Source organism: Columba livia, chromosome W, assembly GCF_036013475.1.
Source record: "Columba livia isolate bColLiv1 breed racing homer chromosome W, bColLiv1.pat.W.v2, whole genome shotgun sequence".
In the NCBI taxonomy this organism is placed as follows: domain Eukaryota; kingdom Metazoa; phylum Chordata; class Aves; order Columbiformes; family Columbidae; genus Columba; species Columba livia.
This window is the reverse complement of record NC_088641.1, coordinates 20,655,141-20,773,203: the sequence shown is the minus strand read 5'-3', so window position 1 is coordinate 20,773,203 and position 118,063 is coordinate 20,655,141. Positions and strand designations below refer to the sequence as shown.

At 42.4% G+C, this 118,063-nt stretch overlaps 1 protein-coding gene and 1 pseudogene across 1 annotated transcript; both read right to left on the bottom strand.

Moving 5' to 3' along the window:
* Window positions 1-448: 448 nt before the first annotated feature.
* Window positions 449-80,486, bottom strand: LOC135577012 (phosphatidylinositol 3-kinase regulatory subunit alpha-like; annotated as a pseudogene).
* On the bottom strand, window positions 70,991-97,137 carry LOC135577185 (uncharacterized). The gene is made up of 2 exons (XM_065045029.1): window positions 96,876-97,137; window positions 70,991-75,515 (listed from the first exon to the last, which is right to left on the bottom strand). Exon 2 carries the CDS (start codon window positions 75,363-75,365, stop codon window positions 72,468-72,470), a length of 2,898 nt encoding a protein of 965 aa, XP_064901101.1. The 5' UTR covers window positions 75,366-75,515; window positions 96,876-97,137; the 3' UTR covers window positions 70,991-72,467.
* Between the last annotated feature and the right edge of the window lie 20,926 nt (window positions 97,138-118,063).

The window sequence follows — 118,063 nt, the reverse complement described above, 5'->3', positions numbered from 1 at the left end:
TAAAGTTCAGAACAGAGCAATTTACAGAGATACTCAAGAAACACATAAAGAGAGAAAAGGAACAAATATATGTGTGCAATAATAGGTTGCATCTGGCATCCCGTCTATCTTCTCAGGGAATGAGATGAGTCCTTCAGCCAGGCACTGTCAGTGGATTGCTTCAGTCACACAAGTATTTAGATGTTATCTTCCATTCTGGCTAGTTCATTAGCTGCCTTGAAGTGGCACTTGCCTTAAAAAAGTCAGGGCAGCATCTTCAGCCACTACCTACCCAAGGGAATAAGAACAATGAGAAACATTAATGTTAAAAAACAAAAACAACCAAAAACCCTTGGCATACATATCTGTAACAGGACTATTGCATTAATAAATGACAGCAAGAGATCTGCAGCTATTAGTTTTGTGAAGGTGTGTCCTGCATATTATACTTGTAACATATAACGTAGGGTTACAAGGCATGACGAGCCAATCTGTGATAAGGGAGGAAAACAGGGGCATCTTCTCCTTCCAATAATACATACGCTGTTGCTCCAGCTCCTTCAGCTAGTATTACTCCGGGTTTGACAACCTGGTGTGGGGTAATTACCCACACAGACTGGAAAGCCGTGGCCTGTGCTTTCTCAGATTGAACTTCAACACGATGTTGGGTCGGCGACACCAATAACACCATTCCAATGCTGTCTCCTCTAGACAAAGCATAAGTAGTCATTGAAGATATCTGAAATACAAGAACTCGAGAGTCCGATATTAGCAAAGGATGCAACATAAGAGGAGAAGTCGGAGTACACAACCATATAGCATTCTCAGGAGTTATTATGTGGACTTTCACATTCAGATTAATAGGTTGCGGTCCCACTTTGCAATCCATTGGGGTGAATAATTCCATTTCCCCTGTAGTTAGTATTTTGGGAGAAATACCATCTGGAAGGATTTCAATCCACACCAGGTTTTGCACTGGGGGTGTTGTGATGTGATCATAGGGTGTTTGATTATGGATAATCCCACTGTTAAGCAAAAAAACTGTTTTAGTCAGATATGGGCTCCAATGTTGCAAAGTTTTAGTACTGGTTAGTTTTTTCATTTGTTCCTTCAACATCCCATTCATCCTTTCAATTAAGCCATTGGCCTGGGGATGATATGCAATGTGAAACAACCAGTCTATCCCTAACCCTCAAGCCCAGTCTTGTACATTACATCCACTAAAGTGTGTCCCTTGGTCACTCTGTATTTGATGGGGAGGTCCATAGTGATGGATGAGTTGTTCTAGTGCCTCAATCATATTATGCTGATTAGCATGTTTAGTGGACTTGGCAAATAATAGCCCTGACACTGTATCCACAGCAGTGAATACATATTGCCACCCCCTAGATGGGGGTAACGGGCCCACATAATCAACTTGCCAGGCATTCAAAGCCCACTGACCACGCTTTATCTGTCCCCACGGACTACATAGTGCTCTCAGGTGTAACCGTGTACAAGTAGCGCAATTATGTGCACATGACATATAAGCATGTAGAGGCAAAGGGATTTGGTTATGAGCAATGTCCCATGCACGTGCAGTAGAAGCTGAGCGATGACCACAAGCAATATGTGCATTTAAAGCCTGAGCATGTATGTCGGCAGAGGTCATCTCATCTACCTCTCTGTTTTTCTGTGACTCAAGTGAGTCATCTTTTTGATGACGTCTCACTTTCAAAGGAGATGCCTGTACATGCTGCCAAATTTGTTGCCATATATCTGCCCCCCATATAGGATATCTCTGTACATGCTAATCGTCCTGGGCCCAGCGGGGCAACCACATTGTGAGACTTTTATATACCACCCAACTATCAGTATATAAATAATATGCCTTCACTTCCAGGATATCAAGGGATGCTGCAATCAGTTCATCCCACTGACCAGAGGCCTGCACACCCGTTTGCCATAATATTACGCCTGGTAAAGGAGCATATGCAACCGCCGTCCATTGCCTTTGTCCAGTTGCAGTGTATGTTGCACTGCCATCAGTAAACCAGGCATCCTTCTTGTGCTCTTCTGTTAACTCATCGTAAGGGGGAGCCTCCTCCACAGGAGAGGTAGGGATGTCTCCTAGAGGAAGAGTTTCCCCAAGTGCAGGTACATGATTGAATGATATTGTACCAAGAAGGGTGGCATGTAGGGTAGTCACATGTGAGTTTCCTGGTAAAAATCGTTGCTGCAGATAGTGTTTCCACTTCAAGTACGTAGCTGCCTGAGCTACTCCTGCATGGGCCCTAACAGCCAGCCATGAATAGGTATGGGAGTGTGTACAGTTACACTATCTTGACCCATGATACGTTCAGTTTCCTGCAGTGCCTAAACAACAGCCAGAATCTGTTTTTCCATTGGGGTATAATGAGTAGCAGACCTTTGCAGTGCTTTAGACCAAAACCCTATGGGTTCCTTTTGATTTTTTGGTCCAGTCGTCTGCCACAATCCCCAATAGACTACATCATCCAAAACTGTTTCTTCTAGTTCAAAAGGATATCCTTGCCTGTGAGTATATAATCGTGCATATTCAATCAAGGCACTTTGTTGGAATGAATGAAGGACTCAGCATTCCGATTCAATGTGAATCACGCAAAGCCATTTAAAACCAGTATATTAAACATCAATCCATTATACCATTTTCCTAGATCCAAATCAGTTCATATTCTAGCAACTTTTAAATACAACCTCTTTCAAATTCACATCTATCATTGCATTTAGTTTTAGTTCCCATACCTCCAACAAACACATAAATTCAATGCGAATCAAAACTTAACAACTTAATTCTTTTCTAGTCTCAAAATTATTAGATAACAATATAAGCAATTACTCTAATTTGTAAGGATTCATCCTAAGGGGGAGCAAGGTGGTATTTTAGCAGTGGAACCGGTTCCCATTTTGTAATTATCTCCCCAAACAAAATTCTTTTGGTACCAAATATATATATATGCTAATTAGAATACTGAGCTCAGATATGAAAACCAAATACCAAGTTCAAATATGCAGATGGATCACAGTTACACATATTCAAGACAATATCTCAACTTCTGCATTGCACCTTTGAACCTCTTACTGCTCAGCCAGGCAGAGGTACCACTGGGTCTCCCTGACAAAACAGGTCAGTGCGTGCTAGAGCCCAGTTGGCACCCACCCCCCCGCCACCACAGTAAACTGGACTGGGCAAGGCTTTTATTAGTGTCTCATCTGGTGCGCTACAACTGTTATCCCAAAACCAGGATTCTTTACATGGTGTGCATACAAAAGAGCCAAATCAAGCACATTGAGATGAGACACAGCCTATCACAGAGTTGCGCAAGTCTGGATATTGGAATAAATCTAGCACGCTAGAAAGAAAAATAACAGCTACTACACACAAAAATTTTACCGTCACATTCATGCAGTAAAGAACTAAATTACTCATGGTCTTCTGTATTATCGTAAAACACACATTTTGAGTCAATGGATTCTCATGATCTAACAGTCTGTGAACTTATTGTACCATATAACAAAGACCTACCAAAACTGCAACATACTTAAACAGATACCCACAAAGAAAACAGGTTGATAAGGAAAGCATCTTGCAGACTTCAGCAAGTTTACTGTGACCTCTGTGTTATCAGTTAACTCTCTCTCAGCTTGTTGAAGTTCAAACCACCCCGCCTATAAAACTGTCTTAAATGATCTAATGATCAAGGCTGCTTGCAGCGTGAGTGGGAAAAATGGGGAGAAGGTTTTACAGCGCACTTAGAAACAACTAGTAAAACAATTAACTCACATTCCTGAGAAGCTGCTTGATTTTCAGACAGGCAATACACATGACCACATAACATGTACTGTAAAGCTTGCAGATAACACATTGATAGCAAACATTAGAATTCTCTACTGCTAATTTCAACACCAGTGCTTCCTTAGCTTCTAAGTTTTCAACCTGCTTATTGATAGCCTCTTGAAGGTGGTCAATAAATTGCTTGTAATTCTCACTGGGACCCTGATTAATAGTTGTAAATAATTTGGCTGCTTTGTTGGTTTCAGGCATCTCTATCATACCTTGATATGTGAGGTCTGCTGACTGCCACAGGATTTCAGAAACTTATCGCACCTGTAATTGTGATGTGCCAGTTAGTGTCTCTTCCAAGAGCTGGGGGATACCCGCCCCTTTCAACGAATCCCCATCGTTCTGTCCTAAATGATCCATAGCTGTTACATTGCATAGGTCAAATTTTGCTTGACTCTTTCATGGTTTTTATTTGATCTCGGGACAACACGTACACATACTCTTTTTCCTGTTAACTTTTGAAGAAAATGCTGCAAACCCCCATCCTCATGCGAGTCATCAGACAACACGGACTTGAACAGTGCTGGAGAATCATTAGTAACAGGGGGGTTCGGAACAGTGCACATTCTCGCCAATATTTTCCAGCATCATAATTATTTGTATAACCTGAGTCCCCAGGCACACCCCCTTTCCCATCGTGATCAGCATTGCCGACTGCTGGATTCACTCACTATTAGCTGATCTAATCCTTCACATAGTTCTTTTGCCCAGTTCTTATCCGGCGACTCCTTCTGCTCTCTCGTGGAAGTTGGAGGGTTAAAAGGTGGTAAAGGCAGATACAAACTGGTAAAAGGACTGATAGTGCACTTGTTTATGACTTTAGCATTCTCAGCTTTCACAGGTTCTTTAGGCAAGTTGTCTGACTCCAATCCTTTGGACTTGCTATTCTCATCAGGGTTGGGTAACAGTGTAGGAGGCCACCTGCTCGGCATTTTTCCTCCCCCTGCCCCGGACTGCTGAACCATCGGGGGTGCCGAAGGCAGAGCAGGGGATGGAGTACGGAGGGTATCAAAGACACAAACCAGGTAAGCTTCACAGTGACTTTCAGGTTTCTTATCAGGCTGCAAAGCTGCAAAAACTCGGTCAGCAGCAGATCGTTCAGTCTTGAGATCTTTTAAGGTGGTAATTATAAGCTTCCATTTAGTTACTAACGATTTAGCTTCTTTATCTCCATTGCTGACCTTATCCCATAATTTCTGCCCTATATCGTCCCAAAGTTCACGTTTAAAAGCCTTCTCGGTTTCTGCTGGATAGCCTTTAGTTCTACACCAAACTAACAGTCTACGTGTGTTACTTTCTTCATATTTAAGATCTCTCACAGAGAGAATATCAGGAGGAGCATCATTCTTCCCTCCTCCTGCCCCAGACGCTCACCTTTTCCGGTGATTTCTTCGACAAATTTGTCTGCGGAACGTCCGTATGCCTCCGCCCAGTTCTCAGTCCAGCTGTTCCGCCTCCTGCTGGGCCACTCCAGGCTTTTCCCCGATCGTAGTGATACGCTGTTCAGAGTATCACGTCAGGGTCACCATTTGTTGGAGTGATAAAGGACTCAGCATTCCGATTCAATGTGAATCATGCAAAGCCATTTATTACAGAAACAAGCCTCCTTATATATGCAACTATTCTCTGATCACGCGCCCACACTCCAAGCATGCATTCACTAATTTGATAACATCTATGTTCACGAGCTGTCCACTCGCTGGAGTCTCACTGCTGATAGGTCCGTTGACTTACGTCATGTTGAGGCCTTGTTATTGTAGAAATGCCTCTCTCCCACGGCAGGTCCTGTTTTCAGCTTTCTAAGTTGGCCTTGAAATTCCTTTGGGCCTGGCTGGTTCAACAGCAAATCTCCATCTAACAGAAACCCATCCACAGCACATTTACAGGCATCAAAAGCTTCTTGTTGTTCTTTGGTCCACTGCCAGATAGCTTTCTTTCTAGTCAGTTTCTGCAGAGGCCTCATTAAAATTGCCAAATGCAGGATAAAAGTCCTCCAATACTCCAGAAGTCCTAAAAAGGTCTGTAACTGCTTTACCGTGGTTGGTACAGGAAATTGCTGAACTGTCTGCTGCATTTTATTTGGTATTTCCTTAATCTACCCATGCCAGATGACCCCCAAGAACTGTACAGTGGTACTAGGGTCTTGTATTTATTTTGGATTGATTGTCCAGCCTCGGTTCTGCAAATGTGACTGCAATGACTGAGCAGCTGCTTCATTTTCTTTTTGTGACTCTGCCATAAGCAAGAGATCATCAATATAATGGTATACAGTAAGAGTACCTGACCATGATGCTACATCATCTGCTACCATTTGATGGCATATAGAGAGGCTGTGCTTGTATCCTTGGGACAGTACCTGAAAGGTATATTGCTTTTGCTGCCAGGTAAAAGCAAACTGGTCTTGACTCTCTGGGGCAATGGCAATTGAAAAGAAAGCATTAGCAAGATCCAGTACCATTTTTCATGGAAATAAGTTCTTGCCAATTTTTTCTATGAGTGTAACCATATCTGGCACCGTAACTGCAAGGGGGGGGGGGGGACTTTATTCAGTTCTCTGTAGTCTACAGTCATTCTCCAAGTGCCATCTGTTTTTTGAACAGGCCAGATAGGATTATTGAAAGCCGTCATGGTTTCTTTAATGATCCCCACTTGCTGGAGTGCCTGAATAGTCTTGGTAATTTCTTCCTCCCCACCTGGGATGTGATATTGTTTTATAGTCACCGCCTTGGCAGGTGCAGGCAGCACAACAGGATCCCATTTTGGGAATCCACGCAAGACAGTTACAGACCAGATAGCAAATCCAGTGCGCGGAGAGTCCAAAGAAAAACGACCATTTAAGGTTTCGACCGTCCGCCCTGCTAGGACATCAGTACCCAGGATATATTCTTTAATTGGGGCAATCAATACTGTTGCAGTAAATGGCTTGGCATTTGCGATTGTGAGGGTAACAGTAGCTTGGAGAGCAGGGGTCGGATGTCCCCCCAAACCACAGATCTGTAATGTAGCGTCTTTGTTCTTAATATCACTATGTAACACTGTGACCTCAGTCCCCGTATCCGTCAGAGCTAACACATTCAAAATCCCCCCAGACCACCACTCTATTGTTAAAGGAACATAAGGGTGTCAGTCCCCCTCACGATAGGAAGCTACAGTGGCGGCAACCTCGGGGGACCCGCCAAACCTTCAGTCCCGCTGTTTAGGCAACTGCCAAGCAGCGCCTTGCTTTGAAGTGGCAGGCGGGGTGGAGGGAGGGTGCGGGGGGGCCGAAGGGGCTGGAGACAGCTGGCTTTTTGCTGTAGATATTAACTTTCGCCAGCGGCGAAACAGTTCTGCTGTTGACAGCCCACTCAGTTCCGATCGTGGGACTCCAGCCTGTAAAAGATGATGCCACATCTGTTTCCTCATCACCTGTGCTGTAGACCCTTTTGATTTTGCTGACTTTCCCTTGTTCACCATTCGGACAGAGGGTCCTGAGAGCATAGTCTCAAGATCTTTCATGGCAGTCACCAGAGCACCTACATTACCCACGGCAGCTTGTGTTGTTGATATAAGGCAGGGTTTCACCGAGACAGGTGCTCCCTTCAACAACTCCATTCTGATACTTCTTGTGATTGGTATATCATCTGGACTAGTCCCCATCAACAATGCATGAGCCATTCCCATTCGCTGTAGCAAAGTGGTACCATCTGATATTGTAGACCAGCTTCCGAGGGAAGACATTAACTCCCTAGGGTCTGTATGTGTTGCTAAAACTGCTGCACACAACCACTGATATACTGTAGGTTCAGTAATGTCTTCCCCATTTGCATTTCTAATATTCTGCAGCTGGACAAATTCTCTTCGTATCAAATCATTCTTAAATATAGGACATAACAGATCCTTTTCAGCCGCTAACAAGTGGATTGATGCAGCTCCATTATCCCAGGCTCGCAAAAGCCACTTGTCACAGAGGTTAGTTTAAGGGACAACAGGGTCCAAAACAACTTTTATTAAACCAGTGAGAAACAGGGTTTTAGCACTCCAAAAGTGACTCGAATACAGGTTCGGATGTCAGCTGAGGAAAATTATTAAGGGGCAGCAACTAATACAACAGGCGATCCACAGTGTGCATACACGTGGCTTCACCAAAAACAATACCGGAGCCATCCCTGAGTCCAGGAAGAGTACACACTTGCCTGAATACGGTGTGGGATTATTTTAAAGGGATACATGTACTCGTATTGAGTATGGAAAGTGTACACTCACGATTCTGCGAGGGTAAATTTATAATACACTCGCAATCCTGCGAGGAGAAATACACGTGCAAATGTGCATGGAATATTACACATGCTTATGTGGAAGCACGGGAAGAAAATACACTCGCGATTCTGTGAGGGTTAATTTATACACGTGCTCGTATTGAGCATGGAAAGTACGCGTGCAAATGTGCACAGAAAGTATAAATACATGTGCAAATGTGCATGGAAAGTAGATACACTCGCAATCCTGTGAGGGTTAATTTTACTTACACACCTGGCGGCAAGGCGAGCGGAGTCTCCATCCCGGGGAGGGGGGGCAGTTGCTCCTGGTGGCAGTGGCTAAGCTTGTAATTCCAAGAGATCGCGCGCAAGGCCGCACATCTCGATGAGAATCCCGTTGAGAATCCCATTTTCTATAGCCTGATCAGATCTGACTGTAGGCATTCCAGAAGCTTCTCTGCACTCCCACCCTGGCTTTGGGGTGCCCCTGAAACCTCCAAACATCCCCCATCCTCGGCAAACATCCTCGGCACTCCTTTCTCCTAACGGCCCTGGCCAGGGTGCTCTGGGGCCAAACAAAAGAATATGTTAGCCTCAAACAGCAGAGAGAGGAGATGTGTCTACTCCTTCCATGATGAAGGAGGGAGGGGGAGAGAGGGGGGTTTTCATCCTGCCACAGATGATATCATATGCCGCCCAATCAAATGGACTGCCATGGAGAAAGGTATTAGGTATCTGAAAGAAATGACTGTGCGAGAAATGACTGTGGGGGTTTGCATTCTGCCACACCACTCCAGTATAACTTTCCCATTCTTTTGCTGCTAAAGCTCCAAAAATTCTCTTAACTCTTTCGGAGTATAAGTACACATAAGCTGTACCCCCTCACTGCTCTCCCATCATCTGTATGAGGGGTCGTGCCTGCACCACATCCCTTCCATTTGAATCTGAATCCAACTCAAATTCAACTTCCGATTCCAAGGATTCGCTGCAAATATTTCCATCCCATTCATTGGGATCCCAGGAATGTTTCATGGTGAGAGCACGAACCTCAGAAATCGAAACTCTATGTGACCCATGTTTATCTCACCGTTTATTAGCAATACGTGCTACCAAATAGTCCACCTTGTTCTGCAACCCAGAGCAGCGCTCTGATTGAGATGCAATTACTTCATGCGCTATCACCTTTGCTTCTAGCAAAGTCTCAGTTGCCTCCTTTAAAGTCACAATTTCCTTCTCTAAATCCGCGACTTTACAACAACAACTTCACGGTTAAGAGATCTAAGACCAGCAATAAATAGCCATCCTAATCTTCCCGCTAACTTGCGAGAAGCTTTACAAGCCGGTCTCCATGGAAACTTTAGTATGGCCACTTCAGTTCCCTCGGGAGTAACCACCCCCCTTTCCTCAATCTCTGGCCATATCTCCAGCGGAGCCAATTCATATAGGAGAGCAGCCACGGGGGTCCAGGGCTCCGTACTGGGCCATCCCGGAATATGGGAAGTCAACCGTCACGCCTCCCCTGTCCCCTGTGGTTTTTTTTTATAAAAGCCACGGCATGGCTGTTTCTAGCGACCACCGACTACGCCAAACGTGTGCACAAGCACAAGAAGAGCCAGAGGCCACGAATGCAATTGCAAAGAGCAAGTTTTATTTTAGTTACCTCTCTACTGGGGGATCTCCGTAGCCGCACCTAAGCTCCCAGGCAGAGGCAGCGTAAGCAGGGATGCAGGCGCTGTTAAGTTTAGCCCTGCTGGAAGATCATTAGCCCGGCTACACTCACCTATATTTAAAGGCTTAGAGCAGATGCAGCCTCTTGCTGTGCTCTGTTCTTTCTCAAAACAAAGCAGGAATCTCAGACATGATGAGGTACTGTAGGGTTTCTCTCAGGCCTATGTTATCTCACACAGAGGTTCTACTTGTCAAGCACACAAGGTCAGTAAAACAATTAGTGTGATGTATGTGCTTTCTTTATACCCCAGCTGAGGGTCACTTGAGCGTGTTTACCTTTCTCCTCCTAGCCCAATCTTCCGCAATTCCCATACAATGAGGCAGTGTGCCCTGGCAGCCAAGAGGGCCAACCGTGTCCTGGGGTGCATCAAGCACAGTACTGACAGCCACTCGAAGGAGGTGATTGTCCCACTCTGCTCTGCATAGGTGTGACCTCACCTGGAGTACTGTGTGCAGACCTGAGCACCACAGTATAAAAATTATATTAAGCTGCTAGAGAGTGTCCAAAAGAGGGCTATGAAGTTGGTGAAGGATTTAGAGGGCAAGCCATATGAGGAGCGGCTAAAGTCAGTTGGTTTGTTCAGCCTGGAGAAGAGGAGACTAAGGGGAGACCTCATCATGGTCTACAGCTTCCTCACAAGGGGAGGAGGAAGGGTAGGAGCTAAACTCTTTAGTGACCAATGACAGAACTCAAGGGAATGGCAGGAAGATGTGCCAGGGGAGGTTTAGATTGGATATTAGGAAGGGTAGTGGTAGTGGAGCACTGGAACACTACCCAGAGGGTAGTGGAGCACTGGAACAGGCTCCCCAGGGAGGTAGTCACGGCCTCAAGCCTGACAGTATTCAAGAAGAGACTGGACAACATGGTGTGAACTGTGGGGTTGTCCTGTGCAGGGACAAGAGTCGGGCTCAATGATCCTTGTGGGTTCCTGTGAGGGCGAAAAATCAGGGACTCCACACAATCCAATATGAATTCAAGCGAAGCCGTTTGTTACAGAAACAAGTCTCCTTATATATGCAGTTATTTCTTGATCACGCATCAGCATTAGCTGATTGGATATTGTCCAGGTTCACGAGCTGTCCGCGCGCCCGAGTCTCACTGCTAATAGGTCTGTTGATTTACATCTTGTTGAGCCCGTCTTATTGTAGAACTGCCTCACTCCCACAGCAGGTCCTGTTTTCAGCTTTCGAGCTGGCCTTGAAATTCCTTTGGCTAGTTCAGAATTAAATCTCCATCTAAAAGAAACCCATCCACACATTTCAACCTCAAGAAAATCCCTCGAATCTCCCACAATTCCCCCTTTTTCTTTTTGAACCAGCCAGGCCTTGTTTACAACGCACTGAATCATCTTTGAAATACACTGCAGCATACAACATCTGATTAGTAACAGTGATTACAGTTACATATCATGCAGCTAAGCCTTAGGTAATAAGATCAAACAACTGCCCACCTATTCCCAAGCTTTTAAGCCATTTGTCAAAGCTTAATTCTACTATGACAATCTTATTAATGTGTTGATTTAGTTTGTCTAAAGTACTATGAATAAATCCAGAATTATTAAACAAGTTAATACATCTTTCTCTTAAATTCATCACAACCATGTCCTTACAATAACAACAAAAATCTATAGCAACACGATTTTGAAGTGTAACATGCCTAATTAAATTTGTATCTACTAAAAGCCCAAACAATGCTAAAAAAAATAGCGTTAGTCTGTTTTACTAACCAGTGTCGTAATTTATTAAGCGCAGTCAAAGCCTGTGCTGCTGCAACTCCAGGTGCAAAAAATTCTGCAAAATTGTATATTATCCTTAGAGTTTTTGTTATAGGCATGGATTTTTTTCTTCTTCCTCTCTCCTTTTTTTTTTTTTTTTCCAAGTATTGACCAGGTATATAAGGGAACACCAACCAAACATGTTGAATAAAAATAATAATAATAATAATTGCTTAGTGTCCTGGTTTTGTTAAAAACAAGTTTCTCTTTCAGTGAATTTTGCCTGTCAGCTAAAGCCTTCATATTAACTGCATTTTCCTGGAGAACCAGACACATGTTTTGGTAAACCTAGCAATGGAATGCAAACTTATTGATAAGCACAGATGGACATCTCGCGAGAGGGGCGACGAGAAGCAAGTGACCAAGAAACTGACCAACTGTGTATAACATTCCATTCACGTGAATACTTCATATAAAAGTGGGAGATCTCGAGGATCTCGTCCTTTTTGCCTTTTCCCTTCTGCTTATGGCTGACATTAGGAGAGGACCTTGCTAGTCGTCCCTGCGAACTGAGGCCTAGTGAGAGACTGAATCCAGCTCTTGTCAGGGACTGGCTCAAGGAGCGTGGTCATGAGTCCACCGAGCAACTGTACGAGCAGAGCCCATTTTAGTTGACATAAGTAGGCCTTAGTTAGCTTGTCTATTAGGCCATGGGAAAGGGGGGAACAGAAAAGTACTAACTAAGGCAGGGTCAGGATATCCTTGAAGAGATAAGAGTCAAAAGAATGCGGGATGCGCATAGCTAGCTAAACCCAAGTAGGTTGAGTAAGTAAATGTAACCTTTTAGTGCTTAGCTGCAGAGAAAAATCCCATCAGAGTTCCAGACCCGAGCGGACAGAGGAAGAAATGCAGCCGACTCAATATGAGTGATAAAGCATACTTCAACTTTATTGCCCGAGATAGCGTGCATTTATACCAAATACCATAATTATGCATACTTGTCTCTATCTAATAGGCTAAGCACATTTACTTACTCCACCTACTTGGGTTTAGCTAGCTATGCGCATCCCACATTCTTCTGACTCTTATCTCTTCAAAAATATCCTAACCCTGCCTTAGTTAGTACTTTTCCGTTCCCCCCTTTCCCACGGCCTAATAGACAAGCTAACTAAGGCCTACTTATGTCAACTAAAATGGGCTCTGCTCGTACAGTTGCTTGGTGGACTCATGTCTGTGCTCCTTGAGCCAATCCCCGACATCTCCCCCCTTTTCTTTTTTTTAATGAGCAGAGCCTGCCCAAGTGTCTGCTCTAAAATCTTCTTAATACATGATATACCACAACTCAAGCATATTAATGCAACTACTACTATGATTAAGAGAGCTAGAGCACTCTGCAAAAGCCCTTTTACCCATCCTCCTAGTCCAAACCAGTTCATGAGGCCCTCTAAGCCAAAGAGGCCCACATCCTCTCTGATCTTCTGTGAATGGTCCGTAAGTTGTTTAATCTCCTCGTGGATGGATCTCGACTTATTCTGTAAATCCATACAGCACATTCCGTCAAATTCCTCACATCCATGGCCATGGGCTAATAACAAAAGTCTCCTGTTACTGTATTCTGCAGTGTAGCATGTCTTACAGAATCTACATCTAACAAAAGTCCACTTAAAGCCTTAGAAGTTCTGTTTATTTGCTTAACTAGCCAGCATCCTAACTTTTCTAAAGTATTTAAAGCTTTAGTTGTGCCAACACTAGATACAAGAGATCCTAAAACCCTTAACCCTGATCCTCAATAATCTACATTATCATCACATTTTGACTCATATACACGCAAAAAGTGTTTTTCTCGTCTTGCTCTTTTATGATCTATTATCATAGATACATTGGGCGTTAAGAGAGTTAATAGTCCCAAAATACACAGTCCTCCAACAGCATTAGAAGAAATTCCCGGTCAGGCTCTATCTTCACAGATCAAGAATACACCATACAGGAGGTTTTAGGGTCGCTGTCAATGACATCCCTTGCATTCTTCTGTGAAGCATTACACCGTCGAGTTTCATTTCTGTAGTCACCAAGGGTAGCATTAACATTTTGTAGTTTTGTCCATTCATGTTCTTGTATACTGTTCTGACACTTTTCACAAACCGGCTGAATACAAGCATCCATGGGCATAGATGCCAGCAATTCCAGTTCCTGTGGTTCGATGTCTGCTTCCAGGTGGCAATTAATCCAAAGTGCCATGTTAGTATTATTACAGTTCGTTGCAATGCCTCTGCATCAACCACTATTTGAAACAGTCGTGTGATGCTGCTGTAGTCATCAAGGAAGACACCAACCAAGCATATGTGGAACGTTTTTTCCAGAGACATCGTAGTTAGGCATATAGATGGTCAGTCATGTTGGCTAAAGTAATCCACATGTTAGTCTTTGTCTGTGCAGGCATCCAAAACACAGCAGCTGCAACAATCATTGTCAGGAAGATAACACAGGTTTCACGTTTCGTGCTGGCAACCATTGCAGCTCTTGATCTGTAAAAACATAAGCATAACCTCTCCCCCAGGTTATCAATTGGTGTGGCCTTTTCCATTGAACGTTAACTAGTGATTTGACCATAACTAATGCAGGTTCTTTCTGATATAGCATGGTTTTGGGTCATAGTTACAAAGTGTTTCATAGACAAATCTGTAAGTCCAATCAAATGCAGTCATCCTGTAAAGTTGTCATAAATTCATCCCTCAAAGTTTCTAACTCCATTTTGGCTGTCATATTTATTGGATATTGTTTTCCCTTACCGGATCGAAGTCCTGTTTCAGATTTCTCAGTGTAGTATTTGCTTTATCAAAAACATTGGCTGTTAATACTAGTGGAAATACAGCATTCAAAAGTTCCTTGAAGATTTCTCACTTGCACAAGCAGATCTGCACCATCCAAGCACCTTCTTATAGGATATGCAACTAAACAGAATTCTCAGAAAACGTTATTTGAGCTTACAATTTACTTAACAAATCCTGACCCAAGAGAGGTATAGGACTTTTAGGCAAATACAAGAATTCATGTATTAAAACTTTGTTCCAAATCTGGCATTCCGTTTGTCTCAAAAAATGGCCTTTCTTTCGTTGTCTCCCATGCCCTCAAAAACTAGCATGGTGAATTTACTAAGAAGTCTCGTACAATTAATTACCATAGGATAAGTCTATCAACAAATTTTTGGTTTAATTGTCCAGTTTCATTAGAACTACGGGTCTGCTCAGGATGCCTTTAAACTTCACCCTCGGACTGCTCCATTCAGTATTACATCGCTGCAGTGGGGGGAGAGAGAACCCCCCTTTCACTTCTTTAAAAGCGGGCAGCCAGGTTTTTCCAGTTGTTTTTTCTTTCTGTGCAGTGCAGATATAACCAAGGTCACGCAGCTGGCATACTGGCTGGTCCGAAGTAGGAGGCTCTGGGAAACTTCTCAGTTACAATGAGCTGCACACAGGCCTGGGATATTTTGCTCTTTTGTTTTCCTATTTCATTCCAGCCATAATACACTTTATATGCAATTTCAAGTAGCTCAGCAATAGTTACATTCCTTAGCTCCATTTGCCTTTTACAATTTAGAGATGTCAAAAACAGTATAAACCAGTATAATAAACATAAATCCATTATTCTATTGTCCTAGATCCAAATCAGTTCACATTCCAGCAACCTTTAAATACAACTTCATAACTTCATACAATACCTCAAGTTCACATCTATCATAGTGTTTTAACAATTTAAATGCTTTTCTAACAATATAAGCGATTACTTTAATGTGTAAGGATGCATCCTAAGGGGGAGCAAGGTGGAATTTTAACAGTGGAACCAGTTCCCATTTTGTAATTATCTCCCCAAACAAGATTCTTTTGGTACCGAATATGAATATACAAACTAAAATACTGAGCTCAGATACGAAAACCATATACCAAGTTCAAATAAGCAGATGGATCACACTTACACCAATTTAAGACAATATCTCAATTTTTTGCATTGCACCTTGAACCGCTTACTGCTCAGCCAGGTGGAGATACCTCTGGGTCTCCCTGACAAAATAGGTCAGTGCGCGCTGGAGGCCCATTTGGCATCCCCCCCCCCGCAGCAAGCTGGACTGGGCAAGGCCTTTTAATTTTTTTTTTTTTTTTTTTTTTTTTTTTTTTTTTTTTTTTTTATAGTGTCTCATCTGGTGTGCTACAACTGTTATTCTAAAACCATGATTCTTCACTTGATGTGCATACAAAAAGGCCAAATTTAGTGCACCGAGATGAGAGACAGCCTGTCACAGAGTTGCGCAAGTCTGGATATTGGAATAAAGCTAGTACGCTAGAAAAAAAAAAAAAAAAATATAACAGCTACTACACATAAAATCTTAACATCACGTTCATGCAGTAAGGAACTAAATTACTCATGATCTTTTGTACTATCACAAAACGCACCTTTTGAGTCAACCGATTCTCATGAATCTCTGTGAACCTACTGTACCATATAACAAAGACCTACCAAAATTGCAACATGCTTAAACAGATACCCACAAAGAAAACAGGCTAATAAGGAAAACATTGTGCAGACTTCAGCAAGTTTACTGTGACCTGCGTGTTATCAGTTAACTCTCTCTCAGCTGTCTGAAATGATTTAATGATCTCTTGTAGGGATTTATTTTGTCTTACTCTTCTCACCCTAAAAACAACATTAATTGCAATGAGGTGTTATACTTCAAGATTCTATTCCCCGGACACTTTTCCCAATCATTTAACTTATACAGCAGCCACCATTAATTACAATATTTTACAAGATCTTCTTTCCTCATATTTCCAAGTGCTTCCCTATGTTTTGAAACACCTCCCAATACCGATTTTTTATGAACACGACTGAAAACAGTAATTTCTGACCCCACGGAAAAGCACAGTGCTGCTTGCAGCGTGAGTGGGAAAAGTGGAGAGAAAGTTTTACGGTGCACTTATACAACAAAGAAACAATTCTAACAACAACCAGTAAAACAATTAACTCACATTCCTGACAAGCTGCTTGACTTTCAGAGAGGCAATAAACAGCAGCACATAATATGCACTGTAAAACTCGCAAATAACATGTTGATAGCAAACTTTGGCATTCTCTACTGCCAATTCCAAAACCAGTGCTTCCTTAACTTCTAAGTTTTATACCCTGAGTCCCCAGGAGCACCCCCTTTCCCGTCACGATTATCATGACCACATTGCCGACTGTCAGATTCACTTGCTGTTAACTGATCTAATCTGTCACACAGTTCTGTTGTCCAGTTTTATTTTCAGTGACTTCTTCTGTTCTCTTGTGGAAGTTAGAGGGTTAAAAGGCAGTAAAAGCAGATTGGTAAAACTGGTAAAAGGACTGATAGCACACTTGTTTACGACTTTAGCATTCTCAGCTTTCACAGGTTCTTTGAGTAAGTTGTCTGACACCAATCCTCTGGACTTTCTGTTCTCACCCAAAGTTCAAGTTTTGAGTCACTAATGCTCGTAACAGTCTTTTCAGGTTTTAATTGCTTCACTGTAGTATTTATCAGTTTCCAGATGGTTACAAGGCCGAGAATATATCTTTCGCGGTGACTAATTGCCTTCCACAACACAGTTCCCATCTTTTTCCAAGTCTCTATTTGAAAAACTCCTGACAGGTCAGCAGGATACCTATTGCCTCTGCACCAAGTTAATAGTCTTTTAAGGTTCTTCGCTGATAACGCAGATATGCCCGTTTCCATCGGCGGAGCGTAAGGCTCCATTTTGCCGAGTTTCTGTGAAGCTACCGCGGCTAAATTCTTTTCCACTTTATGACGCTTAATATTATTAATTACTTCCCTCCACGGTTTCATCAGTTTCTTAGCTGTTTTATCCTCGTCTATGACCATATCCCACAACACATCCCCTAATTTCCTCCACTCTCCTTCATCAAACAATAAATCAGGATCCTGAAAACACCCCTTAGTTTTCCCCGTTGCTACTAGACCAGCTAGCTGTTTAACGCAACTATAATTAACCCCTCGCTTTTCTAAAAAGCTTTGTAATAAATCTAGGGCTACTTCTAAATCCATTTCTCTGTTATTCATCATTTTAATCCGTTTCTCCGTTATTCATCATTTTAATCTGTTTCTTCGTTATTCATCATCTTAATCTATTTCTCTGTTATTCATCACCTTAATCTATTTCTCCGTTACTCATCATTTTAATCTATTTCTCCATTATTCATCACTATAGTACGGTACCTCTTGCTAAATTAAGAGACCTCTTGCAGCCCTTGTTTCCTGTAGCCCAGCACTGGCGAACTTCAGTCGGTTCAGGCTTCGGAGTCGACACACCACAGCACAGTGTTCGGTCGCTCTTGCCCGCCGGTCGCTGCTCTCCCGGCGCCTTTTGCTTCTATCCGCCGCTTCAGGTCCCCTGTTCGGGCGCCAATTGCAGAGAAAAATCCCATCAGAGTTCCAGACCCGAGCGGACAGAGGAAGAAATGCAGCCGACTCAATATGAGTGATAAAGCATACTTCAACTTTATTGCCCGAGATAGCGTGCATTTATACCAAATACCATAATTATGCATACTTGTCTCTATCTAATAGGCTAAGCACATTTACTTACTCCACCTACTTGGGTTTAGCTAGCTATGCGCATCCCACATTCTTCTGACTCTTATCTCTTCAAAAATATCCTGACCCTGCCTTAGTTAGTACTTTTCCGTTCCCCCCTTTCCCACGGCCTAATAGACAAGCTAACTAAGGCCTACTTATGTCAACTAAAATGGGCTCTGCTCGTACAGTTGCTTGGTGGACTCATGTCTGTGCTCCTTGAGCCAATCCCCGACACTTAGCCTATTAGATAGAGACAAGTATGCATAATTATGGTATTTGGTATAAATGCACGCTATCTCGGGCAATAAAGTTGAATCATGCTTTATCACTCACACTGAGTCGGCCTGCATGTTTTCCTCAGCCGCGTACTCGCAAGTGGCGCCCGAACAGGGACTCTCGAAGGAGCGGCTGAAGCAGAGGGGCACCGGGAAGCAGCGACCGGGGGGTCAAGAGCGACCGAACACTGCATGCGTCGGTGTGTCATCTCCGAGGACCTGAACTGAATTTAGGAGTTCGCCGTCTGCGTGGGCTACAAGGCAAGGGCTGCAGGTGGTGACAGGTTTACAAGGTACCAAGGATTATAGGGTAAGGCACATTTCTTTTGCCTAAGGGCAGGTATCAGGATATGGATAAAGGAACTATGGATTTAGAAGTAGCCCAATATTTATTACAGCGCTTTTTAGAAAAGCGGGGGGGGTTGAGTGTGTCAAGCATCTAGCTGGTCTAGTTGCAGTAGGTCGAGTGAAAGGGTGTTTTTCGAATACTGATTCGCTCTTTGATGTGTCGGAATGGAGAAAATTAGGAGACACACTATGGGATATGGTTATAGATGATGATAAATCAGCGAAGAACCTCAAAAGACTATTAACTTGGTGCAGAGGCAATGCGTATCCTGCTGACCTGTCAGGAGTTTTTCAAATAGAGACTTGGAAAAAGTCACCGTGAAAAATATATTCTCGGCCTTGTAACCATCTGGAAACTGATAAATACTACAGTGAAGCAATTAAAACCTGAAAAGACTGTTACGAGCATTAGTGACTCAAAACTTAAACTTGAACTTTGGGACAGTATAGAGCAGAAATTATGGGATAAAGTCAGCAATGGAGATACAGAAGCTAAATCATTAGTAACTACATGGAAGCTTGAACGGTCCAAGTCCAGATCTAATCTGTCACACAGTTCTGTTGTCCAGTTCTATTTTCAGTGACTTCTTCTGTTCTCTCGTGGAAGTTGGAGGGTTAAAAGGCAGGAAAAGCAGATTGGTAAAATTGGTAAAAGGACTGATAGTACACTTGTTTACGACTTTAGCATTCTGAGCTTTCACAGGTTCTTTGAGTAAGTTGTCTGACACCAATCCTCTGGACTTGCTTTTCTCACCAGGGTTAGATGATGGTACAGGAGGCTACCCGTTCGGCATTGTTCCTCCCCCCGCCCCGGACTGCTGAACCATCAGGGGTGCTGAAAGCACAGCACGGGATGGAATAGGGAGGGTATCGCAGACACAAACCGGGTGAACTTCACAGCAACTTTCAGGATACTTATCAGGCTGCAACGCTGCAAAAATTCCGGCAGCAGCAGACCGTTCAAGCTTCCATGTAGGGTGAAGTTTAAAGGCATCCTGAGCAGACCCGTAGTTCTAATGAAACTGGACAATTAAACCAAAAATTTGTTGATAGACTTATCCTATGGTAATTAATTGTACGAGACTTCTTAGTAAATTCACCATGCTAGTTTTTGAGGGCATGGGAGACAACGAAAGAAAGGCCATTTTTTGAGACAAACGGAATGCCAGATTTGGAACAAAGTTTTAATACATGAATTCTTGTATTTGCCTAAAAGTCCTATACCTCTCTTGGGTCAGGATTTGTTAAGTAAATTGTAAGCTCAAATAACGTTTTCTGAGAATTCTGTTTAGTTGCATGTCCTACAAGAAGCTGCTTGGATGGTGCAGATCTGCTTGTGCAAGTGAGAAATCTTCAAGGAACTTTTGAATGCTGTATTTCCACTACTATTAACAGCCAATGTTTTTGATAAAGCAAATACTACACTGATAAATCTGAAACAGGACTTCGATCCGGTAAGGGAAAACAATATCCAGTAAATATGACAGCCAAAATGGAGTTAGAAACTTTGAGGGATGAATTTATGACAACTTTACAAGCTGACTGCATTCGATTGGACTTGCAGATTTGTCTATAAAACAACCTGTGGCTATTGTGGGACAGTATGATGAGAATGTTAACAGACTGTTATATACCAGTTGTCACTCTAATCAAGAAAATGCAGGGAATGAATTTAAGTCTTAATAGGCCATGATCCTTTTGTCATATATGTACCATTTTTGAAATTTAGTTCTGATTTTTTTCTTTTTATTTTATTTGTAATCCATGTCTTTGTAAATTGCACTAGCTGGTTTTCTTAACAGCACAGCTTTTGGTATGCATAAATGTAAAATGTAAATTGCTGCAGAACCTGCAAGTCTTTAACATCAGGTCATAGGCCATACTTGTATTTGGTCTGATCCTACATACTTGCACAGTTTTTGTTGATGGTTTTGGGAAGTCTCATAAAGCTGTAGTGGTTTAGCGTGTAGATAGCGATTAGCATCATTCTGTGAAAATTATTGCAAGTTCAACCCAATTAGCAGAACTTGGCACAGCTTTACATTACTTAGAGCTTTTTAAGGAGGAACCTCTAAATTTGATTTGTGATTCTGAGTACATAGTTAAGGTCCAACGCACGTATCTGATTCTGAACTGTGTTTTTGTTTTGGTTTGGTTTGTTTTTTGTGTGTTTGGTTTTTTTTTTGTTTTCTTTTGTTTTGTTTTGTTTTAAACAAAAAGGGGGGAGAAGTAGGGAAAACATCACAAAACCAATTGTCAAAAGGATTGTATGTGATGAATCACTTATATCTAAGTGGTGCAGCCTAAATTTGCCCTGTGATGAAACACTTTGTAAGTATGACCCAAAACCATGCTGAATCAGAAAGAACCTACATTAGTTATGGTCAAATCACTAGTTAACGTTCAATGGAAAAGGCCACACCAATTGATAACCTGGGGGAGAGGTTATGCTTGTGTTTTTACAGATCAAGGGCCGCAATGGTTGCTAGCACGAAACGTGAAACCTGTGTTATCTTCCTGACAATGATTGTTGCAGCTGCTGTGTTTTGGATGCCTGCACAGACAAAGACTAACATGTGGATTACTTTAGCCAACATGACTGACCATCTATATGCCTAACTACGATGTCTCTGGAAAAAACGTTCCACCCATGCTTGGTTGGTGTCTTCCTTGATGACTACAGCAGCATCACATGACTGTTTTAAATAGTGGTCGATGCAGAGGCATTGCAACGAACTGTAATAATACTAACATGGCACTTTGGATTAATTGCCTCCTGGAAGCAGACATCGAACCACAGGAACTGGAATTGCTGGCATCTATGCCCATGGATGCTTGTATCCAGCCACTTTGTGAAAAGTGTCAGAACAGTATACAAGAACATGAATGGATAAAACTGCAAAATGTTAATGCTACCCTTGGTGACTACAGAAATGAAACTCGACGGTGTAATGCTTCACAGAAGAATCCAAGGGATGTCATTGATAATGTGGGACAGCGACCCTAAAACCTCCTGCATGGTGTATTCTTGATCTGTGAAGATAGAGCCTGACCGGGAATTCCTTCTAATGCTGTTGGAGGACTGTGTATTTTGGGACTATTAACTCTCTTAACGCCCAATGTATCTATGATAATAGATCACAGAAGAGCAAGACGAGAAAAACGCTTTTTGCATGTATATGAGCCAAAATGTGATGATAATGTAGATTTTTGAGGATCAGGGTTAAGGGTTTTAGGATCTCTTGTATCTAGTGTTGGCACAACTAAAGCTTTAAATACTTTAGAAAAGTCAGGATGCTGGCTAGTTAAGCAAACAAACAGAACTTCTAAGGCTTTAAGTGGACTTTTGTTAGATGTAAATTCTGTAAGGCATGCTACACTGCAGAATACAGTCACAGGAGACTTTTGTTATTAGCCCATGGCCATGGATGTGAGGAATTTGACAGAATGTGCTGTATGGATTTACAGAATAAGTCGAGATCCATCCACAAGGAGATTAAACAACTTACGGACCATTCACAGAAGATCAGAGAGGATGTGGGCTTCTTTGGCTTAGAGGGCCTCATGAACTGGTTTGGACTAGGAGGATGGGTAAAAGGGCTTTTGCAGAGTGCTCTGGCTCTGGTGGAGTAAGTAAATGTAACCTTTTAGTGCTTAGCCTATTAGATAGAGACAAGTATGCATAATTATGGTATTTGGTGTAAATGCACGCTATCTCGGGCAATAAAGTTGAATCATGCTTTATCACTCACATTGAGTCGGCCTGCATGTTTTTCTCAGCCGCGTACTCGCAAGCTCCGATTGGCTGCAGAGTCTAATCCAGGACTTTGGTTGCCGGCTCTGCAGTTGCTGAGACTTTCAAGATTGGTTTTGTATATTTTGTATTATTTTCTCTATTCCTATTAGTAGTGTTAGTAAAACATCTTTAATTTTTTCCAACTCTCTTCACTCTGTCCTTCTTTTCCTCCCAATCGCCTCTCCTTAGTCTAAAGGGGGAAGAGGGAGGGGGAAGTGGGGAGGGGGAGAGGGGGTTAACAATACATCTGCCAGGGTTTTATTGTCACCCCGCAATCTTAACCCTCGACACTTAGAGATGCAGTAGCTAAACAGATTGAGTGTTGACCTGTCATGTTGGATAAAACTATTGAAATATTAGTATTTGGCTGAGAAGGAAGCCAAAAAGCATTGCTTATGTTTAACACTATTAAACTAATGCCTACTACACATTGCAAACTCCAAAACCTTATTGAATTCTGTATGAATAATCAAAGTAGTTATATTATTCCAACGGGTTAGAACTGGTTAGTCTTTATTTTTCTCCTCTATATTATTGTCTAACTATATGTTAGGTATCTAATCAATTTCACCACTAGATGACACTGCTTCTGCTTCTCGTGTCTCGTTGCTATTTCCAATTTCTGTACTTTGAGCAGTGTTTCCTAGCCAGGGTTTGATCCACTTTGCCAGAATCCAGCGTGATCCTGATCCTGTAACGACACAGGCATATCCCTTTCCCCATGTTACCAAGTTCCATGGACCTTCCCATTGTCCATTTTTTACCAAAACTTTTGCTTGTCCCTTTTTGACTTATTCTAAATGTCACGGAGAATCCTCGCGGGTTAATTTAAGGGACAACAGAGTCCAAAACAACCTTTATTAGACCGGCGAGGAACAGGGTTTCAGTACTCCAAAGTGACTTAAATAAAGGTTAGGATATCAGCTGAGGAAAATTATTTGAGGGGCAGCAACTGATACAACAAACCGGCGGTCCACAGCGTGCATACACGTGGCTTCACTCAAAAAAATGACGGAGCTGGCCCTGAGTCCCGGAGAAGTACACACTTGCCTAACACAGTACGGGATTATTTTTAAAGAGATACACGCACTCGTAGTGAGTACGGGAAGTGTACACTCGCGATTCCGCGAGGGTAAATTTATAATACACCCGCAAACCTGCGAGAGTTAATTTACTTACACGTGCAAGTGTGCACGGAATCCTACACGTGCTTATGTGGAAGCACGGGAGGAAAATACACCCGCGATTCGGCGAGGGTAAATTTATACGCGCTCAAATGGAGCGCAGAAAGTTATACGTGCATATGTGCACGGAAAGTATAAGTATACTCGCAAACTGCGAGAAGTTTTACTTACATCCGTGGCGGCAAGGCAAGCGGAGTCTCCATCCAGGGGAGGGGGGTCTCTCCTGGCGGCAGTGGCTAAGCTCGTACTCCGAGAGACCCCCACACAAAAATGGGGCAAAGTCTCAATGAGAGTCCCGTTTTTGTTATCTGATCAGACCTGACTGTAGGCATTGTAGAAGCTTCTCTGCACCCCCCACACTGAGTGTGGGTGCCCCTGAAGCCTTCAAACATCCTCCACACTGGGCACGGCTCAGTGTGCCTGGCACTCCCTTCTCCTAATGGCCCAGGAACCAGGGTGCTCTGGGGCCAAACAAAAGAAGCTGTTAGCCTCAAGTAGCAGAGAAAGGGGGAGATGTGCCATACTGAAGGAGGGAGGGGGGTTTGCATTCTGCCACACTAAACCTCCTGTTAAACCTGCACTGTGAGTCACCATGGGAGGAACCTTCTCTCCTTTGGGTAACCTAAGATAGTTCATAACGTATATTGCTTTTTGTAATCGCTCTTGAGGTGCTAGACCAGTCTCCCCTTTTTTTTGTTTTTGTAAAAACATTTTTAAGGTGTGATGTTGTCCTGGTTTTGCTAAAAACAAGTTTCTCTTTTAGTGAATTTGCCTGTCAGCTAAAGCCTTCATATTAACTGCATTTTCCTGGAGCACCAGACACATGTTTTGGTAAACCTAGCAATGGAATGCAAACTTATTGATAAGCACAGATGGACATCTCGCGAGAGGGGTGACGAGAAACAAGTGAGCAAGAAACTGACCAACTGTGTATAACATTCCATTCACGTGAATACTTCATATAAAAAGTGGGAGATCACGAGGATCTCGTTGGCTTTTCCCTTTTCCCTTCTGCTTATGGCCGACATTAGGAGAGGACCTTGTTAGTCGTCCCTGCGAACTGAGGCCTAGTGAGAGACTGAATCCAGCTCCGACTGGCTGCAGAGTCTAATACAGGACTTCAGGTGCCGGCTCTGCAGTTGCTGAGACTTTCAAGATTGGTTTTGAATATTTTGCATTATTTTCTCTATTCTTATTAGTTGCATTAGTAAAACATCTTTAATTTTTTCCAACTCTCTTCACTCTGTGCTTCTTTTCCTCCCAATTGCCTCTTTTTAGTGAAAAGGGGGAAGAGGGAGGGGGAAGTGTGGGAGGGGGAGAGGGGGTTAACAATACATCTGCCAAGGTTTTATTGTCACCCTGCAATCTTAACCCTCGACAGATGTGTAAGTTCCACCATAGCTTGCCCTGTTGGTTGATGCGGTGTCCCTGTTGTATGGATAACACCCCATAAGGATAAAAATTGATTGGTAGCCCGAGCAATATAGCCAGGACCATTATCTGTTTTGATTTCTTTTGGGATACCAAGAGCCGCAAAAGCTGCCCTCAAATGTTTTTGAACGTATTTGCTAGACTCTCCTGCCTGAGCAGTATCCCAGACAACACGAGAAAAAGCATCAACCGAAACATGAACATACTTGAGATGTCCAAATTCTGCAAAACGTTTGACATCCATTTGCCATACTTCTAAAGGCCCAAGACCTCGTGGGTTAACACCTCCTGAAAGCCCACCAGAGCAATTTTGACAATCAGCACAGGACAAAACAATGTTACGTGCATCAATCTCAGAGATATGAAATTGTTTCTGTAAAACACTAGCTGATTGATGGAAAAAATCATGTGAGCGACGAGTTTGAGCAAATCTTTCTATAGAAGGACCTGTCCAAGCAGGTGCAACTAACTTATCTGCATGCTGATTACCTTCAGCTAAGCTACTAGTACTTCCTGTATGAATTCTGATATGAGTGATAAAATAGCAATATGTTCATTGATTCAGTAAATCCCATAAAATTTTAAATAGTCTATACTGTAATTAAGTGTCAACATTCTTCAAAGCTGCTCTTTCTAACCGTAATACAACCCCCACAGCATACAGTGAATCACATACTATGTTTACAGGTTGTTTGTCCCATATCTTAAAGACTTGAATTACTGCTTGTAGTTCTAAGAGTTGAACTGAGCCCTCTAGATCAGTTAGTACGAGATCCTTCCATTCTCCCTTTTCTTGCCATGTGCTTGCAGCTTTATGTGAACGACCTCCTGCATCTGTAAAAACAATGATACCCTTTACTGGAGTTAAAGATGAAAAATGCATCTGTTCTATCTGAAATGTTGGTAACCACCCCATAAGCTTATGTGGAGGGTTATGCACTCTAATTGGTCCTGAATAATCTAATATTGCAGACTGTAGAGCTATAGAATTCTGTAGTGCCCATTGCAAATATTCAGCTGACAAAGGCATCGCTACATAATCTGTTTCTTTTCCTCTTATTTCTACTATGCGGGACCGACCTTTTATTGTTAATTGTGCAAATATTTCTATTCTGGTAACTACTGATCATTTGGGGTGAATTGAGAGAAACAGCCACTCCAAAATTTTAAGTGGGTCAGATTCTTTTGTCCACTGCATTATCAAAGCAAAAGGATGTGCAGAGTTATTAATAATAATTAATCCAATTTCTTGTTCTGGATCCCATCTGTATGTATAACGATTGGAAATTTTTTGCATAATGTTCACTAATGCTTGCTGTACTTCAGCATTTGTTGAGCGTGGGGCATCAGCTCTACCTCCTCCCTGCAATAATTTAGCAATTGGCAGTAAATCATCATTTGTAATACCACAACAGGTATGAATCCAATTCAAATCACCCATCATTTTTTGAACATCATTTAAGGTCTGAATGTCAGTCTTGATAGTCAATTTTTGTGGATGAACTGTAGCCTTAGTAATTTCCCAGCCTAAGTATTTCCAAGGCTGTGTCTGTTGAATTTTTTCTGGTGCAATTTTTAAAACTCTGGTCCCCAACTCTTTTTCTAGTTCTGCAACTATCAATTCTTTTTGTAACGATTTTCCAGCAATCAAAATATCATCCATATGATATATGATCAATTCTCTGTGTTTGTCACGGAGAGGTGCCAATGTCCAAGCGACATATAACTGACACATAGTAAGTGAATTTTTCATGACCTGGGGTAAAAGAACCCAATGATATCTTTTCATAGGTTCTTGATTACTGACTGATGGTGCTAAGAAGGCAAATTTTTCGTAATCATCCTCATGTAATGGAATTGTAAAGAAACAATCCTTCAGGTCTATTACTAACACATCAAAGTTCTGTGGAATCATGTTAGGGGATGGTAAGCCAGGCTGTAGCATTCCCATATTTTCCATTACTTCATTAACTTTTCTGAGGTCATGCAAAAGATTCCACTTTAGACTTTTTTTTTGAATTGTAAAAATCGGAGTGTTCCACAGACTCGTGGAAGGTTGAATGTGTCCTAACTGTAAGTGTTACGAAACTAAGTCATTAATTCGGGTGATCTTTTCACTTGATAGTGGCCACTGATCAACCCACACTGGAGTCTCTGCTTTCCATTTTAACTTTAGGATTGGTCACCCTTCACTGGCTGCTGTCAAAAATTTTTTGTCCCAGTTGTAATTATGCTCCTGACTAAGAACATCCCTTCCTAATAGACAAAGAGGAAGTGCCATGACATAGGGTCACACACTGCAGTGACTGCCATCCTCTAACAACACCTGAATAGGCCTTGCACTCCTTTTTGTGGCTTGCACACCAGCCACACATGTGACTGGTAAGCTCAGAGTTTCTAACTGCCAGTTAGAAGGCCATTGTTTTAGGCTGACAATAGTAATATCTGCACCAGTATCTATAAGCATTGACAGACAAATTTTTCCTCCATCAGGATGTGACAATGTCACCTGTTGTGTAGGTTTTTTCTTTTGAATTTCTAATGCCAAATAAAGTTCAGGAGGTCCGATAGAACCAAAACCTCCATTACCACGTTCCATGTGTTGAACCTTTGGAACTGCTGAATAGAAAGGAATTAACTTTCCAATTTTTGACCCTTTCGGAATATGAACTGGAGGAAAAAGTGTCCATACCATAATAGAAATCACACCAGTAAAAACAGCAGCTATTATTCCCAGTAACACAAAAACTCCTTTTTCTGGATGTGGAAGATTTCCCCAGCAGCAGCCCACTCAACCCCTGACCCAAAGGTCCGTGCATTTCCATAGGTATGCAGCAAACCTTTGAATCCACCAGGGTTGCCTCTACTGCTGTTGAGACATCCACTCCTGCACTCCCTAAGGTGGCGGCAGCGATGCTGTCCAAACAGCCTGCCTGCGAGGGTTGCTGTTTTGTGTCATCACACTGCCCCTCCCCACGCTCAGTGATCCGTTTCCCAAAGGCCTACGATCCTTAGTAAACCTTGATCTGCAATCCACAGACCTATGTCCAAAATTTTGACAACGAGTACAGACACCTGTGTTAGCACTACTTGATTTTCTTGTCAGTTGTCTCGGCTTTGCTTTACACTGCACCCTTATGTGACCTGATCTTCCACAATTATAACACAAAGGTCCTGACTGCTGTTTACCTTCTTGAATCAATGGCTTTATAGCTGCTGCAAAAGCACTAGCCATATAACTAACTTGCTCTTCTGGTGTACCCACCCTTGAACATGCCTCCAGCATCTCAACTGAAGTCACATTCTTTGGCATCGCTTGTAAAATACGCTTACAAGCAGGATTAGCATTGTCCATGGCTAAAGTCATGAGTCACGAACTGGATCAGTTAACTGTATCCTTTCCAACACATCACGCAAACGCTCTAGGAATGCCATGTAAGACTCATTTTGACCTTGTTTAACAGTAGTATATGGTGGTACAATTTTTCCATCCTCAGGCAGTGTTTTCAATGCTTTCCTAGCTAAGTGCATTGGCTGATGCAATATCGGCATAAGCAATCTAGCTTGTTTTTGTACATCAGCAAACTCTCCCTGACCTAAGAGCATATCAACTGTCGCTGTTCTTAAAGGATCTCCATTTTCCCTGTCTAGATTTTGCATTGCTGCTCGCTGTATCAAATCATACCAACGTGTTCACCAGAGTAGCTGCTGAATTGGTGCTAGTATCATTTGCATCAACGTACGCGAATCTGAAGGAGTCATAAGATTAGTAGTAAAAATATTGTCAATAAATGCCTGAGTATAAGGTGACTGTAACCCATGTTCTTTTACTGATTTCCTCACCTCCTTAATTATTTCTCAGGGAAAAGCAGCCCAGTGATTAGGTTTCTGTTTACTGTCATTCCCTGTACCCCCCCAACATTACTGGATACAAAGATGGTAAAACTTCCTCCTCAAGCAATGCATTTTTTATAACACCCTGCCACCTCATGGTAGGATTGCCAGCCGCAGCACCACCTATAGCGCCTCCCATAGTACCTCCTGCAGAACCTCCAGCAGCACCTCCCGAATGTTTATTAGAGATGTTCTGTTCCAGTCTCTGTATTATCATGTCTTCTCTGTTTATTTCATCTTCTAAATAAGCTTGTTGAATCTGTTGTTGTTTCTCCAAACCTTCCAGTTTCCAAATAAGCTCTTGGGCCCATTTAGGCTTATCCGGAAACCCAGGATAAGTCGGAGGTTCAGGAGTAGGCGGTGTAGACAGCGGCAAAAGAGGATAAAATAGTTTCTTCTTCCTCGAGTCGGTCGGTTCGTTTTGATCAATTTCCATGTCCTCAGTGCACTGGCTCTGGCTTTTCGGTGATTCTTCTTCCAGGAGAGGTGCAGACGGTTCCACTATCAGCACTTCTTCTGGGAGTGAATACTTTGTTGGATCAGGAGCAAAAACTTGCAACTTAATTGGCATTTGAGCTGGAAATGCCTGTGTTGAGTCACTAATGCTCACAACAGTCTTTTAATCTTTTGTTGGACTTAATGCCGTGAACACACCTTGTGTAACAGTTTTTTGCAGCTTTTAATTGCTTCAGAGTAGTAGTTATCAGTTGCCAGGCAGTTACAAGGCCAAGAATATCTGTTTCTCTGCAACTAAGTGCCTCCCACAACAGAGTTCCCACTTTTTCCCAAATCTCTATTTGAAAAGCTCCTGACAGATCGGCAGAAAACCCCAAGTCTCTGCACCGAATTAACAGTCTCCTGAGATTACTCTCCTCATACTTCACTCCTCTCTTAGAGAGGATATGCGAGAGGAGCCGCAGAATTGCCGCTTCTTCTTTAGATATATTCTGCCCCATCTCCTCTCGCCCCCAGCTGCTCACCTCTTTGGGTGTCCCTTGCAACGATATCGGATCCTTTATCCCTCCTCTGTCGCTTCTGTAGCGATCAATCAGGAGCCACGCAGCCCACAGACTGCGTCCCGGTCCCGGTCCAGCTGAGCTGTTCCAGCTGGGGCTCGCTCCCCGCAGCGGTCATCCCCCTGCTGTAAATACTCCTTATGGATCACCTCGGAATCACCGCTTGCGAGGACGAAAAGTCATGGACTCCATGCAATTCAATATGAATTCAAGTGAAGCCATTTATTACAGAAACAAGCCTCCTTATATATGCAGTTATTTTCTGATCACGCGTCCACGCTCCAAGCATGCATTAGCTGATTGGATATTGTCTATGTTCACGAGCTGTCCATGTTCCCGAGTCTCACTGCTAATAGGTCTGTTGATTTACGTCTTGTTGAGGCCATGTTATTGTGGAACTACCTCACTCCCACAGCAGGTCCTGTTTTCAGCTTTCGAACTGGCCTTGAAATTCCTTTGGCTAGTTCAGAAATAAATCTCCATCTAAAAGAAACCCATCCACACAACAACCTCAAGAAAATCCCTCAAATCTCCCATAGGTCCCTTCCAACTCAGGACATTCTGTGATTCTATGGCAAGGCAGATTTAATTCCTATTGCTGGTGTGAGGCTCTCGCTGCCCCAATCTGCCTTTTTTTTCCAGGTTTCTTCTCCCACCAAGCAAGGGTGATGGCTGTCACTGGGGAGGTCAAGGCACTTGCAACAGTGGAGACCCAGCATGGGGTCACCTTTATGCCCTCCACTGGACATCTGAAGTTTATGTGAAGCTGTAGAGACTTGGAGCTATGTAGGGCTAGTTTCTCTCACTTAGCCCCATCCTGCCCAATCCTTTTGAAAATGAACAGTGTCCTGAGTCCAGCTGAGTTTGTGAAGTTTGATTCAGCTCGTACAGCTGCATATCCAGATCCTTCTGTAGGACCTTCCTACTCTCCAGCAGATCAACACTCCCACCTAACTTGGTGTCATCTGCAAACTTACTGTGGGTTCACTCAGTCCCCTCATCCAGATCATTGATAAAGAGATTAAACACAACTGGCCCCAATACTGAGCTCTGGGGAACTTGTCTAAAATTTGCTTGTATAATCCACTGGATCTGTTTGTATATGCTTGGCATCACTTGCTGTGTTAGAGCATTTCCCAGAGGTTAATGTCTGAGATTAGTTTCTCCACTAGAGTTTGTGGATGCTGAAGGCAGGTTTTTTAGGTAGCTGATGAGCATGGAAGATTATTCTTGGCAAAGGAACTGTACCGAACACTGCAGATCCATGTTTCAAAGCATGTTATGGTTTCTCCAGCAGTCTGTCACAAGGGGAGGGCTTTTAGTTTGTGAGATTACCTTTTAGTTTCCAAGCCCTCTTCCTATGCTGCTTTTAGGTAGAGGTAGACATGTCTGTTTGGCACAGGCGAGGAGAGACAGAGGCAATGGCAAAGCCCTCCATGATTTCCTGCTTTCCTCCTAGTTGACTAGTACATGCTTGAGGGGCACCTGACCTGCCTTGATCTGCAAATGGATATGAGGCACCAGGGTACTGTGGGATGCAGTGAGGTGTGTTCTGCTCTCATGGTCTTACTGTCTCCACTGAGTGCAGGTTCCAGTGCTGTCTGTGTGGGGAGACGCATAGGTCTTCTGCAATGGGTTGGTGCCATTTGAGAGCTCCTCTAAAACAGGATGTTCTTGGCTGACCAGGCTTGATTGCTTTGTGCCTCTTACTGTAATATGGTCTTTCATTCTTCGTTTCATGTTTATTACACTTTTTACAATATAGTCTTTCCCTTGAGAGAAATATCAGAAAATGTAAACCCTTGATATTTTGAAACAAGTTATTTTTGGTACTTTGGAGTTGAATCTATACAGATGTTTGAGTATAATTTAGAATATATTCTTGCCAATCTAAATCTACTCAATTGTTCCAAAGCCAGAATAGCATAGCTGCTCGTTAATATACTTAAGCAATTTTCTTATGGAGAGGAAGATTTAGGAGAGCCTTTTGTTCCAGTGTAAGCCAGTTCTGAGAATAAAGATGTAGTGGTCCTTGCAAGCTGGCCTGGTCAATAGAGAAGGTGTCAAGGAACTGATATTCAAAATAGCAAGTACTTCACATCAAATGTCTGAAAATAAAGGACCTCTGTTCACTCAGGGGTCCTCAAGGGCACAGAGGGATGAATGTTTGAATTCTCTTTGCTCTGCTGTATTTATAATTTATTACTGTTGGTTAAAAGATTAGTGTGCATTCCCCACCGCTTTCATGTTTTTTTCTAACTTCTTTTTGGGTTCAAACTTACTGCTGACAACTCCAAACCCCTTATCTTAGTTTGTGTAAGCTGCAGCCTCATATGTAAAATGAGAAATTTTCACAATCTCATTATTATTAAGACACATTTTGGGAGTTATAGTAAATCACTGGTTTAACAGTGTTTACTACTGTCGAGGGTTTAGATTGTGGGGTGACAACAAAAACCCTGGCAGATGTATTGTTATCCTCCTCTTCCCCCCCACTTCCCCCTTTTGACCCTTCCTCTCCCCCCTTCCCACTAAGGACAGGTGATCGGGAGGAAAAGAAGGACAGAGAGAAGAGAGTTGGAAAAATTAAAAATGTTTTACTAATGCAACTAATAAGAATAGAGAAAATAATACAAAATATACAAAACCAATCTTGAAAGTCTCAGCAACTGCAGAGCCGGCACCCAAAGTCCTGGATTAGACTCTGCAGCCAACCGGAGCTGGATTCAGTCTCTCACTAGGCCTCAGTTCGCAGGGACGACTAACAAGGTCCTCTCCTAATGTCGGCCATAAGGAAAAAAGGGACAAGATCCTCGTGATCTCCCACTTTTATATGAAGTATTCACGTGAATGGAATGTTATACACAGTTGGTCAGTTTCTTGGTCACCAGTTTCTCGTTGCCCCTCTCGCGAGATGTCCATCCATGCTTATCAATAGCTTTGCATTCCATTGCTATGTTTACCAAAACATGTATCTGGTTCTCCAGGAAAATTCAGCTAATATGAAGGCTTTAGCCGACAGGCAAATTCACTAAAAGAGAAACTTGTTTTTTAACAAAACCAGGACATTCCACCCCTTATAATATGCCATTCACTGAGTACTTAAACCTTATCAATACAATCTAATTAATGACTACTACTATATATATATACACATATATACACAAGAGTAATTAATCAGTGGACCATCCTTTGAAAAGTTCGTTAAGTTCATTTTGTCACAACAGTCTCCCAGGGCAGGAAAAATGGTACAAGTGCATCTCATGACCACTGTTTGTGGGTTAAAGACATCAACTTCGAAGAAGTTGTCAGGCGCCACTCGAAGAAACTAGCTCTAGTTTCATAACCATTGTCTTGATCTGAAAGACACTTATTAAACACTGTTAGTATGGCAATTCACATCATGCAGTTCAGTATTGCATATTTTCACCTAAACTCAAATAGCCTTGAGGTACACACCAACTTTTCCATCCTTAAGCATCACCCAACAGGTGCTGCCAGGTCCCTGGGCAAAAACAATCCCACAAATGGGCATGCCTTTGCCTGAGGCAGGAGTAACCCAAACTGCCTTTCCTAACACATTTTTCACGTGTACTACAGGGACTTTGGCCTTTTCAAGCAATTGCTGGGGGAAATCCCATGGGCAAGGCTGCTTGAAGGAAAAGGGGCCCAAGATAGCTGGATTGCATTCAGAGATTGTTTCTTCCACGCTCAGAATCAGAACATCCCCACACATAGAAAGTCAAGGAAGGAAGCCAGGAGGCCTGTGTGGTTGAATAGGGATCTGTTGGGTATGCTCAAGCAGAAGAGGAGAGTTTACAGGTCATGGAAGCAGGGGCTGGCCACTTGGGAGGAATATAAGGCTGCTCTTAGAGGATGTAGGAAGGCAGCTAGGACAGCCAAGGCCTCCTTAGAATTACAGCTGACGAGAGGGGTCAGGGACAGCAAAAATAACTTTTTCAAATATATAGCAGATAAAACTAATACCAGAGGCAATGTAGGCCCACATATGAATGGGGTGGGTGCCCTGGTGGCAGAAGATACAGAGAAGGCTGAATTACTGAATGCCTTCTTTGTCTCTGTCTACTCTGCCGGAGGCTGTCCTGGGGAGCCCTGTACTCCTGAGACCGCGGATGAAGCCAGGTCAATGGAGGAGTTTGCTTTAGTCGATGAGGACTGGGTTAGGGAGCAATTAAATAGTCTGGACATCCATAAATCCATGGGTCCAGATGGGATGCATCCGCGGGTGCTAAGGGAGCTGGCTGAAGTCATTGCTGGACCGCTCTCCATCATCTTTGCCAAGTCTTGGGAAACGGGAGAGGTGCCCGAGGATTGGAGGAAAGCAAATGTCACTCCAGTCTTCAAAAACAGCAAGAAGGAAGACCCGGGTAATTATATACCAGTCAGCCTCATCTCTGTCCCTGGGAAAGTAATGGAACAGCTTATCCTTGGTGCCATCTCAAGGCATATCAAGGATAAGAGGGTTATTAGGGGCAGTCAGCATGGCTTTACAAAGGGTAAGTCATGCTTGACCAACCTCATAGCCTTTTATGAGAATGTAACAAGGTGGATGGATGATGGCAGAGCGGTGGATGTGGTCTACCTTGACTTGAGTAAAGCCTTTAACACAGTCTCCCACAGCATTCTCACAGCTAAGTTGAGGAGGTGTGGTCTAGACAATAGAGTAGTGAGGTGGGTTGCAAACTGGCTTAAGGAGAGAAGCCAGAGAGTGGTAGTCAATGGTGTGGAGTCTAGATGGAGGCCAGTATCTAGTGGAGTGCCTCAGGGGTCAGTACTGGGGCCAATATTATTCAATATATTCATTAACGATTTGGATGAGGGAATTGAGTGTACTATCAGCAAGTTTGCTGATGACACTAAGCTGGAAGGAGTGGCTGACATGCCAGAAGGCTGTGTTGCCATCCAGCGGGACCTGGACAGGCTGGAGAGTTGGGCGGGGAATAATCTGATGAAATTTAACAAGGGAAAGTGTAGAGTCCTGCATCTGAGCAGGAACAACCCCAGGTTCCAGTATAGGTTGGAAAATTACATATTAGAGAGCAGTGTAGGGGAAAGGGACCTGGGGGTCCTGGTGGACAACAGGATGACCACGAGCCAGCACTGTGCCCTTGTGGCCAGGAAGGCCAATGACATCCTGGGGTGTATTAGAAGGGAGGTGGTTAGAAGATCGAGAGAGGTCCTCCTTCCCCTCTACTCCACCCTGGTGAGACCACATCTGGAATATTGTGTCCAGTTCTGGGCCCCTCAGTTCCAGAAGGACAGGGAACTGCTGGAGAGGGTCCAGCGTAGGGCAACGAAGATGATTAAGGGAGTGGAGCACCTCCCTTATGAAGAAAGCCTGAGGGAGCTGGGTCTCTTTAGTTTGGAGGAGACTGAGGGGTGACCTTATTAATGTTTATTAATATATAAAGGGTGAGTGCCATGAGGATGGATCCAGGCTCTTCTCAGTGGCAAACAATGATAAGACAAGGGGTAATGGGATCAAGCTGGAACACAAGAGGTTCTGCTTAAATTTGAGAAAAAACTTCTCAGTGAGGGTAACAGAGCACTGGAACAGGCTGCCCAGGGAGGCTGTGGAGTCTCCTTCTTTGGAGACATTCAAAACCCACCTGGACATGTTCCTGTGTGACCTCACCCAGGCATTCCTGCTCCAGCAGGGGGATTGGACTAGATGATCTTTTGAGGTCCCTTCCAATCCCAAACATATTCTGATACTGTGACTTTATCTCCTTCCACAGTGCAAAGAGTTTCTGATTGGGAAGGCCCTGCTCGATTGGTTGATCCCCTAGTGTTGACCAGCCAAGTGGATTTTGCTAAATGTGAATCTCAGTTTTTAAAGCTTCCACCACCAAGTGCCTTTAGTGTAGTTTTTAACAAACCGTTGTACCTTTCAATTTTCCCAGAGGCTGGTGAATGATATGGAATATGATATACCCACTCAACACCATGTTATTTGGCCCAATTGTCTATAAGACTGTTTTTGAAATGAGTACCATTGTCTGATTCAGTTCTTTCTGGCGTACCATGTTGCCAAAGGACTTGCTTCTCAAGGCCCAAGATAGTATTCTGGGCTGTATCCTGAGGTATGGCATATGTTTACAACCATCCAGTGGCTTCCACCATTGTAAGTACATAACGCTTACGTTGATGGGTTTGTCGAAGTGTAATATAATCAATCTGCCAAGCTACTCCATACTTATACTTTAACCATCGCCCCCCATACCATACAGGCTTTAACCGTTTCGCTTGTTTGATTTCTGCGCAAGTTTCACATTCATGAATAACCAGTGAAATTGTGTCCATAGTTAAGTCCACCTCTCGATCACGAGCCCATTTATATGTTGCATCTGTACATAAATGCCCTGAAGCATCATGGGCCCACCGAGCTAGGAAAAGTTCACCTTTATGTTGCCAGTCCAAGTCCACCTCAGCTACTTTAATCTTAGCAGCTTGATCCACTTGTTGGTTGTTTAGATGTTCCTTGGTGGCTCGACTTTTAGGCACATGAGCATCTACATGCCGAACTTTCACAGGCAGGCTCTCTAGCCGAGCAGCAATGTCTTGCCACAATATGGAAGCCCAAATGGTTTTACCTCTGCGCTGCCAGATGCTTTTCGTCCATTGCCATAGCCACCCCCACAAGGCATTTGCTACCATCCATGAGTCAGTATAGAGATAAAGTATTGGCCACTTCTCTCGTTCAGCAATGTCCAAAGCCAGCTGGATGGCTTTCACTTCTGCATATAGCCTAGATTCACCTTGTCCTTCAGTGGCTTCTGTAACTTGTCGTGTGGGACTCCACACAGCAGCTTTCCACCTTCGATGTTTTCCTACAAGACGACAGGATCCATCTGTGAACAGTGCGTATTGCTTATCAGTCTCTGAAAGAGTATTATACGGTGGTGCTTCTTCAGCATGTGTTACTTCCTCCTCATCTGGAGACATCCCAAAGTCTTTACTTTCTGGCCAGTCTGTAATCACTTCTAAGATCCCTGGGCGACTGGGATTTCCAATTCAAGCTCGTTGCGTGATCAATGCAATCCATTTACTCCACATAACTTCGGTTGTATGATGTGGAGAGGGAACCGTCCAGCTCAGCACCGGCAGTCGAGGTGCTAGGAGGAGCTGTGCTTCAGTACCCATCACTTCTGAATTAGCTCACACTCCTTCATATGCTGCTAGTGTCTCTTTTTCAGTTGGAGTATAGTTGGCCTCAGATCCTTTGCATCCTCGACTCCAAAAACCTAAGGGTCGACCTCGGGTTTCTCCTGGTGCTTTCTGCCAGAGGCTCCAGGTAAGTCCATTATCTCTGGCTGCGGTGTAGAGCACATTTTTAACATCTAGTCCAGTCCGAACTGGTCCAAGAGCCACCGCATGAGTTATCTCACGCTTACTTTGTTCAAAGGCTTGTCGTTGTTCAGGGCCCCACTCAAATTGGTTATTTTTACGAATCACTCGATAGAGAGGGTTCACAATCTGGCTGTAGTCAGGAATATGCATTCTCCAAAAACCTACAAAGCCCAAGAAAGTCTGTGTCTCCTTTTTATTAGTAGGTGGAGACATTGCTGCAATTTTGTTGATCACATCCATTGGGATCTGACGGCGGCCATCTTGCCATTTTATTCCTAAAAACTGGATCTCTCGTGCAGGTCCCTTGACCTTGCTTCGTTTTATGGCAAAACCAGCATCCAAAAGAATCTGAACTATTCTCTCACCTTTCTCGAAGACTTCTTTCGCTGTGTCGTCCCATACGATGATGTCATGAATATATTGCAAGTGTTCTGGATTTTTACCTTGCTCCAGCATGGTCTGGATCAGTCCATGGCAGATGGTAGGACTGTGTTTCCACCCCTGGGGCAAGCAATTCCACGTGTACTGGATGCCCCTCCAGGTGAAAGCAAACTGTGGCCTGCACTCTGCTGCTACAGGAATAGAGAAAAATGCATTAGCAATGTCATTTGTAGCATACCACTTATCTGCCTTTGACTCCAGTTCAAATTGCAGTTCTAGCATGTCAGGCACAGCAGCACTCAGTGGTGGTGTAACTTCGTTCAGGCCACGATAGTCTACAGTTAGTCTCCACTCGTCACTAGACTTACGCACTGGCCAGATTGGGCTGTTAAAAGGTGAGCGAGTCTTACTGATCACACCCTGGCTTTCCAGTTGATGGATCAGCTTCTGGATAGGAATCAAAGAGTCTTGATTGGTGCGGTATTGCCGGCAATGAACCATCGTAGTAGCAATTGGCACCTGCTGATCGTCAGCCATCAGCAGTCCTACAACAGAAGGGTCATCTGAGAGACCAGGCAAATCAGACAGCTGTTCAATATTCTCAGTGTCCACAGCTGCTATACCAAATGCCCACCTATACCCTTTTGGGTCCTTAAAATACCCTCTCCTGAGGTAGTCTATGCCAAGGATGCATGGAGCATCTGGACCAGTCACAATGGGATGCTTTTGCCAGTTTTTTCCAGTTAGGCTCATTTCAGCCTCTACAACAGTCAGTTCCTGGGATCCCCCAGTCACTCCAACTATATTGATGGATTGCATTCCTTTATAATTAGAAGGAATTATTGTGCACTGAGCACCAGTGTCCACTAAAGCTTTGTACTCCTGGGGGTGTGTTGTACCAGGCCGTCGAATTTATACAGTCCAATAAACTCTGTTATCCCTTTTCCTCCACCTGGTTGGAGGCAGGGCAGCTCTAATTTCTGTTTTGCACAGTCTCTGGGTGTGAATTAGAGGTTCCTTCAAGAGCATCAGAATCTCTTCTGCTCCTTTTGTAAACTGGAGCAGCCACCTTCCTAGGAGTTTTTCCTTTTATCTCACGTACTCGTTCTTGAAGTTCTGAGGTAGGTCTTCCATGCCACTTATTCATGTTTTCTCCCTGCTCATGTAGGAAGAACCACAGTGAACCTCTTTTTGTGGGCTGCCTCTGTCCTCTCTCTCGAAATTGGAAACGCCTTTTCCTAATAGCTGAAACATAGGTTCGTACAGGTCGTAAATGGCATGTGTCTTCTCTGAGCTCCTTGATTTCTTGCAACAGCTTTTCAAACCGGTCATCAGATTTTTCACACAGATTCTCTACAGCAGAGACACAAGCCCATAGAGAACCAGCAAGGCTGTCCTCAAAGCCCCGGAGCTGCTCAGTCACTTCAGTAATATTTTGTACACCTCCAGCTGACCAGACCATTCCTGACAATGACTTAGCATATGCAGGTGGTGCACTTTGTACAAATCTGCACCACAGAAGTCGTGTACAATTGATTCTATCTGCGTCTGTCCCCTCTTGGCTGTTTGGTCCAAAATAGATGATCTCTCGCACAGCTAATTCTCTCAGGAACTGAATACCTCTCTCCATAGTATTCCATTTCCCTAACTTGGATATACAATCTTCCTTGCAGGGAAATCTTACTTTCATAGCTGCCAGGACTTGGGTCCAGAGAGTAGTGGTGTTAGACTCTCTTGAAATTGCCCTATCAATGGTGGAATCTTTTGACAGAGATCCCAGCTGCCTGGCTTCACCACCTTTTAATTCAATTGTTTCTGCCCCATTGTCCCAGCATTGGAGCAGCCAGGTGTGGGAAACTGCAGCGGGTCTGTGGAATCCTTGACAGAAATTATGGGAGTAGAGATCAGCCTTGAAGATATTAAGATTTACCCTTGAGAAGGATGGGAGTAAAGGAGTATCTGGAGATATGGAGTTGTACCCGTGAGAGAGAAGGGTATAGAAGAATAACATGGATGACAGAAAAATTAGCCAATGAGATGTTAGTGCTGTAACTTGTAACCAATAGTGAAAAGACACATGAACTGGTAGAATTGTATAAAAATGCACTTGTAGCAATAAATGGCACCTGTCACTTTCATCCTGAAAGAATTTGGTCCATGTCGTTTGTCCGTCTCAACCACGAGAGCCAGGTTAAAATATTCTCGCCTTCTCGACGACTAAAGTCTTTTCGCAGATCTCCCAGCTCACCTGGAGAAAAGGACCGAGTGGTGGTCACTTCATCTCCTCCCTGCGCTGATGATGCCCCTTGGGTTGATGTTGGCCCTGTGCCATCGCCTGCTGCACGAGTAGTCTTTCTAGTGACTTTCTTACAACCGGCAACTGATGCTGATATGGGTTCACCATCATTTGATTCATTTCCAGAGTCTAAATGACTGTCACAGTGATTGCTGTGCTTATAGCAGCAACAGTGACCAGTGTGTGAAGAAGGGGGGGCTGCCTTGTTAGCCTTTGAGGCTGGAGAAGTAATGTTATCTGCAGCGACCTTGGCAGAGGTACTCTGCGGAGGAGCTGTAGCTTCAGCCTGAGAAGCCGCGGTTGGGGGGACAGTGGATGCAGCGGCAGCTTTCGCTGTTTTGCTTTTTCTCGAGTGGCTAGGAATGCTTTTTGCTAAAGCTTCCGAAGACGCACTGCAAATCTCAGGACTAAAAAGAGATACAAACCTCCTATTGAACCTCATTTCTCTTAACAGTAACACAAACTGACACACATTCAGAAAACCAGATAACACCATCAGACTTCTATCAAAGCTCCAAGGATATTCAAACCTCTCTAAAACATTTGCAGACTGTCCTACTGAAAATATTAAAGTATTGTTAGTCATCCTTTCTAAAGATTTGCTCGACCAATTAGCAAACACAGAGCCGTATTGCTCTTTAATCTCTCCTGGAGGCTTTTCAAGGTAAAGCAGAAACAAGTAGAAATTCATTAGCAGCTGCAGAATAATGAAATAAACCAATGCCAAACCACACAGGATAATCATCACCATAGTCCAGTTTCTTGTTGTTATATAATGAATACTTCGATTTAAAAAGAAAGCCCAACACAGATATGGGATCACCGAACACAATGTAGAAAATAACTGATACAAATTATGCCATAGCAGCTTAAAATCAATGTAATTCACTTTGTCTTAATACCGCTAAATAATGTCCGAAGCAAACAGACGCGCGAGTATCACAACTCTGTGAGTTGGCACCGTGCCAAGAAAACTGAAAGGTACGTCCGAGCGGTAGAAAAGCCAAAAATCTCCAAATTTTCCCCTTTCTCTGGCCCCACGTTGGGCGCCAATAATCTGTTGAGGGTTTAGATTGCGGAGTGATAATAAAACCCTGGCAGATGTATTGTTAACCTCCTCTCCCCTCCCCACTTCCCCCTTTTGCCCCTCTCTCTCCCCCCTTCCCACTAAGGACAGGTGATCGGGAGGAAAAGAAGGACAGAGAGAAGAGAATTGGAAAAATTAAAGATGTTTTACTAATGCAACTAATAAGAATAGAGAAAATAATACAAAATATACAAAACCAATCTTGAAAGTCTCAGCAACTGCAGAGCCGTCACCCCAAGTCCTGGATTGGACTCTGCAGCCAACCAGAGCTGGATTCAGTCTCTCACTAGGCCTCAGTTCGCAGGGATGACTAGCAAGGTCCTCTCCTAATGTCGGCCATAAGGAAAAAAGGGACAAGATCCTCGTGATCTCCCAATTTAAAAGAAGTATTCACGTGAATGGAATGTTATACACAGTTGGTCAGTTTCTTGGTCACCAGTTTCTCGTTGCCCCTCTCGCGAGATGTCCATCCATGCTTATCAATAGCTTTGCATTCCATTGCTATGTTTACCAAAACATGTATCTGGTTCTTCAGGAAAATGCAGCTAATATGAATGCTTTAGCTGACAGGCAAATTCATTAAAAGAGAAACTTGTTTTTAACAAAACCAGGACAACTACAGAGCAACCAACATGAAGTCTCACTTCTTTTGAGCTGCCTTCTGGCTTTTGGGAGAATTCTGATTGTTTACTAGAAGAACATTTGGTGCTCGTCTGTTTTATGTAATAATAATTATTGCTTTGGACTGTGCTAGTCTTGTAGTGATAGTTAAGTCTCTTATATCTGCGATATTAAAACTTGCACTGAAAAGGATAGTGGGCTGGAGGTGCCTTCCCCAGTGATTTAAGATACAGGACTTTGAGTTGCATGTACAGTTTAGTAAAAAAGGAGAAGATGGCCACAAACTGTTATGCTTTTTCTCCAGATGTTTCCTCTAAGACAGGGTGTCAAACTCATTTTCACTGGGGCCACATCAGCCTCGCGGTTGCCTTCAAAGGGCCAAATGTAATTTAGGACTGTATAAATGTAGGAGTAGTTCTATTTATACAGTCTTAAAATTACATTTGGCCCTTTGAAGGCAACCGCGAGGCTGATGTGGCCCCTGGTGAAAATTGGGTTGCGTGGGTTTTTTTTTTTGCTTTTTGTTGTTGTTGTTGTTGAGTTTTTTGTTTGTTTTTTGTTTGGTTGCTTGTTTCTTTTTCTTTTTGTTATCTGTTTGATCTAAATAGCCAGACAATCAAATACTGTGGTAAATTGACCGTTACTTTAGATGGAACATGCTCATGCTTGTTAATGTGAGCTTCTCTCTTCTAAACAGAGTATTAAAATGTTTTCTTTAATATAGCTTTGGATGCAAACTAAAAATAAGATTATTTTAAAGTATGGATGTTCATGCAAATATTATACATGTATACATAGGTGTTTGTTTTTTCTTTTTTGCTTAAAAGACTTGTTCATACAAGAAGCAGCAGGCTCCTATTGTACTTTCTCATAAATTGGTGGCAAAAGCCATTTTGACTTCAGAAGGAACACGATCAGACCTATAGTCACGGTTTAGCAGCATTGGGACAAATCTCACATTTCTTACTCTCATTTCTCTCAGGCAAAACTCTCATTGCCTTTAGGGTTTGGAGCACAAATGCTAAAATTATGCTAACTCTGTTCTGAAGATATTCCAGTATACCAAATTGCATGTAATATGGAGTGCATGAAATACTACACAATAAGCGCTGATGTAAAGAACAATGGTATCTGACTTTCTTTTAATTGATTTTGAAAACACAGAAGGGAAACACCATTGTGATCATCTCATCTGAGCCCTTGCACTAAAGCAGGACATGGAATTTGACTTGGTAATTCCTATATCTAGCTCATAATTTCTAGATGATTTAAAGCATGTTTTAATCAGTCCAGACTTCTCTCTTTAGTACATACTTAATGTAGATGATTTAACTTTTTATCCATAGTAAGAAATTCAAATTTAGTAGTAGAAATGTCTTAATTTGAGGGAGGACACATTTAATTGTATTTGGTAATTACAGTATAGAGATTTTTTTTACCAAGTTATTTTCTTCCATTGTATTCATTCATCTTCACTAATGCATATGAAAAATTTGCTCCATGCTGCTACATACTTTGTCAAGGCTGTTTTTTTTTCTTGGGGCTGCCTGTTTGGGTAACTTTCTTACGTGAGAAAATGATATGGTGACAGTTTAAACTGTATATTCTGTTATTGTAACAAAAATAAATACAGAGTTTTATTACCTTGCATTTACATATATACAATGAATTACATAATATAGTATCAGAATATTAAGATTGTAAAACTATGCATTTAAAACTTGTATTTATACATGTAGTTATACCTTCTTTTAGTGTATGCAGTATGATATGGTTTTTAATTACATAGTTGCATGTCCTATTTTTCCTGCTTATCCTTGCTTTTTTCATTGTTGAGGTCTTCAGTGAATGAGAATTGCTTCTTTCTGGTTGTTTAGTTTTTGGTCTTAAGCCACCTTTTCTACACAGTATTCAGGCTCCACTCTGGAAGCAGATTTCTTCATTGCCTCTTGTGCTCATCCAGTGATGCTGATAACAGCTTCATAGAGCTTCACAAATATTAAGTAATATTCAGGATACTGTTGTGATCAAAAGCAGTATCATGATTCCTGTGAGGAATGAGGTAGCCACAAAACACAATTAAAAACACCCAACCTACCGTTTTAAGATAGTTTAAGGTTTTAAGGTTAATCTCTTCATAATAGGGGGGTCATGTGGAAAAACATTTCAAAAATCTGAATATGGGGACAGAACTTTTAACTTAAAGAACTCTTAACTTTGACACTTAAATGTTCATTGAGATGATAACTAAAACCGGGAACCAGAACTGTGTTAGGTTCAAGAGTGTAAGGTTTTATTTGTCACAAAGAGTGAGTACCATTTGCTTACAGCATGGCTGGCTTCATTTACTGAGTACCAGGTGTCCAAGATGATTCTTTGTGGAACAAATCTTCCTGGCATACCTCTGCCTGCATCATCCAGCTTTGCCAGCTGGAATCCAAACATAAGCATCGAAAGCAAAAGAATTATTAAAATGTGAATGCACAGATTGAACAGATCTATTGACATAATTTAGTGTTGTCTCACTTGTTTCCTGATTCTGAGAATTTGAAGTTTCAAGATTTTGGTGCTTTGTTGTACATCTCAAATTAAATTAAAAACCAAAAAAAGGCAGATTGCTTTGAAGCTTTACATAGCACTGTCAGACTGTGGCACAAATGGACTGTTGTGGTTTAGCCCAGATGGCAACTAGAACCACGTGTCACTTGCTCACCACTCTCCCCACCCTTAACGACATGGGGAGGAGAATCCAAAAACAAAAGGCAAAACTTGTGGGTTGGGACAAAAACAATTAACAAAACAGCAAAAGGGAGAAGATAAACAATAACAATAATAATGAAGAAAGAATATACAAAACTAGGGATACACAATGCAATCGCTCACCATCTGGCACCACCAATGCACAGTAGTGATCCCCCTGGCAGCAATGATGAATATTGGTCTGCAGCTTGTGCTTGAACATGCTTGTATTGAATATCACTTCGGCTAGCTTGGGTTAGCTGTCCTGGCTGTGTCCCCTCCCAGCCTACTGTGAAAATTAACCTAACGCTTCACCCCTTATTCCACACCATTTAGGTCATGCTCAGGTCTTACCAATGCATTCCAATGAATTGCTACCACTTTTCCTATCTGTCTTTATATACATACATGCACACAAATATTATTCTCTTAGTACATGGCATAATCTCATCCCTCTAAAATGTTCATTGAGTCCATTTAGTCCATGACTTTGGGTTCCATCTGTCATAACAGTCAAGAAAGATGGTGTGTGATATTAGAGTGTTGCATGCTGCATTCAGAACTTGTAGCTGGTGTATCTGGTATAGTTCACACCCATGTTCTGCAGATTAAAGATGTTGACCTCAAGGAGGTTGCTGAATGCGAGTTGTTGAAGTTAGCTCTGGTTCCATGACTGCTGCACTTTATTCAGTTTTCCTGAAGTTCATTCTTCATTAATCTGAAAGGTACTTAATGAACACTTTTACTATGGCATATAGTATTATGTAGCAATTGAGAGTAGCAATTAACATCACACAGCTCAAATCATGGAGTATTCTCACCCAGAATAATTTCTGATTCCTCCAGTCTTCTGCATTACCCACAAAGTGCATCCAGGTCCTTGAGCAAAAGCAATCCCAAGGATGGGTTTTTGCCTTTGCCTGAGGCAGGAGTAACCTAGACTGTCTTCCCTAACACATTCTTCATGCACACTACAGGGACTTTATTCCCCTTCTACAGTATGAGGAAGTTTTGATTGGGCAGGGACACTTGACTGGTAGATCCCCTAGTGTTAACTAACCAGGTGGCCTTTGCTAAATGTGAACCCAAATTTCTGCAGGTTCCATCACCCATTGCCCTTAGTGTAGTTTTTAACAGACCATTGTACCTTTCAATTTTCCTGAAGGCTGGTGCATGATAGGGGATGTGATATACCCGCTCAATGCCATGCTCTTTGGCCCAAGTGTCTATGAGGTTGTTTTGGAAATGAGTCTGTTGTCAGACTCAATTCTTTCTGAACTGCCATGTTGCCATAGGACTTGCTTTTCAAGGCTGAGGATAATGTTCCAGAAGTGTTCCTCCACATTCAGGAGGCATAGCAATAAGAACATGCTAGCTTGAATATCCCCAGGGTGTTCAAAGTTCTCAAAAACTGTTGTACCTAGACTGAAGGGAAAAGGGGAGGTGAAAGAGTGGGGGAAAGTATCCCCCCCATCTTCCCCATAGATTGGGCATGATTACTAAATGTTGCGTTAAGAGGATTAATTTAGCATAAGTTAAGCCCCCTTGCAGTGCAGCTGGGGTGAACCTCTGAGTGATGCCCAATTACATCAAATAACCTCAAGTCAGCACTATAAGTCAGATTGTACTCAACAGCCGGTCCAGCATACGCGCTGGCACAGATTCACAAATAGTATAATATATACTAGAAGTCTGAGCACATTAACGTTGAATTCGCACAACTAAATTAACTAATAGTGCGGGGCAGTCACAATCATTGAATTTGCACAGATTCACGAATAATATAATATATATGTAAGTCTGAGCGCATTCAATGAGAAATTCTCATGACTAGATCCACAAATGAGATTTATTAAAGCAACAGGTGCAAGTTCTTTTAGATGCCATTGATAAATACACTGTCTGCAAAAACACACTTTAGTTGCAAAAATATGCTTTAGTTGTAAAACTAATGTTAGTTGCAAGAAATAAGTATGGGTACCATATATATATAAATTCCAAGATGACTATATAGCGCTATTAATGTGATTACAAATACAAGCTTGAAGTCGAAGGGTCCTGGGGAAAACTTGGTATAACTAAGTGCGCAACTCTTACATAGAAGTGTCCCTTTAGTGGAAGAAGATAGGCACAGCCCATTGACTGGTCCCAGAAGTCTTATTATACTGTTCCCTTCTCAGCAATGATGTCTTCCCCCACCCTTCCTCTATTGTTTGGGTATTTTATACCATTTTCTATGTTTAGGTGGAGCTCTAGTCATACATACCTTTGTTACTGATTGGTGTAAAAATTCTCACTTCGATTTTTAAGGTAAAAGCTTCACTGCACTTGCTTGAAAGTGTGCTGGAGGTGTATACCCTTTGAGATGGAGGTATGTTTTGGTATTATAATGAGCCAAGTTCATCCGTCGGGCAAATTTCTGGGGTTTTTTCTAGCATTTCGGATGGAAGTGAATATTTATCCTTTTTAATTGACAGCAGCTATACCTTATCTTTTAAATTGGCAGCAGCTACACCATCTGGTTCCTGTACCTGCCTGGCCATAATATCTTCATATCACTCCACTCTCCCTATCTTCTTAACTGGTATTACACTGAGCTCCCCCAGATGCTACCATCCAAGAATACAGGACAGGTGTGGGGGGCGAAACCATATAGAGCAGATTTCCTTCCTGCCACACAGCTGCCTCATATGCTGAAGATGTGGATATAGCTTTATTCTTGGTAAGTGTATCCTTGATAATTAGTTTCAATAATTTTCCCCCTCAGTAATTATTCCACACTAATCAGATGGCATCCGAGGTACAGGAATGACAACAGTGCTGCATACAAATACCAGCTTAGCATTGTGGACAGTGTTGTTATGTCATAAGTTATATTACTTAGATATTACACAGGACAGCAATACGATAACACTAATCCTTCTCCCTGAGGTGAAAAACAGCACGGCAGGGAATGCATAGGGCATTTAAGAATTTACATAACACAGCCATGTGGGCAAACAAAACAACATTGTGACCAGCAACTGCTTAACTAATACAATAAATGCATACAACTGATTTTGTTTTAACATGCTCAGGTCAGATCTGTCATTATCCCAACCCTTCTTGCCTCATGTTGAGCACCAAAAAGGACTATTGTGGTTTAGCTGCATCTGGCAACTAGAACCACATGCCACTCGCTCACCCATTCCCCTGCCCCTGGTGGGATAGAGAGGAGAATCGGTAAACTAAAGGCAAAACCTGTGGGTTGAGCTAAAACCAGTTTAACAAGACAGCAAAAGAGAGAAGATAAACAATAAAAATAATAACAATGAAAGAATATACAAAGTGAGAGATACACAGTGCAATTGCTCACCACACAGCAACACTCCCTGGCAGTGATCATCAACACTGGTCCTCAGCTCGTGCTCTAACACTCTCACACTGAACAACCCTATCACAAAACAACAGAGACCTGGACAGTAGCTTGCACTCAAACACAATGTCAGGCTGCCCATCCTGGAGAGAGAAGAAGAAGAAGAAGAAGAAGAAGAAGAAGAAGAAGAAAAAAAAAAAAAAGCCACTCCCCCAGCAGAGAGTTCCTCCTCCTGGCCAGCCTCCCAGTCTTATACTGAGCATGACCTTATATGGTATTGAATATCCCTTTGGCTAGTTTAGGTCAGCTGTCCTGACCCTGTACTCTCCCATCCTCCCATGAAAATTAACCCTATCCCAGCCAACCCAACACATTGACACTCTAATAGGCTCTGAATCTTTGTTCTTAGTCTTTATTAGCTTCATGGGAGGCTACAGTATTGACTCCCAGTATATGTTAAATTTCTGCATGTAATTTGGTGATATGTAACTTGTAGCCATTTTGGAAAAAAACAAAAGAAAACAAAACAAAACAACAAACAGCCCAGTCTTTAAACATAGTAGTTTAGAACTAAACTGTCCTGCAAGGTTTTGGGAATGGCAGCCAAACAAGTTGAGTATGTGTGTCTAAAGGAGTCCACACCTGTGGCCTCAAACTTTCTTGCTCAAGTCAGGTCCTTTTGCAACCTCAGGCACACATATTAGAATATTCACTTAGTCCTTTGCATTATTTATTCCTAACTGAATTCCATTAGAATAACCAGCCACCTTGCTTTTTCTTCTAAGACTTCTTACTTTAAGAGCAATGTTTGAAATGTGGGAAGCAGACTGGAATAAAGCCTACTGATACAGTGAAACACAAGAAAAAGAGAAGCAGGAGGGCTGACTCCCCTAAGAAATCAAGAAATATGCTGAGTTAAAAAAAAGGCATTTCCCTTAAAACAAGACCTAGATTTAGACGATTGCTCTCTAAAAGAGGCTATTAGTGGCACATTTTCCATGAAACATTAGAACCCTTTTGGAGATGGCAATCTCCTGCTTAGCAATTCTGAGTCCTGCTAGAATTAGGTACCTGGTGGTAGCTTATCAGTACTTAGGTGAGTTACACCAGCTGTCTGCTGCATCTACCATTTTTGAAGAGCTTTATCTTGTAAAATCCTCAGTAAAGTTCTCTGAAGATGGCATGGCTGAGCTAATTAGGATACAAGTTTTTCCAACTGCATGCACAAATTTGGAAGGGTAAAACTAAAAGGAGAGATAGGTAAAATCATAGAATCAATGAATAGTTTGGGTTGGAAAGGACATTCAAAGGTCATCTAGTCCAAACACCCTGCAATGAAAAAGGACATCTTCAACTAGATCAGGATGCACAGAGCCCCATCCAGCCTGGCCTTGAACGTTTCCAGGGATGGGGCATCTACCAACTCTCTGGGCAACCTGTTCCAGTATTTTACCACCCTCATTGTAAAAAATTTCTTCCTCGTGTCTAGCCTGAATCTTCCCTCCTTCAGTTTAAAACCATTACCCCTTGTCCTATCACAACAGGACCTGCTAAAAAGTCTGTCCCCATCTTTCTTATAAGCCCCTTTTAAGTACTTGTCCTGGTTTGACTGAAAATGGGTTGATTTTCTTCATGCAGTTAGAAACCTTTCTTTTTCATAGCTAGCATTCTCATTATTTTGACTTAGTTTGAGAAAAAGCAGATAACACGCCAGCACAGAGATAATGTTTTTAATTGCTCTGGTCTGAGAGCCAAGGACATTCTGAGTGCTCTGCCCACAGCTGTGAGGAAGGGAGGCAGAGCTTGACTGATATCCAGACATGCTTCAGATTTAAGAGTGGGGCTTTCCACTTTCTGGTCCCTTCTCCCTTCCTTCGCTATCTCTTGCTCATGCTAATGAGCTGAGGGAATTAGGTCAGGACATTTAGCTTGGCCTTTTGCCATCCTGCAGAGGCCTCTGGGCTCTGCCTTTTTCCTCTCTTTTTCTCTCTCTGGGGTTGGTGTTCAGACCAGGTGTGGCTTGCTGGGACTGGCTGCTCAGTCGTAGACGGAGTTCAGTTGGAATTGCCTTAAGTATCTTTTATTTCTGTTATATATATTTACTAGTGGTGTATTAGTATTTTGTTACTTTATTAAACCGTGTTTATCTCAATTCGAGTTTCTCCCTTCCCTTTTGATTCTCTCCCCTGTTGGGGGGGGGGGTGTGTTGGGACATGGCTAATAGAGAAGGGGCATGGCTCTATTGATCCATTGTATCAGGAGAATTTTGTTCTAAGTTAGCATGAGTAGGCCTCAGTTAGCATGAGTCTGGTGTAGCATAGTGGAAAAGTACTGAGCGGTTGCTCTCTGGTTCAGCTGAGCGTTTAGATAAACAAGCTGGGGAATTATCTCTAGCAGGGTGAGAAGGTTGCATTCCAGAGAAACCACAAGAAGGTCGAGCTCATTATGTATACTATCCAATCAACAGAAGACGAGTAGGCATAATTATTGTATACTATCCAATTAATAGATGACGAGTAGGCATAATTACTGTAAGTCTTATATAAACCAGCTTAGTGCATCAATAAAGTTGAAGTATGCTTTATCACTCATATTGGGTCGACCGCATTTCTTCCTCCGTCCGCTCGGGTCTGGAACTCTGCTGGGACATTTCTCTGCAGGGGTGGAGGAGGGGGTGAGCAAGCAACTATTGTGGTTGTACTGCTAGCTCCGGTTAAAACATGACAGCCTTTTTGTGGTGCCCAACATGGGGCTTGAAAATGTTAAAATTTGATACTAAAATGTAGGAGATTTGAGGGATTTTCTTGAGGTTGGTATGTGGATGGGTTTCTGTTATATGGAGATTTATTATTGAACTAGCCAGGCCCAAAGGAATTTCAAGGCCATCTCAGAAAGCTGAAAATAGTATCTGCTGTAGGAGTAAAACAGTTCAGCAATTACAAGACAGCAACAGGACGTAAATCAACTGACCTATTAGCAGTGAGACTCGGGCGCATGGACAGCCTGTGAACATAGACAATATCCAATCAGCTAATGCATGTTTGGAGCGTGGACGCATGATCAGGAAATAACTGCATATATAAGGAGGTTTGTTTCTGTAATAAATGGTTTCGCTTGAATTCTTATTGGATTGTGTGGAGTCCAAGATTTTTCGCCCTCGCAAGTGGTGACTCCAACGTGATCCGCAAGGAGAATTTATGGTGAGGGGATGACTGCGGCTAGGAACGAGCCCTAGCTGGAGACAGCGCAGCTGGACCCTGACCAGGACATGGTCTGCGGGCTGAGTATCTCCCGATTGATCACTACGGAAGCAATGGAGGAGAAACAGAGGATCCGATATCGTTGCAAGGGACACCCAAAGAGGTGAGCAGCTGGGGGCGAGAGGAGATGGGGCAGAATATATCTAAAGAAGCAGCGGCAATTCTGCATCTTCTCTCGCATATCCTCTCTAAGAGAGGAGTGAAGTATGAGGAGAGTAACCTCAAAAGACTATTAATTTGGTGCAGAGACTTTGGGTTTTCTGCCGATCCGTCAGGAGCTTTTCAAATAGAGACTTGGGAAAAAGTAGGAACTCTGTTGTGGGAGGTGATCAGTCGCGGAGAAAAAGATATTCTTGGCCTTGTAACTGCCTGGCAACTGATAATTACTACACTGAAGCAATTAAAAGCTGCAAAAAACTGTTACACAAGGTGTGTTCGCGGCATTAAGTCCAACAAAAGATGAAAAGACTGTTATGAGCGTTAGTGACTCAAAACAGGCATTTCCAGCTCAAATGCCAATTAAGTTGCAAGTTTTTGCTCCTGATCCAACAAAGTATTCACTCCCAGAAGAAGTGCTGATAGTGGAACTGTCTGCACCTCTCCTGGAAGAAGAATCACCGAAAAACCAGAGCCAGTGCACTGAGGATATGGAAATTGATCAAAATGCACCGACTGACTCAAGGAAGAAGAAACTATTTTATCCTCCTTTGCCACCGTCTACACCGCCTACTCCTGAACCTCCGACTTATCCTGGGTTTCCGGATAAGCCTAAATGGGCCCAAGAGCTTATTTGGAAACTGGAAAGTTTGGAGAAACAACAACAGATTCATCAAGCTTATTTAGAAGATGAAATGAACAGAGAAGACATGATAATACAGAGACTGGAACAGAACATTTCTGATAAGCATTCGGGGAGTGCTGCGGGAGGTGTTGCGGCTGGCAATCCTACCATGAGGTGGCAGGGTGTTATAAAAAATGCATTGCTTGAGGAGGAAGTTTTACCATCTTTGTATCCAGTAATGTTGGGGGGGTACAGGGAATGACGGTAAACAGAAACCTAATCACTGGGCTGCTTTTCCCTGAGAAATAATTAAGGAGGTGAGGAAATCAGTAAAAGAACATGGGTTACAGTCACCTTATACTCAGGCATTTATTGACAATATTTTTACTACTAATCTTATGACTCCTTCAGATTCGCGTACGTTGATGCAAATGATACTAGCACCAATTCAGCAGCTACTCTGGTGAACACGTTGGTATGATTTGATACAGCAAGCAGCAATACAAAATCTAGACAGGGAAAATGGAGATCCTTTAAGAACAGCGACAGTTGATATGCTCTTAGGTCAGGGAGAGTTTGCTGATGTACAAAAACAAGCTAGATTGCTTATGCCGATATTGCATCAGCCAATGCACTTAGCTAGGAAAGCATTGAAAACACTGCCTGAGGATGGAAAAATTGTACCACCATATACTACTATTAAACAAGGTCAAAATGAGTCTTACATGGCATTCCTAGAGCGTTTGCGTGATGTGTTGGAAAGGATACAGTTAACTGATCCAGTTCGTGAATCACTGCTCATGACTTTAGCCATGGACAATGCAAATCCTGCTTGTAAGCGTATTTTACAAGCGATGCCAAAGAACGTGACTTCAGTTGAGATGCTGGAGGCATGTTCAAGGGTGGGTACACCAGAAGAGCAAGTTAGTTATATGGCTAGTGCTTTTGCAGCAGCTATAAAGCCATTGATTCAAGAAGGTAAACAGCAATCAGGACCTTTGTGTTATAATTGTGGAAGATCAGGTCACATAAGGGTGCAGTGTAAAGCAAAGCCGAGACAACTGACAAGAAAATCAAGTAGTGCTAACACAGGTGTCTGTACTCGTTGTCAAAATTTTGGACATAGGTCTGTGGATTGCAGATCAAGGTTTACTAAGGATCGTAGGCCTTTGGGAAACGGATCACTGAGCGTGGGGAGGGGCAGCGTGATGACACAAAACGGCAACCCTCGCAGGCAGGCTGTTTGGACAGCATCGCTGCCGCCACCTTAGGGAGTGCAGGAGTGGATATCTCAACAGCAGTAGAGGCAACCCTGGTGGATTCACAGGTTTGCTGCATACCTATGGAAATGCACGGACCTTTGGGTCAGGGGTTGAGTGGGCTGCTGCTGGGGAAATCTTCCACATCCAGAAAAAGGAGTTTTTGTGTTACTGGGAATAATAGCTGCTGTTTTTACTGGTGTGATTTCTATTATGGTATGGACACTTTTTCCTCCAGTTCATATTCCGAAAGGGTCAAAAACTGGAAAGTTAATTCCTTTCTATTCAGCAGTTCCAAAGGTTCAACACATGAAACGTGGTGATGGAGGTTTTGGTTCTATCGGACCTCCTGAACTTTATTTGGCATTAGAAATTCAAAAAAAAAACCCTACACAACAGGTGACATTGTCACATCCTGATGGAGGAAAAATTTGTCTGTCAGTGCTTATAGATACTGGTGCAGATGTTACTATCATCAGCCTAGAACAATGGTCGGTCCCGCATAGTAGAAATAAGCGGAAAAGAACCAGATTATGTAGTCATGCCTTTGTCAGCTGAATATTTGCAATGGGCACTACAGAATTCTACGGCTCTACAGTCTGCAATATTAAATTATTCAGGACCAATTAGAGTGCATTACCCTCCACATAAGCTTATGGGGTGGTTATCAACATTTCAGATAGAATGGATGCCTCTTTTATCTTTGACTCCAATAAGAGGTATCACTGTTTTTACAGATGCAGGAGGTCATTCACAGAAAGCTGCAATCACATGGCAAGAAAAGGGAGAATGGAAGGATCTCGTGCTAACTGATCTAGAGGGCTCAGTTCAACTCTTAGAACTACAAGCAGTAATTCAAGTCTTTAAGATATGGGACAAACAACCTGTAAACATAGTATGCGATTCACTGTATGTTGTGGGGGTTGTATTACGGTTAGAAAGAGCAGTTTTGAAGAATGTTGACACTTTATTGAAGTATAGACTATTTAAAATTTTATGGGATTTACTGAATCAGCAAACACATCATTATTTTATCACTCATATCAGAATTCATACAGGAATTGTTAATAGCTTAACTGAAGGTAATCAGTGTGCAGATAAGTTAGTTGCACCTGCTTGGACAGGTCCTTCTATAGAAAGGTTTGCTCAAGCTTGTCGCTCACATGATTTTTTCCATCAATCAGCTAGTGTTTTACAGAAACAATTTCATATCTCTGAGATTGATGCACGTAACATTGTTTTGTCCTGTGCTGATTGTCAAAATTGCTCTGGTGGGCTTTCAGGAGGTGTTAACCCACGAGGTCTTGGGCCTTTAGAAGTATGGCAAATGGATGTCACACATTTTGCAGAATTTGGACATCTCAAGTATGTTCATGTTTCGGTTGATGCTTTTTCTCGTGTTGTCTGGGATACTGCTCAGGCAGGAGAGTCTAGCAAATACGTTCAAAAACACTTGAGGGCAGCTTTTGCGGCTCTTGGTATCCCAAAAGAAATCAAAACAGATAATGGTCCTGGCTATATTGCTTGGGCTACCGATCAATTTTTATCCTTATGGGGCGTTACCCATACAACAGGGACACCGCATCAACCAACAGGGCAAGCTATTGTGGAATGTACACATCACATCTTAAAACAGCTGTTCCAAAAACAAAAAGAAAGGGGAGACTGGTCTAGCACCTCGAGCGATTACAAAAAGCAAAGTTATGAACTACCTTATGTTACCCAAGGGAGAAAAGGTTCCTCCCATGGTAACTCACGGTGCAGGTTTAACAGGAGGTTTAGTGTTGGAGTGATAAAGGTCTTCTGTATTATCACAAAACGCACATTTTGAGTCAACGGATTCTCATGATTTAACAGTCTGTAAACTCATCGTACCATATAACAAAGACCTATCAAAACTGTAACATACTTAAACAGATACCCACAAAGAAAACAGGTTAATAAGGAAAGCATCTTGCAGACTTCAGCAAGTTTTCTGACCTGTGTGTTATCAGTTAACTCTCTCAGCTTATTTAAGTTCAAACCGCCCCGCCTGTAAAACTGTCTGAAATGATCTAATGATCTCTTGTAGAGTTTTATTTTTGTCCTGCTCTTCTCACCTTAAAAACAACATTAATTTCAACAAGGTGTTATACTTCAAGATTCTATTCTCCGGACACTTTTCCCAATCATTTAACTTATACAGCAGCCAACACCAATTTCAATATTTGACAAGATCATATTTCCTCCCCTTTCCAAGTCCTTTCCTATGTTCTAAAACACCTTAGGAACATGACTGAAAACAGTCATTTCTGACCCCATCTCGTAAGTAAAAACCTTGAGAAGAGGGAGGGGGGGAAGCACAGGGCTGCTTGTAGCATGAGTGGGAAAAATGGGGAGAAGGTTTTACAGCGCACTTAAAAACAACTAGTAAAACAATTAACTCTCATTCCTGACAAGCTACTTGATTTTCAGAGAGGCAATACACAGGAGCACGTAATATGTACTGTAAAACTAGCAGATAACACGTTGATAACAAACATTAGTGTTCTCTACTGCTAATTTGAACACTACTGCTTCCTGCAGGTTTTCAACCTGCTTATTGATGGCCTCTTGAAGATGGTCAATAAATTGCATGTAATTCTCATTGGGACACTGATAATAGTTGTGAATAATTTGGCTGCTTTGTTCGTTTCAGGCACCTCTATCATAGCTTAATATGCAAGGTCTGCTGACTGCCTCAGGATTTCAGAAACTAATTGCGCCTGTAATTGTGATGTGTCAATTAGTGTCTCTTCCAAGAGTTGGGGGATACCCGCCCCTTTCAACGAATCCCCATCGTTCTGTCCTAAATGATCTATAGCTGTTACACTGCATAGGTCAAATTTTGCTTGAGTCTTTCACGGTTTTTATCTGATCTTGAGGCAACACGTACACATACTCCTTTTCCTTTTAACTTTTTTTAAGAAAATGCTGCAAACCTCCATCCTCATCTGAGTCATCAGATAATGTGGACTTGAACGGTGCTGGAGAATCATTAGTAACAGGGGGGTTCGGAACAGTGCACATTCTCGCCAATATTTTCTAGCATCATAATTATTCGTATAACCTGAGTCCCCAGGCACACCCCCTTTCCCGTCACGATCAGCATGATTCCATTGCCGACTGCTGGATTCACTCGCTATTAGCTGATCCAATCCTTCACACAGTTCTTTTGCCCAGTTCTTATCCGGCGACTCCTTCTGCTCTCTCGTGGAAGTCGGACGGTTAAAAGGTGGTAAAGGCAGATACAAATTGGTAAAAGGACTGATAGTACACTTGTTTACAACTTTAGCCTTCTCAGCTTTCACAGGTTCTTTGGGCAAGTTGTCTGATTCCAGTCCTTTGGACTTGCTATTCTCATCAGGGTTGGGTAATAGTGCAGGAGGACACTCGCTTGGCATTTTTCCTCCCCCCGCCCCGGACTGCTGAACCATCGGGGGTGCCGAAGGCACAGCAGGGGATGGAATAGGGAGGGTATCAAAGACACGAACCGGGTTAGCTTCACAGCGATGTTCAGGATTCTTATCAGGCTGCAACGCTACAAAAATTCCAGCAGCAGCAGACCATTCAGCCTTAAGATCTTTTAAGGTGGTAATTATAAGCTTCCATGTAGTTGCTAATGATTTAGCTTCTTTATCTACACTGTTGACCTTATTCCATAATTTCTGCCCTATATTATCCCAAAGTTCAAGTTTAAAAGCCTTCTCGGTTTCTGCTGGGTAGCCGTTTGTTCTACACCAAACTAACAGTCTACGTGTGTTACTTTCTTCATATTTAAGATCTCTCACAGAGAGAATATCAGGAGGAGCATCACTCTTCCCTCCTCCTGCCCCAGCCGCTCACCTTTTCCGGTGATTTCTTCGACAAATTTGTCTGCGGAACGTCCGTATGCCTCCGCCCAGTTCTCAGTCCAGCTGTTCCGCCTCCTGCTGGGCCACTCCAGGCTTTTCCCCGATCGTAGTGATACGCTGTTCAGAGTATCACGTCAGGGTCACCATTTGTTGGAGTGATAAAGGACTCAGCATTCCGATTCAATGTGAATCATGCAAAGCCATTTATTACAGAAACAAGCCTCCTTATATATGCAACTATTCTCTGATCACGCGCCCACACTCCAAGCATGCATTCACTAATTTGATAACATCTATGTTCACGAGCTGTCCACTCGCTGGAGTCTCACTGCTGTTAGGTCCGTTGACTTACGTCATGTTGAGGCCTTGTTATTGTAGAAATGCCTCTCTCCCACGGCAGGTCCTGTTTTCAGCTTTCTAAGTTGGCCTTGAAATTCCTTTGGGCCTGGCTGGTTCAACAGCAAATCTCCATCTAACAGAAACCCATCCACAGCACATTTACAGGCATCAAAAGCTTCTTGTTGTTCTTTGGTCCACTGCCAGATAGCTTTCTTTCTAGTTAGTTTCTGCAGAGGCCTCATTAAAATTGCCAAATGCGGGATAAAAGTCCTCCAGTACCCCAGAAGTCCCAAAAAGGTCTGTAACTGCTTTACCGTGGTTGGTACAGGAAATTGCTGAACTGTCTGCTGCACTTTATTTGGTATTTCCTTAATTTGTCCATGCCAGATGACCCCCAAGAACTGTACAGTGGTACTAGGGTCTTGTATTTTCTTTGGATTGATTGTCCAGCCTCGGTTCTGCAACTGTGACTGCAATGACTCAGCAGCCGCTTCATTTTCTTGTTGTGACTCTGCTATAAGCAAGAGATCATCATGAGCTGTCCACTCGCTGGGGTCTCACTGCTGATAGGTCCGTTGACTTACGTCATGTTGAGGCCTTGTTATTGTAGAAATGCCTCTCTCCCACGGCAGGTCCTGTTTTCAGCTTTCTGAAGTGGCCTTGAAATTCCTTTGGGCCTGGCTAGTTCGTTAACAAATCTCCATCTAACAGAAACCCATCCACAGTTTAGAACAAGTCAAAAAGGGAAAAGCGAAAGTTTGGGTAAAAAATGGAGTTACAGGACAATGGGAAGGTCCATGGAACTTGGTAACATGGGGAAGAGGACATGCCTGTGTTGTTACAGGATCAGGATCACGCTGGGTTCTGGCAAAGTGGATCAAACCCTGGCTGGAAAACACTGCTCAAAGTACAGAAGTTAGAAACAGGAACGAGACGTGGGAAGCAGAAGCAGCATCATCTAGTGGTGAAACTGATTAGATACCTAACATGTAGTTAAACAATAATATAGAGGGAGGAAAATAAAGACTAACCAGTTCTAACCTGTTGCAATAATATAACTGCTTTGATCATTCATACAGAGTTCAATAATGTTATGGATTTTGCAATGTGTAGTAGGCATTACTCTAATAGTGTTAAACATAAGCAATGCTTTTTGGCTTCCTTCTCAACCAAAGACTAATATTTGGATAGCTTTAGCCAACATGACAGGTCAAGACTCAATCTGTTTAGCTACTGAATCTCCAAGCAAATTTTTTTTTTTTTTTTTTTTTTAATTCAACATGTTTGGTTGGTGTTCCATTAGATACCTGGCCAATACCTGAAAACAAAAAACAATTGCTTGCTGGTTAAAATATGACAGATATTTGGGACAGCTGGGTTATAGACCTACCACAAGGAGGTCTGGAACCCCAAGAAATTGAGTTACTAGGATCAGTAAAAATGGATTTCTGTCTATATTTCAATTATTTAGGAAAAAACATCTCTTTCGTGCAAGTGGTAAACACTCTGTCATCTGTATATCGTAATCAGAGTTTTTGGTGTAATTATACCAGTCAAAATGTATCTAGAGCTACCAACATTCCTTTGAAATTATCTCCAGGAATTTTTCTAATTTGTGGAGATAGAGCTTGGCAAGGAATTTCTTCCTACATAAAAAGAGGACTATGTTCTTTAGGGATATTGACCTTATTGACTTCAAATACATCAATCATTTTAATGCATTAAAAAAAAAAAAAAAAAAAAAAAGGAAGAAGAAAAACATCCATGCCTATAACAAAGACTGTAAGGATAATATACAATTTTGGGGAAAGAGTGAAACTATAGTGTCTTCTATTTTTGCACCTGGAGTTGCAGCAGCACAGGCTTTGACTACGCTTAACAAATTAGGATGCTGGTTAGTAAAATAGATTAACGCTATTTCTTTAGCACTGGTGGGCTTTTAGTAGATACAAATTCAATTAGGCATGCTACACTTCAAAATTGTGTTGCCATAGATTTTTGTTGTTAGCGTAAGGACATGGTTGTGAAGAATTTAAGAGAAAGATGTTGTATTAACTTGTTTAATCATTCTGGATCTATTCATAGTACTTTAGACAAACTAAAACAGCACCTTAATAAGATTGTCATAGTAGAATTAAGCTTTCACAAATGGCTTAAAAGCTTGGGAATAGGTGGGTAGTTGTTTGATTGTATTATGTAAGGCTTAGCTACATTATATGTAACTGTAATCATTGTTGTTAAGCATATGTTCTATGCTGCAGTGTATTTCAAAGATGGTTCAGCACGTTGTAAACAAGGCCTGGCTGGTTCAAAAACAAAAAGGGGGAATTGTGGGAGATTTGAGGGATTTTCTTGAGGTTGGTATGTGGATGGGTTTCTATTAGATGGAGATTTATTGGTGAACTAGCCAGGCCCAAAGGAATTTCAAGGCCATCTCAGAAAGCTGAAAATAGTACCTGCTGTAGAAGCAAAACAGTTCAGCGATTATAAGACAACAACACGACGTAAATCAACTGACCTATTAGCAGTGAGATTCGGGCGCATGGACAGCTCGTGAACATAGACAATATCCAATCAGCTAATGCATGCTTGGAGCGTGGACGCGTGATCAGGAAATAACTGCATATATAAGGAGGCTTGTTTCTGTAATAAATGGCTTTGCTTGAATTCAAATTGGATTGTGTGGAGTCCATGATTTTTCGCCCTCGCACTAAAAAGGGGTAAAATTTGGAGATTTTGGTGTTCTTACTGCTATGATGCAGATTCAATTTTCTTGGTACGGTGCCAACTCATAGGGTTGAGATACAGAATCACACACAGAATGTTAGGGATTGGAAGGGACCTCAAAAGATCATCTAGTCCAATCCCCCTGCCGGAGCAGGAACACTTAGATGACGTTACACAGGAAGGCGTCCAGGCAGAGAAGAGCCTGGCTCCATCCTTGTGATGGTGTTATCCTTATATGTTCAAAAAGGAAAGAGAGTGGTTGAGAGGGAAGGAAGACGAAGGTATAGGGGAGAGAGAAAGAGAGTAATATATATATATGGAAGGACAGACAAAGAAATGGGGGTATAGAAAAAAGGAGAGAAGAAAAGAGCAGAGAGAAAGGAAGAAAGGAGTGAGGGATCCAGTCTCTTAAGGTCCCACAGTGTGGATGACAGGACTTGTACGACGATGTGTGGCCTCGGTGTTCCACGGCAAGGATGCTGGAGTCAGGAGCGCAGCATTCTCCGATGTCTGGTTGAGAGTGAGGGTCCTCAGGGTGCTGGTATTCTCTTGGTGAGGGCGGTAGGCTGATATTCCCTTCGGTGAGACTGGTATTCCCTAAACCGTGCTGTTTTAGGTGAGCTTTTTATAGCTCCCAGAGTAGAGGAAAGTCTGGGGGGGGGGGGGGGAAAGCGGTGATTGCGAAAGAGGGACAAGTCTGGACAAGTCCAGGGCCACGTTGAGGGTCTCCACCTTGCCCCTTTTGTGTCATGCAGAAATCAGGGGGAAGTGGTGATTGCAAAAGATGAACAAGTTTCGACAAGCCCCGGGCCATGTTAAAGGGGGTCTCAACTTTTCCCCTTTGTTTGCCGAGCTGGGCATATCATGAGATGGGGCTATGTGCCCTCCAGCACGTCCTCCATCTCCGGTCCCTCAGCCGGCCTGATCTGTGGCTTGTTAGCTCGTCATTGATATGTAGATCACAGTTCCCCCTGCTCTGAATGTGTCTTCTCCTGGCTGAACTAGTTTCGCCACAATGTTTTCAGCCATGATTCTTATTAATACTCAACATGAGACTTATGTTGTGTCTCCTCAAGGCTAGGCAACAGGCACAGCAGATACAGCCGCTAGATGCAACCAAGGCAGCTCCAGCTCCTACACAGAACAAGGCAGCTAAGGCTATGGCTACAGTACCTGCTACTCCCCCGACAGCCTCAGCAACTGACAAAGCAGCTCCAGCTCCTACACAGAGCGAAGCAGTAAAGGCTGCTACCTCCCCGACTGCAGACACTGTTGCTTCTCCAGCCTCAAAGACTGACAAGGCAGCTACTGTACCCCCCCACACTGTGCACTGTTGCTGCTGCAACCACAACAGCCACTGTAATTATACCAATGCTGGTGGCAGTCATTTAGACTCTGGAAATAAATCAAGAGATGTTGAATGCATGTCAGTATCAGTTGCCGCTTGTAAGAGAGTCACAAGAAGGACTGCTCATGCTGCAGATTATGGCCAAGGGGCATCATCAACACAAGAGGCATCCTCATCAACACAAGGAAGAGAGGAAGTGACCACTCGATCCTTTTCTACAAGTGAGCTGAGAGATATGCGAAAAGACTTCAGACGTCATGAAGGCGAGAATGGTGTAACCTGGCTGCTCTGATGCTGGGATAACAGAGCTGATGGTCTGGAACTAGAAGGTGGGGAAGCCAAGCAACTGGGATCTTTGTCAAGGGATGCCACCCTTGATAGGGCAATTTCAAGAGAGAATGACCCCTCCACCCTCTGGAATTGACTCCTGACAGCCATGAAGGGGAGGTTATTTGTAATCCAGGGAAATGGAATACTATGGGGAGAGGTATCCAGTGCCTGAGAGAATTAGCTGTGTAGGAGATCATCTATTTTGAGGCAGTCAGAAGGGCACAGATCCAGATAGATCATGTACAAAGGATTCTATGTGGAGCGGGTTTGCACAAAGCGCACCACCAGCATATGCTGTGTAATTGGCATCAATGACCTGGACAGCTGCAGCTCAACAAAACATTGCTGAAGTGATTAAGCAGCTTTGAGACTTTGAGGACAGCCTTGCTACCTCTCTACAGGCTTGTGTCTCGACTGTGGAGAAACTGTGAAAAATCTGATGACCGGTTTGAAAAGCTGTTGCTAGAAATCACAACACCCATTCATGACCTATACGAAACTATGTTTCAGCTGTTAGGAGAAGGCGTTCCAAATCTCAAGAGAAAGGACAGAAGAAGTACAGAAAGAGAGGCACACTGTGGGTTTTCCTATGTGACCAAGGAGAAAACATGAGTAGGTGGCATGGAAGACCTACCTCGGAACTTCAGGAACGAGTACATGAATTAAAAGGAAAAACTTGTAAGAAAATGGCTGCTCCAGTTTCCAGAAGGGGTAGAAAATATTCTGATTCTCTTGAAGAAACCTCTACTTCATACCCAGAGACTGTGCATAATACAAATTAGAGGGGCCCTGCCTCCAGCCAGGCAGAGGAAAGGGACAACAGAGTTTACTGGACTGTGCAGATACGATGGCCTGGTACAACACACCCCCAGGAGTACAAGGCTTTGGTAGATACTGGTGCTCAGTGCACAATAATCCCCTCAAACTATCAAGGAAAACGATCCATCAATATTTCTGAAGGGACTGGGGGATCCCAGGAACTGACTGTAGTAGAGGCTGAAATTAGCCTAACTGGGAAAAACTGGCAAAAGCATCCCATTCTGACTGGCCCAGATGCTCTGTGCATCCTTGGCATAGACTACCTCAGGAGAGGGTATTTTAAGGACCCAAAAAGGTATTGGTGGGCATATGGCATAGCAGCTGTGGACACTGAGAATATTGAACAGCTGTCTGATTTGCCTGGTCTCTCAGATGACCCTTCTGTTGTAGGACTGCTGATGGTTGAAGATCAGCAGGTGCCAGTTGCTACTACGAAGGTTCATCGCCGGCAATACCGCACCAATCGAGACTCTTTGATTCCTATCCAGAAGCTGATCCATCAACTGGAAAGCCAGGGTGTGATCAGTAAGACTCGCTCACCTTTTAACAGCCCAATTTGGCCAGTGCGTAAGTCTAGTGACGAGTGGAGACTAACTGTAGACTATTGTGGCCTGAACGAAGTTACACCACCACTGAGTGCTGCTGTGCCTGACATGCTAGAACTGCAATTTGAACTGGAGTCAAAGGCAGCTAAGTGGTATGCTACAATTGACATTGCTAATGTGTTTTTCTCTATTCCTTTAGCAGCAGACTGCAGGCTGCAGTTTGCTTTCACCTGGAGGGGCATCTAGTACACGTGGAATCACTTTAAACAACTTTTTTAGTTTTTGCTTGTTTGTTTGTTTGGTTTGTTTTGTTTTTTTTCTTTTCAATGCAAATCAGAATCTAACAATTTAAATTCTTTTCTGGTCTCAAAATTAGCAAATTAACTTACAGTACTATACTTCACCCAATTTTTTCCAAAGTTCTGCAGAACAACATTAATTGCAATACCGCACTAAACCCCAGAATTCCACATTTAAGCCACATTTGAGTACAGTATCGTTTCAAGTTTTCTTTTTTCAGAATATTTCCCCAAAAGTTACTCTAACGTGTAAGGATGCATCCTAAGGTGGTATTTTAGCAGTGGAACTGGTTCCCATTTTGTAATTATGACCCAAACAAAATTCTTTTGGTACCAAATATATATATATATATATATATATATATATATATATATATATATATATGCAAATTAAAATACTGAGCTCAGATATGAAAACCAAATACCAAGTTCAAATATGCAGATAGATCACAGTTACACTAATTCAAGACAATATCTCGATTTTAGCATTGCACCTTTGAACTGCTTACTGCTCAGCCAGGTGGAAGCACTGCTGGGTCTCCCTGACAAAACAGGTCAGTGCGCGCTGGAGCCCAATCGGCACCTGCCCCCCTGCCGCCGCAGCAAGCTGGACTGGGAAAGGCTTTGATTAGTGTCTCATCTGGTGTGCTACAACTGTTATCCCAAAAACAGGATTCTTTACCTACTGTGCATACAAAAGAGCCAAGTTTAGTGCACCAAGATGAGACACAGCCTATCACAGAGTTGCGCAAGTCTGAATGCCAGAATAAAGCTAGCATGCTAGAAAGAAAAATAACAGCTACCACACACAAAATTTTACCATCACGTTCACGCAGTAAAGAACTAAATTACTCATGATCTTCTGTATTATCACAAAACGCACATTTTGAGTCCATGGATTCTCATGATTTAACAGTCTGTGAACTCACCGTACCACACAACAAAGACCTAATAAAACTGCAACATGCTTAAACAGATACCCACAAAGAAAACAGGTTAATGAGGAAAGCATCTTGCAGACTTCAGCAAGTTTACTGTGACCTGTGTGTTATCAGTTAACTCTCTCTCTCAGCTTGTTGAAGTTCAAACCGTTCCAGCTGTAAAACTGTCTGTAATGACCTAATGATCTCTTGCAGGGATTTATTTTGTCCTGCTCTTCTCACCTTAAAAACAACATTAATTGCAACAAAGTATTATACTTCAAGGTTCTATCCTCCGGTCAATTTTCCCATTCATCTAACTGACACAGCAGCCACCACTGATCATAATATTTCACAAGATCTTCCTTCCTCATATTTCCAAGTGCTTTCCTATGTTTTAAAACACCTCCCAATACCGATTTCTTAGGAACATGTCTAAAAACAGTAGTTTCCGACCCCATCTCGTAAGTAAAAACCATGAGAAGAGGGAGGGAGGGGGGTTAGCACAGGGCTGCTTGCAGCGCAAGTGGGAAAAGTGGGGAGAAGGTTTTACGGCGTGATTATACCACAAAGAAACAATTATAACAACAACCAGTAAAACAATTAGCTCACGTTCCTGACAAGCTGCTTGATTTTCAGAGAGGCAACACACAGAAACATATAATATGTACTGTAAAACTCGCAGATAACATGTTGATAGCAAATATTAGCATTCTCTACTGCTAATTTCAACACCAGTGTGTGGGAAACTGCAGCGGGTCTGTGGAATCCTTGACAGAAAATATGGGAGTAGAGATCAGCCTTGAAGATATTAAGATTTACCCTTGAGAAGGATGGGAGTAAAGGAGTATCCGGAGGTATGGAGATGTACCCGTGAGAGAGAAGGGGATAGAAGAATAACATGGATGATAGAAAAATTAACCAATGAGATGTTAGTGCTGTAACTTGTAACCAATAGTGAAGAGACACATGAATTGGTAAAACTGTATAAAAATGCACTTGTGGCAATAAATGGCATCTTTCATCCTGGAAGAACTTGTTCTATGTCGTTTGTCCGTCTCAACCACGACACTAGTGCTTCCTTAGCTTCTAAGTTTTTAACCTGCTTATTGATGGCTTCTTGAAGATGGTCAATAAATTGCATGTAATTCTCATTGGGACCCTGATTAATAGTTGCAAATGATTTGGCTGCTTTGTCGGTTTCAGGCACCTTTATTGTAGCTTAATATGCAAGGTCCGTTGACTGCCTCAGGATTTCAGAAACTTATTGTGCCTGTAATTGTGGTGTGCCAATTAGTGTCTGTTCCAAGAGTTGGGGGATACCTGCCCCTTTCAACGAATCCCCATCGTTCCGTCTGAAATGATCTATAGTTGTTACATTGCATAGGTCAAATTTTGCTTGAGTCTTTCATGGTTTTTATCTGATCTTGAGGCAACACGTACACATACTCCTTTTCCTTTTAACTTTTCAAACAAATGCTGCAGACCCTCATCCTCATCCAAGTCATCAGATAACGCGGACTGGAATGGTGCTGGAGAATCATTAGTAACAGGAGGGTTTGGGGTTTGGAACAGTGCCTTTTTTTTTTTTTTTTTTTTTCAAATCTAGCCCAGAGAAGCCACCCTCCTCCGCTGTCTCTGCATGTTCCTGTTGCTCTTTTAATCCTCTCAAAGTCTCTAGCAACAAGTGCCATGTTGTTAACCGTTCAGTTGTTTCTTTGGATCTTTCACTAGTGCTTTGCCCCATAGTAACATAGTCCTTCGGAAAGTCAGTTCCAGAAGGCTAATACCCTGCTTCTTCAAGAAGCAACTTCCATGTAGATAATATAATACCCTCTTCTTTAGATAAGTTCCACCCCCCCTGTTCCCGGTAGCTCACCAACTATTGGCGTGGTGTCTTTTCAAGGATCCGGATCTTCGGCAGCTCCCCCCTGCTGCTCTATCAGCTGTACCGGGCTCCGTCTCCACAGCTTGTCTTCGGCTGTTGCCACTTCTTCACCACTGTCTCTTCTTCATGCGAGATCCTTCTTCATACAGGATCACGTCGGGGTCACCATATGTCGTGGTTGAGACGGACAAATGACATAGACCAAGTTCTTCCAGGATGAAAGATGCCATTTATTGCCACAAGTGCATTTTTATACAGTTTTACCAATTCACGTGTCTCTTCACTATTGGTTACAAGTTACAGCAGTAACATCTCATTGGCTATTTTTGCTATCATCAATGTTACTCTTCTACTCCCTTCTCTCTCACGGGTACATCCTTAACATCTCCGGATACTCCTTTACTCCCATCTTTCTCACGGGTAGGCCTTCATATCTTCAAGGCTAATTTCTGTTCCCATGCCCTCCGTCGGGGAATCCACGGACCCACCATAGTCCCCCACACTTATCCCATCATACTCCTTTGTCCTGCAAGATATTCAAATGCATTCAGCAGTGGCTCTATTTTCAACCATCACCTAGAGAAAGGGATTCCAGTTTTTACTGCTGTTCATTATAGTGATTTTTTTGCTTTACAACTTTAGAAAAAAGTCATATTCTGAAATTTTATTTTTTCAGCAGAAACCTGAGCACTTACCAGACTTGGTGGCAAGGAGAGTCACAGAGTGAGAGAAAAGGAAGATTTTCTTTAAACAGTTTCACTTACTATTTTGATGCTACGTTAAAACAATAACCTGGCATTGTTCTTTGTCTACCATTTAACTGATGGGAGTACCAGTGGAAACGAGTGTCTACGTATTCTCCATCATAACATCTTTGAGCTGCGCTAAGACTGAGTGAACAACATGGCTTTAAAATGTGTATGCCATTTTTATCCCCTGCCTCTACCAATGCAGCTGCAGCAGAGATGCACAATTCCCAGGATAACAGCAGGACACTCAGTAAATCAAGCCAAATTAAAATAGACCACCAATGTCGACAAAGATAGAATGTAAATCCACAAAACAGTTATTGTCAGCGTGCTGCTTTTGCCACATGTTTGGCCAGGCAGTGTAAAAGCAATGCACAGGAAACTACAACATCAGAAAAGGTTGATATGAATATTACTTAGACAACTTTGTTTTTCTACTTGTTCATTCTTCACTGTTACTACATTTTTGATATTATTTTGTGGCTTGCTTTCATTTAAATTTGGCCTACATTTGTACCACCTGGGTGCTTTTTGCTTTTTTCCCAGGACTGAAGTGAAACATATTCAGTAGTCAAGCCACAGTCAGAACCTGTACTAAACTGAATTGCTGAAATGACAGAATACTATCTTGTCGTTTCCCAGAAAAATTAACCAGACCACACAACCAGAGAAGGAACATTCTTTAGCATACACAATTTTATCATCTCCAATAGCAGTGCAATATATTGATGTAGGTACCACTATAGCACCATGGTACCAACGCTTGAAATTTGGAAACAGCCTACCCATGCCTTACAGACCTTCTGAACAATTTATCTATCCATATGACATTTCTACAAGACACTAACACCTTATGATCTTCATTTTGCTGTTAAGAATAGTGACAGGTTAAATTCCAGTCCTTTGCTATAGTAACTTGATTATGCACTTCCCTGAATAACGATAGAGTAGTGGGTAAGACAGAGTCTTTTCCAATACTTGCATTACAGAGCCTGCCATGTGTTAACAGTGCACATCGTTACTGGAGAGCTAGGCTTGAGATTTCCTCTGTGTTGTCCTGGAATTAAATATGCTTTATCTCACTTTTGTGTAAGATGACTTGGAATACCAGTAATATTTAAATATTTTAATACTCACTCTACTGTATTTTCATTTCTAAGCCATTCATTCAGTTTCTTTTGCCGTACACCTTTTTGAGTCAGCCACCTGGACAATAATTGCAAATAAAATTAATTGTTAGTCACAGAAGTTGGATGCATATTAAAAAAAAAAAAAACAACTTTTAAAAAAAGGTTTTGCTAATTAATAATGATACTCACATCAAGTACTGATCTCTTGTCTTCCTCAACTGTATGAGGTCTGGCTTAATGCTGTTCATACGCTTGTCTATCTCTCTATATTCAGCTGCTTGCTTCTTTAAATCCTCTTCTAATCTACACCTGCTGTCCACAATTTCACTTATTCGAGACTTCAGTTTTTCACAGTTTTGCATAATTCTGAAAGGAATAATGTGTTAGGTTATACTCTGATCAAGTCTTATTAATTACTTTTATCTGCTATTTTCTTATGTAGCTATTTAAGAAAACAGATTATTTATCTAGATATAGGTACACGTTTTGCAAGTTCACATCTACCCCATTTGAAGCTTGCTGTGCTTACAACTGAACAACTTTAGACTCGCCAACTTGCTTTAGTTTTAGGCAGATCTATATTTGGCATTATTTCTTCAAAATCATACAATTTGAAATATAAACACTGACCTTTGTATTTCTTTTTCATTTCCTTCCCATTTAAATTTTTCAATGTATTCCTTACTGTATCTTTCTTGTGTCTGGCACTGCTCTTCAAATATTTTTATTGTTTCATTAAATGCTTCAATAGCTGTTCTTTTCATTTGAATCTCCTGAAAATAAAAATAATTGTTATGACAGTTGTTATGATTTATTTGCTTGTATCGCAGAAACACTTTGGTATGTTGTAACAGAATGACTTCAATATCCCTTTACCAGAACACATTCTCTCTGCAGAGCCGTACAAAACAGAGAAAAGAGGCCTGTACAAAAGGCTACCATGATGAGGCTTTCCATAATGAGGTTTTTCAAGAAAGAAAAACTGCTAGACAAAGAGGTAGCTACAATCTTTGTTTTGTATAAATAAGTTTTATTTGTGATGATTAGAGCCTTATGACAGTGCACTTTGCCCTTTGTACCAACTAATGTCCTTAGAAGTACATCTGGCTTTCTGAAATAAAGGTATAAGATATTGGGCTGGACAGGTCTCAAAAGGTCATCTAGTCTGTCCTCCTGCCACTACATAGCTAGTTGATAGCTGAGTATTTTAAGTTCAAGTTGCCTGCACTCCTCCACCTTTTTCAATTATTTTGAGGAGTATTTCCTGAACATTTTAAGAAGAGGTCTTGATTCTGGGGCTGTAAAACAGCACAAATTCACTGGCACTTCAAGATTTGTCTAATAGTTTATTAAGATGTAAGAAGGATAGAGGCAGCTTTTCATTCCTACACTGTATCTACATGTCATCATTCTACCCTGCATAGGTGAAACCAGATCCTTAAAAAACTAGTAATAAAATACAATGCTTCCCTGTAGATGTGTCTTGAAAACCTTAACTCAACTTGATGAAGTCAGTATGCAGAAGTGTTGGTAAATCAAGAGAGTTCTGTGCTTGCTTTGGATGCAGGTGTCAGGCTTGAGCACAGGGTTAGGTGATGACTATTAAAACATGAGTAAGCAATTCTGTACTGAGTGACCACATCAGAAATGCTTCCTCTTTTGGGCAATAGTAGTGGTGGTGGAAGGGAGAAGGATGGAAGAAGATGGCAGTATGAATTTACAGTAATATTCTTCTAAATCTACAGAAGTCTGCAACTCCCCCTTTGGTTTGAAATCAGGCTCACCTGAGATGTTCTTGTGTAGTCTTCATAGAGTCTGTCATATTCTTGGCTTTTTTCTTGAAACTGGGTATTATATTAATGTAATTTCTTTCCCACTGCTTCAATGCTATCCTCTTTTACAACTTGATCCTAGGATGATGAGCAGAAAGAAATATATTCTATAAAGAAACAATTATGTTGCACAGATTTTCAGGATAAAATTGCTTAAAAATTATTAGATAGTTACATGGTAAATGTGACTTCTCTTTTATCAATATGGAGATATGACATACTATATGCATAATATGCAAATTAGAAATAAAATTAATGACAAAAAGCCATTTTGCAATGTAAGTGTTCAGCTTTATACTGAAAATTATATATTTCATAATTGAGTGGGATATTTATTAACATAAGTTTATTTCTTAATAATGTTTCTGCAGCATTTAAAGTTTTAATTACTTATATGCAAATTGTGGAGTTGGTTTTAAACAAACCCATCAATTTTTATACCCACTTTATTTTTTCAGATATTAACAGAGCTGAAGTTCTTCATGACAAATGACTCCACAGTCTGCAGAAATGTATCTGTATTTAAATGTAACACAAAGAAAACAGAACAAATTACCTGCTGGTATTTAGATACTGGATACAGTAATTTTACATCCAGTTTAGGATTACACTGGGCTAGAGATTCATTCCAGTAGTGGTTTATTAGCTCAACCACAGAGCTGAAAGTTAACAGGTCAGAAAAGCCGTATTTCCCATCTCGGTGAAATATTTTGATGAATTTGTTGTTTCCTCCTTTCCTGCAAATAAAGTTTGTTGAAAAGTTAGGCATACTTCAAATACTATTTCCTAGGGAAATGCAGTATTGCATTTTACTGTGAAGTATTACAGACCTGGCGTAATGATCTTACCTTAGTGTGTGTAGTCCTCATGCATTTTGGTTGAAGCATCTCATACCAAAAAGGTACCATCAGCAGTGTCTCTGAAAAAAAAGGTCGTAGGTAGGCGCTGGGTAGAGACTCGAACTCTTGTGGGTTACTCTGAGCAGTATTTATTGTAGAAGATTCACAGGAACAGCAGCGTTGGGTCACCTCCTCAGAGAGTGACAATCATACAGCAGTATAACTAGTCATTATATAGGGTTCTAACAGGTATTATGCAACTAAACAAAATCTATCACTGTCTATCACTGTCGATATCTATCACTGTCGATATCCTCAGGTTCCTTCCGTTCCAGTGGTCTGCAGGTTCCACTTCTTCTTTCTTGGCAAGTACAGAACGACAGGTCATCAGTCGCAGGGCTAGCTTCTTTTGAAGTTCCACCTGTCTCATTTGTTATCCATAGTTCACCAGTCTAGCATAGAAATCAGCAACCCTAAGAATAGTATTTATCAATGTCTTAACTAAGGGTACATGCCGCGATGAAGAGACGGGGACGCAACTTGATGCAAGCAAAGTGTCCACTGGCCTACTGGCCGCGGAACTTGTGTCTGCACGTACAAAGCAAGCATAAGGTAACCACGCTCGTGATTCTGGGTAAGGACTGTACAGGGGACAAGCTGAGACTTTCAGCTTTAGCAGCACAGCTTATAACACTGATATAGGCCTAAAATCCTAATTTCCTATTTTCCTACAACAGTCCCCCATTTTCTCTTTAAAATTTCCCAATTTACTGATAACGATAATAAAGCTTCTGTTGATTCAAGAGATTACAGCAACAATTACAAAACATTGACATACATTGAATCAAAACAAAAATTATCACAAAGACAATTACAATGACAATGACAATCATCAAAATCTTCTTCACTAACGTTCCGAGATCAGGAAACCAGGAAGTCATCCATTGCCACAGGTCTGCGACACCCCAGTTAGTGTCATCTCGTTGAATTTGCTGCATGACATGACTAACTTTCCAGATTTTATCCACTTCAGTTATCAATTGCTTACTCTGATCGATATACATACAGCAACTGGAGTTTAGCATGGTACAGACACCTCCTTGCAAAGCTAACAGGATGTCTAAAGCCATTCGATTCTGTAAAACAATCTGAGATAGGTTACGCAATTCTTGAATTTCTGGTGTCACTCCTTGATACCAGTGCATATAATTTCTGATCCGAGTAAAACTGTTTTGCAGATAGAGCAAGTACTGCGTTACTGCCTCGTCCCCTTCCAGGAGGGCAGTTTTGGCAGACATAAAGGTAAATGGAACTGCCAAAACTCGCCCGAACAAAACTTCAGCAGGGCTGAGTTTAGTAGTAGCATGAGGAGTTGTACGAAGATCCCATAAAACAAGCGGTAATGCTTCAGGCCATTTGAGACCTGTGTCTGCAGTGACTTTTGCCAAACGATCTTTAATAGTGCGATTCATCCGCTCTACCTGACCAGAAGATTGTGGATGGTAGGGCGTGTGAAAGGCAGCCTGTATATCAAGAGCAACATAAACTTGCATTAGAACAGCAGCAGTAAAGTGCGGTCCCCTATCAGAATCAATAATTTCAGGGATACCCTACCTCGGAATGATATCACGAAGCAGGGTCTTAACCACAATTTTCGAATCGTTCTTGCGAGTAGGAAAGGCTTCCACCCAGTGCGAAAGTTGATCAACAATAACAAGAATGTACTTATATCCCATAGAAGGGGGGAGTTCTGCGAAATCAATTTGCAGTTTCTGGAAAGGAAAGTAAGCAGGCGGCCGCTTGCCAGGGACTGTTGTGACCTTTGTGACCCCATATTTCTTGCAAAGAGTACAAGAGTCAGTCAGGCGTTTTGCAGCACTGTAAACTCCAGGCGCTGCCCACAACTGTTGGATTTTAGAAGCTACAGTTTCAGGCCCCCCATGAGTACGATCGTGAATCCAGCGAGTTAGAGGAAGGACATACCTCATAGGCAATAAGGGTTTATCACCTAGTTTCCAGATGCCGTCCTGTTGCGTTGCTTCCCAGCGTTTCCATTTGTTGAGCTCTTCTTCATCCAGTTCATCATAAAGGGCAGGACCAACAGGAAAAGGAAGAAGGGTAGCAACCACAGTTGTAGCAGGAGATGCATCGTGGACTGCTGCCGCTCTCGCCGCGCAGTCGGCCAAGGCGTTGCCATGAGCGAAAGAATCAAGGCGTTTAGTATGAGCAGGAATGTAAATAACAGCAATTTCTCGTGGTTCCTGGATAGCGAGCAGCAAATCATGAATTAATTGTCCATGAGCAATAGTACGACCGGCGGAGGTCAAAAAAACGCGTTCCTTCCAAAGTGCGCCAACAGAATGACAAATGCCAAAAGCGTACTTAGAGTCTGTATAGATATTAACTCGGAGACCTTTAGCAAAAGTTGCAGCACGAGTCAAGGCAATTAGTTCTGCGGCTTGTGCTCCAAGCGCTGGAGAGAGAGGTTCAGCAAAAAGTACGTGATTTTCAGTGGCAACAGCAAAACCAGTAAAACGCTTACCATGCAGATAGTAACTTGATCCGTCTGTGAACAGGTTAAGGTCAGGGTGGGCGAGAGGAACATCTTGCAAATCTTCTCTGGTTTTAGAATAAGTGGTGACAAATTGCACACAGTCGTGTGGGTCATTGGAAAGGTGCACCTCAGGTAGAAGAGTAGATGGGTTTAAGGGTTTTGACCGTTTTAAAGAGATATTATCGGTCAGTAACAGGATGGCTTCGTATCGATGTGTGCGCTGCGGTGAGAGAGACTTGGTAGCATATCGGGTTAGTAAAAGTTCAACTTCATGAGGCACGGCAACAATCAATTTGTGACCCAGAACAACTGGGCGAACTTTTTCCACTAATTCCACAGCTGCTGCTACTGATCTAAGGCAATGTGGCGACCCTTTGATAACTGGGTCAAGAGCAACTGAATAATAACCCACAGGTCTTTCATAGGGTCCATGAGGTTGTACTAGGACCCCCTTTGCAATGCCACCCTTCTCGGTAGCATACAAAGTGAAAGGTTTAGAGTAATTTGGCAGGCCTAAAGCTGGGGCTGTGACTAAGGCTTGCTTCAAAGATGCAAAGGCATCGGACAATTCTGGCGTCCAGACAATTGGCTCTGGAGCTTTGTCCTTTGTAGTTTCAATAAGTGGTCTAGCTAGTTCGCTAAACCCTAAAATCCATGGTCGACAGAACCCAGCTTGGCCAAGGAAAGCTCTCATTTGTTTTTTAGTAACAGGTGGTGTAATTTGAAGAATAGCGTTGATTCTGTCAGGATCAATCTTTCGAACTCCTCCTGCTAAAACAAAGCCCAAATATTTTACCTCTGGTTCACAGAATTGTAACTTAGCTAATGAAGCACGATGACCCTTATGATATAGTCGAATGCAAAGGTGCTCTGTATCAATTGCACAGGCCTCCCGAGTTCGGCTAGCAACAAGCAAATCATCAACATATTGAATCAGTGCAGATTTGTTTGGCAATTCAATATCTTGGAGATCATATTTGAGAATTTGCGAAAACAAGGTAGGGGAAGCAGTAAAGCCTTGAGGGAGCCGAGTCCAAGTCAATTGGCGACCTTCCCAAGTGAAGGCAAACAAAGGTTGGCTTTCTTCTGCTACAGGAGCCTGTTGGCACTCTGTAACTTTTGACCAATTAGTCACTTTTTCATCACACTTTCGAATTGCTTCAATCAGATTATCAATTGCAACTAAATAGGTAGCTTTTTGGTCCTCCTCATGTAAATTCCAATTTGGATCTTGTTCTGGCCAGGGATTACGTCCCTGTGTCTGTTCAGCCAATTCTTTATCTTTAGCCAGGATCTTTTGTTTCTCCTCATGTGTAAATAATTCGGACAAAAGTGTTTGCATATCGTTCCAGCTGGGAGAGTAATCTCGGGCAATAGTTCGAATTATTTTAGAGCATCGCTCCGCGTCATCACGGAGTCGCGGCATTTTATCACGCCAGAGTAAAAGATCACCTGGTTTCCAGGGGTAATGTGTAGTTACCCTGAGAAGCGGTGGCTGGATGCCAGCATTACTACGACCAGCTCTGGGATTAGCCACATAGGATAAAGTCATAGGGAAAATACCTGCAGGTGAATCAGTTTTGAGCTTAGAATTGTCACTTATTTCATCATCCAGATAAGCAAGTAGTTGGTGTTTATTCATGCTCTTCTGGAGTAGTTTTCGTTTTCGTATATCAGCATAGTCAAACCACAAATACAAATAGTCCATTTGTTGGGGCTGGCGGTCCTCCAGGATTTTACGGAGAGACTGCAATTTAGTTTCTTCAAATGAGCCATAAATCGGCCACCGATCATCAAGGGAAGCCCCAGCCACTCTGCTTATAAAAGGCCAATCATCTTGGCAGAGGGCAATTAATCTTTTTATGTGCAACCCTGCGGTTCCTGACAATCTCCCCCAATTTGAAATCATTTCAGCCAAAGGAGTATTTTTAGGAACTGAGGGTCCAGCCCCCATCCTTGTAAATATATTTAGAGACTTGAACTCTAATAAAAATATAAAGAAAAGAAACAAATCGGGAGAACAGGAGAGACTCGAACTCACCTGTCCCTGGCCAGGTCCCGTTGTTTCAGTTTATGCTGCAGAGTCCCATCTGTGGGGTGCCAACTGAAAAAAAGGTCATAGGTAGGCGCTGGATAGAGACTCGAACTCTTGTGGGTTACTCTGAGCAGTATTTATTGTAGAAGATTCACAGGAACAGCAGCGTTGGGTCACCTCCTCAGAGAGTGACAATCATACAGCAGTATAACTAGTCATTATATAGGGTTCTAACAGGTATTATGCAACTAAACAAAATCTATCACTGTCTATCACTGTCGATATCTATCACTGTCGATATCCTCAGGTTCCTTCCGTTCCAGTGGTCTGCAGGTTCCACTTCTTCTTTCTTGGCAAGTACAGAACGACAGGTCATCAGTCGCAGGGCTAGCTTCTTTTGAAGTTCCACCTGTCTCATTTGTTATCCATAGTTCACCAGTCTAGCATAGAAATCAGCAACCCTAAGAATAGTATTTATCAATGTCTTAACTAAGGGTACAAAGCAAGCATAAGGTAACCACGCTCGTGATTCTGGGTAAGGACTGTACAGGGGACAAGCTGAGACTTTCAGCTTTAGCAGCACAGCTTATAACACTGATATAGGCCTAAAATCCTAATTTCCTATTTTCCTACAACAGTCTCGAAGTTTCTCATTTACTTCTTCTCTAAAATGAAAGCAGAAGTAACTAGTCATTTCAGCTACTTCTCACTCGTTTACCCTCTCACTGTGCTCTAAATTATTCTTTTTTAAAATAACTGCTTTTTATAAACCTTCTTGATCTCCGTATTAATAAATACATAGCTTATTTAACATTACTAGAGAACAATTGGGATATAAAAATGGTATATCCTATGTCCTCTCACTGCTGGAAAAAAAGTTATATTCATGAAAAGGTCTTTCTGCTTGTTCATACAAGCCTGCGTTAAAAATGTTGCTAATATATGGCACTTGTTAGTCTGGCGTGTTAACTATTGTGTCTAAAGTTGAGGTTCTGAATGAAAGACAAGAAGAAAATACTTATTTCTTGGTGTTGTTCTTTCATGCAAGCATTTCATATGGCTGTCTTAAAATAACAGAGCAATCACCAAACCATTTTACATATTACATTCTAATTGACTGCCAGCAACTTTTTATTCGTGTTTGGAATAAAATCAACTGCAATATGTTTGTGTTGGAAAATATCCTAAAAATAGCTCTTAGAACTATAATTTTTCTATACTTAAGAAGAATACATACACACAGGATAACAGCAAAAACATAAGAAATACATGTCTTGAGCTGATTTACCTTGAGATATCTACCCAATACCATTCAGCATCTTGTAATGACATGTTGTTATTCATGCTGTTGTTACTTAGAGTATTAGGTTTTGGTGGCTTAGGAGGCAGTGCTGCAGATGAAGGGGGAAGAAGTTGATTATAAATCATTGAAAACCTAACCATATATCCTTGAAATTACACATTATTACATGAATGAGGAAAAAAATAGATACAAAATAGATTTTTCCATCACTAGCAGTCTTTAAAAGACAATGGAGGAATCAAGATATTTTACTGAAAACAGTAAAATTAAACAAGAAAGATGTACTGTTTCAAAAAATGTTAGTCTTGCAATAATATATTTAAAGCAAAATATAGCACCATACTCATCTCCCCCGTGAAGAAAGCATTTGAGAAAAAAAAAATCGGAAGTTTGCTTTTACCTTCTTCCACTATCTACAGGTGAATATAAATAATAAAGCGTGTATTTTTTTTTTATCCTCTGTAGTGATCTTAGAGGAACATTGCTGCTTCCTCACCTAGAAGCTGAGTAACAAAAGATGCAAATCCACAGAAGTATTGTTTATTTTAAGAAGAATTTGGTTTTTGTGATCCTCAGCTATGATTTGCCAAAAAACACTTCAAGAAACCCGTCTGTGACCCAAATATCCCTTGTGTTAATCATTGTATTCTACAGAATAAATTGTGTTCCAGGACTGATTAAAAACCATATTTCCCTTTTATCAATGTCAAAGCTGCATACATATACCAGTGGGTGCCAGAAAAGATACTGCAGCACTCCTGACTTAGTAGCAAGGGGGAACTGGAATCAGGATTAAAAAAATCAACCCAGCTCTTTTAGTTCTCCAGTAAATACAACATTCCTTATGAACACCCCTGTCTGTATATTATGACCAGCTACAAAAGACAATGTTTTTAAAGTTGCAATGAATATCAAGAAAGTATAATTTTTTTATATGATATGAAAAACTGATGCAATATCATGTATTCATTTAATATTGCTAGATTTTAAAATATGTTTTTCCTCAAACAATCCAAAACAATGATTTGTAATCACTGTTTCAGGAAATAAAAGTGTTATTACAGCATTTCCTTTAGTCACAGTACGGAACAAAAATAGCAAAAATAATAATTAAAAAAATGCACATTTTAAATTATATAAATAGCAGAGCTAGAACTAGTCTTGACAGAATAAAATCAAACCAGAAACAGGTCAAGTCAGTAAAAATTCAATTAAGTAAACAGACAGATATTTCTATGGGTTACTATTCTAATTACTATACCCATGCACTCAAACACAATTCTAATTTATGGAAAAAAGGAAAAAATAAAAACTATTTGTATCAATGACATATGCACTAAGAATTTTTTCAGCAGCTATCGTAAAGACCAAAATGAATTAAGTCTTCTTAAGACTGCAGTTTTACCTGGTGGATCCATTTCTATGTAAAACATCAAGTCTGTGCCACAATTTATATCTGTCTTAGGACATTCTATATCCAATTCTTCCATATTCCAAACAGTATTGTACATTGAGTTTCACTGAGTAAGCTCAGATACATACTCTTTGCAATGGTGTATTGGAATTCATTTAAAAACCTATAAGGGGCTGCACTGTAACCTGTTACATCATAATCCTCAGCCAATCATGTTAAAAGAATGTCACTAGACCATTCCTGTTTCATCATTTTCTTCTACATTAATCTTAAAGCATTTTTAGTGTCTGAAAGAATCTACATTTAGCAGAACTGCAATATAAACCTGGTATTACAAAGAAAAGGACTGAGTGAGCTCTCCTTGCCTGTGCTCCCAGTTTGTTTTCCTGACTTTGCAGCATGGTACAGTCCAATCATGGCAGGATGACAAAAGGCTGATATGCTGCAGCACATACCTCTTACACACAGGCGCACACAACACATGCACACTCACAGGGCAGCTCCCTTTAGAGGTAGATCAGTCACTTTGTTTCATTCTCCTACACAGATACCTGAAGTTTACCATTCAAAAAGATGTAAAGGCTTGTGGACCTACTGTACATATTAAAGATGCAGAAGGGAAAGAGAGCATGACTCCGTGTGTGTGTATGCATATTTATTACATGCACATTATACACATACATACACACAGAGAGACATATATCTTCACATAATGAAATATGGATTATGTTTTTAAACTGCATGGATTTCTATAATTTTTATGGATGCACAGGTCTGATATACTTGATATTATTATATAAAATGTGCTTACTGCAGAGATGCCTTTTCCCCCTTATCAATTTTAATAAAATACAATTCCAATCGATTTGGATTAACTCATTTTGAAATCCAAAAATCAAATATTCTAATCTTACATACAACAGACTTTCCTTAACCATAGAAGAAAGATTTTGCTGAACATAAAAAGCCATTCTGTCAGGATACAACAAGATTTAGTCTGCCTTTTCACACTGTTTCTCTACCCTGTTCTCATTGAGATATTTTTCAAGCTAATTGTTTTTAAAAGCAAGAGTCCTTGTCACCATCTTCTTCCTCACTTGACATTACGCCATTGGTATTCTCCTACCATTTAGAAATATTCCTTCTTAACTTCCCCACATCACTGACTGTAACTTTTTCAAACCTCTTGGAAGAAAGACATACAGACTAGACTGTTAATTGCAGAGCAGAATGCTATGTAAAGCAATCCAAAAGCTTTATACTCACTATAATCTATGGGGGAAGAAAACCAGATACCAAAAATAACCACAGTAAAGAGTAGCTGTAGCAACTATCTGTTTACATGATAAGAAATCCCGGTGGGGCTCTATCTCATAAATATGAGGATACAAAGGATCCGAGGCCAACTATACTCCAACTGAAAAATAGATACTAGAAGCATATGAAGGGGTCCGAGCTGCTACGGAAGTGTTTGGTACTGAAACACAGCTTCTCCTGGCACCTCGACTGCTGGTGCTGGGCTGGATGTTCAAAGGGAAGGTTCCCTATATCCATCATGCAACCAATGCTATGTGGAGTAAACGGATTGCACTGATCACACAACTAGCTCGAATAGGGAGTCCCAATCGCCCAAGGATCTCAGAAGTGATTACAGATTGGACAGAAAGCAAAGACGGGATGTCGCCAGATGAGGAGGAAGTAACGTCCTGAAGAAGCACCACCGTACAGTAAACTTTCAGAGACTGAAAAGCAGTATGCACTGTTCACAGATGGATCCTGCCGTCTTGTAGGTAAACATCGAAGGTGGAAAGCTGCTGTGTGGAGTCCCACACAACGAGTCACAGAAGCCACTGAAGGACAAGGTGAATCTAGGCTATTTGCAGAAGTGAAAGCCATCCAGCTGGCTTTGGACATTGCTGAGCGAGAGAAGTGGCCAGTACTTTATACTTTATCTCTATACTGACTCATGGATGGTGGCAAATGCCTTGTGGGGGTGGTTACAGCAATGGAAGTGGAGCAACTGGCAGTGCAGACGCAAACCCATTTGGGCTGCCACACTGTGGCAAGACATTGCTGCCCGGTTAGAGAGCCTGCCTGTAAAAGTGCATCATGTGGATGCTCATGTGCCTAGAAGTCGAGGAACATCAAAACAATCAGCAAGCGGATCAGGCTGCTAAGATTAAAGTAGCTGAGGTGGACTTGGACTGGCAAAATAAAGGTGAACACTTCTTAGCTCGGTGGGCCCATGATGCTTCAGGGCATCAAGGCAGAGATGCAACATATAAATGGGCTCACCATCGAGGGGTGGGCTTAACTATGGACACTATTTCACAGGTTATCCGTGAATGTGAAACACGCACCAAAATCAAACAAGCCAAACGATTAAAGCCTGTGCGGTATGGGGGGCGATGGTTAAAGTATGGAGAGGCGTGGCAGATTGATTATATTATACTTCCACAAACACATCAAGGTTAGTGCTATGTGCTTACAGTGGTGGAAGCAACCATCGGATGGCTGGAAACTTATGCTGTACCCCATGCTACAGCCCGGAATACTATCTTGGACCTTGAAAAGCAAGTCCTTTGGCGACACGGCACGCCAGAAAGAATTGAGTCAGACAATGGTATTCATTTCAAAAACAGTCTTATAGACACTTGGGCCAAAGAGCATGGTATTGAGTGGGTATATTACATCCCATATCATGCACCAGCCTCTGGGAAAACTGAAATGTACAATGGTCTGTTAAAAAATAAAGGCAATGGGTGATGGAACCTTTAAAAACTGGGATTTGCATTTAGCAAAAGCCACTTGGTTGGTCAATGCTAGAGGATCAACCAATCGAGGTGGGCCTGCCCAATCAGAAATTCTACGTACTGTAGAAGGAGATAAAGTCCCTGTAGTGCACATGAGAAATATGTTAGGAAAGGCAGTCTGGGTTACTCCTGCCTCAGGCAAAGGCAAGCCCGTTCGTGGGATTGTTTTTGCCCAAGCACTTGGCAGCACTTGGTGGGTAGTTCTGAAGGATGGAGAAGTTCGATGTGTACCTCAAGGAGATTAGATTTTAAGTGAGAATTTTCAGTATTGAACTGCATGATGTTTATTGCTACATGATGCTATATGCCGTACTAGCAGTGTTCAGTAAGTGTTTTTCAGATCAAGACAGTAGTGATGAAACCAGAGCTAGCTTCTTCAAGTGGTGCCTGACAACTTCTTTGAAGTTGATGTCTTTAACCCACAAACCGTGGGCATGAGATGCACTAGATATACCATTTTTTCTTGCCCTGGAAGACTGCTGTGATAAGTGAAGCTTGAAGTCATTGATTAAATGAACTTAATGAACATTTCAAAAGGATGGCCCATGGACTAAGAGAATGATGAATTACACCTCTGTATATATGTGTATATGTATATATATACATATGTATATAGATAGTAGTAGTAATTAACTAGAATGTATTCATAAGACCTAAGCATGCGGTAAATGATATGAAATTAGGGCTGGAATGTGCTGATTTGACTGAAAATGGGTTAATTTTCTTCATTCAGTTAGAAACCTTTCTTTTTCATAGCTAGCATTCTCATTATTTGGACTTCGTTTGAGAACAATCAGATAACACCCCAGCACAGAGATAACGTTTTTAATTGCTCTGGTCTGAGAGCCAAGGGCATTCTGAGTGCTCTGCCCACAGGTGTGAGGAAGGGGGGCAGAGCTTGACTGATATCCGGACTGATCAATTAGAGTATTCCATCCCATTGGTGTCATGCTTTTGGACTTAAGAGTGGGGCTTTCCACTTTCTGGTCCCTTCTCCCTTCTTCCACTATTTCTTGCTCATGCTAACGAGGCGGGTGAATTTCGTCAGGACATTTAGCTTGGCCTTTTGCCATCCTGCAGAGGCCTCTGGGCTTTTCTGCCTTTTTCCTCTCTTTTTCTCTCTCTGGGGTTGGCTGTTCGGACCAGGTGTGGCTTGCTGGGACTGGCTGCTCAGTCGTGGACGGAGTTCGGATGGAATTGCCTTGAGTATCTTTTATTTCTGTTATATATATTTACTAGTAGTGTATTAGTATTTTGTTATTTTATTAAACCGTGTTTATCTCAATTCGAGTTTCTCCCTTCTCTTTTGATTCTCTCCCCTGTTGGGGGGTGGGGGAGGGGGTGAGCAAGCGTCTATTGTGGTTGTATTGCTAGCTCGACAGTACTGAAAGGCCCAAATAAGGTCTCCCTGGAGCCTTCTCTTCTCCAGGCTGAACAACCCCAACTCTCTCAGCCTGTCCTCATAGGAGAAGTGTTCCAGCCCTCTGATCATCTTGGTTGCCTTCCTCTGGACCCTTTCCAACAGATCCATGTCTTTCTTGTATTGAGGGCTCCAGAGCTGGATGCAGTACTCCAGGTGGGGTCTCACCAGAGCAGAGTAGAGGGGCAGAATCTCCTCCCTCAACCTGCTGGCCATGCTCCTTTTGATGCAACCCAAGATTCGATTGGCCCTCTGGGCTGCAAGCGCATATTGTCAGCTCCTGTCCAGCTTTTCCTTCACCAGTACCCCCAAGTCCTTCTCTATAGGGATACTTTCAATCCCTTCATCCCCCAGCCTGTATCTATACTAGGGGTTGCCCCGACTCAGGTGCGGGACCTTGCACTTGGCCTCGTTGAACCTCACAATGTTCGCATGGGCCCACTTCACAAGCTTGTCCAGGTCCCTCTGGATGGCATCCTGTCCCTTGGGCATGTCAACTGCACCACTCAGCTTGGTGTCATTCGCGGACTTGCTGAGGGTGCGCTCGATCCCACTGTCTGTGTCACTCACTGATTAAGTTATTAATTGTACTGGTCCCAGTGCAGACCCCTGAGGGACAGCACTTGTCACCGGTGTCCATCCAGACATTGTGCCATTGACCACTACTCTCTGGGTGCTACCATCCAGCCAGTTCCTCATCCACTGAACAGTCCACCCATAAAATCCATATCTCTCCAATTTAGAGAGAATGATGTTGAGGGGACCATGTCAAAGGCTTTACAGAAGTCCAGATAGACGATATCCGTAGCCTTTCCTTTGTCCCCTGATGGGGGCAGAAAACCAGATACCAAAAATAACCACACTAAAGAGTAGCTGTAGCAACTATCTGTTTACATCATAAGAAATCCCGGTGAGGCTCTATCTCATAAATATTCATTAAAAAAATTAACACAATTTCTATCCTTCCCAAATATTTCACTCACATCTACCCTCCCTCTGTGCCCCTCATCAGCTTACCCCCTTTAGACAAGCATTAACATATAAGAACGTCTGGAGTACCAACAGCTACCAAGAAATGTATGCTAGTTTGCTTTATATGTTAACAAGCTTAAATTAATTTTGAAGTAGATTCTCCCCTCCCTGTTTAGATAGACATGCTCCAAAGATTCCTTCAATTTCCAAAATAAAATAGGATACTTAAAATCATTCCAGACACAAGTCCAAACACTGAACTTGGAGGTTTAGCCCACCTGCTATCCAAACAGTTGAGTTGCCAAGGTAATGATATAAATTAGGTTATAAAGATTTCCTACAAAGACTACATTGCTGCATTTAGGTCTCATATGGGATCAGTAAGATTTTTTTTTTTTTTTTTTTTTTTTTTTTTTAATTCCATTGAATAAAGGCTTTCAGGAAAAATTACTTCTCCAGGGTTTCACTGGTGGCTGAATTCTGGACTGCCCACAGTTGTATAATCAGTTTAGTGCTCAGCCCAGACTAGCCTAGCTTGCAGGCATGAAAAGACAGGAGGCAGATGAGCAATTCCCCATTCCCTGTATAGCCTAGAGAGGTACTGATGTACTTGACTTTCATTCACATATCTTAAGACCATGAAAGACCTGGTAATCAGTTATATTAAAATACTTTCATGAGGTGATAAAGAAAACACAGAAATAGAAAATCACTCACTTTGTAAATTATGCATTGCAAATGCTCACCCTTGTAATACAGCCTGAAAATACAATCCAGTATTCTGAAAAGTTAATTGGTTTCCTCTTATAAAAATCTTGATTTAAAAAAAAAAAAACAAAAACAAAAAACACAACAAAACTCCTTTGAGTAGGAAGTTTCTCTGAAGCGACTAAGCAAAAAAAATTTCTGAAAAAATAGATTGCTATGCTTTCCAACCAACGTTCCATAAAAATATCTAAAAAAGCAGTAACCTGCAGTGAGAAAATCCAAGTCTTCTCTCTCTTATTAACTGCTTAAAGCTCTGTGCTGTGCAGAAGGTATTTAGTCTTATTCTGGTTCATCATTAAAATGTGAACCTGACTTTAGTACTGTACAAAAACCCAAACCAACCAACCAAACAAACAAAAAATAAACAAAAGAACCAACCAGCCAACCAAAACAAATGAGCAAAAAAAAACCCCAAAAAACAAAAACCACCACCCTCGGTAGCTTGCATATCTCTCACAGATAAAGATCTCAGTTTCATGATTAACTTGAGCAAGTTCAAATATTTGCTGAGCATGAGATTTCATAGAATCATTTTGGTCGGAAGAGACCCTTAAGATCATTGAGTCCAACCATAACCTAAATCTAACACTAAACCATGTCCCTAAGAGCCTCATCTATACACCTTTTAAACACCTCCAGGAATGGTAACTCCATGGTAACCACTTCCCTGGGCAACCTGTTCCACTGCTTCACAACCCTTTCTGTGAATAAATGTTTCTTAATATCCAATCTGAACCTTCCCTGGCACAACTTGAGACCATTTCCCCTCGTCTTATCACTTGCTAGTTGGGAGAAGAGACCGACACCCTCCATACTACAATCTCCTTTCAGGTAACTGTAGAGTGATAAGGTCTCTCCTCAGCCTCCTTTTCTCCAGGCTAAACAGCCTCAGTTCCCTCAGCCACTCCTTATAAGACTTGTGCTCCAGACTCCTCACCAGCTTTGTTGCCTTTCAGGTGGGGAAGGGGGAGCCAGATTAAAAGTAAAAGTTGTTATCAGCTAACAGGTGGCCAATGCAGGGCTAACTTTCTCATTTTAGCTAAGTAAATGAGAAGACCATTGTAAGAGGCTGTCACTGGCTGCTGAGTGCGGTATTAAAGTTGAGAAAAGCACCATGAACAGCAAAATACAGGAAGTGGCTAGCTAACTAACTGCAGAAAAAAAAAACAACCCAGAATCAAAATCTTCCTTGAAAAGAGCAGTATCTCTCAGAGCAGCCCTGTACAAGCAAAATAGCCTGCTTGCAAGCACAGCATCACCTCCTACACACTCATGCTGGATCACAAATAGAGCTGATGCTTAAAGATCCTTAGCGTGAAACTTTGAGGAATTTTATCCATTTTGCATAAACTGAAAGTAGTAGAAAAAACACCTGTTTGTATCCATGGTGTTTTCCATTACGTCAGGGTTGTTCATTTCCTGGGCAGGCAGGCGGGAAAAGGGACTGTACAGAGAGAGAATAGGTTAGGTTAAATATATTTTCCTTGCCTGAGTGTTCGATAGGGATAAGACTCGCTAAAGGAACAGAAGAGCAACTGAAGAACCTGCTCCACTTTGCCTACAGAAGTTAACTTTTTTGCCAGCTATAATTCTACAAGGAAATATATCCAAAATGAAAGGAGAAACAGACCACAGAATCACAGAACAATTTGGGTAGTCCAACCCCCTGCAATGAGCAGGGACATCTTCGACTAGATCAGTTTGCTCAGAGCCCCGCCCAGCCTAGCCTTGATTGTTTCCAGGGATAGGGAATCTGCCACCTCTCTGGGCAACCTGTTCCAGTATTTTACCACCCACATAATAAGAAATTTCTTCCTCATGTCTAGACTGAATCTCCCCTCCTTCAGTTTAAAACCATTACCCCTTGTTCTGTCGCAACAGGCCCTGCTAAATGGTCTGTCCCCATCTTTCTTATAGTCCCCTATTAAGTACTGAAAGGCCCAAATAAGGTCTCCCTAGAGCCTTCTCTTCTCCAGGGTGAACAACCCCAACTCTCTCAGCCTTTCCTCATAGGGGAGGTGTTCCAGCCCTCTGATCATCTTGGTGGCCCTCCTCTGGACCTTCTCCAACAGGTCCACGTCTGTCTTGTACTGAGGGCTCCAGAGCTGGATGCAGTACTCCAGGTGGGGTCTCACCCGAGTGGAGTAGAGAGGCAGAATCTCCTCCCTCAACCTGATGGCCACACACCTTTTGATGCAGTCTTCTGGGCTGCAAGTGCACATTGCCAGCTCATGTCCAGCTTTTCATCCACCAGTACCCCCAAGTCCTTCTCCGCAGGGCTGAGGGTGCACGCGAACCCACTGTCTATGTCACCGATTAAGACATTAAACAGTACTGGTCCCAGTACGGACCCCTGAGGGACAGCACTTGTCACCGGTGTCCATCCAGACATTGTGCCATTGACTACTACTCTGTGGGTGCGACCATCCAGCCAGTTCCTCATCCACTGAACAGTCCACCCATAAAATCCATATCTCTCCAATTTAGAGAGAACGATGTTGAGGGGACCGTGTCAAAGGCTTTACAGAAGTCCAGATAGACGATATCCGTAGCCTTTCCTTTGTCCACTGATGTAGTTAAACCATCGTAGGAGGCCACTAGGTTGGTCAGGCAGGTCTTGCACTTGGTGAAGCCATACTGGCTGCCTCTAATCACCTCCCTGTCCTCCATGTGCCTTAGCATAGCTTCTAGGAGGGTCTGTTCCATGATCTTCCCCGGCACAGAGGTGAGGGTGACAGGTTGGTAGTTCCTGGGGTCCTCCTTTCTAACCTTTTTAAAAATGGGTGTGATGTTTTCCTTTTTCCAGTCACCAGGTAATTCACCTGACTGCCATGACTTCTCAAATATCATGGAGAGTGGCTTGGCAACTACATCAGCCAGTTCCCTCAGGACTCTGGGCTGCATCTCATCAGGTCCCATAGACTTATGTATGTTCAGGTTCCTCAAGTGGTCATGAACCTGATATTCACTTACAGTGGGAGGAATTTTGCTCCCCCAGTCCCTGTCTTGCAGTTCATTTTCCACTCGAGAAGCGTGGGAAGAGAGCTTGCCAGTGAAGACTGAGGCAAAGATGTTGTTGAGTACTTCAGCCTTCTCCTCATCTGTTGTTTCCAGTTTACCAGTCTTGCTCATCAGGGGGGTACACTTTCTTTGACCTTCTTTTTCTGGTTGACATACCTGTAGAAGCCCTTCTTGTTATTCTTTCTGTCCCTTGGCAAGTCCAGCTCCAGTTGCACCTTGGCCTTCCTGATCCCATCTCTGCACAACCAGGCAGTGTCCCTATACTCTTCCCAGGATACCTGTCCCTGCTTCCACTGCCTGTACATTTCCTTCTTGCCCTTTAGTTTGACCAGCAGGTCTTGACTCAGCCATGCCGGCCTCTTGCCCTCCTTGCCCAGTTTATTAGACCTGGGGATCGAGAGCTCTTGTGCTTTATGGAAAGAGTCCTTAAAGATCTGCCACAAGATTTAATTCAGAGAAAGAAAGGGATTTCCTCCCACTTGTTGGAAACACTGAGAACTTCTAGTAGCTGTGTTCCTTGAGATCAGCTCGTGCTCCTTACGGCAGTCTAAACGTCACTGAAGATTTCACCTCCCGAACACTTCACCTACCATAATCCCCCTATGCTACAAAATACCAATCCCACTTGCACCTCATAATGAAATCCCAAATATCTGCAGTACGTTTTTGATGTTTTAAAGTTTATTGATTACCTTCACCTATAACAGTTCCTTGCTTTTCTGGTCTTAGCCTTTGCCTACTTGAAAAATTGTCAGATCTATACATAATCTAAAGCAGCACAGTCATAAAGGTATGGCCTACTTCAAATGGAGATGGTAACTGACGTTTCTGAACTAATGACAATACACAAGAGAAGAAGAAAAATCCAATTTCTGACAGTAAACGATATGCCTCTTATTTACTGTTAAAATTACAGAAGGGTTTGATAACACTTTTTACTTTATAGGGCTACAATACAGAAGCATATTCTCAAAGGAAATAAGACAAATCAAAACTGGTTCACTTAATTGTTTATCATTTTTAAAAGCACCGGTACTCACACAGAGATAAAAGATAAGACTTTGTTCTCAAGTCCATTTTTTTTTTTTTTTTTTTGGATTCCAGTGCCTTGTGCAAAAATGAGTTCCTAATCATCCTGCAGAAGGGAATCATGTTTCTTGTAAAAAAAGATGCTGATATGCACACACCTGCATTTTCATACAATTTCCCCATCTTAACTTTTATTTAAATTTAAATTTCAAAACTTTGAGTGGTGCCCATTGAATCTATAGATTTGTATTTGCAGAAAGTTAGCAGCCTACAACTTTTTGCAGTCATACTCACAGTGTTCTCTCTATAAAGTCATTTGTTTCTAAAAAGAAATGTACGAAGCAGGAAGAGAACTGATTAGGTTTGACAGGCTTGCATGTGTGTTACACGTACTTACAAATACACATTAATCCGTAAAAAAATCGAATAATGTTCTACATATTTCAGTTTTACCACATGCTTTCAATTAGGTTCTGAGAAACATAAAGCATACACTACTGTCAAAATCTAAACCAAGAATACAGCATTTCTAGCTGCGGTGATTAACAAAGCATTTTGCTCTTCATTAAACTAGATATAAAACCTGATTTTTATTAGCTTAGAAGGGGAGCCCTCTGCTGGGTGAGGTGTGGATGCGCAATATCACAGAATCACAGAATGTTAGGGATTGGAAGGGACCTCAAAAGATCATCTAGTCCAATCCCCCTGCCGGAGCAGGAACACTTAGATGAGGCTACACAGGAAGGCGTCCGGGCGGGTTTTGAATGTCTCCAGAGAAGGAGACCCCACAACCTCCCTGGGCAGCCTGTTCCAGTGCTCCACTCCCTTAATCATCTTCGTGGCTCTGCGCTGGATTCTCTCAAGCAGTTCCCTGTCCTTCTTGAACTGAGGGGCCCAGAACTGGACACAATATTCCAGATACAGTCTCACCAGGGCAGAGTAGAAGGGGAGGAGAACCTCTCTCCACCTACTAACCACACCCCTTAATACACCCCAGGATGCCATTGGCCTTCTTGGCCACAAGGGCACAGTGCTGGCTCATGGCCATCCTGCTGTCCACCAGGACCCCCAGGTCCCTTTCCAACACTGCTCTCTAACGGGTCGCTCCCCAACTTATACTGGAACCTGGGGTTGTTCCTGCCCAGATGCAAGACTCTACGCTTGCTCTTGTTATATTTCATTAAATTTTTCCCCGCCCAACTCTCCAGCCTGTCTAGGTCTCGCTGGATGGCAGCACAGCCTTCTGGCGTTGTAGTTACTCCTCCCAGTTTTGTGTCATCAGCAAACTTGCCGACAGTGCACTCTATTCCCTCATCCAAGTAATTGATGAATATATTGAATAGTACTGGTCCCAGTACTGACCCTTGAGGCACTCCACTAGATACAGGCCTCCAACTAGACTCTGCCCCTTTTGCTTGATGGAAAGCAAAAAAATCTGCCACCTCTGTTCTGCTCCCTTGTCTCTGAGGGCAGTTCCCAGGGGGAAGAGTTTGAAGTTGACTTTCTTAAAATTCAGGGTCCTGACTTTACTCTTTACCTGTCTGACATCCCTCAGGACTGCTAACTCCACGAACATGTGATCACTGCAGCCCAATCTGCCTCCAATCCTGATGTCACCAATTAGCTCACTTGTATTGGTCACCGTCAGGTCCAGTATTGCATCCCCCCTGGTAGGGCTGCCTATTACCTGGATTTGGAAGTTATCCTCAATGCACTCCAGGAGTCTCTTGGATTGCCTACAGCTCACTGTGCTACTTTTCTAGCAGATGTCGGGGTGGTTGAAGTCCCCTAGCAGGACAAGACCCTGCGAGTGTGATGCCTTCTGTAGCTGGAGGAAAAATGATTGTTCTGATGTTGCAGGCAACTCATGTGAACTACCCTCAAAAACAGGGACTCATAAGCCTGTTAGAAAAATCAGGTCAGTTTAAAATGAATGCATTCCTCTTCATTCTGTTCTCAACAGGGTACTGTTTTTTTGGAAGGATTCTCCATTTTGGAGTTAAATGAGACATCCTTTCTTGTCTTGGCACGGCCCACATTAAAAGAAAACAAACATATCCTTTAAAAAGATAAAATAAAAAGAGAGGGAGGTGTTCCCTTCTGGTAGAGTCAAATAAAGGTAACTTGGGTTCGTTTTTTTGGCAAGATGATGACCAAGGGATTCCTCTGGAGCACAATAACAAAAATAGACATGCAAGAGTTCCTTTTTTTTTTTTTTTTTTTTTTTCTTCCCAATATGATAGCAGGAAAACAACCAAGGATATACCTGACCTTTTGACAGAATAGCAGCCAGTTCCCAGTTCTTGCTGGCCAGTGTGGAAGAAGGGCTTACACCTTCTAGCCAGTAGCCTTTCAGCCTCACAAATCTCCACCTGTTTCTTAGTGAGTCATAGCTAGAAGACCTTTTCTCATGGTTAATCACATCTTGTACAAGTCAGGGAGATATTTTTATTTCTTTATTGCATCTTATAATCAACATTCTGAAACAACTGAGTGATTGTAGCTTTAAGTTCTATCAGTACATATGTGGAAATACAGATAGATGTATAGATAGATAGTGCCATTATAATTTCAGATGTGGATGGGTTAATTAGAAGACTGGCTAACTTTTTTGGCAGGAGCAGGATGGTAGAAAAACTGTTTTGGGTATTTGTGTGTGTGTGATCTGTAGAAACTCTGTATACATGCAACACTTAAATATACAACAGATTAGTATTTGTCGGTATGCTCATTTATACACTCAGTACTCCCCTGAGTTCCGAGGTAGTCAACTTCAGCAGTGATCCTGCTCCCCATGAATTTTCTACAGGGAAATCAGAGAATGTCCACAGCATGTTCCCCTATGCTGGAACAGGCCAGTGTAGGGCAGCTGTCCAGTGGCAGATGCAAGGAAGGGAAGCAGCTGGTCAAACTGCTCCTCGCTCACGTCTGAGTCTTTGTAGAGGACATAAAAAGATCTTCTGCCTCCCCAGCTTCTTCCCTGGAACAACAGCTTTCATTTGATCGCATGGGTTAAAAATCATGGGGAACATGTCAGTCCTTAACTGGACGCATTTATTTTTCTTTGTACAACCCCTCTCCAATTTAGGCTTTCCAAAGCAAGTTGCAAAATATTTTTGTGGTTATTTCAGCCTCTTCTGCTCATCTTCACTCTTTCACAACATAATCCTTATTTTCAAGAGGGACACATTTTTCTTTGTTTTAGACCCCAAGAAACTCTTTAACCTCGTAGGTTTGCATGGAGGTTGCAAAAGGTTTTCTCTGAGTCGAAGTGCTTAGAATTAAGTTGGGTTTTCTTAAAGAGAGGATTTGCATGTTGCTTTTACCTTCTTTGCAAATGAATACTCCCAGTGCAGACCAAAATTCTGTTCCATACCTCCCTACCCTGACTTCTTTGGCTTGCAAACTAGATATAAAACCTGATTTTTATTAGCTTAGAAGGGGAGCCCTCTGCTGGGTGAGGTGTGGATGCGCAATATCACAGAATCACAGAATGTTAGGGATTGGAAGGGACCTCAAAAGATCATCTAGTCCAATCCCCCTGCCGGAGCAGGAACACTTAGATGAGGCTACACAGGAAGGCGCCCGGGCGGGTTTTGAATGTCTCCAGAGTAGGAGACTTCACAACCCCCCTGGGCAGCCTGTTCCAGTGTTCTGTTACCCTAACTGAGAAGAATTTTCTTCTCAAATTTAAGTGGAACCTCTTGTGTTCCAGTTTGACCCCATTACCCCTTGTCCTACCGTTGGTTGTCACCGAGAAGAGCCTGGCTCCATGTGGCAGAATGCAAACCCCCCTCTCTCCCCTCCCTCCTTCATTATGGAAGGAGGAGACACATCTCCCTCTCTCTCTGCTGTTTGAGGCTAACAGCTTCTTCTGTTTGGCCCCAGAGCACCCTGGCCAGGGCCATTAGGAGAAGGGAGTGCCAAGGCGCCAGGGAGCCGCTGGGCTCCCGGGCCAGTGTGGGGGATGTTTGGAGGCTTTAGGGGCACCCCCACAGCCAGGGTAGGGGTGCAGAGAAGCTTCTGGAATGCCTACAGTCAGATCTGATCAGCCAATATAAAACAGGACTCTCCGCCTCTTGTCGCGGGTCTCTTGGAGCACGAGCGAGATGCTGCTGCTGAGAGCCCCCCCCCCAGGATGGAGACTCTGCTTGCCTTGCTGTCACGTGTGTGAGTAAAATTTCTCCTCGCAGGATTGCGAGTGTATTTACTTTCTGTGCACATATGCACGCATACTTTCCATGCTCAATATGAGCACGTGTAAAATTAATCCTCGCATAATCGCGGGTGTATTTTTCTCCCGTGCTTCCACATAAGCACGTGTAACTTTCTGTGCACATTTGCACACGTACTTTCCATGCTTAATACAAGCACGTGTAAAATTAACCCTCACAGGATTGTGAGTGTATCTCCTTTCCGTGCACATTTGCACGTGTACTTTCCGTGCTCAATACGAGCACGTGTATAAATTAACCCTCGCAGAATGGCGAGTGTATTTTCCTCCCGTGCTTCCACATAAGCACGTGTAATATTCCGTGCCCATTTGCATGTGTATTTCTCCTCGCAGGATTGCGAGTGTATTATAAATTTACTAAATTTACTAAATTTACTGAAAATATTTACTAAAAATATGGCTTAGGCTGCTAGCACCACATGCATATCTCCTCTCCCTGATTACACTCATATACTCCTATCACAATCAGCAGAGGATAGGATGCTCTTTCGATCTGAAGCAACACAGAACTCATGGCATCAACTCTTGTTCATTTTGTTAATATCTGCAATTACTAAAAATGAAGAGAACGGTTTGAGCTTGTTTCCTTTGTCCCTTTGGCAACATATCATGTAGTCAGTTTCATTTTTTCCCTCAGGGATCCGTATTTGGATGAATATGTTTAATACCTTCATCAATGACACAGACAGTGGGATCAAGTGCGCCCTCAGCAAGTCTGCAGATGACACCAAGCTGAGTGGTGTGGTTGACATGTCCGAGGGATGGGATGCCATCCAGAGGAACCTGGACAAGCTTGAGAAATGGGCCCATGTGAACCTCATGAGGTTCAACAAGGCCACTTGAAAGGTCCCGCACCTGGGTTGGGGCAACCCTCAGTATCAATACAGGCTGGGGGATGAAGGGATTGAGAGCAGCCCTGCAGAGAAGGACTTGGAGGTACTGGTGAAGGAAAAGCTGGACATGAGCTAGCAATGTGCACTTGCAGCCCAGAAGGCCAATCGTATCTCAGGCTGCATCAAAAGGAGCATGGCCAGCAGGTTGAGGGAGGTGATTCTGCCTCTCTACTCCACTCAAGTGAGACCCCACCTGGAGTACTGCATCCAGCTCTGGAGCCCTCAGTACAAGAAAGACATGGACCTGTTGGAGAAAGTCCAGAGAAGGGTCACCAAGATGATCAGAGGGCTGGAGCACCTCTCCTATGAGGAAAGGCTGAGAGAGTTGGGGTTGTTCAGCCTGGAGAAGAAAAAGCTCCAGGAAGACCTTATTTGGGCCTTTCAGTACTTAAAAGAGGCCTATAAGAAGGATGGAGACAGACTTTTTAGAAGGGCATGTTATGACAGGACACAGGGTAATGGTTTTAAACTGAAGGAGGGGAGATTAGGGCTAGACATGAGGAAAAAAGTTTTTAGAATGAGGGTGGTAAAATACTGGAACAGGTTGCCCAGAGAGGTGGCAGATGCTCTATCCCTGGAAACAATCAAGGCCAGGCTCATATATAAGCTGAGTAGGGGAGCAAAGAAAACCAGATTCGTCTGATCACAAAATCTGTATAGTGCTTTAAAGAAGAGAACTGTACTTGCCACGTTGAAGAATTTGTCTTAATTCTGCTGAGCTGCTTGAGCCTTGTATTGCATACAAAGTTGAGCACTCCAGATCTTCAAAACAAAATTGATGTAATACATTAACATTCCAGTTACTGTTGCCATAAAACAATATACTTCTGTTTTCTTTAAATAAGTACTTACAGTATAAATTAGCAACATTACACCTTCAGCCTGCCCCACCTTCCCAGGTGCCTATACATAACAGGTATGAGACCCTGAAATTGGAGGGGCAGACAGCTGATGCTGCTCATAAAGACCCTTCTGGGAAGGAGGGGTCCTCTAGGCAACCTACACCCCACATGAAACCCATCAAACTCATTAAAACCACACATGTAAAGACAAAAAGTAGGGTAGCTGTCATAGGGGACCTCCTCCTGAAGGAAACAGAGAGCCTGGTATGTTGACTTGACCCAACCCACAGGGAGGTCTGCTGCCTTCCTGTGGGCCAGGGTAAGAGATGTGGCTCAATAACTCCCCAAGTTGGTAAGGTCCTCTGACTATTACCCGCTATTAGTCCTTAATTTTGGCAAGGAAGAAGTAGGAAAAATAAGTCTTAAGGCAATCAAAAGGTATTTCAAAGCCCTGGGGTGGCTGATCAATTGCTCAGGTGGTTTTTTTTCCTCCATCCTTTCAGTAGCACACAGGAATACAGAATGGAACAAGCAGGCTCAAATAATCAACACGTGGCTCCGACAGAACTTTGGGTTTTTTGACCATGGGATGGTCTGTTCTTCACCAGGTCTTCTGACATCTGATGGGATGCACCTCTCACAGAAGGGGAAAAGAGGCTAGCAAGGCTGATTGACAGGGCTTTAAACTAGATGGGAAGGGGGGGGTACCAGGCCAGTCAGTGATGAGCAGCGGGATGGCACACCAAAGCTTGAGGAGATGCATGACAGTGAGATTCTTCAGACTGCACCACGAGGTGAAGGGCACAATCAACCACACTTGTCCTTCTACAGTAATGCGTGCAGCACAAGGAAAAAGCAAGAGGAACTAAAAGCCTTGGTTCGTGTCACGTCCTGCCCTCAGGTATGAGCGGGGGGGAGAAGTGACTCAGGTTCATAGGTCCCCCTCAGTTGGAAAACACTGCACACAGTACTTAAGGTTCACAAACAAAATTTACCCTTGCAGAATCGTGAGTGTACACTTTCCGTACTCAATACGAGTACGTGTATCCTTTTAAAATAATCCCACACCGTGTTCAGGCAAGTGTGCACTCTTCCCGGACTCAGGGGCAGCTCCGGAATTGTTTTGGGTGAAGCCATGTGCATGCACACTGTGGACCTCCTGAATTATTAGTTGCTGCCCCTTAATAATTTTCCTCAACTGATATCCGAACTTGTATTCAAGTCACTTTTGGAGTGCTAAAACCCTGTTTCTCACCGATTTAATAAAAGTTGTTTTGGACCCTGTTGTTCCTTAATGAATACTCCCAGTGCAGACTGAAATCCTGTTCCATACCTCCCTACCCTGACTTCTTTGGCTTGCAGATGGTGATGTAAAAATAGCCATTTGTTCATGCTGGCTTTTCATTAACACGATCTTTGTTGTTCTTTTCAATTATTTTTTAACACTTTCTATAAACAGATTTTAGTTACATGAATTATCTACAGCCTTTCCCTCATCTACTAGGTGGGTCACCTTGTCATAGAAGGAGATCAGGTGTGGTGGATGCACTCAGTCTCCCCCCAGCCAAACTGTAGGAACGACATAAGGACTCAGCAAAACACGTCGATTCGATGTGAATCACGCTAAGCCATTTATTACAGAAACAAGTCTCCTTATATACGTAACTATATTCTAATCACGCATCCACGCTCCAAGCATGGATTCGCTAAATGAGTATCGTGGGCTGTCCATGCGCTGGAGTCTCACTGATGATACGTCCGATGATTCACACCACGCCAGGACCCCGGTGATGGAGGAACGCCCCTCTCTCTCACAGCAGATTCTGTTCTCAGCTTCTCTAAGAGGCCTTGAGATTCCTTTGAGCCTGACTAATTCAGCAACAAATCTTTATCTATCAAAACCCGTCCACACCAAACCAGCAGCAGTTTGGACCAGGCTCCAGAGGAGGTAAGGGCCTGAGCCATAGCCAGGTTGGTCAAACAGGACCTGCCTTTCATAAACCCATGTTGACTGGGTCTAATTGCATGCTGGCCTGCTCAGGGTTCAGCTCTGATGATGTCTGTCTTGGGCCCCCTCTGGGCTCCTCAGCTTATTGAGTGCCCTCCTCTATTTAGAAGCAGAAATTAATCTTATTTTAGTACATTCTTGCTTGTTTCTTATTTTAATGTTTCTGCTTATCTCACAACTCTTTGAAAGAACGATTGAATAAACAGGTGGGTTTCCCATCTCTTCCTTGTTTTTTGGGGAGGTTTTCTTTTGCAAAACAATTCAGGCATTATATGCGGCATTATATAGGAGTGAACTACATGCCAGAATATATTACGCTTATTAAGGAAAAAAATATTAACTCTTACAGGTTTTCTGCCGAGAGAAAAATTCCATCAGAGTTCCAAACCCGAGCGGACGGAGGAAGGAATGCGGTCGACCCAATATGAGTGATAAGCATACCTCGCTTTTCTAAAAAGCTTTGTAATAAATCTAGGGCTACTTCTAAATCCATTTCTCTGTTATTCATCATTTTAACCCGTTTCTCCGTTATTCATCACTTTTAATCCGTTTCTCTGTTATTTATCACTTTTAACCCGTTTCTCTGTTATCTATCACTTTTAATCCGTTTCTCTATTATCTATCACTTTTAATCCGTTTCTCTGTTATCTATCTCTCCGTTATTCATCATTTTTAATCTATTTCCCCGTTATTCATCATTATAGTACGGTACCTCTTGCTAAATTAAGAGACCTCTTGCAGCCCTTGTTTCCTGTAGCCCAGCACTGGCGAACTTCAGTCGGTTCAGGCTTCGGAGACGACACACCGCAGCACAGTGTTCGGTCGCTCTTGCCCGCCGGTCGCTGCTCTCCCGGCGCCTTTTGCTTCTATCCGCCGCTTCGGATCGTCGGTTCGGGCGCCAATTGCCGAGAGAAAAATTCCATCAGAGTTCCAAACCCGAGCGGACGGAGGAAGGAATGCGGTCGACCCAATATGAGTGATAAGCATACCTCAACTTTATTGAGACACTAAGCTGGTTTATATAAGACTTACAGTAATTATGCCTACTTGTCATCTATTAATTGGATAGCATACAATAATTATGCCTACTCGTCTTCTATTAATTGGATAGTATACAATAATTATGCCTACTCGTCTTCTATTAATTGGATAGTATACATAATGAGCTCAACCTTCTTGTGGTTTCTCTGGAATGCAACCTTCTCACCCTGCTAGAGATAATTCCCCAGCTTGTTTATCTTAGACGCTCAGCTAACCAGAGAGCGACCGCTCAGTACTTTTCCACTTATACTGCACCAGACTCATGCTAACTGAGGCCTACTCATGCTAACTTAGAACAAAATTCTCCTGATACAACGGATCAATAGAGCCATGCCCCTTCTCTATTAGCCATGTCCCAACAGTTTTCCTCAGAACAGGGCTGCTTGTTTCTCTAATTGTAAACAGTTGCAGCCATTTCAAATCCTAAATTCAGTTATAGTTTGAAAAGGAGTATTACAAAAGCTCCCCCATAGAAAGAAGCAGAATACTGTCTTTACAACAGTCTTAACTACAGGCTGTTTTTTAAAGATTATCTGTGCTTCAGTTGAAGCCAACAAAGAACATCTGTTGTCTTATTTATAGTTCTTATTTCTAACAAGTATATTCTGTGGCAGATGAGAAAAATGCCTGACAGCTCATAATTCAGAAAGTTACTGAGGTTTAATCTGATATAATATTATGTACAGAATTCTTCCCCAGTACAGACAGTATCACTTCTCTTTCAACAGATGATAGAAATAGGGCTCTATGAAACATTAAATTAATAGGTGTGAAACGTGATTAGCAGCCACTATTAAAAGTATTAAACTATTTTAAAGGAATATAGTATTCTATACTACTGTTGCTTGGTGGTTTTATTTTTCTGCATATTTGTGCAGCTAAACTTTACTCAAGTCAGATAGTCTTTTATTTTTCTTTCTCTCTGCACTTTCATTTTGTTTTGTCTTAGAGGAATTTTTTGATGATTAGCACAGCAGCTCTGTGTTAAGCATTCATTTTTGTGTCAGAGAAGGATAAAGAGACTCCAGATTTTTTTTCTGGAGAATTGCTACATTATAAAGTATGACTTTCTATATCAAATCAAAGTTTTGTTCTGTCTAGTTCTGCCATCTATTATTTATAGATTATTCTCTGGCGCTAATCTGTATTTGCCTGGAGTTGTTTCCCCTTTGTTCCAATAGTTTCCCCTTATTCTCCTTATCCCTGAGAGTGCAGCTGGTGCAACATTATAAATGGGGTTGAAGAGAGAAATTAGTTCTCCCAGGCCCCCAAACTTCCTGTGTAATCACTGTGCACATATTTTATCAGTCAGATCATTGCTTGCATATATGTGCTGATAACCCTCGTTTTTTTTTTTCCTGACAGATGTGTGTTTTGTGAGGTCTTTCGACTTTAAATGAACGTCATTTTCTATTTTGTGGAAAAAGTTGAGAAGCTGAAACTGCAAGTCAGTATGATGCTATGAGTTAATTATATGGGAGATGATGCAATGAGCAGGCAGTCCTAGAACAGATGGGAGGTTGTCACCATTTACTGCAGGGCGACACTAAACCATGACAGATGCTCTCTGTTAACCCCCCGCCCTCCCCACTAAGGAAAGGTAATAGGAGGAAAAGGGAGAGAGACTTGCAAGTTGGAAAAGTTAAAAATGCTTTGCTAATGCTACTAATAAATAGAGAAAATAATACAAAATATACAAAACCAATCTTGAATTTCCCGGGGTAGCGCAGCGCTGCCTGCAGTTGAGGGAAGGCACCCAGAAGTCCTGGGCTGGACTCCACAGTAAACTGGAACTGGATTCAGGGATGCAGGGTCTGGAACTAGGCCTCGGATCACAGGCACAACAGGCAGGGTCCTCTTCAGATGCCGGCCATGGTCGAAGAGAGCAAAACCCTCGTGATCTCCCACTTTTATAGGGTGTATGATGTGTATGGGATGGAATACTTAGTTGGTCAATTTTAGTCACCTGTTCTGTCCACCTTTCCTTGCAAATACACCACTCTCACTTACAGGACGTGCAAAATTTATCAGTAACCTTGGCTGCCACAGCAATAAGTCTAAACCTTCTGCATACCATTGCTACCATTATCACCTCTGGAGTAAACAGTGTCTGAAAAACATGCAACCAAATTCAGAAAAGCACAGAGCGGAGCAGAAAGTTATTTACATAAGTAAAAATATGTAAACTCTGTTCTTAAAACCTGTTCTTCCTCTGCTGCCATGTAAAGGATGCATTTTATTCCCTTAGCATTCTGTGAGTCTATTAGTATACCATAATTTGAGTATTTTCATAGGATACCTTTTGATGTGACTCTGAACTGATCATTTATTATTTTAAGAGATTTGCCCTCATCATAAGATAGATTCATTGATACAGGGAATTAACACTTAACACTTAAAGAACAAACACTTAAAGAATTAAAGAGCTAACACTTAGAGAGCTAACCCTTAACCCACAATACAATAGCCTTGTTTAACTGTTTAAGTTATTGTACAAGAAACAGGAGTTTGCTGACACCTTGCAAAGATAATGTGGCAGAATGCAACCCCCCCTCTCTCCCCCTCCCTCCTTCAGTATGGAAGGAGTGGGCACATCTCCCTCTTTCTCTGCTACTTGAGGCTAACAGCTTCTTTTGTTTGGCCCCAGAGCACCCTGGCCAGGGTCATTAGGAGAAGGGAGTGCCTAGGCACATTGAGCCGCGCCCAGTGTGGGGGATGTTTGGAGGCTTCAGGGGCACCCACAGACAGTGTGGGGGTGCAGAGAAGCTCCCAGAATGCCTACAGTCAGATCTGATCAGCCAGTATAAAAACGGGACTCTCGTCGAGACTCGGCCCATTGTGTGGGTCTCTCGGAGCACGAGCAAGATGCTGCCGCCGAGAGCCCCCCTCCCCGGGATGGGGACTCCGCTTGCCTCGCCGCCACGTGTGTAAGTAAAACTTCTCGCAGGATTGCGAGTATATTTATACTTCTCGTGCACATATGCACGTATAACTTTCCGCGCTCCATATGAGCGCGTGTAAAATTAATCCTTGCACAATTGCGAGTGTATTTTCCTCCCGTGCACATATGCACGTGTAACTTTCCATGCACATTTGCACGAGTAAATTATTTCCTCGCACAATCGCGAGTGTATTTTCCTTCCGTGCACACTTGCACGCGGAACTTTCCGTGCCCAATATGAGCACGTGTATAAATTATTTCCTCGCACAATCGCGAGTGGCCACCGAGATCCCCTCGCACAATCGCCAGTGTATTTTCCTCCCGTGCTTCCACATAAGCACGTGTAGGATTCCGTGCACACTTGCACATGTAAGTAAATTAACTCTCGCAGGATTGCGGGTGTATTATAAATTTAACCTCGCACAATCGCGAGTGTACGCTTCCCGTACTCACTACGAGTGCGTGTATCTCTTTAAAAATAATCCTGCACCGTGTTTAGGCAAGTGTGTATTCCCCCGGGACTCAGGGACGGCTCCGGCATTGTTTTGAGTGAAGCCATGTGCATGCACACTGTGGACCGCAAGTTGTATTAGTGGCTGCCCCTCTCAATAATTTTCCTCCATGTGTCCAGTGCTGTAAATAAACATACCTCTTTACAATCTCACAGGTTGTAAAGTCATTTCCGCGCCTCATCGTGGCTTGGAGTCAAAAGGAACTATTTGATCTGAATACTACAAATCAAATGGTCTGTATTTCAGCATGCCTCAGCAGAGGCTGCTTGGACTGCAGCATCTTTCATTTGAGCCCATCTTGTGTTTGATAAAGCAGATACGATGTTATGCCAAAAGAAGTATTCCAGATGGCAACTGGAAGTGATTTGAAGATATAAAGAGATGAAAAGTCCATTCCTTCCCTGAGCAGGTTGTTCTGCATTAATAACTGTATTTGGAGATCTGCTGGTCAGTATAACACTGTGATTAAAAGCTAAAGACAAACAAAGCACGTGCTATATAGGTCTGGCTAAGTCAACTATCTGACAAAACTTTATGTTTATTATGCCTACTCATTTGCATTTTTTAAGCTAATTATGGTGTCATCAAGGAAGGAAGTAGTGTATTCTTTAACAGAACTTATCCTCTAAAAAGCTATACAGACAATCCTTAGTTATAGTGCTGTCTTTTATTGCTTTATTATATGAATTGAGTATCAGGTTTTTCTTTATTTTGTCCAGGATTGATAATGTAACTAGCATGTAGTCATCGGGGTCATCTTACTTGTCCTTTCAGAGTGTGGACTGGGCATTAGAACTTTCTCGATCCTCAGGGATTGCTCTGATTTTCCATGAGTCTCTAAAAAGTAATATCAGCAGGCCAGAGATCTCCTTAGGCAAATCATTTGGGACTCCTGAATGCTCATTTTCTGGACCTCCTAAGTTAAACTGTTACAACTAACAAATGTTTTTCTGATGTCATTCTCAGTTATGAATGGACTGGAAAGTATTTCATCGTTATCATACCATTGTTGTACTTCTTTTTGCTAGGGACATATCTGAGTGCCTCAGTATGCTCTGCTTCCATTACTAGTTCATAAATAATTATTATTTATTATCTTGGATTTCTCTCCTCAGTTTTCTGCACTTCCAAACTTCTGTACATTCCTTGTTGTCTTTATCACTTTAAAATTGTTTGCATTTTGAGAGAGTTATATAATTGCTGCTTCAAAAGTAGGGTGAGTATATTCTTAGCCAAAATTATCTGCTTTCTCAGTTGTTTGGCATATTTAATTTTTTTGTTATCTGAAAGTTTTTCATTAAAAACTCCCTATTCATATTTTACTGGGTTTTTTTCTCCCTCTAGTTAGTTATCCTCAAAATTTTGTTCAGTTTAAGCCTTCTAGAAATACAGTGTGTGCATATGCGTGCATGTATGTATGCATATGCATGTAGGCACATACGTGCATGTGTGTTTAAGAACTGTTCTCTATTTGTGATGAGTTTAATCCAGGAGAGATCACCTAGGCAACTGGCAACTTTTACTTCAATGATTAAGCTTCATTTGTCAATCATAACCCATCAAAGTATGCCAGATGTTTCTGGCAGTAGTTTAATAATATCTTGTAGACATTCTTGATTTCCAGGAGTTAAACAGGACTGCTCTAAAAATTTTGAATTAGTCTTTTGGCAAAAATAGTGCATTTAGAGATAAATCATCTCTCACATCACAGAAACAGAACATTCCTTTATACAATATATTCTCTCAGTGAAGAAACTACATTGCGTGAAAACTGTCCTTGTATAAAATCTGTATGCAGGTTTGCTTGAATCTACAAAATGTTCCTTTATGGTTATACCACTATTTATTCTTAACCAGTCATTCTAGAAAAGGAAGTTCTTGCTTCAAGACAACTGTACCATTAAAACTATTATACTAACAAAAAAGAAAACAAACAGAAGTTATCATTGAGCTTTTGTATGAATATGAATGTGGTGGGTTGACCCTGGATGGCTACCAGGTGCACACCAAGCTGCTCTATCACTCCCCCTCCTCAGCTGAACAGGGAGAGAAAATACAACAAAAGGCTCATGAGTAGAGATAAGGACAGGGAGATCACTCACCAATTACCATCACAGGTAAAACAGACAAGACTCAGGGAAATTAATTTAATTTATTGCCAGTCAAAATCAGAGTAGGATAATGAGGAATAAAACCAAATCTTAAAACACCTTCTCCCCACCTCTCCCTTCTTCCAAGGCTCAACTTCACTTCTGGCTTCTCTGTCTCCTCCCCCCAACTGGCACAGGGTGACAAAAAAGGGGTTTGTGGTCAGTTCATCACACATTGTCTGTGCTGCTCCTTCCTCCTCACACTCTTCCCCTGCTCCAGCATGGGGTCCCTCCCACAGGAGACAGTCCTCCATTAATTTCTCCAACATGGGTCCTTCCCATGGGCTGCAGTTCTTCATGAACTGCTCCAGCATGGGTCTTCCACAGGGTGCAGTCCTTCAGGAACAGACTGCTCCAGAGTGGGTCCCCCATGGGGTCACAAGTCCTGCCAACAAACCTGCTCTGGCGTGGGCTTCTCTCTTCACAGGGTCACAGGTCCTGCCAGGAGCCTGCTCTAGTGCAGGCTTTCCATGGGGTCACAGCCTCCTTTGGGCACATCCACCTGCTCCAGCGTGGCATCCTCCACAGGTTGCAGGTGGAGATCTGCTCCACCGTGGGCCTCCATGAGCTGCAGGAGGACAACCTGCCTCACCATGGTCTTCACCATGGGCTGCAGGAGAATCTCTGTTCTGGTGCCTGGAGCACCTCTTCCCCCTCCTTCACTGACCTCAGTGTCTGTAGGGTTGTTTCTCTCACATACTCTCTCTCCCAGCTGCTGTTGGGCAGCAGTTTTTCCCCTTCTTAAATATGTTGTCACAGAGGCGCTACCGCTGTTGCTGATTGGCTCAGCAGTGGGTCTGTCTTGGAGCCAGCTGGCATTGACTCTATCGGACATAAGGGAAGCTTCTATCATCTTCTCACAGAAGCCACCCCTGTAGCCCCCTCCTCTGCTGTCAAAACCTTGCCGTGAAAACCCAATACAATGAAATACTTGTTTCTACTGCTATTTTAGGCCTTTGTAAGTGTATTTTATCCAGCGGATCAGTAAATCCCAGCACACTGGATTTAAATGTATCGGACCAAAATATTTCTTTTATTTTAATCCTTGCACTATATTTCTGCCCATCCATAGGTTGCAAACATTCTTCTTTTCCTAGGTAATATGGAGGGTGATTCTATGTCTCTAAAAGAAAATGCTGTAAAAACGTCATTGTAATTTTTATTTGCTTTCTGATTACTTGCGGAATGTTCTCATTTAGGTCTGACAAGTGAGATGTTTGTTCAATACTTAAAAATTAAATAGTCGCACTATGTGTTATGACTTTCATAAACAGAAATTGCATTTAACGGTAGTTTAGATTATTTTTCTTCTTTTACAGCTTTTTCACTTCCAGATCTTATGGAGCAGTTTGTACCTCCTGATGTTGTTCCACCCATCCTCATCAAGATAGTGGAGACAACTGAAAAGAAAGGTAGGCTGAAGAACAATCCACCAAGGTTTTTTGTTACTTTTGTGAACCATGGCTGCAGAACCAGATCCAGAGCTGTCATCTCCCCTTTCTAGAGCTGTTAATGCATCACATTACTCAACAGATATTAAAATAATCTCATTTAAGGTTTGTTGTATTGGTTTTTGCTCAGTAGAGGCTACTTGGATTGTAGGAGTGAAACCAAAGCTTACCTCAAATGACATTTAATAACTCAACTAATAAGTATTACTGAAAGGTAAGGGAGAAGGGTTTGGTATTGCTTTTTTTTTTTTTTTTTTTTTTATTTCTAACTGATGAGCACCTTAAGTTGCTTATGGAAATCCCATCATGACACTGAATTGGATACAAGGCCAATCAAGTAATGTGTTGCCCCAAAGCAGAAATAAAAAGTATTAAATATGAAAAAGTTACAAGAACTGGAACCAGTTCTTTATTGCAGCTGTATGCTAAGCCAGTCAGTGTTATTTTTATGTTTTTTTGATCTCCTGCTTTCCTGTGTTGATGTTTCTCCATCCGTTTGAGGCTTTCCCCTTTCTTCTACTATGTCCTGCCTCTTTTACCCTTTATCTCTCCTCCTGGCTTTTTCTCTGATTTCATCTTCATAGTCCTGATGAGGTAAGGAGCAGCCCAGTGGGTCCTGCTCATTCAGTGCCCTTACAGCTTGGGAGCAAGAGGAAAAGTGATATTCTGATCAGACTCAGACTGCTGTACTTGGGGACAGGGGTTCTCACACAGTAATGTGACACTTTAAGAGAGCATAAACCTTTCCTGAATGAGTAGGAGCTTGCTAATATCAATGAGAAGGGCTAATGTTCAGCAACAGTTTGCATAAGCAAACACTGCTTCCAGGAAAGGCCACTGATACTATTAAACTGTCAGTGCTCTGCATCCTTGGGTATGTTATCTTTCTTCTGTCTTCTGTATTTTCTCTGAAGTAGGGAAGTAGTAAACAGTATCTTTCATATGAAACATTGTATCTGAGTCTTTTATTCAAGTGGATTCTCAGACATATTATGTGACATATACATTTTCTTTCACATCAGTGATGTGACACTCACCCTACATACACTGTGAGGTTATGGGCTCTATGAATAGTCAAAAGCAGCCTAAGAGTTACCTGTTCCATAGAAGGAACTCTGTCTCGACTGCATAGGGCACTGAAGGTTAGGCACATTTGTAGCTTATAAATCTCAGTTAAATCTTTAAAGCTAATTAGGATGTGTCAGAACTTTTGTCATGTTCCTGCCCCATAGTTGTGGGGTATCATGACTCAGACTGCTCACTTATTATCCACCTGAAGGACCTGATGTTTCCAGATAGTAGGTAGAGTGTAAAGGAAGATCTGGCTCCCATGTTTCTCTTCGAAGCTGTTTCATTCCCTGGGGTGTGTGAATCTGTTTCCTAGTCCTGGCCTTCTACAGTCAGCCTATGGAGAGTTGTACAGAATATGTGGAACTGCTGACATCTCTGATCTTCCTTGGCCAGCTCTTTCTGCAGACCCAGCAGTTTACATGTACAAAGAGGTGTCTTACAGCCTTAAAAAGCAATCACTCACATTCCTTAGTGTAGTAGGTGGTATGAGGATGTTGGAGAGACTGTTCACAGAATCTGAAAATCATAGAATGTCCTGAGATGGAAAGGACCCACAAAGATCGTTGAGTCCAACTCCTGTCCCTGGATATGACAACTCCACAGTTCATACCATATGTCTGAGGGTGTTGTCCAGTCTCTTCTTGAATACTGACAGGCTTGGGGCCATGACTACCTCCCTGGGGAGCCTGTTCCGTGCTGCACCACCCTCTGGGTGAAGAACCTTTTCCTAATATCCAACCTAAACCTCCCCCAGCACATCTTCCTGCCATTCCCTCTGATTCTGTCATTGGTCAATAAAGAGTTCAGCACCTACCCTTCCTCCTCCACTTGTGAGGAAGCTGTAGACTGCAATTTGGTCTCCCCTCAGTCTTCTCTTCTCCAGGTTGAACAAGCCAAGTGACTTTAGCCGCTCCTCATACGGCTTCCCCTCCAAACCCTTCACCAACTTTGTGGCCCTCTTTTGGACACTCTCCAGTAGCTTAATATCTTTTTTATACTGTGGTGCCCAGAACTGCACACAGTACTCCAGGTGAGGACACACCAGTGCAGAGTGGGACAACAACCTCCCTCACCTAGCTGGCAATGTTGTGCTTGATGCACCCTAGGACACAGTTGGCCCTCTTGGCTGCCAGGGTACACTGTTGGCTCATATTCAATTTGCCATTGACCAGAACCCCCAGATCTCTGTCGTGGTTGAGACGGACAAACGACATGGACCAAGTTCTTTCAAGATGAAAGTAATAGAGTGCCATTTATTGCTACAAGTGCATTTTTATACAATTCTACCAGTTCATGTGTCTTTTCACTATTGGTTACAAGTTACAGCACTAACATCTCATTGGTTAATTTTTCTATCATCCATGTTATTCTTCTATCCCTTTCTCTCTCACGGGTACATCTCTCCTCTCTCCGGATACTCCTTTACTCCCATCCTTCTCAAGGGTAAATCTTAATATCTCAAGGCTGATTTCTACTCTCATATTTTCTGTCAAGGATTCCACAGACCCGCTGCAGTTTCCCACAATTCCCCCTTTTTTCATTTGTGCTAAAAATGCTGCCCTCATTGTCCGCTGCAGGGCCCTTTGCAGCAGAGAAATCATGCATGGCAACATTAGTAACACAACCACAACAATCAGCAAAATGATCAGTCCTGTTTTCATTACTGATAACAACCATCCTGAAAACCCTCAACCACTAAGCAATTTATTTAACAAATCCCATCAAAATCTTCACACCCATGTCCTTGAGCTAATAACAAAAAATCTATCACGGCCCTACTCTGCCATGTGGCATGTCTTACAGAATCTACATCTAAAAAAAGTCCACTTAAAGCCTTTTAAGTTCTATTAGTTTGCTTAACTTGTCAGCATCCCAATTTTCTAAAATATTTAAAGCTTTTAGCTGTGCCAACACCAGATACAAGAGATCCCCAAAAACTACATTATCATCACATTTTGACTGATATACACGCAAAAAGTGTTTTTCTTGTCTTGCCCTTTTGTGATCTATTATCATAGATACATTGGGCGTTAAGAGATTTAATAGTTCCAAAATACACAGTCCTTCAACAGCATTAGAAGGAATTCCTGGTCAGGCTCTATCTCCACAGATCAAGAATACACCATACAGGAGGTTTTGGGGTCCCTGTTCCCACATTATCAATGACATCCCTTGGATTCTTCTGCGAGGCACTGCACCAACGAGTTTCATTTCTATAGTCACCAAGGGTAGCATTAGCATTTTGCAGTTTTATCCATTCATGCTTTAGCATATTGTCCTGGCACTTTTCACAAACCGACTGGATACAAATGTCCATGGACACAGATGCCAGCAATTCCAGTTCCTGTGGTTCAATGTCTATTTCCAGGAGGCAATTAATCCAAGGTGCCATGTTAGTATTATTACAGTTTGATGCAATGCCTTTGCACGGACCACTATTTTGAAACAATTGTGTGATGCTGCTGTAGTCATCAAGGGGGATGCCAACCAAGCATGTGTGGAACGGGTTTTCCGGAAATGCCATAGCTAGGCATATGGAGTCCTGGTCAGTCATGTTGGCTAAAGTACTCCACATGTTAGTCTTTGTCTGTGCGGGCATCCAAAACACAGCAGCTGCAACAATCATTGTCAGGAAGATAACACAGGTTTCACGTTTCGTGCCAGCAACCGTTGCGGCCCTTGATCTGTAAAGACACAAGCAAAACCTCTCCCCCTGGTTATCAATTGATGTGGCCTTTTCCATTGACCATTAACTAGTGATTTGGCCATAACTAATGTAGGTTCTTTTTGATTTAGCATGTTTTTGGGTCACACTTGCAAAGTATTTCATCACATACAATGCTTTTGACAATTGCTTTTGTGGTGTTTTCCCTACTTCTCCCCCCTTTTTGTTTTAAAAAAGAACAGAACCAAAACAAAAAACACAGTTCAGAAGCAGATACGTGCATTGGACCTTGACTATGTACTCAGAATCACAAATCAAATTTAGAGGTTCCTCCTTAAAAAGCTTTAAGGAATTTAAAGCTGTGCCAAGTTCTGCTAATTGGGTTGAACCTTCAATAATTTTTACAGAATGATGCCAATTGTTATCTTCACACCAAACCACTACAGCTTTATGAGACTTCCCAGAACCATCAACAAAAAGTTTCCAAGTATGTAGGATCAGACCAAATACAAGTATGGCCTATGGCCTGATGTTAAAGACTTGCAGGTTCTGCAGCAGTTTACATTTTACATTTATGCATGCCAAAAGCTGTGCTGTTAAGAAAACCAGCTAGTGCAATTGACAAAGACATAGATTACAAATAAAATAAAAAAATCAGAATTAAATTTCACAAATGGTACATATATGACAAAAGGATCATGGCCTATTGAAACTCAAATTCATTCCCTGCTTTTCTTGATCAGAGTAACAAGCAGTATATCAGTCTGCTAGCAATCTCATCATACTGTTCCACAATAGCCACAGGTTGTTTCTATGTTGTAGCTATAAATAGACAAATCTGCAAGTCCAATTGAATGCAGTCAGCCTGTAAAGTTGTCATAAATTTATTCCTCAAAGTTTCCAACTCCATTTTGCCTGTCATATTTATTGGATATTGTTTTCCCTTACCAGATCGAAGTCCTGTTTCAGATCAATCAGTGTAGTATTTGCTTTATCGAAACATTGGCTGTTAATACTACTGGAAATACAGCATTCGAAATTTCCTTGGAGATTTCTCACTTGCAGCAAGCAGATCTGCACCATCCAAGCAGCTTCTTGTAGGCTATGCAACTAAACAGAATTCTCAGAAAACGTTATTTGAGCTTACAATTTACTTAACAAATCTTAACCTAAGAGAGGTATAGGAGTTTCTAACAACTATAAGACTTCATGTATTTAAACTTCGTTCCAAATTTGGCATTCCATTGGTCTCAAAAAATGGCCTTTCTTTCGTTGTCTCTCATGACCTCAAAAACTAGCATGGTGAATTTACTAAGAAGTCACTTACAACTAATTACCACAGAATAAGTCTATTAACAAATTTTTGGTTTAATTTTCCAGTTTCATTAGAACAATGGGTCTGCTAAGGATGCCTTTAAACTTCACCCTCGGACTGCTCCATTCAGTATTACATCGCTGCAGTGGGGGGGAGAGAGAACCCCCCTTTCACTGCTTTAAAAGCAGGCAGCCAGGTTTTTCCAGTTGTTTTTTCTTTCTATGCAGTGTAGATATAACCAAGGTCACTCAGCTGGCATACTGGCTGGTACGAAGTAGGAGGCTCTGGGAAACTTCTCAGTTACAATGAGCTGCACACAGGCCTGGGATATTTTGCTCTATTGTTTAGCCATTTAATTCCAATTACACTTTATATGCAATGTCAAGTAGCTCAGAAATAGTTACATTCCTTAGCTCCATTTACCTTTTACAATTTAGAGATGTCAAAAAACAGTATAAACCAGTATAACAAACATAAATCCATTAGTCTATTTTCCTAGATCCAAATCATTTAATATTCTAGCAATTTTTAAATACAACCTCTTCCAAATTCACAGCTATCATAGCATTATAACAATTTAAATGCTTTTCTAACAATATAAGCAATCATTCTAATGTGTAAGGGTGCATCCTAAGGCGGAGCAAGGTGGAATTTTAGCAGTGGAACCGGTTCACATTTTGTAATTATCTCCCCAAACAAGATTCTTTTGGTACCAAATATGAATATGCAAACTAAAATACTGAGCTCAGATGTGAAAACCATATACCAAGTTCAAATAAGCAGATGGATCACAGTTACACCAATTTAAGACAATATCTCAATTTTCGCATTGCACCTTTGCGCTGCTTACTGCTCAGCCAGGTGGAGGTACCTCTGGGTCTCCCTGACAAAAAAGTCAGTGCGCGCTGGAGCCCCATCGGCCCCCGCAGTGAGCTGGACTGGGCAAGGCCTTTTTTTTGTTTTGTTTTGTTTTGTTTTTTTTTTAGTGTCTCATCTGGTGCGCCACAGCTGTTATTCCAAAACCAGGATTCTGTACATGGTGTGCATAAGGAAAAGCCAAATCCAGCACACCGAGATGAGACACAGCCTGTCAGAGTTTCGCAAGTCTGAATGCCGAAATAAAGGTAGCATGCTAGAGAAAAGAAGAGAAATAACAGCTACTACACACAAAATTTTACCATCACATTCACGCAGTAAAGAACTAAATTACTTATGATCTTCTGTATTATCACAAAACGCACATTTTGAATCAACGGATTCTCATAATTTAACAGACTGTGAACTTATCGTACCATATAACAAAGACATACCAAAATTGCAACATGCTTAAACCGATACCCACAAAGAAAACAGGTTAATGAGGAAAGCATCTTGCAGACTTTAGCAAGTTTACTGTGACCTGTGTGTTATCAGTTAACTCTCTCTCAGCTTGTTGACGTTCAAACCGTTCCAGCTGTAAAACTGTCTGTAATGATCTAATGATCTCTTGTAGAGATTTATTTTCTCCTACTCTTCTCGCCCTAAAAACAACATTAATTGCAACAAGGTGTTATACTTCAAGATTCTATTCCCCGGACACTTTTCCCAATCATTTAACTTAAACAGCAGCGAACACTGATTCCAATATTTAACAAGATCTTCCTTCCTCATAATTCCGAGTGCTTTACTAAGTTTGAAAACACCTCCCAATACTGATTTTTCAGGAACACAACTGAAAACAATTATTCCTGACCCCATCTTACAAGTAAAAACCTTGAGAAGTGGGGGGGAGGGGTAGAAAACACAGGCTGCTTGCAGCATGACTGGGAAAAATGGGGAGAGAGTTTTACGGTGCACTGAAAAACAACTAGTAAAACAATTAACTCACATTCCTAACAAGCTGCTTGATTTTCAGAGAGGCAATACACAGAAACACATAATATATACTGTAAAACTTGCAGATAACATGTTGATAGCAAACATTAGCATTCTCTACTGCTAATTTCAACAGCAATGCTTCGTTAGCTTCTAAGTTTTCAACCTGCTTATTGATGGCCTCTTGAAGATGGTCAATAAATTGCATGTAATTCTCACTGGGACCCTGATTAATAGTTGCAAATGATTTGGCTGCAATGTTCGTTTCAGGCACCTTTATCATAGCTTGATATGCGAGGTCTGTTGACTGCCTCAGGATTTCAGAAAGTTATTGTGCCTGTAGTTATGGTGTGTCAATTAGTGTCTCTCCCAGAAACTCACAGGGTCCCGTGGTTTAACTGTAATCGAAACTGGGGGTAAATCCCAGCTTTTTGGTAAGTTCAGTTTACACTCTGAAACTCTACCCCCACCCTCAGGAATTCGCTTTTCAGCAGTGTGGGAGGGAGGCGGGGGCAGGTTGGGGGGACCCAAATCCATAGGAATTACGTTATTTGGCTCGGTCTGGCTCACCACGGGGGGGGTCCTCCCCACCTAAATCTCCAGGCAAGGGGGGGATAGGAAAAAAAAAATGTCAATTTTTTTTCTTCCGCGACTGATAGCGGCGGGGCAGAGGGTTGAACTGTGATCAATGGCGGTGACGCAGACGGCGGAACCGCGGTTGGTGATGGTAGAGGAGAGGTTTGAGCCGTGATTAATGACAGCGGAGCAGTCAGCTGAACGCACTGCTCTGACTGGTGCTCTGACTGGTGCTCCGACTGGTGCTCTGAGGGCCCCTCCCAAGACCATAACGCTGTTTTTTCATGTGATTCTTTCATAGCTTTTAACTGATCTCGGGGCCACACATATGTATACGAGTCTTTCATAGTTTTTTTCTGATCTCGGGGCCACACATACGTACGCTCCTCCTTTATCCCTTTTAACTTTCCAATTAAGTGCCGCGGATCCTTATCCGTGTCAGATGATACGGACTTGGGCGGTTTTGACGAATCTTTAGTGACAGGGGAGGTCGGAGTAGTACTTAATCTTGCTTTTTTCTCCGAATCTGGCCGAGGAGAGCCAGGAAGACCATCCCCCTCCACCGCCTCTGCCTGTTGCTGTTTTAACTCCTTCAGAGTATCTAATAACAAGCACCACGTCGTTAACAGTTCAGTTGCTTCCTTGGACCCTTGGGTAGCACTGTCAAGCAGTTTATCCCCCAAGTCCATCCATTGTGACACACTAAATGCTGTCACAGGATTAACCTCTAAACCTTGTGCTTTGCCCCATAATAACATTTTTTTTAAAGTCAGTTGCGGAAGGCTAACACCCTGCTTCTTCAGAAGCAGCTTCCATGTAGATAATATAGTACCCTCTTCTTTAGATAAGTTTCACCCCCCCCTGTTCCCGGTAGCTCACCTACTCCTTAGCGAGGTGTCTTTTCAATCGATCCGGATCTTTGGCAGCTCTCCTCGGCTGCTCTTATCAGCTGTACCAGGCTCCGTCTCCACAGCTCTTCTTCGGCTGTTCACAGCATCACGCTGTCACCTTGTCATGCGAGATCCTCTTCAGGCAGGATCACGTTGGGGTCACCATATGTCGCGGTTGAGACGGACAAACGACATGGACCAAATTCTTTCAGGATGAAAGTAATAGAGTGCCATTTATTGCTACAAGTGCATTTTTATACAATTCTACCAGTTCATGCGTCTTTTCACTATTGGTTACAAGTTACAGCACTAACATCTCATTGGTTAATTTTTCTATCATCCATGTTATTCTTCTATCCCTTTCTCTCTCACGGGTACATCTCTCCTCTCTCCGGATACTCCTTTACTCCCATCCTTCTCAAGGGTAAATCTTAATATCTCAAGGCTGATCTCTACTCTCATATTTTCTGTCAAGAATTCCACAGACCCGCTGCAGTTTCCCACAGATCTCTCTCCATGGAGCTCATCTCCAGCCTCTCATTCCCTGGTCTGTATGTACAGCCAGGGTTGCTGTGTCCCAGGTGCAAAATCTGGCACTTGCCCTCATTGAACTTTATGCAGTTGGTGATTGCCCAGTTCTCCAATTTGTCCAGACCCCTCTGCAGGGCCTCTCTTCCCTTGAGAGTGTCTGTAGCTCCTCCCAATTTTGTGTCTTCAGCAAACTTACTAAGCAATCCCTCAAGTCCTGAGTGTAAGTCATTTATAAAGACATTGAAGAGTGCTGGCCCTAAGATGGATCCCTGCAGAACCCTGCTAGTGACTGGTCACCAGCCTGACATAAGCCCAGTTACCCCCCTTTGAGCCTGGCCCATCAACCATTTGCTCACCCACTCTATTGTGTGTTTATCCAACTGTATGCTGGACATCTTGTCCAGGAGAATACTATGAGAGATAGTAACAAAGGCTTTACTGAAATCCAAAAAGATCACATTGGTCAACTAGGTGGGTAACCTTGTTGTAGAACAAAATTAAGATTGTCAAGCAAGACTTTACTTTCCCCTCATGAATCCGGGCTGGCTGGGACCAATGACTGCGTTGTCGTTCAGATGTTTTTCAGTAATTCCCAGAACAATCTTCTCCATTATTCTGCCAGGCACAGAAGTGAGGCTGACAGGCCTGTAGTTGCCAGGGTCATCCCTATTGCCTTTTTTGTAGACTGGGACAAAGTTTGCCAGCTTCCAGTCAACTGGGACCTCTCCAGATTCCCAGGAACATTGAGAAATCACAGAGAGATGTCTCACTATGACATCAGCCAGCTCTTTAAGTACCCCTGCATTAATTCCATCAGGCCCCATGGACTTGTAGGGATCTAGCTGGACTAGCAAATCCCGTACAAGTTCGGGATTGACTGAAAGTTTGTTGTTCTCACAGCCATGGTTCTCTAGCCCAGGGCTATGGGGGCCCCCAAGTCCATCTTCATTGTTGAAGACAGAGGCAAAGAAAGCATTAAACGTCTCAGCTTTGTCTATGTCCCTGTTTATAAGGTCACCATGCTCATCAAGTAATGGGCCAATGTTATTTCTAGTTTTCCTTTTGCCATTCATATATTTTTAAAAAGCCCTTTTTATTGTTCTTTACAGTACTGGACAGCTTCAATTCTAATTGAGCTTTGGCAGCACAAATTTCCTCCCTACAGTAGCGAGCAGCATCTCTGTAGTTCTTCCATGATGCCTGACCTTGCTTCCACTGACCATATACTTTCTTTTTTTCACTGTAGTTCAAGAAGATCCCTGTTCAACCAGGCTAGCTTTTTACTTCATCTGCTAGATTTCCGGCATTTAGGAATGTCCTGGTCCTGTGCTTTTAATAGGTGGTACTTAAAAAGCGACCAACACTGATGGACCCCAACACCTTTCAAAAGCTTCTTCCCAGGGAACCTTACTAAGTAGTTTTCTGAGAAACCTGAAGTCTACTCTCCTCATATCCAGAGTTGAGGTCTTGCTGGCAGTTTTCCTCCTGTTAGCATAGATTTTGAACCTGACTGCTTTGTGGTTGCTGTGGCCAAGGCAGCCACCAGTCGCCACATCTCCCACAAGACCCTCTCTGCTAGTGTGTAGCAAATCTAGGAAGGCAACTTTCCTGGTTGGTTCCCTTAGTACCTGCACCAAGAAGTTATAATCCAGATGCTTTAGGAATCTTTTGGACCTGTTGGTGCCAGATGTGTGATATTCCCAGTTGACATCTGGCAAGTTGAAGTCCTCCAGAGGACAAGGGCAGATGACTTGGAGGCTTTGCTTAGTTCCTTAAAGAATAACTCATCAGTGTAATCATCCTGGCTGGGAGGCCTATAGTAGACTCCCATGATGACATCCACTTTACTTACATCCACTGACCCTTAATCCTTACCCAAAGGCTCTCAACTTTGCCATCGCCAACTGCCAGCTCCATGCATTCCAGCCTCTTTGTTACATGCTGTGCCACCCCCTGCCTCTCCTACCCAGCCTGTCCCTTCTGAATAGCCTGTAGCCATCCATCATGGCACACCAGTCACAGGACTCATCCCACCAGGTTTCACTGATGCCAATTATATCGTATCATATCCCTGGGACCGAGGTGTCAAATACTGATAAGGATAATGGCTGAAAACTTGTGGCAAAACCAGTTCATCCAGACACAGGAGATGATACATTCAGTATAGGGTGAATTGTGATTTACATATCAACAAAAAGCTAACGAGCCACAGACAAGGTTGGCTGGTTGATACAGGTGGTGGGGTATACACCTAGCATGGCACAAAGGGAAAAGCTGAGACACTTCAACATGGCCCGAGACTTGTCAATCTTTTGCAATCACCCCTTCTCCCCAGACTTTTCTCTCTTTCACAATAACACCAAAAGACCAAAAGATATGCAAGCAGGCAACCCAGAGGGCTATAAAGGCCCACCTTGTACAAGCACTGGCGCATCCTGAGGACCACTCTGCCCACCAGTCTCACCACATGAACTGAACAAGACACCAGAGGATGCCACACATCGCTGGATCTGAGACTGCAAACTCCATCACACATAAAGTGGAGCCATAAGGACGGTGAAATCTTTCTCTCTCTTTTCTTTCTTTCCCATACTTCTACCTTTTCACTTTCCTTTTTATATGTAACATACTAACATAAGATTTACACCCCCGCATATTCTGCAAACTTCTAATGTTTACCGATTGAACCTACAAAAACGTAAATCCTTCTGTCACCGAATCATATACTGTTGGAGTGAATAAAGGACCCTGCACTCCGATTCAGTGTGAATCATGCTAGAGCCATTTATTACAGAAACAAGCCTCCTTATATATGCAACTATTCTCTGATCACACGTCCACACTCCAATCATGCATTCACTAATTGGATATCATCTATGTTCACGAGCTGTCCATGTGCTGGAATCTCACTGCTGATAGGTCCCTTGATTTACATCATGTTGAGGCCTTGTTATTGTAGAACTGCTTCTCTCCCATGTCAGGTCCTGTTTTCAGCTTTCTGAGGTGGCCTTGAAATTCCTTTGGCCCTGGCTAGTTCAGTAACAAATCTCCATCTAATAGAAACCCATCCACGATATATCATTTGGGCCAAGCTGCAAAATAAAAGGCTTTTGTTTGTGAACCTTAAGTACTGTGTGCAGTGTTTTCCAACTGAGGGGGACCTATGAACCTGAGTCACTTCTCCCCCCCGCTCATACCTGAGGGCAGGATGTGACACGAACCAAGGCTTTTAGTTCCTCTTGCTTTTTCCTTGTGCTGCACGCATTACTGTAGAAGGACAAGTGTGGTTGATTGTGCCCTTCACCTCGTGGTGCAGTCTGAAGAATCTCACTGTCATGCATCTCCTCAAGCTTTGGTGTGCCATCCCGCTGCTCATCACTGACTGGCCTGGTACCCCCCCCTTCCCATCTAGTTTAAAGCCCTGTCAATCAGCCTTGCTAGCCTCTTTTCCCCTTCTGTGAGAGGTGCATCCCATCAGATGTCAGAAGACCTGGTGAAGAACAGACCATCCCATGGTCAAAAAACCCAAAGTTCTGTCGGAGCCACGTGTGACTTAAATAAAGGTTCGGATATCAGTTGAGGAAAATTATTGAGAGGGGCAGCCACTAATACAACTTGCGGTCCACAGTGTGCATGCACATGGCTTCACTCAAAACAATGCCGGAGCCGTCCCTGAGTCCCGGGGGAATACACACTTGCCTAAACACGGTGCAGGATTATTTTTAAAGAGATACACGCACTCGTAGTGAGTACGGGAAGCGTACACTCGCGATTGTGCGAGGTTAAATTTATAATACACCCGCAATCCTGCGAGAGTTAATTTACTTACATGTGCAAGTGTGCACGGAATCCTACACGTGCTTATGTGGAAGCACGGGAGGAAAATACACTGGCGATTGTGCGAGGGGATCTCGGTGGCCACTCGCGATTGTGCGAGGAAATAATTTATACACGTGCTCATATTGGGCACGGAAAGTTCCGCGTGCAAGTGTGCACGGAAGGAAAATACACTCGCGATTGTGCGAGGAAATAATTTACTCGTGCAAATGTGCATGGAAAGTTACACGTGCATATGTGCACGGGAGGAAAATACACTCGCAATTGTGCAAGGATTAATTTTACACGCGCTCATATGGAGCGCGGAAAGTTATACGTGCATATGTGCACGAGAAGTATAAATATACTCGCAATCCTGCGAGAAGTTTTACTTACACACGTGGCGGCGAGGCAAGCGGAGTCCCCATCCCGGGGAGGGGGGCTCTCGGCGGCAGCATCTTGCTCGTGCTCCGAGAGACCCACACAATGGGCCGAGTCTCGACGAGAGTCCCGTTTTTATACTGGCTGATCAGATCTGACTGTAGGCATTCTGGGAGCTTCTCTGCACCCCCACACTGTCTGTGGGTGCCCCTGAAGCCTCCAAACATCCCCCACACTGGGCGCGGCTCAATGTGCCTAGGCACTCCCTTCTCCTAATGACCCTGGCCAGGGTGCTCTGGGGCCAAACAAAAGAAGCTGTTAGCCTCAAGTAGCAGAGAAAGAGGGAGATGTGCCCACTCCTTCCATACTGAAGGAGGGAGGGGGAGAGAGGGGGGGTTGCATTCTGCCACATTATCTTTGCAAGGTGTCAGCAAACTCCTGTTTCTTGTACAATAACTTAAACAGTTAAACAAGGCTATTGTATTGTGGGTTAAGGGTTAGCTCTCTAAGTGTTAGCTCTTTAATTCTTTAAGTGTTTGTTCTTTAAGTGTTAAGTGTTAATTCCCTGTATCAATGAATCTATCTTATGATGAGGGCAAATCTCTTAAAATAATAAATGATCAGTTCAGAGTCACATCAAAAGGTATCCTATGAAAATACTCAAATTATGGTATACTAATAGACTCACAGAATGCTAAGGGAATAA

Excerpts from the sequence above, each read along its gene's own strand:
- LOC135577185 (XM_065045029.1), bottom strand. The coding sequence starts at position 75,365 with ATGGGGGCTGGACCCTCAGTTCCTAAAAATACTCCTTTGGCTGAAATG.